This window comes from Podarcis muralis, chromosome 6 (genome assembly GCF_964188315.1).
Source record: "Podarcis muralis chromosome 6, rPodMur119.hap1.1, whole genome shotgun sequence".
NCBI classification, from domain to species: Eukaryota; Metazoa; Chordata; class Lepidosauria; order Squamata; family Lacertidae; genus Podarcis; species Podarcis muralis.
In genome coordinates this window covers 98648287-98782848 of record NC_135660.1, presented here as the reverse complement: position 1 = coordinate 98782848, position 134562 = coordinate 98648287, and the positions used below count along the sequence as shown (strand labels likewise).

Genomic DNA, 134562 nt, shown 5'->3' with positions numbered 1-134562 from the left:
AGTTTGGGGGCATCCCTGAGCATCAGACACTCTCCCATTTCTCCAACATGCCTCCAAATTGGGGCAGTAATTCTTTTTTAAAAAGGACAGAGAGCATAAGAGTGCTGTTGCTTGCCAAATAATTTTTATTCATTTTCCAAATTTTTAACAAATCAATACCAAATTGCATCAAATTTAATACAATTTTCCCACTCTCCATCATCAATCTGTTTCTTCATTCTTCTAATTACTGCTTTATATTACATTATTTATTTCCAATTCACATTCCATTCCTTAGATTTAATCTTAAATTCCACATTTTTTAAATTTATATTTTCCTCTCCTTTCCCCCTTCTCCCTCAGCTGTCAATTTATCAATTCCTGTTCGTATAATTTATTATTCCCTTAAAAAACAAAACAGAAAGAAAAGAAAAGAAATGAGGTTACTCTGCCCCTTGCCTCTCCATCTTAAATCATTACTTGTTGTTTTTATATTAATTCTTTCTTTTCATCTTGGTTTTGTATAAATCTGGATCCATCCTTTTCATCGCTGTTCTCCTTCCATCATATCCATTTCTTGTCCAGAACTGCGGTGTTGTCGAAATCCATATTTTCACCACAGCGTTTGCATTCCACCATCCTTTGTTTTCAAGGACAGCCATTTGGGAAAGCATTCTCCTCCTGCAAACATTCTCAGTTAAACCAACCTGCATAGTGGGGGGGGGGGGGTGTTTAGACCATACTTCCTCATGAACTTAAAAAGATGGAGTTAGTCCCCTCCCCATCACCATTTCTCTGCTGAATTTCATTTTATTCTTTCAAACAAAGTCCAAGCCTCTCTTGTTTTTAGCAATGCTGTCGCTTCCATCTTTATTTCACCTCCTGTGGTCTTTATTTCAAATTCTTTATTTCTTGTTCTGGGAGGAGGTGGGTAAATCCCTTGGTAAAATGGAAAAGCATAAACAGTCCCTCCCCCTGCCCCATCTTCACCCAAACAGTTTCTTTACAACACAGTTCCCAAATTATTGCTTCTCACAAACTGCCATCGGTTCCACCGTCCTGTGCTTAAATCTATTTCCTCACTCTAGTGGTGGGTGAGTTGTGATCCCTTAGAAACTATAAGAAAAAGAACACAGTCTCTCTTTCTCTGCCATCTTTTCACCAGCTATACACTCAAAATTTCTTTAACCACTGTTCATTGAGGCAAGGCTAATTTAAACTCCAAGGTCCTCATTTGTAATATTTTCTTCCTTTTAACAGGAGGGGCTCATAAACACATAAAAAGTGGTGTGTTTATTACTTTCATTCAGAAACCTCAAGCTCCCAGCAGCTTGTTTATTTCACATCTTCTCTGAAGAGTGCCTTAACTTTATGCCCAATTATCCTAATTCGAAGGAACTTTGCAGCACATGCACAAAAGAGACCAGAGCTTGCAATGGATGAAGTTGCGTCCTGCCCCCGCGACCTCCATCTCTGACCCCAGCAGGCATTTCCAGATGTCTGTGAGTTCACCCCCCTCCAACATCATTGGGAGAGCATGCCAGCCCCCACTGCCCCCATCTCCATCCAGGTTCCCCACGAAGCTAGGCCACCCGGGGAGGTGACTTGCCACACTTGCTTCTCAGCCAGAAGTCCCATAAGAGTATTGTTGCTCCTCACTTCCACCTTGCAGACGTGAGCCTGGCAGGGCCCTGGATGAGATGGTGGAGCCATCACTCAGTCCTCTAGGAATACAGTCACAGAGTTGTTGGCACCTCTTGATTGCTCTGACAGTCATCAGACATGAGACCTCGCAGCCTATCTAGCTGTCAAATACCAAATTTATCCCAACTATCCAAAACAGTCAAACATCAACTACTGAGATCCAGTAAAATGTAGTAAATACTGAAATGAGATATAATAGGATGTCAGCCACAGATGCTGAATATTTGACCAACTTTTTAGTATTCAGAGACTATTTAGAGAATATATGATTTAATAATCCAATGAGAGCAAATTCATTGCAGTTCTAGTATGAGCTAAATTCAACAGTAAAGAACATACTTTTCTTCTTTGTGTGTTTTCCATTGGTGGTTCGTATTGTAAGTTGGCAAGTGAGATAAAGGTGTTTTTTTGTTTGTTTTAAATGCCCTAGGCGAGCTTAATCCCAATTTTTAAATAACCATTTGTGGAAATGGCAGCTCCATTTGTGGAGCAGATTTGCTGATGAGTTTCCATATGAGCACCCAAAAAGCCACATACCTCAAATGTCTTTCCAAACATACATGTCTCCAATTCCAATTCCTCTTCACAATAAATGACTGCAGCTCCTCTGAAACATCACCACCGCACAGTTATGCAGATCTCTCAATAAAACTGCAACCCACCCCCCTTTGATTCATGAAATTTGATGTGTCCTCCATGGATATCATACTTCCATATTCGGTCTTATGGCACAAGATATTGTAAATATATTAATAGTATTTGTTGAGTACAACTGAGTGATTCAATTAAGTTATATTATTGTATATCATTGAAATGTCTATAGAGTTATTTAAAATTATTTTGAACAACACTGAAACAGTATATGTGTGTGTGTCTATATTATAACATAATGCCCCCTTGAAAATCCTTTTCTCCATACTCAGTTATGCAACTTTTCTAATTAACCATATTAATTCATCCATGCTCTGACTGTATGAGGAACTCTTCCATGTGCAAGCAGCAATGCACACATTTTCTATCCCCCCCCCCACAGATGAACATAGTGGTCCTTATAGGAAGATGATGCTCACTGTGTGCATCAGGATTCCTGCATCCACTTATAAAACAGTGCATTGATCACATCACCTTAGCACTTCCCATTACCCTAAGTTCTGATTCGCCAGATGTTTGGGAGTGACCTCCCCCCCCCCACAGCCATGTTTTATGTCAGGTGTTCATCATCTTGAAGTTTCTTCTGATAATTTGACATGAATTCCTAATGTCCAAAGACTTGCTCAAGTGGAGGTGTGTTTTGCAGTCAAGAGCCCATCAGGACTGAGCAATGCCTGCTGACCACAAAGGGGAAAAGACAGAGAAAACACAATATTGGATGAAAGACAAACTGAAACTATGCCAGCCTTGCCTCAAAGGGTGAAGAGATTATGAACTGCTCTTCTGGTGGGAAATAAACTGTAGTTTAGCATCAAAGAGTTTGGAGGAGGGGGGGGCAGAATCCACAACCAATTTTGAATGCTACAAACACAACACTGTGGTTTACAGTAATTAGTAATGGCAGAACTCAAAACACTGTACATTAAAGAATTTGAAAAACAAAATAAAGCCTGAAGATCTGCTTCTTTCTTTGTGATAGTGAAGATTTATGAGAAGATAACCTCTGGGTGTTAAAATTGATTTGGAAGCAATTCAACAAGAACATAAGAAACTGCCTTTTATCAGATTAAATTATTGGTCCAGCTAGCTCAGTGAAGGAGAAGGGCGGCAATACTGCCACCACTTCTATGCCACTTCTGCCCCCTGCTCAGGGGGGAATTGACCCAGGAGGGGAACAGTGGCTGGCTTGGAACTGCACCCTGCCCCTCCCTCTCAGCTGGTCCATGGGTGGCCCTCAGGAGAAGGAGCTGCTGCTACCATCCCAGCCCCAATGGCTGGGCCAGGCGAGGCTCCCCTCAATGAGACAGCCTGGTTGCGTCCCCTCAAAAAAAAATGTGCCTGGGGCTATGGCCCCCCAGCCCCCCATACTATCCCACTGATACAGAGACACTGTGGGCACCCCCCCCCTGCAGATGAGTGCTGTGGGCTCACAGCAGCCGTTATTTTTGTTCCCAGGGCATGCCTAGCAGTTATGCCACAGAGCAGTAATGCTCCCTGGCACATAGACTGGGAACTGAATAAATGCTATGAATGATGTTTTTCTGATCATCATAGCTAAGTGACAAATGTAGATGAGAAACACTTGACAAATCTACAAGCTGAGAACGAAGTGTATACTTCTCTCCGCCTCCTACAAAGATGGGTTTGGTTTTTCAGGTGTGAACCTCATAAGAATCTCAGAGGGACATTCTGGAGGGCTCGTCTAGTCCAGCATTCTCTTCTCACAGTGGCCCACACTGGTATTCAGAAGAAGACTGTTTCTGGCAGTGGAAGTGGAACCCAGCCACTGTGGCTAATAGCCATTGATAGTCTTGTCCTCCACAAATTTGTCTAATCTTCTTTTAACTCCACCCAGGTTGGTGGCCATAGCTGCCTCCCGTGAGAGCCAGATCCACAGTTTAACCATGCACTGTGTGAAGAAATACTCTTTTTCTGTCCTGAATCTTCCAACATCCAGCTTTGTTATGAGAGGGGGGGGGGGGAATGTTTCTCTGCTTTCTCCATGGCAGGCATAATCTTAAAAACTTCTCTCATGCCACCTCTTGCTTGCCTTCTCTGTAGACTAAAAAGTCCCAAATGCTGCAACCTTTCCTAATAGGGGAGTAACTTCATCTCCTCAATTATTTTGGTTGCTCTTTTCAGAACCTTTTCCAATCCTACAATGCACAATACAGGGGAGCCATCTCTGCAGAGCTGTGGAGTTGAAGCCCTCCCCAAATTTTCAATGAGGGGGCCGCACTGTTGGAGGAGGCCCAACGGGGCCTATTGCACCCTCCGAAAAGCCCAACAGGGCTTGCCACGGCTGCAGCAGGCTGGGCCCTCCCACTGCAGTGGTAGACTCTGTCAGGCAGAGGATCCAACGGAGCCTGTCGCTGCAGCGGGAGGGTCCGATGGCGTCCGTCGCAGCTGTGTCAGGCGTCACTGGGCCTCTTCCTGCCATGTGACATCACATGCACGCTCCAGGCACCTACAATGTTGGGCAGAACCCCTGCTACACCATCCCTTTTAAGGTGAGGTGACTAGACATGTACACAGTGTTCCAAATGCAGTTTGTATAGCGGCATTATGACGCCCGCAGCTTATTTTCAATGCCTTTCCTAATAAGCCCTCATGTGGAATTTGCTTTTCCCACAGCTGCTGCATACTGGGTCAGCATCTTCATCAAGCCATCTACTCAGCCCCAAGGGCTCATTTCTGGTCAGTCACCGCTAGTTTAGCCCCCATGAAATTAGGTGAAATACAGGTGAAATAGAGATATATATTTGCACTTGCTTATACTGAATTGCATTTGCCATTTTACCACTCATTCACTCAGTTTGGAGAGGTCCAGGGACACCATGTCAGCCAGACCCCTTCCTAGTTTCACTGGAACTATTGAGGCTTCCCTGAAATTATTTGAAAGTTTCATCTGCAAAGGAGACATTTGCTTTTAATGTCTCTTCAGGTGGATTTTTTGCTATTATTGACACTGTGTTTCTTATGTCCTTGTAAAATTGCAGACATTTTAGGGGAGGAAAAGGAGCCCTCCCTTTCACACTTTCTTTGAGTTTATGTTTAGGAGGCATTTATCTCTAGTTGCAGCTCTCTAATGCCTATACCTAAGCCTTTGTCAAGGCACCTGATCTTACTTATTTATGCTATCATCAACCATTCATTTTCGTTCAGATTTCTCACCCGTCCTTCTCACCATGAGATCCCAGGGTAAGTTTCAACAATTTAAAGATGCAACATTAGAATCACTTCAGACTAACTTCAGTCAAGAGAAAGTGTCAGATCCTAAAATATATTTCTCTCTGGTGTTAAAGACCAGGGTAGAGAGGTGCATCAGTGTTTTGTCATGGAATGTCATCTGGAATCTTCTGCTCAAAGGATCATATTTTCTCAGTTGAACTAGGCTTTACATGCAAAGAAAGAAAATATCGCACTCTCTGCACATGAGCCTCTCTCTGCCCACATGAACACTGCACAAGAGCTGAGGTGTCTGTTAAAAGGCACAGTTTAAACTTTTCCAAGAAGCAGCATAGTTGAAAGGTTTGTTTTGTTGCTGATGACTCTTGCTAATCCATACTGGATTTCATGAATTTGATTTGATAAGACACTTACTTGAACACAGAACAAACCACATGGAACTTCAAATGCAGATTTCAGATCCCCACTCCCCGTCTGTATCCGAACCTGTATTTAACTCTTGTCAAATCCAGGCCACCATGCTGAAACCACATGAGTAATTCACTAAACTCCGTGAAACTACTGCTCATAAGCAGTTTCAGACCTTTGTGATTTTTGTTTTGATTTGTTTCAATTCCAAAAGAGAAATACGCATGAAAACTAGCATGCCTTTCCCTTTCACTCAAGACAATTTCACTTTTCTTTTTTAAAGATATGCATGGCCTTGATTTCGAGTAGGTTCATATCAAAGTTTTCTCATTTTGCTAGAGAAGGAAACCTACTAGGGCATGCAGTAGAGTGTTGACATTGCATGCACATGCCCTGCAGTGTCCCGTGTGCTTGCTGCTGCAATTTGTGGGTGCCCAGCCCCTTCGTGGGAAATATGGGTGCTCAGGCACCCAGGGCCCCGGGGAGCTGGTGCCTATGGCTCCCATTGTAAGGCATTCTACATCCACCATCCTAGAGATCTAAAAGGCTGCACAAATGAAATGGGGGAAAATGTTGAAATATACATTTATTAAGAAACCAGAAGCCTTTCTACTTGGAACAATAGGTTTGGAATTGCCCAAGAAAGATGTTAGATTGTTTATGTATGCCACAACTGCAGCTAGAATTTTGTTGGCCAAAAATTGGAAATTACAAGAAGTACCAACAGTGGAGGAATGGCAAATGAAGATGATGGATTTTTGGGAGCTAGCCTACCTGACCGGAAGAGTCCGTGACCAGAGGGAGGAGGAGCACCAAGCGGATTGGAAGAAATTTAAAGACTATTTAGCTAAATATGTTAAGATAACATAAATAGAATTACTTGCGAGTACCAGATAGGCCTAGGATTTAAATTTGTGATGTTGTAAAATACTAGGTTAATGTTAAAATGAAAATAAAGAAAGATGTAAATTGACTAAGTAAATTTTATGTGAAAATAGTTTTGGAAAAGTGCTACAATGGAGTATATGGAAACTCAGTTAGGGGGATTTGAGGAAGTCATTCAACAATGTTAACAAAAGTGGAATTATTATAGCAATGATAAATGTTTGTTTGTTTGTTTGTTCTTGATGTTTTTTTGTTTGTTATAAATTGTAAAACTAATAAAAAAATTGAAAAAATAAATAAAAGGCTGCACAAAAAGATTATCCAGCATGTAATCATCAATATGAAACTTCCACAAGTAGGGACTCTTTCACTTCACACTGTCATATGTACTGGGTGATAATGATTACCCCAAATAAAGGCAAAACTACATGTGACATTACATAGAGTTCCCATAATTTGAAAAGTGAAAATCTGGACACAAATGCTGTTGAACTTTTTTGGGGGGGTTTGGGGGGGGGTCAAATTGTTGAGGGGTGTGTGTGTGTGTGTGTGTGTGTGTGTGTGTGTGTGCAAAATCTTTTTAAAAAGAGGTTTGGAGCTTTTTTAAAGGAAGAACCACACTTCCCGACATGGGTTGCCATTTGTCCGGGTTTTCCTGGACATTCCAGCGATTTCCGCCCGGACACTGTTTATGAGGAGCGAACCCCATCTTTGTTCGGGAAATTCCAGATGAATGGCAACCGGACATTACATGTGGGGGGGGGGTTGGGGGGGAGAGTGTGAATTATTTTTAAAATGTGAACATCAACCAGAGAGGTCCTCAATGAGGCTTGCAAAATTGCTCTCTTCAAAGCTGCTGTTTGCTGCCAACTTGATAAATTTTCATGTTGACACAAGGCAGAAATAGCCATCAGGGTTTGGTCCACTGCAGGAGCAAACTGTCTGCATAGTAAGGACTTGGAATTTAAGTACACTCCAGGTTTCACCATTATTCTTAGCTTACCCTGGGGCTGGTTCAGGATGTGGAAGAGGATACAGATACGGGAGCCAGCCAGCCTCCGGCACAGATATGATGAGTTGCAGGACTGATCTTAATCAAATGCTCTGTGGGCAAAACAGACTTTCTCTAAACTCTTCTCATTTGTGTGGAATGAGCATAAAATACACAACTGCAGCTGAAAACATGTATGATATACTAGTGGTCTGATTTATGCAATAACTCTTTGTAAAATATCTATAACAGCAAAGCAGCTGTCACTCAACGATGCTCAAACATACAGAACGATCAGTTGCTAGCTTCAGAAAATACTGTTGTGGAAACTAATGGGTGAAATATTTTTCTTGCTTTAAAAAAAAGGATGAAGAAGCAGCAGCAATGCAGAAAGACAGGTTTTCTCACTACATCTTGTTCCAACTGATCTGGCATAGAGCCATCTCTGCAACTCAGTCTGCTTTCAAAACATACAAAACCTAAAGGGTAGGCTAGCAAAACTGCCACACACGTGTGCGCATGTACATGTGTGTGTGTGTGTGTGTGTGTGTGTGTGTGTGTGTGTGCGCGCACACACACACACACACACACACACCCCTTCTAAAATAGGGTCTCCCTTGGCAGAGTGGAGGAATAACCCTGCTGTCTCAAGACTGGTGCTGATACATGTGAGAACTGTCCCTTTGCAGAGTGAAGAGAGAAAGGTTGCAGTTACTTTTCCATTTGTGACAGAGGCAATGGGCCTCTGAATACCAGCTCTTGAGAATAACAGGTGCTACTATATTTATTGTTGTCATGGTTGTTAATTGGATTTTTTACCTGCTCAGCACCCCAAGGCAGGATGTGGCAATTTAAAACACGGCATTAAAAAGTTTAAACAAATTACAAGAACAGGATGGGGCCTAAAAACCCACCACCACCTTTAGCAAGTCCAAAGGTTCCTTGTGTAGACAGAATAACCTTCAGGTAGGCTGCATGGCCACCTCATGAGAAGAGAAGACTCCCTGGAAAAGACCCTGATGTTGGGTAAGATTGAGGACACAAGGAGAAGGGGACAACAGAGGACGAGATGGTTGGATAGTGTTCTCGAAGCTACCAGCATGAGTTTGACCAAACTGCGGGAGGCAGTGGAAGACAGAAGTGCCTGGCGTGCTCTGGTCTAGGGGGTCACGAAGAGTCGGAAATGACTAAACGACTAAACAACAACAACCACAAGGCTGCATTCAAAGAAGTGCTTGTGTGAGAGAACCTGGAACATCAACACTACAAACATAGTTTTATTCCAGTTTTAGCGTTCTTGCAAAGGATCTTAGTTTCCTGCTGGTGTCAAGAACAGAATGACCTGGGAGCCCCCAGAGAACTTCAGCTCTTAGGGTTCACTAGGGAAAGGGAATGACAATTAAGCCCACCTAAATCTATAATGTGGGCATGCCCTCTGAATCAACATTGCTCTCTCTCTGTGTGTGTGTGTGTACCTTTTAACAAGTTCTACAGATTTCTGTAAAACACCCCAGGCCATTTAAAAACAAAGTGAAACATTAGAGATATCATCCTTACCCTAAACTTAAATCTCTGAAAGGGGTAAGAAAATATGCAATTGGGGCGTTTCAGGCAAGGACCTGAAAGGGAAGGAATGAGGAAATGCCATTGCGGTCACTGGTTTCCCGTGGCTTTGCTCCCCTGTACATAACTATTACATTTCAGCCATTGGGGCAAATAAACAAACACAAAACCCCCCCAAATGCTTCCAATTCTCCACGTGTTTCTGACTCAAGTGTGATCAGTGTCAAATAGTTTAGTTCTGGAGGAATTTATTCAATATTTGTGACTTCCCTCTTTGGAAATGGTATTATCTTTCCCAGCCACAGGTGAATCAAGGGCTAACAATAAAAACATCAAATGAGGCAGAATAGAGGATGTTTCATGATAGTTGCTTTGGTGGGATTCTGTCCCCACCTTCCCCTTACACTCAAGGTTCGCTCACTTCTTTCTTGTCCATGAAACCATCTCGGAGGCAGCTTTTTCAGCCTGTTTAGATCTCCAACACTCCTTGACATGAGACAATGAGTTTCTAGCTCATCCCAGTGCTTGAATCACATGCCCCTGTATTCAGAATTTCCTTAAGCTCCCTCCCCAAGTTTTTGGGCTCAGTCCTCCCCTCCCCTTCCACTTTGCTTCTAGCAGGCAGGCCTAGAACATGAACTTGCTCATGTCATCAAAGCCAGAATTGTGTCAATGATTTATCGTCACTGTGAACCTTTGACCTTCTGCATAGTGGTTTTGCTCTAGATGTTACTGCTCTGCAACTCCATGGAGAACATAGTTTCTCTTTATTAAGACCTGATTCAAGTCTCTGTGGCCTTCATAAGCATCTGAACATCATCATCGTTATTTACTGAATTTGTATACCAGCCTAGAACCAGGAGGGAGGGAGGGAGGAAAAGGAAGGTGGGGAAGCACTGCCAGAGCCACATGCGCTGCCGAGAGTGACTCGCTGCAAGGACAGGAGGATGAGGCAGCGCATTTGCTCCCGAGGGGGGCGGGGCGTGGAGGGTGCCCTCCCACGCGCCACAGTTCAGGGTAGGAGGGGGCGGGGAAGCTGATGCTCACTCTCCTCCGCAGCCGGGTCAGACATGCCCCGCAACAGAGCTGCTGCGGCCGGGTGTGCCTCGCCACGGCTGAGGAGGGCTGCTCTCTGCCGCTGGGTCAGAGGAGCTGCTGCCGTCAGGCACAAGGCCCACTCGCCTGCCATTTTGTCACACACACCCCTCAGTCGTGACACCTGGGGAGGGCCACATCCACCGCACCCCCTTCCTACACCTCTGAGCAGAGCTCCTGGATTTGCATTTCTCTGCCTTATCTCTGCTCCCAGGTTGGTACTGGTTTGCAAGGTTCGATGCTGGCCAGTGAAGGGACTGGCTGCTTCCCAGTCCACCAGGGGGCACAACACCTGCCCTGACCCAGGCGCTGGCAACCCATGCTGTGCCCCTGGTGGTGGGCTCTATGCTCAGTGCTTCCCATGTGCCAAAGACAGAGCCTGAAAAGTGCTTTCTGTAGCAGTTCCAAGGCACCCAACAATCAGCTGCTTGTCAGAAGCTTGGGAAGCACTGAGAAAGGGGCTTTGCAACTGCTCCCAATCCGCTGTGCCACACCCTTGCCTTTCCCACGCTTGATGTTGTACATGGTTATATGGGGGAGGGTGGCTTGCACAAAACAGCCTCAAAGCAGCCCAATCTGGCCCATGGGCCACAGGATCCTCCCTGCCCCTCCCCCGGTCGCACTGATTGACAGAGGCTCCCCTGCGTTTCACCCGGACTCCCCCCCCCCCCAGCCCCTCCAGGAGATGCTGGGCTTGAATCTGGGACACCTGCATGTCCTGCATGTGCTCTGCCCCAGAGCTACCCTCTCCCTCCCATCATGTAGCATCTAGGGCTGAAGGAGAAATTTGTTTGTTCCCCATAACTGACTTATTTTCCCCACCCTAGACTTACATGTGAATTGGAAAGCAGCTATCAACCAAATTTCATAGTTCTCTGGATTTTATTAGGAGTTTCAGTTCAAGGAAAAATGCACAAAATAAAATGTTATTTTACAAAAGCATTTGTATAAAATTGTGCATTTTAGGTGAAATGCATTGGAAAGCATATCAAATTTGTGCATTTAGAGGAATTAAAAATGTGCATAATTCAAACGTGATATTTGTGTGTTTTAAAAATTCACAAAATTGGGATATAACAAAAGTATGTTTCATATCAGACGGACAGAGTCATTTTCCATAGCAGGACCCAGGAGTGATAAGATCCAATAGCTTTATCCTCTACAAATTTGTCTAATCCTTTTCTAAAACTGTCCAAATTGGTTAAAGAACTTCAACATGTCAGTGGGAGAGGTCTGAGCACACGCTTAACTCCAAAATTATGTAAGTGAAAGAAAACCCTTCGTTTAATCAGCAGCCCCCCCCCCCCACAAAGTGTCTTGGCTGACCAGCATCTTTTCAGAAAAGCTTCAGGCAGCTTTATAAGGTCCTGGGAGAGGCAGCAGGTGAAGCTTCCCCTTACCTTGCTTGTCTCGGAATCTGATGGTTGTAAAAAGCAACTTGTGGTGAGAAGATACACTAAGGCACCGAGACGGGGTCAAAAAGATCGTCTCTCTAAATTACAAATAATTGCCAGAGGGCTAGAGAATGGGAAAGGAAGGAAATGTTTGAAGGAGACGCCTAAAGGAACTGTAATAGGGGATTGAGTGGGAGATGGAAACCGAAAAAGCTAACTTACCAAGAACCTGCACAAGAAGAAAAACGACAAGCATTTGCCTTCCTCTTTTATAGACTTCTGCAAGTCTTGCCCCTTCTGACTGGGATTGAAAGGCTGCGTATTGAAAGAATTCCTGTCAGAATGCTTGACGCTTCTACTAAGATGCGTTTGAGACTGTGCAATCTCCCTTTCTCTGCTCTCTTGCCTTCTGCTTCCTAATAACACCCTACTCTAGCAATTAGGTGAAAATGCAAGCTAAAATGTTTCTGAATTGGTTACAAATAAATATATGATAGTTGTTTCAAGTGAACATTTGGCAAACTATCTTATGAGAGAAACACAATACTTAACAATCAAGAAAATAAATTTATTGAGAGGTGGTCTCTGTTTTTATATTTCTGGAGTGACAAAGTAAATGACAACATTTTCCCTTTTCATTTACTTATGGTATTATAGAGTTTTTGTTATGCTGTCTCTCTCTGTTCTCATATGTCATTCTTGGGGGGGGGGTTCTTTTCTTTTTTTCTTTCCCTTGGGTTTTTTGTTTTTTTTTTTTGCACAAGAAGCAAAGGTGTTTGATGTGTAGTGGTTTTTGCTGCATATTGTTACAACACAATTTCAATTTTTTAAAAAATTAAAAAGTAACAAGCGAACATTTGAAAAAGTGGGATTTCTTCTGCTAATTAATAATGAAATGAATGGGCTCCATTTGTTGTATTTTTTTATTGTCATTACAAAATGAATGCACACACACGCACAGCCTGCCAACTGGCCATGCTATAATAAGCAGTGCAACTGCTTTTCCTGACGGAAGTGACCAAGGTTCATGATCGGGGGGAGGGGGGCGACTTTTGCTGAGGTCAACAGCTGAAATACGACAATGGCTGAAGCAAGGAGGGTTGCAGAAAGGCCATTTAGCAAAGACCTGTTTGGCTGGCTCCTTGAGAGGTAAGAGGTGCTAAACCTACCAGAGAGGTGTAGCAAAATTCCAGTGGTCCGGGATTGATGTAACCATGTAAAAATCAAGCAGAACAAAATGTCTAGCAATGGTTCTGAACATCTTTGTTATGTTAGCACTTTTCATTCAGTACAGTATTGCCCCTCTTTGTAAGGCTATTCAGACTTTATTGAAGAAGTCTCCTCAACCGTTTCATGGTGATGAATGAGTCGCGCTGGGGGAGAGCATCTACTGTACTGTGAAATTAACTCCATCTTCACCAAATTCCAGCACAGAAGTCAACAAGGCAAAACAGACTCTCAGAATTCCATCACTGCAAAACACTAGAACAGCCATATAACATTTTCCCTTCATTTTTAAGACTTGCTTTAGAAAATCTATATATTAATGTTTCTCCCAGCTTCAAAAGCATCAAGACTGTACTAACCTCAGCAAAAGACACCCCCCGCCCCCGATCATGAAGCTACTAATTGCTGGATGGTACTGTCCCGCTGTGGGTTAAACCACCGAGCCTAGGACTTGCTGATCAGAAGGGTGGTGATTCGAATCCCCGCGACGGGGTGAGCTCCCGTTGCTCGGTCCCTGCTCCTGCCAACCTAGCAGTTCGAAAGCACGTCAAAGTGCAAGTAGATAAATAGGTACCGCTCTGGTGGGAAGGTAAACGGCGTTTCCGTGCGCTGCTCTGGTTCGCCAGAAGCGGCTTAGTCCTGCTGGCCACATGACCCGGAAGCTGTCCCTTGGCCAATAAAGCGAGATGAGTGCCTAACCCCAGAGTCAGCCATGACTAATGTTCAGGAGTCCCTTTACCTTTACTGTCCCACTATTGCCTAAAAAGCATGTTTCTAGGGTGGCTGGAGTACACTTTCTAGGAAAAGATAGGTAAAAAAATAAACTGTACAGTAACTGGAAGATCTCAAGGCTCTATCACCTGTAAGCATCCTAAGACTTTTGAGTTCCATGTCCTGGATGGGCTGGATGCCAAGGAGTGGTGGGAGGCACCAGCTGGGAAACCCCCAGGGAACCCCAGGGGAAGAAGGCTCAGAGTCTGAGGACTGGTAGTAGCACAACGATGAGTGGTGAGAGGGAGAAGACTGGGAGGAGGAGGTGTTGGAAGCTCAAAGAGGTCACAGGGCTTAGTAAGCAGGAAGAGGCTGTGGCAGACTCTGAGGCAGAAGCTTAACCTGGAGAAGAGTCAGGCCAAGAGGCAGAGATGAGGCAGTCTGCCGAAGAAGCCAGGGGGTCTCCTGCTCCTGTTGTGATCAGCTCCCTCCCCTGTGGTCTCCCAGAACCCGAAGAGGTATGAAGAGGGTGAAGCAAAGACAGACAGGATGAAGGAGCCTCAGATTACTTGGGAAGCATAGATGCCCAAGCACCCACAAAATTCCCCATGAAGGGGCCTGGCACCCACAAATTCCAGGCCCATGTACACTGCATGGCACCCACGGTCATGGGGCCAAATTGGCACTCCTGTTGGGAAGGAACAGAGTTGTGGGAATGCGGGGGACCTTCAGTTCTCACAACTGCCTCATTGAGGCAAGACCCACTAGGAAGAGTTGCTGTGATCACTAGGCCTGAGCTGCTTTGTTTCTTCGAATAAAGAGTTAACTTCACTGACGCCTTGAGAGTTATTGCTGACCTGTTCCTGATACCCGCCCTGACATTTCATTAAGAACATAAGGTTCACAGTGAGCAAAGTCCTCTGATTTCAGTAGGACTTTCTTCTATGTAACTGTGCATAGGACTATAGCCTACTTTTTTCATTACACGGACCCAGGTTCTCCATGTAGCTTGAGCAATGGAACCTCATGATCTGGGTGATCCAACGATTCATCCTTATAACACAATGCTTAAGCTTGTGAAATGGCATCTCTGGGGACTCCTTTGTGTACCTGCTTTGAAATACCTAACCCTCAATTCATGCAGAGAGGAATACAGCATGCCAGCATTCTTACCTTTGTTACACTGTAGAATCTAACAATATTTAACTGGTGAAGTCATTTTGGTTTCCAAACCTGTGTCACAAATATGCTTGGGAACTTAGGGAAGAAAGGAAAGAAAGAAAGAAACAATGCTCTTATTCATGACATCAGATCCAGCTCCATGGAAACATGTTGTGATGACAAAAACACACAGAGAGAGATTGCAAGGTCATAAGTCACACTCAAAAGAAGAGGCAAGAGAGAAACTGTAAGTTTAATGAATAACGTGTATCAGCCTCAAAAGGGAAGGTGGAAAGCAAAGAGCAACAAAGCACCTGAAGTTAAATACCCTCCAAAGTACTTCAGATCCATTTCATCTTCAAGTGAAGTAGCTCTTCAAGAGTAGAAAGTTCCAGAGGGCTCACTTTGCAAGAAATTGAGGGAAATCACATATATTGCCAGTGAAAAGGAAAGATTCCACAATGGATCTGTCAGGAATAGCAAGGATCTTTCCTCTCATTGCTAGGAAGTTGCCAGCTTTTTTCTAGAAAGTAGGGATGGTGTGATTATTCATTATTTTCCCCTCCCAATGTGAAACATTAAATATTCTCTGTTGCACATGACTGTCATGAACAGGCAGGCAGGTTGAGAATTGTGAAGAATGATTTAGGTTTAGGTTTGTAGGGTGCTGAAAAATGCTATTCTGTTTGGTGGGATTTTATCATAAACACACAGGCTGCAATGTGAAATTTGGTTTTCCTGATGGTCTTAAGTATTCAACTGATTTAAGTGCTGATTTTTTGTATTTGTACATCTATTATTTTTATTGCGTTGTTTCGTATGACTGGCACCAGAAGGCCAGAGGTAAGGTGACAGCTGGCAGTGGCAGCAGGGGGCGAAGGCTGGGCACCCTCAGAAAAGAAATTGAGGGTGCCCAGGCCCCTCGGGGCCCCTAGAGTTTGTGCCCTGCCTCTGCTCCAGAACACCTCCCAAAGGAGAAGTGCCAGGGCTGCATTTTTTGACATTTTAGGAAAGTTGTTAGAAATCTTTCTCTTTCACCAGGCCTTATCATGGGCTCCTGGGATTCCAGCACTGTAGACTTGGCTTCCTGCATTTACCATTATTGTGTTTTATGGATTTAAATGTTGATGTTTTGTTGATTTCCATTCCTGTAATTTATTGTTGTAAATGGCTTTTTGAAACATAGGGCCCTGCAAAAAAACCAACAAAAAACCCCCCAGCCCCACCTCCTTAATTTCACTAGGGGCCATATACTGACACTCCAGACCCAAGATGCCCCAAATTATAGCCTTCCTTCAGACCTAAGTGGCCCCTTAGTTTGACTGATCTTCTGTTCCTACAGCCTCTGTTTCCATTGTGTTGTCATCCAGCCAAGGTGCTGAATGCCTCCTGTTAATGGTTCTGTGCTCCAACTGTTCTCTTTTACAAGGGAGAGTCTCTGTTTTTGGTTACTGGTAAATCATTGTTCATATTTTGTTCCTATTTTTGCTTCAAGTAAGAGCTGTTGTTGTTGTTTTTACCTAAGCACCCTCAAGGTGATTCACATTCAAAATTTTAAAATGAAATGAAACCAAAATTACAAAAAATAGCCAGCAGTTTTTCACCGGTGTATGTAATAACAAACAGATGCTGAATAGAAAGGCTAGTTTTGTTCAAATTACCCAACGCAGGAACTTGCCTCAAAATTTCATTTTTGTATACCTTTAGAAACGCGACTGAGTCACAGGGCATGTGCAATTTTGCGACCCACCAAGCCAAAGGCAGCCCACCACATCCTCAGCATTTCTCAGTATCTAGTGAAGTCTGTGACTGCACGCCTCAATAAATTTGCTATGATTTAAGGGACTGCGAGATTCTTTGAATCCCTTCTCTTTTGGCTGGCTGCCTAGAGCTTCAAAATAGGGTGGAGGTGGGGACAAAGGGCTGCTTACCACCTGACTGTCTGCAGTTCAGGGCTGGGGGGTCTGTATTTTGCCTGGCGAGTCCCAGGCTGTGCACACTTGGTGTGGAGAGTCGAAGGCTTCCATCAGCGTCACACGTGGTAGCAGGGGCTGCGGAGTCCTTACCCCAGGGCTTGTCATGTGCTTGTTCATAAGAAAAGAATCACAGGGTCATGGTGCTTTAATCGGTTGGGTTCTGCTTTTCCTCTTTCTTCCTGTGCGTGAAAGACATAACAGGGAGCTACCAGAGCAGAAGTAAGATGTGTTTTGTTAGTTGTCTGAAGCCCTGGGGCCCGGAACCGGATAAGTCCTGATATTATGCCTGGATTGAGCAAAAAATAAATCCATTTTGTTTCCTACAAACATTTAGCCATTAAAAAAAAAATATGACATAGAAAAACAGGCCTCACTGTCTGCATGCCTTCTTGTAAAGCTTGCATTGTGGAAGTGTCACAAGCATTAGCTCATTTGGCATACATTTTGCAAGCTAATGCTTCTCCTTTAATTCTCCCTGGGGACAACATGTCTGCTTTCCAAATAAAAAGAAAAAAACAGGCTGAAGAAAGTGAAGGGGTGTTGCCACAGAACCTGCTGCTTCTCTAATGATATATATGATACATACCTACTCTAATCCAGTGCACTAAGAAACCTTGGGGTGTGTTTATAAGGTCCTTCAACATTCTTTGGGTGCATCTGAAAAACAATCCTATGTTGTGAAAGCTGTTATACAAAATATGCGGAATTGTGTGTTAGAATGCTGGGCAATACAACTTCAGATTAAAGATGGGGTACAATTTTAGTGTAATGAGCTATAATAAAAGAAACAAATGTCATAAACCAGCATGCCTGGGAGTCACAGGGGACACCTTGCTGATGTGCTAGTTCACTACATGGGAGCCGGGAGACTTATGTTTCAAAAGGGAGAGCATTAAAGAAAATGACTCCCCATATTGAATCAGTAGTGGTGCAGTCGAAATTCCTACTTGGATGTCTTGAGAAGATGGTGAAGATTTTATTAGCCCTCACAAGTCACCTAATCTTTTTCCTAAGTGCCGTGGAGATACTGCAGTTAAGGCAGACCCTAATCCTAGACTTTCCATTTTCTTGGTGTGAGGGGAAAGGAAAGAGGGGAGTAAAGCACGGGAGCAGCTGCAAGTCTGTTGGCTGGCCTTCTCTTGGCCCTTGGTCCCTTGGACAGTGACAGGGGCCAGAATGGGCCTCTCTCCTCTCAGCTCAACAGAGATCAGATAATATGCCGACTCACACTTCCCACCGGTATCCTTGCAAATTCCGTCTGAAGCCCAGAGAAGTGTAGATTTCCATGAGGATGATGGCAAGCCTTTTCTTAAGTCTCTTCACAGAGTTCCTATCACCTTTCTGAGTCCAGCACAACCTTGCTCAACCTTATGATTCTGTCCTTATTGCCACGATCACTCTGCTCATTACTCCTCTAGTTCTACCACTCTTCTGTTGTCTTAAGCATCCCCTCATCCAGCCCCACTTTCTTCCTCCTTTCCCCCCACTCCTGGCCAGAGAATGGCTGCAAGTTGCCACTTCTCTTCCTTCACAGCACCCATCTTTCCCATGAAGTTTTTGACTGACATTTCCAGTCCTCGCTCAAAATGAAAACTAAGCCTATGCAAAATGAATTTAATTTGGATTGAGTCAATCTGTATTATTCTTGCTTCTCTCCCCTGCCCACCCCTCTGCCCCTCTTATCCCTCCCACTGTAAGCTCTTCAGGGCAGAGAGCTATCCTTTTGTACTTATTCTGTAAGGCACTATGTAAATTGATAACACTATAGAAAATTAATAACTATAATAATAATGCTTTATACCTCAAATCCTCTGAATTCAAATATAGTTAAAACCCCATGCTCATTTTTAAGAGAAAGATAAATGCAACAGGAATTAAAGGGCAATGCAGATGTATTGCAAATTGCACACATCTGAGCAGACATCTTGATCTCAGTCTACCAGGATCCCCCCCCCCCCTAATCCTTTTGCTAAGCAGCATCAAAGCTGAAATCATTCCTAAAACTGGAAAGGAATCCCTTCCCCTTTAAACCAATCTGGTGAAAAGACTGTCATTTACCTTTGCTGCTGTCCGTGTCTTCCTTCCAGGCAGGTCACGGAAGGGAAGCCTTTCAAAGGAGCCCCAGCACAGAAGCAGCCCAAACCTCAGATGGAAAGCGTTGGTGTTTACTTCATTGAATGCAGCAGCACAATGTGGAAACCACACATTTTAAAAACCCAACTTTCGCTACAACTCTATAAATCAGCCCAGATGCATTTTGAAATGTTTCCCAAGGTCAGCTGAAAAAGTTTTCTGCAAGCCTAAGAAAACTCTTTGGATGAACACAGTCTTTGTTCTTCTGATTTTATAAGCACATTCTGTGAGCCAGGCATGCTTCACGTGGTTTCTGGTTTCACACTGAACATGTTACACAGCTCTAATGAGCTTCAGACTTTGTGCACCAGGAATTGACATTGGTGTTCCTGTGCACTGTTCTAGGAATACGCCCAGATTGGCTTTCATAAGCATTTCACAAGCCATGATACACGAGTTCAGAAAGTTAACATACACCCAAGCCTTTGCAGGCCGTTTTTCACATTGCAGAGATCAAAAACAGGTTTTCCATCAACTAACTACACGCACAATGGGGAGCAGCAGCCAATCCAAGTTCCCACATCTTTGGTCTAAATCTTAAAAGAGCAGTGTATGAAGAACCTCTGAGAGTCCACCCATGGAAGCAACAGTTTGCTCTTGAGCACTATATACATATACATATATATATATATATATATATATATATATATATATGAGACTAGCATTATGCAAACCATCATTTTTTATTTGTACTGTATTCTCATACACTGCTCAGCCCTGTTCAGTTCTCATACATGGCTCCAGGCAGCTTTACTCTTAATATGCAGTAGCATGTTATGTCAGAGACACAACAAAAATAGGACCAATAGCCTGCAAAAGCCAGTGGGAGGTGCTGCGGATATGCATTGTGTCCCCTCTGCTGCTAAGTCTGATTTTTTACTTGAATACTCTGTTGTGTCACTTAGACATCCACAAATCCACTCGCAGCTTTCCATGGGAGAGCAGCTGTCGGGTGAGCAGAACATCTGGCAGCACACAGATCCAGTTTCCAAGCAAGTGAGCAGGAATCCCTTCGGAGCAGTGGGAGAAACCAAGCCTCTAGTGTTTCTTACTCTTACCTTCTCCGTAGCCTGGTCTGCACACGAATGGCTGACAATGGTGTGGTTGAGGACTGGTGGTAACCACAAAGAATGGCTGGCTAGAAAAATGAAGCCAACACTTGTGAGGCTCTGGGGTCACTCTTTATGATGCTCTTTTGCTTCTACTTTACAATGGTATCCAGAGCCATCATTAGGCATTATTCACATGAAGGGGGAAAATGTGGAGCAGCATAGCCCTCCCGGCCCTGCCATTGTCTTATTGGGGAATATCATTTGAAGCAGGGAGACTGTTCTGTGCACTGAGGATCCCTGTATGATTTAGAACCCTAGGGGATCCAGGTTTGTTTTATTTAAATCATTCATTCATGTAAACCATTGATAGTCTGCTGTGTATTTCATCTAAGTCAGGGCTGGGTACATAATTCTATGAAAAGCAATGGTTTCATTAAAAAACAGAACAGGTAATAATATTAATATTCCAATGGCAGATGAATTCAACATCATTATTACAATATTTAGGAAACAACTGCACAATCCACAAAGGCCTGAGAAAAGAGCCGAGTTTTACCATTTAGGCTGGCAGCAGAAGTCCTTCAGGGATTCTAGATCACAAGGAAAGCCTCCATATGTAGAGGAATCTCTGTGCTTTGGAGATTCCACAGGATGGGGGTGGAGTGGAATAAGACTTGTGGCAGCTAAATGTACTACTCTGCAACCCCTTTCATCTTGCTTGCCTCCTTCACACAAGTTACAACTTAGGATCTGCCTGGCTTTCATCAGGGTCTGATGAACAATCACAAAGTCCACACATGTCCACAGGGACCCAAGAACATGTCATGGGGGGCAAACGGCCCCCTGTGAATCTCTCCAGTGTGTGATACTCATCTCCTCTCAGACTTTACATCAGGGGTGGGGCAGCTGGAGAAATATCTGAGAAAATACATCTTTTGCACACCAGCAATGTTCTTTTTCAATCTCATGGTAATTTCCTGAAACTCTCCATATTCCTAGCACAGGAATAAAAGTCTAATCTCAGCACCAGAGTGTTAAAACATAAAATTATTTCCACACCCACCAAAAATGACACAGAAAAGGTTCCCTATTTTTAGAGCATTAATGCAACACATACTAGACTTTATGGATTATGAGGGGGGGTTCATTTTTTAAGAAGGATTTCAGCACATTCCCTCTTTTAAAGGAATTCAAGTACATTGGAATTATTTGGCTATTTCAACCAGTGGAATCAGCCAATGATTTTGGCTGCATCTATCATTTTGGCCTGAAGGAGGCTACTGTTCAAATCCCTCTAGCCCAGGATAGCACTGCCACTGGCATCCAGCCAGTCATTAACGCCCCCCCCTCAAAAAAATAAAAAAAATGTGGTTAGGAAAGCATAACATGACCAACCTTTCCCTGCTGGAAATTGCAGTGGGTGTAGCTTTATAGTGTTTTACTGGTTAATTGAATGTTAAACTTACTACACTAAGCTATTTTACTGGCACTCCAATTTCTCCTTTCTGCATGTCTATCCTGTACTAACAAACTATTATTAAGCCATGGTTTCTGATCTGACAGATTAAACACCAAGAATGAGGAAATCGGATGGTATGCGAAATCAACAGGGGAAGTTGGCTGAACAAATATAGCTGTGTAATTATGCTTTTATTGAGTAGAGTTCATTCTTTTAAAAGTTCAATAATCAAAGGTCTAGAAGCTTGAATAAGAAAGGCTCAAGAGCAGCTGTCCAGGTATGCATGCTGTTCTTCCCCAGAATGATAAGAATGCCTTTTCAAATTTTATTTTATAATCTTATTTACAGCATTTGTAGGCTGCTCCATAACATAAGGTATTTCCGGCCAGCTTACAATAAATAAGTAAAAACAATTGAAATGCAAAATAAGACATAAAATCAAGAGCTTTGTGTGCAAAAGGTACAAAGTTTGCTTTCCAAGTATCCCTAGGTAAAGCTGAAAGCAGGGATCTTCCAGCTTTGTTGGCCTACTACAACTTCCCTCAGCCTCCTGCCAATGGTCAGGGTGGTGGCGGCTGATGGAAGCTGTAGTACATCAACATCTGTAATGCCACTGGTTACCTATCCCTGGTACAAAGCATAGAGATGTTAAGATACAGCAGAGAAAGATGGCAAGAGGAAAAGCGTGTGCGTCATGAGCAGAGTGGCAAAGCAAATGCCAGAGGTGGTAGGTGCTGCAGGTGCTTTGGGATTTTCCTACTAGGGACTGGAGTGAGACTGGTAGCCCCAGAATTCCTGGTGGGAATTTATTTTCATTTTCATAATAATGATAATTATTATTTATTCATACTCCGACCATCTGGCTGGGTTTCCCCAGCCACTCTGGGTGGCTTGAATATAAAAAAACACGATAAAACATGAAACATTAAAAACTTCCCTAAACAGGGCTGTCTTCAGATGTCTTCTAAAAGTCAGATAGTTGTTTATTTCCTTGACATCTGATGAGAGGGCATTCCACAGGGCAGGTGCCACTACTGAGAAGGCCCTCTGTCTGGTTCCCTGTAACCTCACTTCTCTCAGTGAGGGAACCACTAGAAGACCCTCGGAGCTGGACCTCAGTGTCCGGGCTGAACAATGGGGGTGGAGACGCTCCTTCAGGTATACAGGACCGAGGCCGTTTAGGGCTGTAAAGGTCAGCACCAACACTTTGAATTGTGCTGGGAAACATACTGGGAGCCAGTGTGGTGTAGTGGTTAAGAGCGGTAGTCACGTAATCTGGGGAACCGGGTTCACGTCTCCGCTCCTCCACATGCAGCTGCTGGGTGACCTTGGGCCAGTCACACTTCTCTGAAGTCTCTCAGCCCCACTCACCTCACAGAGTGTTTGTTGTGGCGGAGGAAGGGAAATGAGAATGTTAGCCGCTTTGAGACTCCTGAAGGGGAGTGAAAGGCGGGATATCAAATCCAAGCTCTTCTTCTTTCAGGACTGGTATTATATGATCTCGGTGGCCACTCCCAGTCACCAGTCTAGCTGCCGCATTCTGGATTAATTGCTGTTTCCAGGTCACCTTCAAAGGTAGCCCCACACAGAGCGCATTGCAGTAGTCCAAGCGGGAGATAACTAGAGCATGCACCACTCTGGTGAGACAGTCCGCGGGCAGGTAGGGTCTCAGCCTGCGTGCCAGATGGAGCTGGTAGACAGCTGCCCTGGACACAGAATTGACCTGCACCTTCATGGACAGCTGTGAGTCCAAAATGATTCCCAGGCTGTGTACCTGGTCTTTCAGGGGCACAGTTACCCCGTTCAGAACCAGGGAGTCCTCCACACCTGCCTGCCCCTCAAAACAGTACTTCTGTCTTGTCAGGATTCAACCTCAATCTGTTAGCCGCCATCCATCCTCCAACCGCCTCCAGACACTCACACAGGACCTTCACTGCCTTCACTGGTTCTGACTTAAAAGAGAGGTAGAGCTGGGTATCATCCGCATACTGATGAACACCCAGCCCAAACCCCCGATTATCTCTCCCAGCGGCTTCATATAGATGTTGAAAAGCATGGGGGAGAGGACGGAACCCTGAGGCACCCCACAAATGAGGGCCCAGGGGTCTGAACACTCATCCCCCACCACCACTTTCTGAACACGGCCCAGGAGGAAGGAGCGGAACCACTGTATGACAGTGCCCCCAGCTCCCTGCCTCTCAAGACAGTCCAGAAGGATGTTATGGTCAGTGGTGTCAAAGGCCGCTGAGAGATCCAGCAGAACTAGGAAACAGCTCTCACCTTTGTGCCTATCCCGCCGGAGATCATCAACCAGTGCGACCAAGGCAGTTTCAGTCCCATGATGAGGCCTGAATCCCGACTGGAAGGGATTCAAATGGTCTGCATCCTCCAGGCGTGTTTGGAGGTGTTCAGCAACCACCCACTCAATCACCTTGGCCATGAATGGAAGATTTGAGACTGTGTGATAGTTGGCCATATTGGCCGGGTCCAAATAAGGTTTTTTTAAGAAGTGGTTTAATGACTGCCTCTTTCAGAAGGTCTGGGACGGCTTCCTCGCAAAGGGAAGCATTCACCACCCCACAGAGCCCAGAGCCCAGCCCTTCCCGGCTTGCTTTTATTAGCCAGGGTGGGCAAGGATCAAGGAGACAGGTGGTCGGTTTCACTCGTTCAAGCAGCTTTCCAAATCCTCAGGGATAACAGATTGGAATTGATCCCATGCAACTTGACTAGACAGGACTCTAGCACTCTCCTGCCCCGGCCCTGCTCCCACGGTGGAGTCTACCTCTTCCCGAATCTGAGTGATTTTATCTGCAAAAAAACTGTGCAAATTCATTGCAGGAGATCTTGATGTCCTTACCAGGCCCCGATGGCAAAGGTGGTTCTGTTAGATTGCGAATCACCTGAAAGAGTCTCCTGCTGCTGTTTTGTGCAGATGCAATAGAGGAGGTAAAGAAGGCCCTCTTCACAGTCGCTATCGCCACTTGGTAGGTTCAACAGTGAGTTCTAACCCCTGTCCGGTTCGATTGAGTTTCCCGCCACCAGCGCTCTAGCCATCTCAGCAATTGTTTCATCGCCCTCAGCTCTGGGGGAAACCATGGGGCTGGTGGGTCCCATGCAATCAGAGAGGGCGCTTTGAAGCCAAACAGTCAATAGCCCTGGTTAACTCCACCTTCCAGCGGGCCACCAGGGAATCAGCTGAAAGGCCATCAACATGGGATATAACATCCCCTATCACTCTCTGGAGGGACGCAGGTGGCGCTGTGGGTAAAAGCCTCAGCACCTAGGGCTTGCTGATCAAAAGGTCGGCGGTTCGAATCCCCGCGGCGGGGTGCGCTCCCGTTGCTCGGTCCCAGCACCTGCCAACCTAGCAGTTCGAAAGCACCCCCGGGTGCAAGTAGATAAATAGGGACCGCTTTCTAGCGGGAAGGTAAACGGCGTTTCCGTGTGCGGCTCTGGCTCACCAGATGCAGCTTGTCACGCTGGCCACGTGACCCGGAAGTGTCTCCGGACAGCGCTGGCCCCCGGCCTCTTGAGTGAGATGGGCGCACAACCCTAGAGTCTGTCAAGACTGGCCCGTACGGGCAGGGGTACCTTTACCTTTACTATCACTCTCTGGAAACCATTTGGATGGTGGGGGCGGACCGTCCAAATAGGTCCCACCTCCCAGTTGCATCAGGAAATGATCTTACCATGGCACTTCTTTTGTTTCACTTTTACTTAGTGTCAGGTGAAGAGGCTACATCCTAATGTTTTAATGTTGTATTTTAATCTTTTAAATTGTATTTTAATCAACTTGTTTTTATTATCGGTTGTTAGCCACCCTGAGCCTGGTCTTGGCTGGGGAGGGCGGGGTATAAATAATAAAAAATTATTATTATTATTATTATTATTATTATTATTATTATTATTATTATCACCCATCCATAGAGGTGAACACTAGGTCTAAGGTGTGTTTGTGACTATGAGTTGAGCCAAACTTATTCAGGGAAAGCCTCATGGAGGCCATGCTTTCCACAAGTCCTGAGCGGCCCCTTTTAAGGTCTTGTTGGCATGGATGTTAAAATCTCCAAGGACAACCAAGCTAGGTGTCTCCAGGAGAACATCTGCCATGACCTGAAGCAGCTCAGGCAGGGAATCCTTGGTGCAGCGGGGAGGTCGGTACACCAAAAGGAATCCTGTACTGCCCCTATTGCCCAACTTCCAGAACATGCACTCAGAAAACTGGGTCTTCCCAATAGGATGCCTGGTGTAAGCTAATAACTTCCTAAAAATCACTGCCACCCCCTCCCCGCCCACATGACCTGGGTTGCGTAAGAGAAACCTGGTGGACAAGCAGTGGCACGAACAGGTCCACCTGCTTCATCTAACCAAGTCTCTGTTACACATGCCAGGTCAAGTCCTCCATCCACGATCAAGTCATGGATGGCAGAGATATTGTGAATCATTGACCTGGCATTGCACAGCAGCACCTTAAGGTCATGTGGGGCTCCCTTGGTGATTCTACTATCCTTCTGGTCAAGACCAGACCTGTTGGCAGGGATAGTCTTCAAACAATGAAGGGTTAGCCATCCCAAAGAATCCCCCCCTGTGGAACCTGCCCCAGCCATTCTGTTGGCTGGGGCCCACTCCCAGGCAGCCCTGACCCTCTCCCCTTCAAAACAGAATACAAGCTATACAATAAACCAATAAAACAGTAGAAACTAATTAACACAACAACAACATACTAAAATTAAACTAATCCCCAGCCCCAACTAAATATTTATCCCACCCCAACAGAGCAAAACAAAAACAAAAAACCCAAACTTTAAAATGCCACAGATTAAAAACTATTTAAAAACATTTATAAATATTTAAAAGCATTTTTGACATTTGCCCCAACCCCAGAGTTTGTTCCAGTGAGTCTGGGCTCTTCAGCACTCGCACGAGGGCAACGTCCCTCTGGCCTCCCAGGAGTCTCTTATGTTGAGCAGGGGGAGTCTGGTCCCTGCCCCCTAGGCCAGGTGGAACGGGCCTTGCAGGGAGCCATCTTCAGCCCTCACAGCAGGGCAATAATGGATTTACACCCCACTCTCCAACAAGTTCACAGGGCAAATAGCAAAACTGTGCTGCATACACTCCTCCCATGAAGAGGAAAGGCCCCTTTTCTGCACTTCCATGCTTGAACCTAAATTTCCAGGCAGTTCAACAGAAATGCATCTCCTCCTTGGAGCTGCAAGCTTTGTTTCACATGCCTGAAAGTATCTCACTTGGAAGGAGCCATACATAGGGAAGTGGGAACATCGTAGGCGGAATTGATTCAGGCCATTAAGAGTCATGTTGAGCATTATTGCTTGTAGTCAATGGCTATTACAGTATGAATTCATATATGTAAGGAGGCCATTAAGAAATGGGCTTCAGTGAATTATAGAGAGCTAGAAATGACCTTGGGAGAGAGGTTTATGGTGTGACTATTTGATGCTGCCCTTCAGAGGAGCTTAAGGCCAGTGCTGAGGCAAAATCCAGACGCGACATTTTGCAAAGGAAGCAATGGACTATGCAAATCCAAAGCAGCAGGTGAAATCCAAATCTGAATGCAAAGAGAAGGCATTCTCTGTGGAAGCCCATAAGTTTTGGAACTCCTTCATTCTTATAGTTTACTGCAAATGCTGAAAATGCAGCTCTTTATACTGGTTTTTGACACAAGGTATATATTTTTAGGACCCATCTTATCTTTGGGATTGTAAGTTGTTTTAAACTATTTTTAATATTGTATTTTAATGTTGCAACTGACCCTGTGACCTTAGGGTAAAGGATGAGTAATAAATTATAATGGTAATAATACCCCCTGGTTTTATATTCAAAACATTCCCTAGTTAGTGAGATGTCTTTGAGAACTGCAATTTGTCTTAACCGAGAGTGAAAGTTTCTCATTTTCTTCTCATGACCATGAAAGATGGGGAGGGGGCAATGTGTGAACCCACAACAAATACAGGCTCATTCACATAGCAGAAAAATGGTTGTTTTCCATTTTGCTGAACTCAACCACTGTGAAGAAGCTGGCCAGAAATATATCTGTGCTTCTGGGGAACAACCCCACCTGGTCCAAAACTCTCTTTTGCCCAAATGATAACCAAGTCTCTAGCTTTGAGAGGCCAGGCTATCCATCCAGACAAATCCATAGAGCAGTCTTTGATATGGTTCCTTTGCTATGGTTGCTGCGTGTTCAGCTTGTGGGTCTGGAAGATGTAGTCAACAGAGATGCTTCACTGCCCCTTCTCCAAATCCTAATTCCTTAAAATGCTACTGACCTTTATAAGGCTCCTCTTCGGCTGCCGCTCTCTTCAGTCTTTTCTTTCTTTCAAGTCCGGATGTGTGATCCTGCTCTTTCCCCGACTCCCCCGGTCAGAATTTCACAGAAATCCCCAGCAACACATAAATCTTCTATGGATTTCTTTAACCCACAGAATAGGATTGTTCTTTCCCCTCTGAAATGTTGAAGTAGTTTGCGGATTGGAATATGCCTGGGTGGGGCATTATTTTGTTTCCAGCCTGAAATCCGGCAATGGCTTCTAAAGTACAGTCCTCCACAGATTAGATCCAGCTGTGGCACAGGTGCACCGTGGCTGTTTGCTGAGGAAGTTTAGCCACTTAAAATGTGCTGCCCATGTGCGTCATTAAATGGAAATGTTTTGGGGCTTTTAAATATATGCTTTCTCTCTCTTTTGATTAGACAAAGCAATTGCTCTTCATTAAAGCCATAGTCAGTTGCAGCAAAATATCATCTGGCATCTTGATCCCTGGAACAGCAGGAAGCAATATTATTATTTTTAACCAGTAGTTTTCAAACATGTCAGGTTTGGGATCCACCCTTACTGTAACTCCAAGACTGGATTGTGCCTCACTTATTATCCCCACGTAGTTTCCCACCCAGGACAACACCTGCTTAACTTCACCAGTTGAACACCTGCTTAACTTCACCAGTTGAACTTCACCAGTTGAACTGGTCATGGATCCATTGGCACCTGCTTAGGGCAGTGGCAGCTGGTGGAATTTTAACCCAGTAGGGCTTCCATTTTTAACTTTGCTGTTTCCACACAATAGGACTTGATTTAGGAAAGTGTGTCATTTACACATGTGCAAGCACCATTGCCTCCTCCCTGAAAAAAGGGTCCAAGAAAGATTTTCAGACAAGATTGGATTCTATATTTCATGTTTAGAAATTAAGCCACATCACGATACATGTTTGTGAAATCATGGATTGATTACAACTGGCGAAATAGGGGCCCTGTATTCTTCCTCGGGAAGGAAGTTCCATAAATCTGGACCCACCACTGAGCAGGCCCTTTCTCTAGTGTCTGTCAACCAAATACAACTCTAAGAGAGTCTGTCAAATAGCTTGGTCCCAAAATGTAGCACTTTAAATGGGGCCGAGAAATTAAGAGCTAAGTTTAATGCAAAGTGTAGCTAAGCCACCAAAGCACAGCTGTTCTTCAAAATTCTCATGCCTCCAAATTTCCAACCAAAACCATGAACAAAAATGTGTGTGTTAGAGGGAAGTATGCATTAGCATATACATACTCATAAAAAAATGAAAAGTGCATTATATTAGGCAAAAATGCATTCAAATGTATATATTAGGAACAATGCACAGTAAAATTCTGGTAAATTTTCAAGATTTTTTTTAAATTCACAAACTCAAGTGGAAATGCGGTGAACTGAACTTCAGAATGGAAAAATTGGAAATCAAGAGAAAGTGACCTTGATTCCCAAGCCCTGCAGAGAGCGCGTTGCAAGAGTTGAGTCTGGATGTAACCAGGGCATGCCATGTATACCTGTGCCAGGTCTACTTCCTCTAGAAAGAGTCACATCTGATGAATCAGCCCTTGGATTTACAATACTAAAATGGAAAAAAATGAAAAACATTCGCTTTGGCACATTGGGTGGAAGGCACGGTTGTGAGATCAATGGAGGAAATGTTTTAAAATCCCTCATGCTCAGCATTCCTTATTTGACAAACTATCTGATCCTCAATGTGAGACAAAAATATAGAATGTGCGGGGGGGGGGTATGTCAGCTGGCAGCCATGGTCCTGAATGGGTGTATGGTATGTAGGACTTGTCCCCTCCCCCCTCAGGTGGGCATGATTCTCTCCTTAATACAGTTAGAACAAGTTAGGGTCTCACCCTGCCCTCCTCCTCTTCCACCCATTTCCACCCTGACCTTTGGTCCTTTGCGCCCTGACCCTGCTCGTCCTGCAGCTTGTTGCCCCACAGCTGGTACAGCTGTGCCCCTGTCCTTCATCTGCTCTGCATGAAGAAGGTCCCAGGTTTTATTATCAGAGACTCCTAACTGAAATCCTGGAGCGCTCCTGCCAGCCAGTGGACCAATGGTTTGACTCAGTTAAAGCAGCTTCCTGTGCTTCCAGCCCATATTCAGCCCCCCAGTGCCAGTGCTGGAGAAGGTCGAGTTTTCATAGTATATGTACTGAAAGGGACTTGTCCGTTCACTTTTTTTAATTGCTTAGGAGTAACATTTAGGGAGAGAGAGAGAGAGAGAGAGAGAGAGAGAGAGAGAGAGAGAGAGAACACAAGTGGGTAATAGATCCACATTTTGCCCATCCCTGTTACATCTCATTAAATCCTATTTAAGCCTTATTTTCCATATTCTCCCCTCTCCTTAATATCTCTTCTTCCTTGTCCCCCCCTCTTTCCATCTCTCCCCCCCCCCCCTCACCTCCTCTCTGCTTTCATGAGGAGCCAACTTAACACAGTATCAGCAGAATCTCAGTTGCAACTGTGGCTTCCACCACAGAGTGACTTGATTTAAAAGCAAGGCTCAGTTTTAAAGATGGGGTTTGCAGTGTGTCCATATGACTAATCAGGGCTTGGAAGACATCTAGGCACACCATAGGGCTAACCTCATTGCTACCCATCCATAGCAAGTGGGCTCTTGTGTGATCTCATGCCATATCCATACTCCTGGCACCGTCTCTGAATGCAGAGAGGAAAAGAAGACTGACCCTGCTTTGAAATGTTTACATCTATTTACACAAGGGAATGCTGAATGCATTAACAAGTGGTGGACAAAACCCCTGAATAGGCAAATAGAGACAGACAATTATGAGTCATAAGAGCATTCGAATAGCTTGGCTGGATCAGAAAAACAGTCCATCTCTTCCAGCATTCAGTTTTGAGCAATGCCTACCCAGCTGCTTCCAGGATGCTTACAAGTGGGTCACAAAGTCAACAGATCTTCCCTTCTCTTTACTCCCCAGTAATTAATAGTCAGAGATCTAATGCCTCTGAACATGGAGGTTCTATTTAACTATCATGGATAATAGCAATTCACAGCCCTCCCCTCCTCCAGGAATATGACTAACGCTTCATCTTTCTAGAAAGCAATCCAGACTGATGACCACCAGCCTGTAGCAGGGGATTACGTATTTAAGGGTGTGCTGGGTTTTCTTTCATCTGTCCTGAATTCACTGCCCAGCAATTTCATCCTCCAAGTTCCAACCTTGTGAGAAGGGGGGGGGGGAGGTTGCTGTATATTTGTTGATGAAATCTGCTTTTCTATGGATATAAATAAAAGCAATAGTTCTGAAGATGAAAGCATCCTTCTTTTCCAGTTGGAAGGTAGCACATGTATATTGTTAGCATAGGCACTATCTTAAAAGAGGCACACCTGCCCACATCTGTGAGAAAGTGCAGAATGCTTCTCCTATCATCTGCTGTTTTGGGAAGTCCTGGTTTATTTTATTTTTAATCTGCCTCCTAATTAATCAGAGGCACCAATTCCACCAATCAAAAGATTTTTATGTGATTAATCAACTAAATTTAAATACTCAGCTCCCATGGTGTCTGACCCAAGGAAGAGAAGCTAGGACGGGAGACTGGGCTATCCTCTCCAGGCTCAAGCATGGCTCTCTTCCAAGACGTTCCAAGGATCCCCTCTGACCTTACTGAACCTAGTGATGAATGCTCCCCTGTGTCTATTTTAGAACCTCCTGCTTTGGTCCAACCATTTCCCTTCTGTCTACTGCACCCACCTACTTCTGATAGATACCGTATCTTCTCTTTCTTCCAGCAGGGGTGATGTTTGATGTTTTACAGCCCTTCTCTGCAAAACGCCTTGAGCCTTGGACCAATGGCAATTCTGACTAGATGTGCTGCATATTCTGAAGTTTAGCCCTGCCTAAGTAGGCTTATGGTGCAGCACTGACTAATTATTTATATATTTATTATATGCATTAATCGCTTGCTACATAAAGTGTCCCAAAGTATTTGCAAATTGTAAATAAAAATATAGTGATGAAAAAGTATGAAACAAAACTATTTACTGAAAGTTTTTAACCTGCAATAGTATAAAAAGAGAAAATCCTGCACTGCATCTCTAAAAGAAGAACAGGCCAACATTCTTCACGCAAAGTGCTCGTCCTGCAGTATTATAGAAAGGAGAGGTCCAACCCCAGCCTTCTTTTTTAAAAAAAATGATACTAGAACAGACTAGGCTATGATCCCAGTTAATACCACAATATCGGAGGAGAGCTGTCCTATAAAATGTTTATTTTGTTATATGTATTCTATATAATGAATAATATAATTTTTAATATAATTTTTATAGCTTGCAGGCTCAGTTCATAGGAGAGATGACGGAAAGAGACAACGGGTCTGAGTCAAAATACTGCCCACAAAAGCAGTTATTAGCTGCAGATGAAATTTCACCACAATAACCTGGTTCACCATAGCTCAGGCAGGCAGGCTAATTCCCTATACTGCTATACATAATATCAGAACTCCTGAATATTAGGCATTAAAAACCAAAAAGGAAGAAGAAGAAAGTCATGAAAGGGATATCCTCAGGCGCATGCTCATAACGCCGACATTTGTGGGCTGGAGGAACAGAAGGGTACATAAAGGGTGTAACTACAGCCACAGAAATTTTCTCCATTCGGGCACAGCCCACCATTAGTGTGGAAAGGAAAATCCTGCACTTGCTTTCTAATAACAGCCATATGTGACCAAAGGTGCAGACTATTAGCTACAAATTCACTCTGAAAAGTGGATCAAACAGCAACTATACCACTATAAATAGAAAGTGTGGAAAGGCCCTAAAACTGAGCCACGTATAAAAACTGAGGATTCAGAAATTAAGAGGGAGAGTCCCAGAGAGCTTGGTTAAAACAGGCTTTTAAGAGGCACGTAAAAGTCATTACTATCTCAGCCTCACAAACTATTAAAGGGAGGACTTTCCAGAGGGCGAGGGCTGTCAACAGCAAGAAGGCCCACTTCTGCACTGCAACCAAGTGACGATCGCTGGTCCTGGAATGGTCAGCCAGAGACTCTTCAGAAGATCATGCATAAGCATCAATGACTTCATTAACAAACAAGTGTGACTTTACTTCCCTGCCCCCGTGATTAAGATTTGCCATAATTGACAACCAGAATAAAGTTTTGGTTAAGGAGTGATGATGACACCCCCCCCCCCAAAAAAAAAGTTCTATGAGCCATTGTCAGTTAAAGTGTTTAGACTTGGAACCCTACTCATTTGAGATAAGTTAGTTTAGTGTAAACATGGGCTTGAAATGATCCTTGAAAAGTTTTGCCCATAGCAACAAGTTTGCCCCTAGCAACAGATCTCCCCCAGCAACAGGGTTGCCCTTAGCAACAGGCTTCTTTAGAAGGCAGACTCTGGAGGAGAGAAGTGTAATTGGTGTGGAAGCAGTCGCTCTGTCCAGATGGCTGAAGAGCATAAAGGAGGAATGATTTTCTGTATATAGTTTACCTTGTTTTTCTTAGACCAGTAGTTATATAAGCTGTACTGTTAATTGTACAATAAATACTTTAAGAACTGGAATGGATGAGATGCTTATACCCACATGGGAGTTCACCAGCAGATTTGAGGCAGAAGATTCTGAAAGACTTTCTGGGTGACTCTGCTGACTGAAAAAGGAATCACAAATGATTGGCAAACTGCACTAACAACCCCCTCCCCCCCAAAAAAAACCCTGTTCTGTGTCTCATTGCCTGTTACAGTGTTTAGTGTTGATGGGTCCTTTGGTAGTTGTGACGGGTGCCCACGACACAAAATTCCAAACGTGCCCACTGGGTCCAAAAGATTAGTCACAGGTCTTTCCCACCCTTGATTCCTAAGATCTCTTGGTTGGAGATGCCAAGGACTGTCCACATATAAACTACTTGTTCTACCTCTTAACTATGACCACTCCCCTTAAGGGTCAGAATCCTATGTGCATTTCAGCCAAACACTCTTGCTGCAGTCCTGCCAACCTATGTGAACCTGTCAGAGAGCAAGAGGCACGGTACTAGAACTGTCTGAAGTTTCACAGGGCTGAACTGGCAGCTCAACTCTTGCAAGTTCTTGGTCAGGGTTTTTTTTTATGTTCCATCAGAATATTGTCACTGTTTGATGCAACATAAAAACAACAACACCTGACCAAGAATTTGCAAGAGTTGAGCTGCAGAAACAAAACTCTTTCCTTAGCACCTGTCTCCGATGAATGCAATCTCTTTGCTGCTGCAATACGCAATGACTGTTGTGGTGCTTGATGAAGAGCTAAGATCTTTGGATGTAGCTCAGTGGGCTTTGTGGTTTGCAGTGTGGCGGCTTCTATTAAATAAGTGCTCTTTGATATATTTATGTCTCCCTGTCCCTCCAAATGCACTTAGAGAATGGAAGATTGCTGGTGTGCCATAACCCAACTGTTTGGCTAAGATTTTGGCTGGCTGAGGACTGGTGTTCTTGCCCTGTAGAGAGGATTCCTACGGTTTGAGAGGTACCTTCTGATGACTGAGCATCAGTATGAGGGAGACATAAAATCCCTCTTGTAAGGAACCTCTAGTAAAAAGGCCTTTGCTTGTTAACCGCAAGTGGTCCCAACGGAAACATGGTCTTTGGCTTTGATTTCCTAAAAGGAAGAGCTTGTACTGCAGTTACAGTTTCAGGCGCTGTATAATCAGGGTCATTGTGAGGAATTTGATGTATTGGCTTCTGTTCTGTATGCTTTGTAAAACTTCCAGTAATAAAACATATAAAAAAGAAATACGTCCTAAACAGGACAGCAAAAGACTGATTCAAAGGACATCTCTGCAGTGTGAGGACTGTTTCGGCATGGCTAATCCTACTTCATTCTAGGAGGGTGAGTAAATGAGCTCCGCATGGACAAGTAAGAAAAGATGGTTCCACACTGGTGATTTATGGTAGCACAGGAAGTAAGCCCAGCAACCTGTCTGCTCCCAGGGCGCTTGTTTCCAGTCATCACTGAAGCCTCTGGAGGCTGGGCAAAGGCAAAGCAGCTCTCCCAGGGCAAATGGGATGTTTGCATTGGCCCAATGAGTTAACCATGAGCTGTTCTATGCCCCATATTAGAAAGGAATAGTATGTATAGTTTAAGAATTGCGGCAATATTTTGTACATGTACATGTGTGCGCGTACGCGTTCACACACCCCCCCTCTCTTTGCCTTTAATGTACTCCTAACTGAAGATATACAGGATGCATGGACTCTGAGGTAACACAGGCCAGGGAAGAAAAGTCTAGCACATTTGTGGTACCATTTATAGGGCAGCGATGTCCCCCCACCATGTGCAGGAGGCTGTAAAAGTAAAGTAAAATAAAATACATCTAGAATCACAGTAAGTAATTTCAGTCCCCCACCCTCCTCCCAAACCCTGCTCAAAACTTGCCTCTGCCTTTCAAAAAGCAGAGTTGATACTGCATCTTTTACTGTACACAGTAGTGGGTGAGTTGTGGGAGCCTGCCAAGAAGGAAAGACGCAAAAGGACGATTTTTACAGATCACAGTCCACGGCTGCCAGCTTTTCCCCACCACAAAACCCAACATCCCTCTGCAGGAACTCATCTTGGAATATTATGCTTGGACAGCTGCCTCATTGTAGTAAGGGCGAGGCATCTCCCCCTCTCAGAATGCTAGACCCTTAGCAGGAAAGGGTGAAAAGGGTAGATCGTTTCATCATTTAGTTCACTGTCTTTGGCAGTAACTTGGGGATATTAACACCCAGGGGATAAAGATATCTAATCCGGCTTCCTTATTGGCATCTTTATGTGTAACATCTAGAGGCTTGGATATGTGTTATACTTGCCAAAGACACACTCTTCCTTTCTAGAATCTAAAAGACTCTTTCCCCACATTCAAGGAAAGCTGGAGGAGTGTGAAGTGGTTGCTCTGCTGTTGTCTTTGACTGCATTCCTGTAGAATAATGACTGGTGTATGCAATGTAGGTGTAGACAATTTATTCTCCCTTTCTCATAACACAAGAAATGGATCTGCAATTCAGAATGAAACTACTTCTTCACACAAGGCATGTTGAATTCACTTGCTCCTCCACTCCTGTCATTCATATATAGGTACTCTCTGAGATCTTAACATATTTCTCCCACCTAGAAATATATTTTGCCCCTTCTGTGCCCCCCTCCACCCCCACCCTGGGGCTGCCACTGTCTGGAAGCAAAGATGGATTCCAGGAGAACAGGTGAGGTCCCTGCAGACTGGAGGAGGGCATGTTCATTACTTTTAATGGGTCTTTTCTGAGTAAAATGAAAGCCTCATCTGCAGCAGCTGAGTGGCTCTGCTGGCAAGGACGATGAAGAGGCACCAGTCATGAGTAAACATTGATGTTGTGCGAGAGGCAACAAGGCTGAAGGAGGAATATTGCACAGCACAAAATATTTTGGGGGGGGATTCTTGCTGAAACTACTTATATTGTGCTAATTAATGGCAGTTCATTTTTCATATTTGCCTATAATGCATTTCAGAGAATTCAAATGGTGGTAAAAAGCTATTTATTTTTATTTATTTTTGAGGGGGGAGAAATGGGGGGGGGGGCTTAGATTCACTGAAATCTGTTTCAGCTGGACATAATGATGCCATCTCGTTTTTGCATGTTGTTATACTAAGACCACATCCAAACATGCAACTGCCCTGTAATATCATGATTGCAACGTTGTTCTCATTCCAGTTGAGAACCTATTGCTAATTGTGTATTAAGCTTTGGTCTCCAATTATGCACTCAAATATCCATGCAGACAGAGGCAGCCTGTTCAATTGCCATGTAAATTTTGTAGTACGGTGAGTGGGGGAACTTTCCCAAGATGGAAAAGACAAAGTGAATCATTCTGCATTCATCAGCAGATCACCCAACGCTATAATCCCATTAGATCTTGCAAGCACTCTGAACAAAAAACCACCAAGGCACTCCAAGGTGTTCCAGGATAGTTATTTTAAAGGCTATATACTATTCCAAGTGCTGCATCCTGGCTAGGAGGGGTCTCCACTGGGAGAACAGGTAGGGAGAGCAAAATAAGTAAGTAAGTAAATGTCAGGCCAAACTTTTATGTGAATGGATGAAGCAGGCTTGGGCTGAAATCATGGTTTATTATTATCCTGGTGACAGGTGTTCTATGCCGTCTTGGGAGGGGATGCTGCATATACAAATGCAGTTGATGTGAAGGTTGTCATTCAGACTGAACAGTTGAGGGGGAATAACCAAACCTGGTCTCACCAAACTTGACTAGCCAAACCATTACACCCATTCAGTGGCATTAGATTCTCTGCTCATGGAGCACTTTGGGTCCTGCCATCATTCTAGGAGTCCTGTGCTATGGAGGCCTGAAGAAGTCTTGGCAGTGCAGGAAACACTTATTCTGGTTAGAATCAAACATTCTGATTGAAGGTGTTGACACTGTAGATAAGACTGCTTTGGCTTCCTGAAATTTCTTTTTGTGCCCTTTTTGTAATCGTTGGAGCTTTCTTTCCATTTTGTCCAGTACAGTGGTACCTCGGGTTACATACGCTTCAGGTTACAGACTCCGCTAATCCAGAAATAGTGCTTCAGGTTAAGAACTTTGCTTCAGGATGAGAACAGAAATTGTGCTCCGGTGGTGCGGCAGCAGGAGGAGGCCCCATTAGCTAAAGTGATGCTTCAGGTTAAGAACAGTTTCAGGTTAAGTACGGACCTCCAGAACGAATTAAGTACTTAACCCGAGGCACCACTGTAATCACTATCAGTCTCTCTAAACTAAGCACTTGTTAACTACAGTCAGAGGCGGAAATAACACATTTCTTCTGCTTGTTTGTTTAATAGAATGGCTGGAGGAAAAGGTCAGGGGTGTGGCTGTAGACCGTGAAAAAACACTGAGGTGGGGGGAAAGAGAACTTTTGCCTGAAATAGCTTTATATTTTCAAGTTTACAAGTTCTGGCCAATGAAAACACAAATCAAATCCAAAGGCAACAGGGAGATGTTGCATTGAAGACAGACCAGGGAGAATCGTGTGCAGAAGAAGGGAAATAACATCATCATTAGCCAATCATAGGGGGAAAGGCTGCAGGACTGTGGGAAGTACCATCCTCAAGGATTTCCATCCTGCACCCTAGTTTAGTTTTCAAAAGCTTTGCAGCAGCAACAAAAGAATCCCTCAAAACCCCACCAATAACTTGGCTATAGAAGTAAAATGATTCTGATTAAATTGAATTGTCAGTGGGCCTCTTCCCTGATCCATGCTCTAAGTATAAATGATAAAACCCTTTTCTGTATCTCTGAATACAGGAGTTAGAGCTGAAATGAATATTTGAGACTGGGGACACATATCCAATTTTACCAAATTTTGAAAGCAAATGTTCCATTTTTGAAATTTATATTTTAAATTTGACATTTAGCTTGATTTTTGAAATGCAAAGACAAAACCCATTTGTTAAAAAATAAAATGGCAAGAGGGCTAATTTGTTTGGAGGAAATTCCTCCTGTTCCTGGAGGCTAAGTGCCCTTACCTTACTTTGTATAAACTTCAGTGACCCTTCAGTGTTCACAAAGGGCAGGTGACAGGCCTCATAGCTCCTGTCAGCTTGTCCCTATCCCCAGGCAACACAAGCTGAAATAAATCTTTAACAATAAGACCAGACAGTGCATTGGCAATGACTATCTCCAGCCGTGTCAAAACAGCATCCAAGTTGGCATGGATATGAGCAATTTTATGTACAAAGTGTCTGGCAATTTGATCATCACAGTGGGCCTTCCAGGTTTCAAGTTGCTGCACTCCAGGGTTAGTTCCAATAAAGCCCCACCGCCACAACCACCACGCAGAAAAATGCTCCCGTCTATGCTGACAGGATGCTGTCCTTTCTGGCTCCCTCCTTATCCCATGCAATAACAACATTTTAACAGTAGCAAAAATTGTGGAAGCTTCCAGCTAGAAATCAGCAGGTATTCTTTCAGTTTCAAAACAGTCTATTCAAAATAAACCTTGATAGTTAAATTAGAAAGGGTGACATTTTGGCCTAATCAACAGTGTTGGTATTAACATTTCAAGCCCTAAGCAGCTTGGGAGCAGGTACCTAAGAAGCAAGCATCTCCCACTTTGGTCTACCCTAAGGTTGCCAGGAGAGCCTGGCGTGCTCTGGTCCATGGGGTCACAAAGAGCTGGACACAACTAAACAACTAAACAACAACAAGGTTACCAGATTTCCCCGTTTCCCAGGTACAGTCCATGGATTTACAAATCAGACCCCTGACAAAATCCAGCTGTTTAATAGGAAGTTGAAAAGTGTCCCTGGATTCATTGAAAAATATCTGGTAACATTAGTCTAACCTTGGTTCACATTTTAATGCTACCCTATCAAATCAGCACTAAATAATGCTTGACCCAAAACATAGTTATCCTCCTAAATTTGCATTTCTCTGACTCTTGCTATGCAGTTCTTTAACCAAATGATGTGTCCAAATAGTCATATATTAGGGGAAAGTGTATATCAAATGTATAAATTACAAATGTATACATGTATAAATTACTTTGTGCAAACATTTGTATATGTTTCATGTTTTATTGTGTTTTTAATACCCTGTTGGAAGCCTTGTTGTTGTTGTTGTTGTTGTTAGGAGGCGTTGGCTGATTAATTTTCATGATTTTTTAAAAAGGCAAATTGATGGAGAAATATGGAGAACTTAAGACTGAAAGTTTGAGAAACAAAAATTGACTGATCCATCTCTCTTTACCTTCTCCGCTTCCCCTCACCAAATGAGCTGTGGTGTTGGGTGGCTTCTAAAGAAAGAATATTTTTGGCGCTGGAGCCCTGATTGTGGAATGGCCTCCACAGAGAGGCTTGCCTGGTGTTCACAATGTGGTCTTTTCCACACCAGATGAAGATCATTTTATTGTCCTGAGTTGGGAGTTGAGTTATGCCAGCAAGAAGCCGGAAGCTGGAAGCAGGCGGGGAAGAACCATGCCTGATTTCTGGGGGAAGCCAAGCCTGTCACTATGGGAGAAGCAAGATCCTTAAAGCCGTGTGAGCTCCTCCATCGCAGGCTCAGGTTATATATACAGTTGTACCTTGGAAGTCGAATGGAATCCGTTCCGGAAGTCCGTTCAACTTCCAAAATGTTCAGAAACCAAAGCACGGTTTTTGATTGGCTGCAGGAAGCTCCTGCAGCCAATCAGAAGCCATGGAAGCCCCGTCGGATGTTCAGCTTCCAAAAATAGTTCACAAACTGGAACAGTCACTGTTTGTGGCATTCAGGAGCCAAAACGTTTAAGAATGAAGCTGTTCGAAAACCAAGGTACGACTGTATGTGTAAATAAACCGCGTATCATAAAGACACCATGATCTCATTCCAAAGAAACTGAACCAGGTGAGTGGCTGGAGCCCCTGGAATCGCACATCACTCAGAGATGGGGGGCGTGCAACCGTGCAAATGCTACTTGGTGGTTCTGGGTTTGTGCTGCTTTTTGTGTCTAAAGGTTTTCATTGTAAACTTCCCAGGAAAAAATTGCTATTGGGCAGTACACAAATATCAGAATGAAGAACAATTAGGTTAAAATAACTGTTATTCAGTAAGAGGTTTTTCATGTAAGGTTGTGGGGCTGGCATATTGCAGTTTCAGTGATTAAGTAGAATATTTCATATAACTGATTTAACTGTATGTTTTTGTTTTCTTTGAGATGAGAATACATTCTCTGTCTGGTTTGTGTTTTATATTTCTTTAGTGTATGCTCTTTTAAAAACAAAAACAAAAACCAAAAAACCCACTATTCAAGTCTTTAAAAAGAAATCGTCCGGGGTGATGCAATTTTATCTTTTGAAGTGAGGCCGAAACCAACCTGAGATCTTGGAGTAAATTACAATTAAGTTACTTTGCTACAGGATTTGGAGAACTGGGGACACAGATCAGGCACTTAACTGGAGATTTACAAGGCTCTGTAGGGCTTTATGAACTGTCTCCCAAATAAATACACCCTGGGGAAACAAAAGCTTCCCTCCGACACCAAGCCCTTGAATTGGCAACTTTAGCACATTCTCTTTGTTCACCTCCAGGATGGCCAGCAGGTTCAGCCAAAGGAAAGAGATTGTAAATTACAACAAAAAGAGAATTAGAAGATGTTGTTTTAATCAGGCTACAGAATGACTTCATTGCGGAGCTGTGTGGGGCCATGGTGAATGCAGCAATAAGCCCTCTACACACTGGTGGAATAGCTTTTACTGGCAAAGTCGGCACGATTTAGCCTCCATCAGAATAAGATCTTTCAACACAGGCCTACGGATGAGTTCTCAGGCAAGTCCTGGCGTTCCTTTCCCTTTCTTCTATTGTGTCGACTTTGAATCACTCCTTCACCAGCAGAAAGGCCGTTTCAATTTGTGAGCAAGTTACTTAGCCCCCCCCCCCAGTCCTCTTGCATGAATCCTTTCCCACTCTAACTCTAGTCTTCATATGCTCCAATGGTTTCCATTTACCAGGAACACTCCCTCTCTGCTAAATCACTGTCCTCTTTTCGCAGATGCCTTTTAAAAATGTTTCTAGCGCTTGTTTGCTGGAGGTGCCATTCAGCCTCTTCCTCGACTCTAGTCTAAATCTCTACAAATTAAATCTCTGAGTGGGAGCAGGGAGATGCACCTTCTCACTTTTATTCTGGCATTGGACTGTGTAATCAACACAGAACAACAGCAGAAAGCAGCTTCCTCATTTGCCCTCCTGCCCGATAACTTGTGGGAAAACATGCCCTTGTTGTGACATCATCAGCTTGTGTGTTTTCTCATTTATGGGTTGCTGCAGGAGAGGACAGGCAACTGCACAACGTGGCCAGGTCATATCACAGGCAATATGGGGATCTAATGCTTGAAAAATACTTGAGCGTTCAAAGATTTTTGAAAATAATTTTTGGAGCAAATGGGATCAGCTCTGGGACACACCACTGATTTGACACTAATGGTGGAATTCAAATTAGCGCTGAGGAGATTGCTCTATCAGTGCAAACATATCTGAATGATCTCCCCTCTCATCCCCTGCCAACCCTGCCTCCCCGCAGACTTTTCACGACCAGCTCTTGTAATGTGGCTGACACCTTTCTGTCACATAACTTGGAATTCCAAACATCAACAAAGAACGTGAGATGGCTTCATAGGGGAAATAAGACTTCCAAGCCTGCAAGAGGTGTGGAAAGTAATTATTCAGGTCCATCCCCTTGACTTCAGTGATGCCAGGGTCCCCAGCTGCTTTTTTCAAAAGTCTAGAAGGGGTTGTCATTTGGCTAAGACTGGGAAACATCAAAGGAGGGGCTTGTGGGTTTAATTAAAGGCCTCTCCCCTTCCTCATCATTCAAAAACTGTATTTATTGGGGGAATGGTGACAACAGAAGTCTTAGTTACCAATAATCCCTGTTACTTAGTGATCCTAACTAACTGCAAATCCTGAAACCATAAATGACTGAAAGCTCTCTATTGTCTCCCCCCGGCTCCATTTCCTCCATGTCCTCCTTTTTTGTCTCACTCTTCTCTAACTCCAAATGACTTTTAACTGCTTGAAATGCTTCTATTTACTGGCTTTTCTTCACCGATATTCCAGAAGGGTTAGGGAGCTATTCATCTCCCCGGCCTTATAATGATGTGCACCCCCATGTATCAACATATAAACCCCAAATTTGCTTCCTGCAAATGTCTGGGTGCATTTTCCAAGTCCCTGTGTCCTGCCTTGTCCTGTCACAACCCAAGGCTCATAGGTGAATCTGAAACAAGAGGGTCACATGAGGCAAGGCAGGGTCAGGTCATTTCAGAACCCTGGACAGGGCACTGGTGGTGCCTTCTTACCCACCCAAGAACTGTTGCCCTTCTTGTTTAGTCGCTTAGTCGTGTCCAACTCATCATGACCCCCTGGACCAGAGCACGCCAGGCACTCCTGTCTTCCACTGCCTCCCGCAGTTTGGTCAAACTCATGCTGGTAGCTTCGAGAACACTGTCCCACCATCTTGTCCTCTGTCGTCTCCTTCTCCTTTCCCAACATCAAGGTCTTTCCCAGGAGTGCAAAGGCCTTTTGAAGGCTGGCTGGTGTGGTCCTGCAATTGGCTCCCCACCCCCAAGGAGATGCCTGTACTAATAAAGAGCCATTGCACCCATGGAGTGGTTCTTCTGAGTCAGAGGAATCTGGCAAAGCAATGTTTTCTGACCTGGAAGGTCTTGGAATGGTAAATGACAGCCTCCCAGGTAAATATTCCTCCACCTGTGTATTCCTCCAAGCTTGAGGGAGGATTGAGACCAGAGAACATCTGCAAAGCTGATCCATAAAATATCATCTGACTTATGGGACTTTGTACCATTCTTTTGACTTCACTCACACAAGGTCTGACACCTTCCTGAGAAATGAAATTGCTTTGATTTAGAGGAGCTTTTTGTTTCAAAATGTTTGTAGCTGTTTGAGTAGAGAAATGAGTATATCATCTTCTTGTTTTATTTTCATCACTGGAATGTCCTTCATTCTACAGGAAATGTAACTTTCACCTGTATAAATGTAATTCTTTTATCTGGGTTCCATTGTAAAATACTTTTCGCTGGTGCAACGTAAGTGATTTGGACATTTGCTTCTGCTGTTTTGTCACCCTGTTTGACATCTGCTCTTGACCTGCCACATATATCCTCTCTGTGTGACCTATTTCTCCCACGCTCCTGCTTCAGCTTCTGCCTCCGATTATGCGCTTCTCTCTGCCACAGACTCTCCCAGCTCACTAAGCCCTGTTGCCTCTTCAGCTTCTGTCACCTCTTCATCCCAGTCTTCTCCCAGTCTTCCACCACCACTTCCCATGGCTCTGAGCCTTCCTCTCTTGTTGCCAGTGCCCCAGCTGCTTCCTCCCACCAATCCTCTGCATCCAACCAGTTCATGACATCCTGCCGTACCCTCTCTGAGGGCAGAGGAGACAGCAAGTGGGTGGGCCTCCTTTGCTAAACCTAGCCCCCCCCCCCCGGAGGGTCTGCAAAGAATGATTTGGTCTTTCAGGTATTTGGGGCCTACGTCTACAACTCCCATCAGCCCCAGAAATTATGGCTAATGGCCAGGGAGGATGGAAGTGGTAGTTCTGCAACTTATGGAGGGCCAAAGTTTCCCCACACCTGACCTATAGAGTGAGGGGCTGAAAATTAAGATCCCCGCCTTCTGTTCTGTCTTATTATTTCCCTTATATCTCTCTGCGGAGACATCCCGGGTGTTCTTGAACTATTATTCCCATCACCCCTGATCACTGGCCATGCTGGCTAGGGATGATGGGAGTTGTAGTCCAACAACATCTGGTGACCCAAGGTTCAGAAAGGCTGGGCTGGACTCCAGACAAAGCCAGTGAGAGGCTGGCCATAAGTCTGCATCTGTTAAGAGTCTTAAGGAACAAGGTGGGATGGATGTAGCCGACTTTCAAACGAGGCATGCAATAAGTGCTTGGTCTATTATATATATGAATTTTGGATTTTTTTCTAATATGCCAATAGGATTACTTTTACTTCCTGTGTGAAACAACAAATAGTTTGCCAATCCTGATTTTTTTCTTTAAAAATAGAAGAGTTTGGATTTGATATCCCGCCTTTCACTCCCTTTAAGGAGTCTCAAAGCGGCTAACATTCTCCTTTCCCTTCCTCCCCCACAACAAACACTCTGTGAGGTGAGTGAGGCTGAGAGACTTCAGAGAAGTGTGACTGGCCCAAGGTCACCCAGCAGCTGCATGTGGAGGAGCGGAGACACGAACCCGGTTCCCCAGATTAGGAGTCTACCACTCTTAACCACTACACCACACTGGCTCTGAACATGTGCAGTTTTACTCTTTAAACTCACTTTGAATCGTAGCACCACCATTACAGGAATACACTTTACTTTGCAACACTTTACTTTGCAACAAGCACCGTTTTACTGTAGAAAAAGGATAGTATGTTTTAAAAGAAAAATAATAAACTGAGCGCCTGTAACCATGCACATGCCTGTCTGCCCGCTGACTGTAAACGGTGTAAGAAGTAAGAAAGAATGGCAGCCCTGGCTAGTCCAAGCCCCCGGCTTCTCTCTCCACTTCTCTGGCACCTTCCAGCTCTCCAAGCAAAGTCACTTTCCTGCACTATGCAAACAAGAACAAAAAGAAAACTGGCTTCCATGTGCAAGGGCTAGAACTGGGTGGAGGCCTTTGGAGACAGTGTCACTATCTACAATTCTGGGAAGGCTTTTTTTAATTGCCTCGGGATGCGTTGCTTAAATTAACCTGAACATAAGAAGAGCTCACCAGGATGAGGCCCAAGGCCCATCTGGCCCAGCATCCTGTACTCAGAATGGCCAATCAAATGCCCCACGGAGGAGGACAGGGGGCCACAGCTCCTCCCTCCCTCCCTCCCTGCTTGCACTTCCCAGCAACTGCCTCAAAAAGTGGAAGCGTTTTCCTGGCCAAAACTAGTGAGAGTGACCTTTTTAAAGGCCAAATTCTTTATCTCAGAGGCCATTGAATAACCACTGCTTGTCTTCACAGCCTAAGTACAAAGAAAACGGGGGGGGGGGCGGCATTTACAAGTTGCAGCTATGAGAATCTCCAGGCATCTTCATTCTTCTTTACACATGCGTTAAATAACATGCATGGGAAGGGGCTTTAGAGATTGGCAAAATATTTACTCAGAAGTTCAGTGGTATAAATTCCTAGTTTAGTGTGCATGGGATTGCAGCCTAAGGTTACTTGCTTTTTAGAGATTCAATGAGCTGAAAGTTAAGAACAACTTTTTTTAAAAAAAAATTTGAATTCCCCTCCACCAGGTTTGATGCATGGATCTCTCTAAATAAAGTAATATCTTGCTCTTCTATTGCCTTCCTTTAGAAGACTGGCAAAGGAATGCCTCTTCTGCTGGGGTTTTCCTGTAAAGGATGCAATTGCTGGAAGCATGGCCAGTTTGCTTATATCATTATTCCTTTAGCGCTTGCTGTTTCAATGTTTCATATCATGTATTTATGACTTCTTCAAATGTGTCAACCACCTTGTGACCATTTGGGAAAGAGCAGTCTAGATTGGTTTAGTGTTTTCTGAAATTCCCTGCCACGAAAATGTAGAAGGGGCGGACAAAGAGAGAAGTAAATTATATTTTGAGGGGGGAAACCTTTGTTGTTGGAAATTAAATTAGTATTTGTAAACACTGTCAATGGGCAGGCAATTTCTACATGTTGCCAAGCTATATGAAACTTTCCCTCAGAAATCTCATTTTCTGGCCTCTAGACTTGCCAGCATTTTTTGATTGCCAAAGCAATCATCATTATGATGCAAGCCGTAAGATGCTAAATATCATTGCATGACAAATGCTGTAAATCAAATATCATTCCATGCCAACTATCAAATACTGCCAAGTATCAAATATCAAAAGTCAGTATAAGATATTTCAGACAGATATAAAATATATTCTGACTATTATGCAAAGATACTTGTTCAGAGAGCATCAGAATAATGTTTAACACCAAATTTGCTGTGGAGAATTTGGGAGAGGAAACAGATGTCAGCTCTGTGTGACATGCAACATGCTTCTATCTAATTTTGTTTAGATCCAATCACTGGAAGCCAAAGGGAATTACAAGGTAGAATTTGAAGAATTTTGCCCAGTAGATACATTGTAATTTCACAATTTTCCAGCTTACAAACTGACCAGCAGGTTTACAATATATAGTATTGTAGCTGCTATGTTCTATCCTCAGCCATGGTTGAAAGCATGGAGAATGAGTGTGTGTGCATGTTCTCCTCCCCTGTTGCTTCCTGGTTTGTCAAACCAGCTTGCCATGACACCTGCCCCAGAAAACTGTGGGTCGAGCAATCCTGCAAATGAGAATTGCTAACCAGGATGGAATTGTGTTTGAAACTCTGGTTTGGTTTACTCAAACTACAGTTTGCTAGATCAAATATCATGGCAAAGTAGTGTGACAAATCAGGAAGTGTCCCATTAAGCTCAACCTCCAGATGGAGGAGGGAAAACACATGCCCACAACTCCAAACAAATTATTCAAACATTTTATTAGAACGAAGTCTCCAACTTGCTTTCACATTCGCCTGAGATCAGGATCCCCCCCCTCCGCGTGCCTTTTGCCTATTCTCACCTCCCTCACTTTATATGATTTCCCAAATTGCTTTGGTTTCCTAGAAACCCTCTTCCCAATTCAATTTATGCACTAGATGCATGGCAGAAATGTTGTTTTCCAGGAAACGCTGTTACAGAGATCAAATGCTAAGCAGTTTAAGATTGTAGAAATGCCAACTGCCACCCCCACGCCAAATAGTAGAGGATTGTCTCAGCCCAACTGGATGGATTTCAATTGGCCTTTATTAATAAATAAAGGCAACAAATGAGACACAACTCTGTATATCATGTGGAGGAAATGAGACCGACTGTGGTGGAACTACTGTGGTGGATAGGCATTGTTTCCATTCACCCAGGCAGAAAGCAATCCCAAAAGAGGTTGCACAGTGACAGCCAAGTTGGCTTATGTGAATCAATATCTAGTGAGGTCACACCTCCGGGTGTCTTTGGACAAAAGTGTCTAATCAAATTTAGCCGCATGCTCAAATCAGTTCATTAGGATGTTTTTCACAAGTCTTCTCCCACTGTCTTTTACCTTAACTCTTGCTTTGAGAGGTTTCATTCATTACCAGAGAGGAACTGAATATTCATAACTACTCAAGTTAACTGGCCCAAAGATCCAAAAGGGGATGCCAAGAGACATTTTCACAGGCATTTGCTAAACAATAAAGAGGAAGAAAAACTTTATAAATGAGAGACAACAGCTATAGGAAAGATGTGCAAGGTCCTCCTTTAACAATATGCTATAGTAGAAACAGAGGAAGAAAATGCCCCAGTCAGCTGTGCAGCCATCGTCCACGTTCTGCTGTAACATCTGAAGCCTCTAAAGATTCGTTGAACACACAGAGTCATCCCTGGCAGAGTGAAGCACGACCAGATCTTGCCATTTGAGAGAACGATGTACAGCAGAATGAAACACTTTCCTTGGAGGGGAAAAACATATAGAAATACAGGTCACTTTCTTTGCAGATATGTTGTGTCAATGTATTTTTATTATTCACTTATGCTACTTCTCCTTTTACAGTACTGAAAGCACATGGCCATTCTTCTCTGTCATCTTCAAGCCTTGGGCATCTCTCATTTAAAAAGGTAAAGGAACCCCTGCCCGTACGGGCCAGTCTTGACAGACTCTAGGGTTGTGCGCCCATCTCACTCAAGAAGCCGGGGGCCAGCGCTGTCCGGAGACACTTCTGGGTCACGTGGCCAGAGTGACAAAGCTGCATCTGGCAAGCCAGAGCTGCACACGGAAACGCCGTTTACCTTCCCGCCAGTAAGCGGTCCCTATTTATCTACTTGCACTTAAGGGTGCTTTCAAACTGCTAGGTTGGCAGGCGCTGGGACCGAGCAACGGGAGCGCACCCCGCCATGGGGATTCGAACCGCCGACCTTTCGATCGGCAAGCCCTAGGCACTGAGGCTTTTACCCATAGCGCCACCCACGTCCCTATCTCTCATTTAGACAACTGCAATTTTCTCTTGCAGTTTCCAGTATCTCACCTGGGATTCATCATGTCTATCCCTCACTGTACTGCAGAAATGATTCACCACCCTCACAAAACCCCCATACTTCCTGTCCACTATAGAGTCCTAGGGCCAACTCTATAACCCCTGTCCATGGCCTTCCCTCCTCATCTCTCCACACAGCTCTTCATTCCTCCCCTCCATCAGCTTCTATTATGGGAAAATCTCCTGTTCCCTTAAAAGACTCCACACTCTCTCCTCTATACTTGGAACTGCCTCCCAGACCATCTGCATGATGACACCTCTCTTACTTCATCCCTTCTCAAAAATCACCTTTGGCACAACTACCTCATCCCATGCCTTAGTGTATAACTCAGCCTAGCTGTATGCAACTGAAAGAACAGCAGATTGCTGTCCCTGCCTCAGTTTCCCCCTCCCTCTGTTTCTCCTTTGTCATGGTTTAGACCAGGCACCCTCAACCTCAGACCTCCAGATGTTTTGGCCTACAACTTCCATGATCCCTAGCTAGCATGATCAGTGGTCAGGGATGATGGGAACTGTAGTCTCAAAACATCTGGAGAGCCGTGGTTTAGACGGTAAATTCCTTGGAACAAAGACCTGTTGTCTTCGGTTCTATAAAGCAATATGCACACTGATTGTGCTATATAAATTCACAACAATGATTTCTTAGTCTTTTCAAAATCCTTCCTTCAATCAGTGAATGCAGCCTCCTTGAATTCCAATGAAGTTTCTCATGAAACCACCACCAGGTTCATTTCAACTAAGTACTATGTATTTAAAGCAGTGCTGGGCAACCAAAAAGGGTGGCCAACTCAGCCATAATTCTTAATAAATTTGCATCTCTTCTGTATTCAGTGTTAACAGGGCAATTTATCATACACCACCAGCACAGATTTCTTGCCAACTAATGCATAATGGTTCCAGGTAGAAAGTCAATTAATAAAATGAATGTCCAGCATGTCCACACGTAAAATTTAACAACTTACAGAACAGAACTGATGAGCATTAAACTTTTGCTTCTTTCCCACACAAGCTAACCAGCATAGCAAGACCTGTGACAACTACATTCTTGGGAGTAAGCAATCATGGTGGTGCCTTTTTCCTCTTGGAACTCTGGTATGCCATAATCCCCATTTTCTCACTGTTGTCCTTGATTTCTCTGCTATTAAAAGGGACACAGCAGTGGCTCTTTGGTTCACTCCACAGAGGAGGCCTGAAAAAGAACAGGGCTTAATCTCCTTTCAGAACTTTTTGGTGTTTTTTGATAACCCTTGAGGCCCAAAGAGAAAATAATGAAGTGTTTGTCCCTCACCTCCTGGGGTTTCAGACATGGGCATAGCCATACTCTTGGGATGAGATAATGGAGACTAAGAGAGAGTTCACACTCGCTCACTCCCACCCTTCTGTGTGCCATTAACTCATGGGAAAACAGAAAGCAGCTCAATAAATACAAATACCTCATTGCCACACCCCACCATTATTAACACATAGCAGCAGAGCTAATCAAACTGGAGGGAGCCATGGATACACCAGTGAAGCAGAAATTTTGGCTCCTACACACCTGTTTTCCATGAAGGTGCTTTGCAGATTGCACCATCTAGTTTGTTTTCCCCCTTTTTTCTTTTGGTAAGAGCTCTTCCCCCAACCCCAACAGATTTTATTGAAACTTTTCATCATGCAATACAACAAAAAGTCATCTAAATAAAAAGAAAACAAAAGAGAAAAAAGAAAGAGTGACAAAAACCCAAAGCCCTCTCTCAAAGGTGGATCTTAATCCTTGTCTTACACAGACAGGGGCAGGCCCCTCATCAGGAGCTTCCCTTTCTTCTCTCATATATCGAACAGATGGAGAGCTCTTCAATCTGAGCAGGCTGAAAGCAAAGAGTAAGGTTACCGTAACTTCCGTCATAGAGCTTCAGTATGCTGATGACAACGTAGTGTGCGCGCGCTCAGAGGATGACCTCCACACCATCCTAAATATCTTTGCAGAAGCTTACAAAAAGCTTGGCCTATCACTCAACATCCAAAAAACCAAAATGCTGCACCAACAAGTACAAAATAACCCCTCTGCAGCGCCACAAATCCAACTCAATGGTGTAACATTGGAAAATGCCGATCACTTCTCCTACCTAGGCAGTTATCTTTCCACAAGGGCCAACACTGATGCTGAAATCCAGCATCGTCTGAGCTCTGCAATGCGGCTTTCTCCCGACTGAAGAGTGTTTGAGGACCGGGACATTCACAGGGAAACCAAACTGCTTGTTTACAAAGCTATTGTACTACCAACTTTACTATATGCTTGTGAAACATGGACCACTTATAAACGCCATCTCCAACTCCTCGAAAGATTCCATCAACGGTGTCTCCAAAAAATCTTACACATCACTTGGGAAGACAGGCGAACTAATATCAGTGTACTGGAAGAAGCAAAGATCACCAGTGTTGAAGCAATGATTCTTCAACATCAGCTTCGTTGGACTGGTCATGTTGTGCAGATGCCTGATGATCGTCTTCCAAAGCAACTACTCTATTCCCAACTTAAAAATGGAAAGCGTAATGCTGGTGGTCAACAAAAGAGGTTTAAAGATTGTCTCAAGGCAAATCTAAAAAAATGTAGTATAAACACTGACAACTGGGAAACACTGGCCTGCAAGCGCTCCAGTTGGGGAACAGCCTTTACCAAATATGTCATGGGCTTTGAAGACACTCGAACTCAGTACGCATGGGAGAAACATGCTAAGAGGGAGGCACACCTTGCAAATCCACACCGTGATCAACTCCTGCCCGGAAACCAATGTCCCCACTGTGGAAGGACACGTGGATCCAGAATTGGCCTCCACAGTCAAGAAGAAGAAGAAGAAGAAGAAGAAGAAGAAGAAGAAGAAGAAGAAGAAGAAGAAGAAGAAGAAGAAGCGGGCTGGAGAAACAGCACCGGGGGGCTGGAAGAAGAGGAGAGAGGGGCAAGTAGTCCTCCTCCCCATCCCCCAGCCCCAGCCACTGTGCTTACCTTCCCAGGGGCTGCCACCACCACCACCACCTCCACCGCTGCTGCTTCTCGTGGGTAGACAGAGGGAGCTTGTCTGCTCTGCTCTCTGGCCCACAGGAGCACCAGGGTGGTGGCGGGGGGTAGATGAGCTGTGCAAAAGTGCTGGCTCCGGCGAGAGGGTGTGTAAAATGGCGCTCAGCCAGCTCAGCCCAGCCCCCTTCCCCCTCTAGGCAGGGCAGGGAGAAGCCAGGAGGAGGGAGGGAGGAGGTGCCGCTGCGGTGTGTGTGAGGGGAGAATGGAATGGCACAGGAGAAAAAATGGTGCAGCCTGAACGAACAGAATCCCCACACCAATCCACAGACAGTCCATGGGCCGGATCCTGAAGGCAATTGGGCCTGATCCAGCCCCCAGACCTTAGTTTGCTGACCCCTGTTTTAGAACATTGATTTCCCATACTTTCTTTCGACAGCAATTTCCACATTGGCTTGAAAATCTGTTCCACATGCTGTAGGATTCTGTATCTTGTTCCAAGATGCACACTTGCAGTTCATGTGAGGCCCTGCTGGGCATTGTCCAGACCTGATGGGTCTCACTACATGGCATCACATCAGCTGAGAGCATTTGCTAAAACTAGGAAGGGATACATCGGGGATGAAACACTAAGGAAGCAAACAAAATTAAGCAAATTCCTAATCTGAAAAATGTACAGTGGTACCTCTGGTTACAAACTTAATTCATTCCAGAGGTCCATTCTTAACCTGAAACTTTAGCTAATGGGGCCTTCCGCTGCCGCCGTGCCGCCACACGATTTCTGTTCTCATCCTGAGGTAAAGTTCTTAACCCAAGGTACTACTTCCGGGTTAGGGGAGTCTGTATCCCGAGGTGTTTGTAACCCAGGGTACCACTGTAGTTGCCATTATTTGTGGACAGAATCCTGAAACTGAATCATTAGCACAACATTATCAATATCCTTAGCTGTAACACAAAAAGTAGGAAAGTGTACTTTTAAGATTTGTTGCCAAATGATGAACTCCACAACCTGGGTAGGAAATCTAGTACTACAGATGACACACTGGGAAAAAATCAAACAAATTAGCATGCCATCGTTTGTGGCTGAACCGCTATACCATTACTGGTATTTTGCTTGTGTAGTGATTCCATTGGTGTTTTGCATTACATGGCAAAACCATAGGTTCTTTTTCTAAGAAAAGAATTGCTTAATGTGCCAGATGGCACATCTGGAGAAACGAACCAGCAGCCTCAAATGATAAAAATGATAACTCTGAGGCGCACTGGCTGGGCTCCTAAAAGATGACACTCCTCTCAGCATTTCTCCTGAGGGAGAAAAATGTCAATTGCTGCATAATGTGACCAAAGTTGCATGTTCCTATGGTCCATAATTTCTTAAATATTGGGTTTAACCATACATATTGTTGTGAGGGGTTTTTTTGGGGGGGGGGTAACCCATCCTATGCCACTGGCAAACCATCCTAGGCCACTGGGGCACAATCTGTGTTCTGGTCCGGATCCAAGTGGGCACTACAGTGCACGTAGGAGCCAACTCCCAATATTAAAAGGGGCTACCCCCCAAAAAAAGTTGGTGGACATTGCCCTTCTAATGTTGTGTGTGCACTGCGTCATGTGAACAATTATGTGGGGTGGGGCTTGCCAGGGTCCCCCCAATATTTAATTCAAGTTGGCACCCCTGACTGAGTATATAGGAAATGATTAGCACAGGGTGCTTAAAAAACCCTCTTAATACATGTTTATGTGAGTCTACATTTGGCTGAATTGTGCTGTATTTGGAAAAGAATTCACTTGCTGCTTGGCTTTTGTGTGCAGGTGTTTTGTCATGTTCTAAAGTCTTTCTTGTGCGCATGTTTGTGAGGGCAGAATGCTTTTACAAGTGAGATTTTTAAACACACAAACAAACATGATTCAGTCAAACTCTTTCCTTCCATCTCCCTCTTCAGCCATTGCTTTCCTGCTTCCTCTGTGGGCCAACCAAGGAAACAGAAAGGCAGCAGAAGGCTCCTTTGAGCCCTAGGGCGACCCCCATCCCACCCCATCCCCTCTATGCAGTAAATCATAGATATAAATCTATGATTTCTGCATTGCAGTGGGTGGACTAGATGATCTTTGGATCCCTCTGGATTCCTTCCAGCTATACAATTCTATAATTCTATGAACTTCATTAAAGCTACACATTTCTCCAGATGGTATGGCTTGCTTTAAAGGGAGAACAATAGATCCCAATACTTAAGGAACTTACATTTCCCCCATTCAGACAGGCTTTTTGCAGAGCTTAGATTTCAATCTATGCCCTCTGCATACCTGGATGGAAGATAACAGCAAATTCCTGTGTAATTGTGGTGTTTGCCATGCCAAAGATGTGATGTAGTTTATCCTGAGATACCCACTGTACAATGGGCTGAGATTTGTCACATTTTCTGCCCCCATGCATGGGTTGGAGTTATAACTTTCATTATTTGTAGTTTGCCAGATGAAAACGTATTGCCTCTTGGGTGGACGAGACAAAGGCTTGGGATGAAGTAATGTGCTGTGTATCTTTTACAAACTATCGCATGAGCATCTTTATAGTTAGAGGCTACCATAGTAAACTATGGGCATCATCCAGTGAAAGCTAAGCATTCTTAAGTCTTATTGGTTTGATTTCAGTGATTAAGAACACCATGAAAATATTTCATGATAATAATAAATGGAACTTAAAAATTGTTTGATGTGGGACAGAAAGGGTGGTGCCTTACTTCTAGTAGCCTAAGTTAGGTCCACAAATTTTGATGACTCTAGTCTAATTAAAACTTAGCTGAACACAGTGGCGTAGCGTGGGTTGTCAGCACCCGGGGCAAGGCAAGTAATTTGCGCCCCATAACCCGTGGATTTGCGCCCCCTAACCTGTGGATTTGCCCTAACCCCAGATGTTGCGCCCGGTGCGGCCGGCCCCCCCTGCACCCCCCACGCTACGCCACTGGCTGAACACCATCCACTGTGTCCAAATAGCATATTGTAACTGCCACAGGTGTTAGCTCTCACCTCCAGTTTCCAACAGCAGAAGGTCCCATGTGTGCAGAATGGATTGTTACCACTTCAGATTGCAAGTAGGGGAATTGTTTTTTAAAAAATGTTCCTCTATGTAAACAAACAAACAAACAAAACCAATCCTAGAATAGCAGGCAGCAAACGGGGGATAGAAACTCTAGCCACAATATGGCAATTTGCCAGGGAAATAACAATAAGTTGTGGCCAGAGCAAGCTAGTTACATTTTCATCAATGGGAAGTTAGCTATTAGTTTCAATAGAACTGTTATGCTAACTTAAAATAATTGCTAACTGGCTGTGGATCCAACACAATACTCTCAACCCAATCTTCTGTTTGAAATACCTCTTCACCATTCAGTTGTTGTTGTTGTTGTTGTTGTTGTTGTTGTTACATTTACAGACCACCTTTTTCTTCCAGGGAGCTCAAGGTAGTATACATGATTCTTCTCCTCCCCATTTCAGCCTCACAACAACCCTGTGAGGTAGGTTAGGCGAAGAGATGGTGGCTGCCCAAGCTGAGTTTCATGGCTCAGTGGGGATTTGAATCCTGGTCTCCCATGTCATAGTCAAACCATTACACCACCCTGGTGTCAGGTACAGAGACAGCAACGTGCCCAATGCCATCCCATGAGCTGAGCAGAGGCAGCCTGATGTTGGTTTTGGAGATGGGAAACTTGGGTTTGAACTTCTATTTCTCCTCTGCTTTCACTTGGTAGCAACAGGCAATTTGCTCTTTGGCCCTGTTTGGGTGGACAAGCTATCTTCTTCAAGGCTGCCACTGAAATTTGCAGCCCGGTGCTTTGGGCTTCATGTTGAAACGCTCCTCCAGTGTGGGAATGCTGGATCGTGCGGATTGTAACCACACCACCAGGCCTCTTGGAGGCCCTTGCAATATGGCAGATGAATGTGGAAAGTGCATTTAGGAATTCCTGTAGACATGGTATGTAAACTGCAACATCCATGATAGATTCAGAACTGCCATGTATCGCTGCTGCTGCTGCTGTTTTGCATGGACTTAAACAGAAAGGTAAATGTGCAAAATTAAGTAATAAATGCAGTGTCTGGGAGACCAAAGAAAGGCCATGGGAAGGTCAGAAAGTGAACCAACCAGCATCTCCAACCTGGCCTCCACAGCAGGTTCCACATCCTCCTCCTCTTTACCCAGACTTGCCTACGCCCTTGAGAAACTCCTGTCCCCAGCATGACCTACATTTCCAGCTGGTAAAGCCTTCTGGCATTCCCCACAATGTCATGAGGGAAATTGCAGAAGGCATTTTGAAAAGAAAAATATCTGGTCACCCTAACTTAGCTTCAGCATAAACAAAGACAAACTAAACAACACAAACATGTGGAACAAAAACAAAAGAATACCCAAACCACTTTATTGGAAACATGTCTTGAGTCTTAAAGACATTCATTGAAATTCAGGGACACAAAACACCCAAAAAATACCCCCAACATGTCCAAACTCTCTGAAGCATCCCTTTCGCTCCTCCAATCTGGGTTCCATCATCTTCTCCCATACCCAAAAAGTTGTGGTGTCCGTAGGAGTATGAAACAACTTTGGTGTAACCACCAGAAGGAACTTTCCGTCTGGCGGAGGAAAGCCATGTGTTCTCCAGGAACCAAGTTTTGCAGTCATAAAATGTTTTTCAATAGCAACCATGTGACAGGCAGTCCTCCAGACTGAAAATAATAATTTATTTTTGGAGACTGGATATGTAATGCCTCTGCGAAGTAATCATGGCTAGCCCCACCCTGAAGGCCAGATGTCAGGGACAGGCAGGAGTCTGAGGGGGGGCAGAGGAGGCAGGGGCAGGAGGAGGATCTAGGGCAAGTGATTTGTGGGGTTCTGCACCACCCCTGAGGCAGAGGAAAGAGGAAGAGGCCAGGCAGTCAGAGATGGGGGAACAGGCAGAGGAAGAGATGCAGGAAGGCACAGACGGGGAAGAGATAGTCCCAGAGAGAGTCCAGTCTTTAGAATCTCCTCCATCCTCTCTCCCACTGTCTCCAAGGACAAGGAGGAGCTTAAAGTGACAAGAGCAGCTGGAGATGCTGCACAGAAAAAGTCGCTGGTTGCTTGCATGCACCACACCAGAGGGAGTTTAAGCATGCTGAAGGGGGTGTGGTTGTGCTCTGGCTCCAACTGTCCGGGGTCAGAGCACAAGTCTGAAGAAGGAGGTGCCCAGCTAGCCAACTTGCAGGAGTGGTGCATGTGATTCTTGCACCTCAGGAGCTGATGTAATGGAGTGCTTTGGCAACAAAGAACTAAACTTCCAGTTGTGTGTCCTCCTTGGGGCTGGGGAGCTGGGTGTGCTCAGGACACCAGGGTACATTAAAAGCAGAGCAATACAGTACAGTTGTTGCTGGACTGTGCCATTCCATAAGGCAGGTAAGGAGGTCAGTGAGAAAACTGCACATCAGAAAGAAGCGTTCCATTCGGGCTTCCTTTCTGACACGGTCGTTTTATATCCTGGCCAATTTGACAGCTGTCAAATTAACTGTGAGACATCATAGCAGAAATCTTCACAGAATTCAGTTGTCTTTGCTCAGAACCAAACTAATGTTCCTCAGTGCAATTTTATCCTTAACTAATGCCGTGTTCATTCATTCTCTACTATGGTACCAATTGGATAGCTCAGTTGGTTAGAGCATGGTGCTGATAACGTCAAGGTCACAGGTTTGATCCCCATATGGGATGGCTGCCATTCCTGCCTTGTAGGGTGTTCGACTAAATGATCCTCAGGGTCGCTAACAATTCTATGATTCTATTATTTTCTGGACCCAGTATACTGTATGTGAATCAGGTCCCCCATGCAACACAAAAGAGAGGACAGAAAATAGCATATCCTGATTTAAGTGTGCAGATGAATTAAAAGAAAAGTGCAAGAATAATCCAAGCCAAACATCGCCATGATGTCCTCCTTAGCAGAGCTATGACAAGTGTAAACGACTGCTGGACAGGTCACCAATTAATATGTTAAAGGTAAAGGTACCCCTGCCCGTACGGGCCAGTCTTGCCAGACTCTAGGGTTGTGCGCCCATCTCACTCTATAGGCCGGGAGCCAGCGCTGTCCGCAGACACTTCCGGGTCACGTGGCCAGCGTGACAAAGCTGCATCTGGCGAGCCAGAGCCGCACACGGAAACGCCGTTTACCTTCCCGCTAGTAAGTGGTCCCTATTTATCTACTTGCACCCGGGGCTGCTTTCGAACTGCTAGGTTGGCAGGCGCTGGGACCGAGCAACGGGAGCGCACCCCACCGCGGGGATTCGAACCGCCAACCTTTCGATCGGCAAGTCCTAGGTGCTGAGGCTTTAACCCACAGCGCCACCCGCGTCCCAATAATTAATACGTTACATGATGGCTATCAATATTATAATATTATATCTCAACGCAGGTTTCAAGGAAGGAAACCAAGGTGCAGAATGAACACTCAAGCCCTTCAAGATCCCATAAAGCAGGATTGCTTCCGAGTGACTCTTAAGGACCACCTGCTTTTAGCATTCCCTGATAACATCAAGGAACACTGGACCAAGCTAGAAACATACATTATTGCAGCCTGCAAACAAACTACTGGATACCAAACCAAGAAGCATCAGGACTGGTTTGATGAGAATGACAGTGGGATTGAAGGCATTATCGACAAGAAAAGGAAGGCCTTTCAGATCTGGCAGAGATAGAAACTGCGCCACTAAGGGAAAAAACCTATTCCAACACTAAGGCGGAGGTTCAAAGAAGAACCAGAGAAATAAAGAACTCCTGGGGGATAAAAAAGAAAAAAGCTCAAGAGATCCAGCACTTAGCCAACACTCATGTCATCAATGGGCCAAAAATCATGGCATATGTTCAATAGTTAGTGCCACACTTCTACAGTGGTACCATGGTTTTCGAACAGGTTAGTTCCTGAACAACTTGGAAATCGAACACTGCAAACCCGGAAGTCAGTGTTCCGGTTTGTGAACTTTGCTTTGGAAACCAAATGTGCTCCTGAGCTTCCATTGCAGTGTTCTGATGTGATATTTGGTGCTTTTGGTTTTGCTATTTTTTGTGTTTATGTCTGTGTGACTTTTTCGTTTTTGTGACTGTGGCTTGCTCTTCGTTTTATGGGACTCTGGCTTGTGACTTCATTTTTGTACTTGTATTTGTGACTGGAACCCAGTTGAGCTACTGATTGATTGATTGATTGATTGATTGATTGATTGTGTGACTATGGAAATGGATAAAAGCCCCCCATCCAAACAATGACTATCATCATTGCAGGTAAGAAAAAAAATTAAGTTGAATTTTTATCATCTACAGTACTGTCTTATTTGTTTTATAGTACAGTACATTGATTATTCCTTTCATTTTATGGATCAATTGTCTTGTTAGATAGTAAAATTCATTTTAAATTGTTGTTTTAGGGGTTGTTTTTGAAAGTCTGGAACGGATTAATTTGTTTTGAATTATTTTCTATGGGAAAACGTGCCTTGGTTTTGGAATGGACTTCTGGAACGGATTAAGTTTGGGAACCAAGGTACCACTGTAAAAGATAGAGAAGCTATTGCATTGCTCTGGAAAGAACATTACCGGCATCTCGTTAACTGCAACTCCCCCATAGCTGCTGAGATCCTCTCACAAATCCCACAAAAAGAAATTAAAGGTGAGCTTGCAGTATCTCCAGATCTGGAAGAGTTGTGTACAGCTGTTAACCAAATGAAAAACAACAAAGCCAGCAAAGCTGATGGGATACCTGCCAAAGTCTTCAAAGTGGGTGGAATTGAACTTACACAACAACTTCACAAGGTCATCAAAATATTCTGGGAGAAAGAGGAGATCTCAGCAGACTTTTTGTACCTTTTTGTAACTTACAGTCTAGTTTTTAAGTTGCTAAGCTTTTAAATTGGGCTGAGGTCTACTCTTGCACTTTTTCATTTAATTCATCTGCCTCTTCTTCTCTTTCTTCTTTGGTGATCACTCATAGCCAAGTAAGATTGTCTTCCATGAACACGGTCTTAGCAGTGAGTCCGTAAGTGACAGTGGAGGCCAATTCTGGATCCACACGTCCTTCCACAGTGGGGACATAGGTTTCTGGCCAGGAGTGGATCACGGTGAGGTTTTGCCAAATGTGCCTTCCTCTGAGCTCATTTCTCCTTTTCGCCCTGAGTTTGTGCTTCTTCAAAGTCCATGACACCTTTGGTAAAGGCAGTTCTCCAAATGGAGCACTTTTAGACCAGTGTTTCCAAGTTATCAATATTTCTACTACATTTTTTAAAGATTTGCCTTGAGAGCATCTTTAAACCTCTTTTGTTGTCCACCAGTATTTCGCTTTCCATTCTTGAGAATAGAGTAGTTGCTTTGGAAGACGACAATCAGGCATCCAAACACCATGACCAGTCCAATGAAGTTGATGTTGAAAAATCATTGCTTTGACACTGGTGATCTTTGCTTTTTCCAGTACACCTTTAAGTTGGATTTGTGGTGCTACAGAGGGGTTGTTTTGTGCTTGTTGGTGCAGCACTTTGGTTTTTTGGATGTTGAGTGATAGGCCATGATTTTTGTAAGCTTCTGCAAAGATGTTTAGGATGGTTTGGAGATCATCCTCTGAGTGTGCACACGCTATGTTGTCATCAGCATACTGAAGCTCTATGACAGAAGTTACGGTAACATTACTCTTTACTTTCAGCCTGCTCAGACTGAAGAGCTTTCCATCTGTTCGATATATGATTTCTACTCCGGTGGGGAGTTCCCCTTCAACAATGTGTAGGCTCATGGCGATGAAGATAATACATAGAGTTGGAGTGATAACACAACCCTGTTTAATGCCTGATCCCACTGTGAATGGTTCACTTTGAGAGCCATTGTTATCCGCGATTGTTACTGCCATATTATCGTGGGGGAGCCGAAGGATGTTCACAAATTTATCTGGGCAGCCAATTTTCAGAAGGACAGTCCACAGAGCAGTGCAATTTACAGTTTTGAAAGCCTTGGTCAGGTCAATAAATGCCATATAAAGAGGTTGCTTTTGCTCTCTGCATTTTTCTTGAACCTGTCGAGCAGTGGAAATTATATCCACTTTCGCCCTAGAAGGTCAAAAACCATTTGGGGATTCAGGAAGGGTAGCCTCGGATATAGTTAGGAAACAGTTTGCTAAGACCCTTGCAAGAATTTTGCTGGCTGCAGCTAATAATAAAGAGATGCCTCGACAATTTCTGCAGTCTGTTCTATCACCTTTTAAAAAAAGATTTATGATTTTGGCAACAAAGTCTGCAGCATTAGGAAAATAGGGCAGAATATAGGCAGCAAAATGCCTTGTAATGTATTGAAAGCTCTTACAATCAATGTTAAATTACATTGTCTTTGTAGTACAAAATCTGACATACTATCAAGATGTTACTGAGAAGCTTAATGAGTGCAGTAAACAAAGTTGCACCATTACAGCTTGTTATTGGCTCTGTTCCTACAGCCTAACACAGTAAACATATTCAGCGAAGGAGAAGAAAGGTGAACCACAGCAGATTGCTGCTGGTTAGATAGCAGCAGGGATTTTTGTACAACTCCTGAGCCTAACTCACTGTTGAACTGTCTGAGCAGTGACAACCTGGAATTTCAGCAGCATGGCCATTAAAAAGGTCTAAAGCTATTTTTTAACATGCCCCAGATTTTACTAATCGGTGCCAATCACAGATCAGATGCTGTGGCACATCCAAATATTTTAAGGTGTTATTTGTATTCCCATTGTCTTCAGTGTATTAAAAACAGAACAAAAACATCTTGTATTCGAGATCTATTCACCATAAAATATTTTAAAAATATTCTTAATGAGCCACAATAATCTTTAGGTGAGAGTCTCTGGCAGATACCATCTTAATCAGGAGGTGCATTCTGCACAATATAGGAATCAGACCTTTAGAATTGTGGCAACTACCCTTTGGAACCCCCCCCCCTTTGGATATGTATGTATGTATGTATGTATGTATGTATGTATGTATGTATTTACTGCATGTATATATCACCTTTCCTCAAAGGAACTCAAGGTGACATACGTGTTTCTATTCCTCCCTAATTACTCCTCACACTGCTTCTGTGAGGTAGGTTAGGCTGAGAGGCAGTGACTGCCCAAGGTCACCCAGTGAGTTTCATGCCAGGGAATTTGAACCCTGGTTTCCCAGGCCCTCATCAAACACTTTAACCACTACACCATACATGCTAGTCAGGTATTGTCTCTATTGGGGTTTGGAGCTTATTTGCTTGCAAAAGACCTTTCTCTACCAACAAGCCTTTTAAGTTGAGATCTTTCCCAGTTTGCATCTGTACTGAGATTGTTTTTAGATGTTTTAATTTTTTCACCCATTGTGTGTTTGCTGCTGTTGTCTCCCTTTTGGAGAAAGGGTGGGATATAAATTTAACAGAATAAAATATAAAAATTATCAGAAACACCTTAACAAAGTTTTGGGCAACAAGATTTGTTAACCTTTCTTATAGTCAAACATGGGTATTCCAATATATCTAATGTAGTCTTTTTCAAAATAGGAAGTTGCTTTTAAAGTACACATACAAGCTCAATTCAGGCCAAGGCAATGAGGCCAAAACATGAGAGGAGGGGGCCACACAAGCTGTTTGTATTTATGCTATTACATAAGTTTCTCTGTACTCCTCAATTTTTTAACATATCTTAACTGAACAAACCCAGAACCATTCCTTGACCAATCCAAGTTTGACTCAGTGTACTCTGTGCCAATAGGTTGATCATTGGAAGTATCTTAGATAGCAGGTATAATTTGAACTAATTGCTAATAATCTTGGTGCTTTCAGAAAAGCCTCCACAGGGCTTACTTCCAAGTAATTGTCTTCCGAATCAGATTCTAAAGTGGATTAGAATTAATGTAATAAGAAGCGCCTTTGTTTACAAGTGTAAGCCAGGAATGGGGGCCCTGGAGTCTAGATTCAACACACAAAACAATTTATCTGGACCCTGAGTAGATACTGACTGGGCCTGGTCAACTGGAACACATTTCACCAGTCTCAAAAATGTTTCTGAGCACAGGTGAAATTGCTAGCTCACCTTTCATGCCCAAACATTTTGGGACTTTAAAGAATCACCTTCTCCCATGTGAACCTTTCCCTGTATTAATATAATCCTTAGAGGCCCATCTCTAGGTTTCATCTACCAGGTACTGCCTAGGCACAGGATCTTTTCAGTTGTGGCACCCAGGCTTTAAAATGCTCACCCCAGAGACGCTTGCCTTATGGAGACTATGGTGTTTTTCTGCACCAGGTGAAGACATTTCTATTTCCCGATACCTTCTAAATCTTAGTTTTCACGCTGGCTACTAACTGTTTTGCTAGTTTCAATCATTTGTAATTGGTATTGTTGTTTTAAATTATTGTAATTAACAAATAAATACATTCTTGAAACATTTCCCCTGGTGCCTTCATTACATATATTTAGGCACCAGGCAAAAACATTCCCCTTCTCCCAGGCCTTTGACTAATTAAATGATCTATGGCCCTTTCTGATGAAGGGTGGTATAGAAATTCAATATAACAAAATCATCATCATAATTTCCCTTCTTCATGCAATTTCCACCTTGGGCCCAAAGGCCTCCGTTCCATAATTCTGAAGTACTTACTGCTTCATGGCACCATATTTAATACAAAGTCTGACTTCTTTGTGAGGCAAAATGCCCCCACAGTGCTTCATGGTGGGTTGGGTCTTTTTCTGCTACACATAATTCAAGAAGGTTCTAAGATGCAACTTTTTTCTTTTTAAGGACAAGGCAAAAGAGACAAAGAGACACATGTCCACTACAGCAAAGAGAGAGAGAGAAAAGACAGGCTGGGACCAGTAACCAGGAGTGCTCAGGGCTTGTCAAAGCATTCCAGACTTCCTCTCAGAGGTGTCACTGCCCTTTGCTAACCAAAGAACAGACTTGTCAATGCATCCCTCTGCATTCTGGGGTTTCTGTTTTGTCACCTATTCCTGCAATCTCCCCAGGGGATCTGCTAAACAAGCCTCAAGTTTTTAAACAAACAAGACTTTAATTGAGAAGCACATGCAGAGACAGAAAGAACTAGCCAGCCGATTGGAATTAATAATAATAAAAAGGAACATATTTAGAAGTGTTCATCAAAGAAGGAGAGGGGGGGAGGCGATGGGCCCCAAGAATACGTCATACCTGTAAGCACACAGTATTACTCCTTTCATAAGATCCCCTTGATGAAATGTGTAGGATTTGACTGCACCCTGTGAAGAGCTGCTTTTCCCAACAAGCTTTTCCCAGGGTGTTGAAAAGCTATCATTCATAAAAAATTATTGAGGGGGAAGGAGGTAGCAAAGGGGAGTTCAGAAGGCCACTAGCTCCAGTCGAAACTACAGAATAAGGTTCTCTGTAGAGCGAGCACCTGTTTTGCAGCCTCCACAAAAGCTGAACTAGAAAGCCTAAGATCCCAAACAGGGGGCGGAGGGAGAGAGAAAATATCTAAATGAGAGCTTGTTCTTGTGTCAAAATACGAGTTTTAACCCACGGACTGCTGCATGAAGTCTACTCTAGAGTGAAAGGATACAACACACATTTGCAATAAATATGTATCAGGCAGAGACCCACACAAAAGTTGAGTGGAATCTAGCCTAAGGCAAGCTTTGTCAGATTCTTGTGATACCAATGGGAAGTTAAGTATTTGCTTAAGCCTTGGCCACTGAAATCAATGAGACCTAAGAATGCTTAGCTTTAGGAGGCTAATGTCTGTTACTACTAACAGTGTTTGTTAATTAATTCAGTGGAAGGATCAAGTTTATTGTGGTGGTGAGGGGGTAACCTCAGGTTAGGCTGATACGCTAATTACTACTCCTGAAAAGGAAGTTTTGCCACAGTTGTCCAACTCCAGTTTGGTATGACTCATTTAGTACACCAATTTAGTGTTCATAATAACAGAAGTAGCTTTGCTGTCCTTTATCTGCTGCAGAGCAGAAAACAAAATATCAGGAAATGTATTAGAATATTTGGCAGCACAGTTTCATGTTGGTCCAACATGGAATTAAGAGTCAATGGTGCTATTTAGCTAATTTTGCTCAGAATCAACCCACTGAAATTAAAAAACACAACTAAGTTGGATCCATTCATTTTACTAGGTCTACTCTGAGTAAAACTTAAACTTTCCCACCCACAGGCTTGTATCCAACATTTGCAGGACTTCCCCCCTCTCCCCTACCTGTGTGCCCCCCGGCTCTCTGAATATGCTCTGAAGTGTTGGGAGCCCCCAGAACAGATGGGGGGGGGGGTTTCATGGAGAGAACAAATGTGTTTACTTTTTTAACTGAAATGATCTAGATTTCATGGTTAAATAACTCTATGCATATTTGTAGCTAAAGAGCACTGAATATCTTTTGTTGTTTGTGGAAAAACATGGAGAGAACTGGTCTGTAAGATATTTGGCAATAAAATAAAAAGGTAAAAAGAACTTGCCCTATGCCATCAGGCAAATTTATATATGTTTCCATAGATTCTCAAGTATCAAGGTGACATATAATTGATGATTGCACCACCACCCAACTTTGTCCTAGGACTCTGATACAACATTTGATTCTGTTTGTTTTATAATGAATTAAAAATGTTAAAATACCCAATTATCAAAATAAACTATTTGGATTGTTGCATTATGCTTTGAAGTGAATTAGCATTAGACTGTTAGCATACTGGTGTATTGATATGCATTTTTGCTGTCGCATTGAAAAGTCCCTTTGGGCTCACAATTGAAACTGAGAGAATAAATACGCAGCGTCATCTATGTGCCTGGTGCTGTACAAGAGCACAGCTCCTTGCTCCTAAGAACTTGCAGCGTGAAATTCGCAGAGGAGAAACAGAGGAAGGAGAAGTAAGCATGGGGGAAATGTGTGTTTGTTTTCATTTCCTCTTTAATAATCGTTTGCCTGATATTGCATGTCAGTAAACTTGAAAATGTTGTTTTACCTTGTTTTGATAAGAGTTCCTAAAGATCCGTGGAAAAGTTCAATACAAATGTTGGACTCTCAGTATAAAGAAAAACCCTGAAGATCATGTCAGCATTCTAAAGTGAGTTTGACTTTTTAAAAGTTCATACCTTGGGGAGGTGGGAGGCCAAAAGTTCTTTTTAGTTTTAAATTTAATGTAGGGGAAAGAGGAAATTATCCTTCTGTATAAGCAATTTTAATTGAAGCCGCAGCCACCCAAAGAAAGCTTTCGTAAATTGAATGTCTGATAGAAATTTCTGCATATCTGTTTTGGTCGGCACTAATGCCAATAAAGTGCCGACCAAAACAGATATGCAATACCCTTGTGTCATCATGTAAAGAAACTGCAAAAAAGCAAACAAAAAAACTCCATTGTTTTCCCCAAATATTTTCTAATATTTTAAGCCTTTCAAGGACAAAAATACTCTTCAGAGAAGCATTTTATCAGAACCTTGGACAGCACTGCAGAGACTGTTCATCTTATTTTGCCCCAAGATGTTCTGCATTTATTGTGCTTCATGAAATTCTGAATTTACAATCTTACATTTTGATCCAAATATTGAATTTCATGTAAGTTGCATTTATATTGTGGAACCTACCATGCCAGAATGACCAAATTAGAAGCAATCTGAAGCATTTTAAGGAATATTTAACATATTTCAAAACAAAACAAAACCAGTTTTCAGTCAGCTTCAGACTGATTTTGCTTTTAAAGAATAATTGTTAGTGAAGGGAAATAATTTAGAAATATTTCTTTATAATGGCATTTTTTAAAAGCCCACAGCAAGTCAACAGTTACCAAAAGGCACAGTGTACAAGTCAATTAAATAATGGATTCATACCTTTCTATCTGATTTTTCTATCTGATAGCACACACTTTCTGCGAGGATTCAGTTACCCATTATCATGAAAACCCAAATCCTCACTTGCTTTTAAATAAAAGGGGCAGAAAACTGATCTCTTTTGTTTAGCAAGATTGCCACAAGCCTTGATCTGACTACTCTCTTTCCTTTCAATCTTGTTAAGGCATTTTCCTATCATTAGTTGATGCCCTATATTAAACCTCAAGCCTGCAAAGCACACCCCTCAGAAAACACAAGACCACGGAAGGAGGACAGGGAAGCTGTTGTGCTCAAAAGAATTAATCCATCCTGGAAAATCAAGAGCTGATCAACCTCAATACAGTAATCAGCATGGTTTCCACTGTAAAAGTCGTGCATTTTCTACTTAGAACTCAAATTTTACCCATTACATATTTTCAACAAACAAACAAACAAAGGAGAAAATGCTTCTCTATGCCTTTGTTCTTCCTAGCCTCTTATTCATGGACTAGTTAATCCTCCGGGTTCCTCCCAACTACAGTTCTGTGCTTCCTGATTCCATGGGCATGTGCAGAGCCCACAAGTCAGCACTCTTCAATTGCAGCCACTGACACAAAGGAGGAAAAGCAGAACGCATTTTTAAAAATATTGCGTGCCATCTGGGTATACTTGTTGCACACAATTTTTACTGTCATTCTGAACTGCATTTTCCTTCCAGCAACCATTTTCCAGAAACATGCTTTAAATATTAACTATCAGTTGCAAATATCTACAGTGCAACACTTTGCCTGTCTACTCAGAAGTAAGTCTCAACGCAATTATAGCCTCAGGTACACATAAGATTACAATGCTGAAGTTTCAAAATTCCAGTTGAATCTGTAATACCGTCTTTTTCAACATTCTCCACTAAAACTAAAATAAATATTGAAAAGGGTGAAAAGAAACATTAGAGAATAAAGTTATGAACAATTTTATTTTACTAGAGCACGAGTTCTTATGCATAATTTGAGATTTTATTCTCTTACAGCTGTACTTTTATTTCCCATGACAACCACAACAAAAGTATGGATTACTTACAGAGAAGCCCCAGTGAAATGGAAGTAGTTTATACAAAAGTAGCCCAATTTCTCACTGGAATTATGTTTTTTGTTTAAGCACAATTGAAATGCTAAATGCATGGCAGATTCCACCCCCCCCCCCAGCCTGCTCACATCACTTGAAAGAAGTGCCTGTCAACATATTTGTGCCTAGTTAGATGTTACTGCCGCCCTGAAGCTGTGCTGCTGATCATGGGGGGAAATCACCACTGGAATTGTGAGATTCAACTTACAGGGCATATGAAAGCATCCCTGGTCTTCTTATGGAAATATTTCATCTATGCCAAATACTTAGCTGAACTTCCTTCTGTTCTCTCCCATGTGTTCCATTAAAAAAGGGGGAATATATTGCTTGTGTATTCATTAAATCACATTCCTTTTCTGCTTTATTGGGGTGGGTCTGCATGAGAGAGAAGACGGTCAGTGTTAATAACATGTGTTTGATTATTCCAACTTAAGGCAAACCACGTTATTATGTGAGGGAAGCTGCAGTAGCTTATCTTAAAATAATACACATTTTTGGAACACATGCCCAAAGTTTGGAAACTGAAGGAAGCATATTAAAATATTAAGAATTAATTTGTTCTGGTTTTTGTTTTTACCTGAGAAAATGAATTTGGGGCACAGGGAGTTAATTGACCACTGTCTCTCTCCCACCCATCTCATTCATGCCACATTCCACAGTGGCAGAGTTCAACAACAATACAGAATGGTATCCAAAATAGAAAGGCAGAGCTTTCCATTCTTCAGCCTCTCTTGAATTAATTAACTGGAAATGAGTTTTGTCAATGTTTAGGGAAGGCACGGGGTGAAAAGAAATTGCTAGAATTAATCACAGTGAGAAACTACCTCTTAAGTCTTCCAGAGTTTAGAAAAAGCTCATGAGAAGCAAAATAATAATAAAAGGGTAAGTGGGCTGACTTACCAAGGGAACAAATAAAACTCAAACAAACATCCAGTTCTCTAGAAACAGAGACAAGCCCTGGGACAGTTAAACCTAACACCTGCTGCTGCTGCTGCAGCTTCTGCATTTTTTTATTCGCTTTGCAAATGGTAAATTACAGAAGAACTCTGATGTGTAAATAGTGTATCAGTTTTTTGCAATGATAAATTGATATTTGTAATAAATAAAAAAGAGCGACAAACAATTCTAATGGTTGAAATGTATGAGGGCATATTTCAGTAATTCCTCAGAAGATGGCTTCTCATGTTCACCTAAAGTGAGGACAGAAAATTCATGAGTGATTAAGAGTCTGATATGTTGTGTTTACACAAGGGAAAAAATGCATTATTGCAGGCAGACATATTCATCTCCCACCTTTTCATACACTTGGAGGTAAGCTTCCTTTTTTGCAGCTTTAGATGAAAATACTAATACAAATAATATGAATACTAGTAATATTGTTTATACCCCACCCATCTGGCTGGATTTCCCCAGACACTCTGGGTGGCTTTTGGCAAAATATAGGGGGGGGGGGATGTCAAACTTTAAAAACTTCCTGATACAAGCCCGCCTTCAGATGTCTTCTAAGAGTTATGTAGTTATCTCCATGGCATCTGATGGGAGGGCATTTCACAGGGAGGCCCTCTGCCTGGTTCCTTGTAACTTCACTTCTCACCAGAAGACCCTTGGAAGTGGACCTCAGTGTCTGGGCTGAATGTTGGAGGTGGAGACACTGGACTGAGACTGTTTAGGGCTGTAAAGGTCAGCACCAACACTTTGAATTGTGCTCGGAAACATACTGGGAGCCAGTGAAGATCCTTTAGGACTGGTGTTATATGGTTTTGGCAGCCGCTCCCAGTCACCAGTCTAGCTGTCGCACTCTGGATTAATTGCAGTTTCCAGGTCACCTTCAAAGGTAGCCCCACACAGAGCGCATTGCAGTAGTCCAAGCGGGAGATAACCAGAGCATGTACCACTCTGGCGAGACAGTCGGCGGGCAGGTAGGGTCTCAGGCTGCATACCAGATGGAGCTGGTAAACAGCTGCCCTGGACACAGAATTGATCTGCACCTCCATGGACAGCTATGAGCAGAGAGTCCCCCATACCCACCCACACCATACTTCTGTCGTGTCTGGATGCAATCTCAATCTGTTAGCCGCCATCCATCCTCCAACTGCCTCCAGGCATCTAGCAGCTATGAATTAGTTTGGTAGATACATTATATTTTTAATTAATGGAACAAAAGAGTGAAAAAATTATCAGCCAGGTATCCATAATTTGGGATTTGCAGTTTATTTGGTACTAACATTTTATTCAATCTAGGAAGGTTTAAAATTAGCCTTTGATTTTGGTAAGAAATAATGCCAACAATCTGGTTGAGAGTCTATTTTATACTACATTGGTATCGTATCCACAGCAAAACAGATGAAAACCATTCAGTTTGCTTATAGATGTGGTGTCTTTCCACTGGATCTCAAAATCAACTTCTGATCTCGTTTCTCAACTTTCAATCCCATCTTCTCCAGGACAGAATTGTCAGCCAGTCCCTGCTGCTCCATCCGTGCAATGAGTTCTTGGTTTCTTTCATTCTGTTCTGTGAGGTTGCGAATTGTATATACTGCCCACTGGCTTACAACTGTTGAAAAGAGTTAAGGAATTTATCCCATGTTCATTTCCAGTTAATGTATATAATATGTGGCACATGTTACAAATACTTGTATTTCAATAAATTAAACAGACTGATTAAATCCATATTGTCATTTACAAAAGTCACTTTAACCACCCAAAAGTCTGTGTTAAGGGAATGTCAGTTCACAGATATAAGAAAAACAGGCCATGGTCCTGTACTCAGCTACATGTATGCCACTGCTATGAAGGACAAAGTAGAAGCTCTCATGACTATGTACAGAATCATAAAGGTAAAGGTAAAGGTACTCCTGCCCGTACGGGCCAGTCTTGCAAGACTCTAGGGTTGTGCGCTCATCTCACTCTATAGGCCGGGAGCCAGCGCTGTCCGGAGACACTTCCGGGTCACGTGGCCAGCGTGACAAAGCTGCAGCTGGCAAGCCAGCACAGCACACGGAACACCGTTTACCTTCCCGCTGGTAAGCAGTCCCTATTTATCTACTTGCACCGGGGGTGCTTTTGAACTGCTAGGTTGGCAGGCGCTGGGACCGAGCAACGGGAGCGCACCCCACCGCGGGGATTCGAACCGCCAACCATGCGATTGGCAAGTCCTAGGCACAACCCTAGAGTCTGGCAAGACTGGCCCGTACGGGCAGGGGTACCTTTACCTTTACCAAATAATATTGTTTTAATTATAAGAGAGTGACCCAGACTTGCAGCAGCAGGGCTTAAGAGAGCGATGGAGCCACTGTCCCATCCACAGTCCCACCGCACATATTGGCTGGGGTGGAAGGGCAGGAGCCATGAAGAAGGCACGGATCAGACTTGTTGCCATCACAATGGCAGCAGATCCCTAACCAGCCCAGTTCCGCCCCGTCCTGAAACACCAGCAGAAATGCCACCAGCAGTATGGCAGACACATAGAGGCACTTCTTGATGGACATGCCCATGTCAGGCAACCCTGCTCCAGTCCAGTGCATAGGGGCCCTGAACAGGGGCTCTCAGTAACTAAACAAAGGGTTGGAAAAAGCAGGTTATCAATATAAACATCAACATGGATTCTCATTGTTTTAACAGAGCATTTTCAAATTTAGTGTATTCTGCATGTGTTTATGCCAATAAACTTTTAAATTTTTTAAGAAGACCACCATGTAGAGAACATCAGCTTCATGATCTGGCCTGCTAATTAAGAGTGTCTTCAAACATTTGCAAGGGCAGAGATCTTAAAATTACATTACAATTAAAATATACTACTGTAGAGTGTGATTGAACAATACAAGTGCTATAAACAAAAGAAATCCATGATATAAATTATAAAGTGTCACGTGGCTTCTGTGTTTCCTACTACCAGTATAATGCCTGCTTGGGGGAAGGTTTGTGTACTGTAGCTTGCTCACAGCTTTCTCCTTCCCTAGTGCACTCTCGCAATGGAGAGCCATGAATATGTATGATTGCTCTTAACATGCTGAGTGAGCCTGAGACTTCTGGATGGCTGGATGCAGACCTATACAGACTTAAGTGTCACGAGAGATTAAAGCGAGTCCCCAATTAATATTCACATTACCCTCTTGTTCTTACCCAAAAGACAGATAGAAAATTGAACATATTCTGAAGTCCATAATCCGACCAACACTTTAAGCACTTTATTGTATAATCAGCCTTAGAAAGAGAGTGCTTCTAAAGTTTCCATAGTTACTACAAATAGGAGCATGAGTCCATTTGTTGCCAAACCTCACAAAATAAAACAAAACACAGCAATCACAGTAAACCCAATTTTGCAGGTTTGCTTTACATTTCTAGAAAACCATACAAATGCATAGCACCGCAGTATGCAGAATTATGTTAATCATATGACAAGGTAATCACTTGGATCTCCTATGAAAAAATATAGGAAAGCCCCCCCCCCTAAATTAGTTCAGTTCTGTGTCTTCAATTACAATTTTATATATTTTACAGTAAAATCCTATGAACATTTACTTGATGCAAGTCTTACTGATTTCAATTAGATTTTCTCTCAGATTTTGCATTCCCAATCTCAGCCTATAAAGCATTAAAGATCACCACTTTCCTAAACACTCAGTTGAAAAAAGAGAGCTCCTCTGTGTGTGCGCACGTGCAAGTGTTTGTGTTTTCCAAAAGAACTGCAGCTTATCAGGCAAACATGCAGTTCCCCCATCCAGATTGAGATCTTGTGCTAGTTTCCCACTGAAAATTTTGTGCTCTTCAATGTTCATACTGCAGGATCTTAGAGCACAAATAGCACCCAGGGAGGGGGTTGGTGAAAACTTAACCAATGCCCCCACACAGCCACTCTTCCTTTAAAATAAGAGCTGGTATTAACTATACCTTTAATTTAAAAAGTGTGAGATACAGTTTGGCTCCAGTACAAAAGTGTAGACTGGCAGAGGGTGGTTAACTGCCTGCTGTTCCCCTTGAAATGCTCCCCAAATCATTTTTCTCACAGCTGGACTCCAAGGACTGCTCGTTTTTTTCCTGCTCCAGAGTGTGGGACCTGAACCAATGGAGTTAGAGTGGTACCTCGGGTTACATATGCTTCAGGTTACATACGCTTCAGGTTACAGACTCCGCTAACCCAGAAATATTGCCTCGGGTTAAGAACTTTGCTTCAAGATGAGAACAGAAGGCTCCATTAGCTAAAGTAGTGCTTCAGGTTAAGAACAGTTTCAGGTTAAGAACAGACCTCCAGAACGAATTAAGTTCTTAACCCAAGGTACCACTGTATAAGAAAGGAGATTCCCACAAAAAACCAGGAAGAACCTTCTGACAGTAATAGCTGCTTGATAGTAGCAGAGACTCCCATGAGAGGTAGAGGACTCTCCTTCCTTGGCGGTTTAGAAGCAGAGCTTGGATGGGCCCCTGCCAGGTATGATCTCATTGAGATTCCTGCCTTGCAGGGGGGTTGGGCCAGGTGGCCCCTGGGGTCCCTTCCAGCTCTATGATTCTATGACTTAAAGTAACCTAGGAGAACCAGTGGGTGTTGTTAGGATCAAGCTTCCACCCCTTCCACTGATTTTGTCCTACAAATGCTGCCCCGCCCTGTTTCCTTAGCAAGCACAAATTTTGAGACATTCATTTGCCCATTAGTTTCACACTCAGCAGGGCTGATGTAACGTCCAGTCAACATGACCCGATTGTATACATCTGTGAAGGGAAATGAAATCTTCATAATATTGCAAGGGTTAAGGAAGTCCTAAAAACAGCTCAACCCAGCACCTGATACCACCACCAGTGAGGGGGTGTATGGCATCCCCTACCCCCCAGCGCACTTTTATACGTGGGTGGGGCAGGGGCAGAGTCCAGCACCCCAATGGCTGTGGCCTACTGGGCAACAACAACAGTAATAAATGCTCCTATTGAAACAGGAACTGAAAGTTTATGCAAGTAAATGGCTTCAGGTGATGAAGGTGAATTGAGACTTAGCCACACACGACATGGCAAGTTGGAAAGAGTCACAACTCTTATATCCACAACTCCTTTAGAGGTAGGGGTGGAGAAGGAATTAGTTAGGCCTGCTTTAAACAGCCGACTGGCCCAATGCAACAAGCCGGAACTTGCCTAAAGATCAGAATACAACTTCACAGTCAGATTACACAGTTTGCCAGATTTTGTGATGTGGTTTCAGTGTTTACTAAGTGTGTACAGAAATCCACATTTTATGTAAAGAGAATGCACAAAATGCAGTTTAATGGGGAAATGCATTGAAAATAATTGGAAAATGCAAATTTTATATAAACATGTGTGTAAAATCCATACAATTTAAAGGCAGGGTTTTAATGTGTTCTTTAAACACACACACACACACACACACAGAGAGAGAGAGAGAGAGAGAGAGAGAGAGAGAGAGAGAGAGAGAGAGAGAACAGGACAGACCTCTGAGCACCAGTGAAACCGAAACTGTTGCAGAATTAGACTGCTCAATTCCTCCCTATTTAGAGGACATGGGCTCCATTTTGTGGCTGAAGAGTGCGAAGGCATATTGATAAATGAGAATGTACCCTCCCCAGACATGGAAAATTATGAAGAAAAGCTGACAGAGCGATGCCCGTCTCCCACACAGATTAAAGCCCCAGCACTTTAAAAATAAAGGAATTAGGCACTGAACTGACCTCCACTGCAAGCAAATGACAGCCACAGTGCACATGGAGTGGATCTCCACATGACCCATTTATTTTCCGTCTTCCAGGAATTCTTCACCCAATAAAAGGTTGTGCCTGTTATTGCTACAACTCCCCCCTCCAGTCTTTGTCTTTTCCTCCCTATGACTTAATTATGTGTTGTGACCTCACAAGAACTCAGCCTAGGGAGAGAAGTACTTCCAAGCTTGCACAGACTGCTTTTGCCTCACCACTAAATAACTACTCCAAACTTATACCTCCCCAAAACTCAGAACTCATCAGCAGGTTGGCCCCCCTGGTTTCCTTGTTCTTTCTCTCCTTTTTTCATTCCACAGCAAAAAAAATTCCCATTTTGCCTCGAATCACAGAGTCACCGAACTACAAGGTGGGTGCAACGACAGCATTTGGCAAAATCATAAGTTATGTAGAGCTGCCACAAGTGTATTGAATATAAACAGGTAAAGGAGGGGACACAAATGCAACCTGAAAGTTGGTACAACTGGAGATGCGGGACACATTACATTTAAAAGTGCTTTGGAGCACCTTAGTGTTTTTAAGGCTTTTAATCTTCACCTAAGGCAGTGCCTAAGAAGCACAATCTCCTAAGGCAGGCGCTCTTATATCATGTGCTTGAAAAGCAGAATGTCAGCTCAAAGCAGTGACTTGTGATGATTATTTTTAAAAAAAAATGGAAGGAGTTTCATTATTACACCTTAGGACAATTAAGTATTTTAAAGCTCATAAGTAAGGCACCTATTAGGCTTTCTTTGAAAGTCTGTCAAATGTATAAATGTCTACTTTTAGAAAATAAAACTTTTTGTAAAATAAAAGCAGGCACCAAATTCAAATGTGTAATGCTAGCTTGTATGTGGCACATACATTCTTGCTACAGAGGCTGCCCATATTTTTAAGTGACTTTTTAATAGAAACCTATAATTTATATGCAACTAAAAATCCTTTGGGTTTAAAAAAGGAGAAGAAGAAAAAATCACACTCTTGGACAATGTAAAGCCAAAAACATTCCATGCCTAAGATACTCAGTTTTAAGAGTTATTATATATCTATCTCCAGATGGGAACATATGCAATTAATTGTCAGTGTTTAAACACTGTCATGAAAATCCATGGAATCAGAATAACTGAATGTGATACAACATGCAACAATGCATTTTGCACTCAGTTGCTTTATCCAGAAATATGCAGAGTTGTGAAATGTCACTTTAATTTATTTATCTGTCATTAACACTCTCTACCACCTACATAAACATGCCAGTTGGGCAAAAATTGTTAACAAACAATATTTTGGTTCTAGTGGGACCACAGCTAAATGTGGCTGGCGATTCCTCGCTCCCTGTTCCAGCCAGCCATGACCTGTTAGGACCGTGGCTTCCAAACTTTTTCCTTTGGGCCACACTTTCAGAATAAAAATCTGCTCGTGCCACAATGAATTTTTAATTGATAAGATATACACTGGAAAACAAAACACAGAACACAGCTGCCTTAGAATATGATCATGGGACATCTAGGAAGCTACCTGAGAACAATTCCTGTTCACAACAATAGGTCATGGAGAACAGAAGAAGAATAGCACATGCTCTTGCTCTCATTGTGAAAATATATCTACCCACATTCTGCAAATAAATAAAAGACATTTTGATTATACTATACTATACTATACTATACTATACTATACTGCACTGAAATGCTTTAATGTTTCTTTGATTATCCTTGAATCTTCCTGCCACATCCTCTCCTGTTGCACCAGCGTGGTGGTGGTGCACCTTTTGAGAACCACAGTGTTAGGGATTCACACAAATCAATTCCCTCTCCACCCATCTGACCTTTGTGTTACAGAACTATTTCTCTGCAGCATGCCTACTAGTGACACAGAATTGGAACATCTGTGTATCTCTTGTTGAAATATATAGAATATATGGTCTACTGCTATATCAGAAAAAAATTAAGAAAGAAATTACATGCATTGTAGATGATCTTGTTGAAATATGGCATCCATTTATAAAATACTATACTGATAACCCTGAAGAATGGCAGCTACCCAAATCACAGATTGGACTTTGGCAAAATTAACTAGATTGGTCAGTCCTGGAGGTGGGAGAGTTGGAATTTTGTTTTTGTATTTTTTCTTGGTTTTTTGTAATTGTCATATACAGTCATAAAGGTAAAGGTACCCCTGCCCGTACGGGCCAGTCTTGACAGACTCTAGGGTTGTGCGCCCATCTCACTCAAGAGGCCGGGGGCCAGCGCTGTCCGGAGACACTTCCGGGTCACGTGGCCAGCGTGACATCGCTGCTCTGGCGAGCCAGAGCCTCACACGGAAACGCCGTTTACCTTCCCGCTGGTAAGCGGTCCCTATTTATCTACTTGCACCCAGGGGTGCTTTCGAACTGCTAGGTTGGCAGGCGCATATACAGTCATACCTTGAGTTAAATGCGCTTCGGGTTGAGCGCGTTCGAGTTGCGCTCCGCGGCAACCCAGAAGTAATGGAGTGCGTTACTTCCGGGTTTTGCTGCTCGCGCATGTGCAAACTCTCAAAATGACATCATGCACATGCGCAGAAGCGCCAAAACGTTACCTGCACACACGCAGACGCGCCATCACATCTTGCATTTCAATCGGGATGCGAACGGGGCTCTGGAACGGATCCTGTTCGCAGCCCGAGGTACCACTGTATTGGAAATTAATAAAACTATATTTTTAAAAAGAAAGAAATGTCAAACATAATCAGGGCCAGGGAAAGGTAGACAAAGTGCTAATACTTTTACCTAAAATGAGAGTTTGTTTATATCTGAATGGAATGAGAGAATGAAGTGAATCTATATATGTTTTGGAGGGAGAAATAAACATTAGCAAGTAGTAAATCAATTGGACCCTCTGGCATTTGTTGACCTTAATTATTAAAACAAATGAAATGATATTGTTTAATTACAGATAGATTGGGTGAAAGCACAGTTAATTTCAAATAACATTGTTAATGTGTAATTATTAGCATGCTATTTCATACATTTACATAAAATTAGTTATATTTGATGAATCAAGCAGTTAAAAAAAAGATTAACCAGCTAAAACATTCCTTAAAATATATGTGACCAACCATTTCTGGGCCAATGGCCTTAGCTCTCTCTCTGGGGGCTGCATACCATTAGCTTCTCTTTTTTTTACACATTGTTAAAAATTAAAACAACAACAACTTCTTAAAAAGAATGGAAACATTTGGGGGAGCACAAAAAGCTTTTGGCTTCACAGTATCTCAGTTAGACATCTATCGAAGCAGTCATTAAAAGCATTTTTAATTAATTTTTTTATTGGGGGACTGGGGGGCAGCAAAATACTTTCGGGGGGGACCACAATGGTACTCAAATATTCGAAAAATTAATACTAGAATGGTTCTCAACTAAGTTATGAACAAGCCTACTAGGTTTCCAACCCACAACCCAAATGCAGCCCATAGAAGTGAATTGTGGCTTGCCAGGGGCTTAGCTTTTGCAATCCCAGATAGGCAGCAAACGGAAAAGGTTTCATAAGCCCCTGGTGGGGCTGGTGTGTACTCTGTTTGGTTTCGAGAGTTGAAAACTGTGCATGCTTGGCTTAAAATCCCAATGTGAAAGCTAAAACTATCCCCATTTATTTTGCCTTCCTCAGCAAAGAGCCAGATTGTGTCTTACAGATGCACCATATTACATCAAATGTATTATTTATGTTATTTGCATTATAACTTGTAAGAAACAATATAAACAAATGAATATTTTCCCTCCCCCAATGGGTACAAATCTATGAAAACATAGCTGCTGCCAAATAAAAGTACTTGTAATTCATATTTGATCACCATTTTAAAGCTACTGTATTCTATTAGTTGTCTGTTTTGTGGTGGCTACTCTAGTTCACTCCTTCAGAACGTAATCACATCCCTGTTTTCTGCTCTCCTCAGCAGCATGGGTTGTTTTCACAGCATGAGGCCCGTCTCAAGCTACACTTTTAAATACGAAATGCTCATCGGTTTCCCCAAGAAAGTCTTTCCTGGCATGACACAAAACAAACTGCCATTGTTATAGACCATAGCAACTTGATTTCTCCTAGATTTAACCTGAGGTTTCATAAACCACAATTATACTAACCGTTGCCATGAGGTCAAAAGTATTTTGAATCTACCTCTGAGATGACTGTCAGACTGAATATAATGACAGAAAATGTTCTTCAAATGGGTATATGTAAAAATTAGCTCGCATTTATATTTTCAGTATTTTATCCAAACTAAAAGGTCTGTATGTGTGGATCAACCACCGCCATTGCAATAGGAGAGCATAAGAGAAACCACAGGTTTTCCTTTCACAAACGATGCCAATTTTGTCTCCTAAGTAGCCAGTTGAATGATCACCCAGAAAGGCAGCCCTGCTTTTTCCTCTCCAAATATTACTGACATTTTGGTCGCAAGAGGACTTGCCAAGCTGATGTTAACATAACACAGAAGCTTCACTATAAAGGTCTTTGGAGTCAAAGAGCCACTTATTTTCATCAAATGTTAAATGGCATATTATCATCAGAACCTTTTCTCACTACCTAACACAAGAACTGAATACAAGATCACTCAGACTACACTCCTGTAATTATCTGCTCTAAAGTAGTTCCAGGGACTCCTATGGGACTACTCTACAGTAAATGGCCCCTGTTTCTCCCTTCTAATGCTGGAGGAGTTTTCTTTTTAGAAGAGGTAATCCATTTGGTTGCAACATAAGCTGGTTGCAACATAAATGAAATATTTAAAAAATGCATTGCATTTAAAGTTTTACCAACATTTAACAGACAGACTGGGATGAACTGGTGGAATAAACACTGCACTGGAGGAAAGTAGGGCTCACTTTCTAACTCAAGTGAAAGCTTCCTTTGCACTCTGAGGCAAATTCATATAATTTGTGGCCCTCATAGTATCCAAACTGAATTCAGCTCAGTGCCTTTGGTCAGAAAGTTGGATAGTTTAGCCACTAGCCTCAATTGCTGCCATATGTAGAAAGCTGGGAGATCTGTTATTACTTATTTATAAATGCATTTATATACACTACCCTCTCAACAACAAAAAATCAAGGTGGTGTACAACAATATGTGTATAATAAAATATAAAAACCATGAAAAATAGAAATAAAATGACAGGCTAGTCAAAAGGTTTTAAACAACTGCATAGGCCTGTCAGAAGGAAAAAAAGGATTCAAGAGACATCTGGAAGTCAAGAAATGCCTGCCATATCTCTGCAGAAGAGGGCTCCATAGCATGGGACTGACGGTACAGGCAACCCCCCGTTTGCAAGGGGCTGCGTTCCAGGTTATTGCAAACATCAATAGTAAGGCATAAGCCCGTTCCACCCTGCCCCCTCCAACTGAATGCATGCAAAATGGTTGCTGCCTGCACTAAACACGGACTTCTGGCTGAGGCCTGTTGGGCATCTGAAAGAAGCTACCCATAGAAAAAATATTCGGTATCTACGGCGTATATTGCAATAACAGAATTCACAATGATGTAGGACTATGAATCAGTTTGAAATGTTAAATATTAACAAAAGTGTGTGGGTGCATACATATACGTATATGTATATGCATGTGTGAGAAAGGCAGAGATAAGAAATAATATTCTAATTCATACAAAGATGGTGCTTCTCCTTTTACTCCATCATTAGAATTTATTCACAAGCCATACTGGTAGTACCACACTATGTAACCAATACCACAAACCAATACCTCCATCCTTGTAGCATCTGAAGAGCAGTTAAACCTCTCTAAAGTGGCCACAAGAATTCTGTCCAGAGCTAAACCCAAAACAAATTTTGGGAACTCTCATATGTAAAAATGTGAAGATTTTTCAAGGAACTGCGTAAGAATTTTGAAAAAAACTCACTTCTGAGTAGTCCCCGGATTTCACTTTAAGCAACATTTGGGATAAATTTCAAGTGCAGCATTCAGATGAAGAACCAAAGAATTCTGAAGGAAGTCAATAAGACTCATGAGATTTCTCAGGATGATTTTGCTTATTTCCTCCATTTCTTTCATGCCCATGATTGTCTCTTACTGTTAATTTTCCCTTCCCTTTTATTCTGGGATTAATCCTAAATTTTTGTGATATCATTTTGAAGAATACAATGGATGCTAGGCTGAGGGCTTTACTGGCTAGTCATAATAATTAAATATTACACACAATATTTACAAGGCAGATTATTTACTGCATACTCACTTTCAAAAACAACCTCCTTTAACAAAGTTTAATAACCAACAGCCATCTTTCTTAGTGGTGGTTCCACTGGAATTTCTCCACCAGTCCTAACAACAGAAATATCTATTGTTCTTTCATCAGATAATACCAGATATACGAGTTGAAAATATTTTTTCCACTGGTCAGATTTAATAAGGTATGTAAAACTGATGAGCTGCTTACTAACTCATCTACCTGTTCATTTCAGCTGACTGGTCAGATGTCAGTTGAAGCAAAAGCTTCAAGACTAGCTACAATGACCAAATTTGGTTAGATTCCATTACAATCCGTAATCTAAAGTGACAACAATGATTCTGGGATATTCAGAAAGTTAGAGAACACGAGATAATGTTCAACCAGGCCCATTTGTTTTAAGACTAAAAATAATGTAGTTTCTCCACTTCAAAAGAGGCCATTTTTGTATTTAGTTAAAAGATTTAAACCTCTCTGTCAATTTGCTACCCCAGCCAAAAAAAAAACAGCCTCAGTGTTTTGTGTTTTACCCCCTCAAACTTGTTTGCATAGTATTCTGATCTCATAATACAGTACAACATAGACAGTCAAAAAACACACAGAAAAAGATTTAAAATATGCTATGCAAAATGAAAACCGATGGCCTTTTAATAAAAGTGTAATTATTCTTTTCGTGTTAAAAATTAAAATAAATATGACAATAACCCTTTTCTGATGCAAGCTATAATTTTTCCTAAAATAGGCAGTAGAAATTATAATGTAGGTTTAGTACTGGTGGTAAAAGGTTAACAAATGAGTATACCAGAACACTAGAGTCAGCGGTCAACTCTGACAACCTGGGATAGAATCCAGAGGAAGTTAAAATAGGCCAATGCTTATTCTATATACACTCCCACAAAGGTTCCACTGGATTCAATGGGACTTTCTTTTGAGTTGTTATGTATAGGATTGCCCTTTGGGCAGAATAATTCTACGCCAAGGTCTCACTGGATTGGAGTGGCAGGGACACCACTACATTCCAAACCCTGCCAGCTCACAACAGCCAGGATTGAAGGGAAGTTTCCTTGCTCTTTGTTTGTTTGTAGCTCTGGGAATGGCTGAATGACCCAAGGAGCGGACCTTCTATGGGATTTTGGATCCCAAGCTACCAGTGCTCTGCAACACCCTGTTTTGATGCTACATTGAACTATCAGTGGAAGAACTGGCTGTTGCTTCTTACTGACCACCGACCCACAAGTGGGCTAGGATTGTGCTATGTCTCTCTGAAGTCTTTACAACTGAAGTAATGTTTTCTCTAGACTGGAGTTTTAAGATACTTTGAGGCACAAGGACAACACACGTTATCCCCAAAGCATTCACATCTACAACCCCACCTCCAGCTCAAATTACGTCAGAAAAGGAGTAATTATTTATTAATTTAGAAATTTATTGAAAGGATACAAGGATTATTGTCATCAATGCTGCAGTTATCCAGGATCAATGGGATGCCATCTAGATCATAAACCTGTAAGAAAATAAAAAATATTTTATAAAATATTTCTCCTTGGTGGGTAAAAATACACAAACATAACCCATCCCTAAATGGATAGGTTTTGTATACATTTATGCAGCGAGAACCATGGTTAACTATGATGTATGTATTCAGACACAATGCCTAACAATTGGCCACAATCCAATATTTAAAACTAATGATGTGAAGCAGGTTTGGCAAGGTGTTGCATCTATACTCTTTAGGCCAGATTCAGTTAATGAGTTCTGTTAGAGGAATCCCATGCAAGGACTTCCATAGGAGAAGGGGGGGGGGGAAGGGTTGTTCTGTTTGCCCAGCCAAAATCCTTGCGTTGATAGCAAATTTACCACAACATGTGTTAAATTCTTCGCTTCTGAAGGGGTTCTGATGTGGAGGCCTCTCAAGCGTTCTAAGCCAACTCAAGCTGCTTTTGAAATGGCCAAATTTGAATTGGAATAAGTATCATATTTGTTGCAAACCCCTGCCATACACACTCTAGAAAATATGTTAATTCCAACAGTTCTTTTATTGTAGCCTATTTAATTTATTTATCTCGATACAGTGCTTAAGAGATTTTTTTTATATATTAAGCGGTTCAGAAATTAAATAATCACTCAATTTCAGATTAAACAATCTCAATGCATGCACAACTAAAACCAAACTTGCAACTTGTCAGGACTGGTCGTTGTCCTCTTCAGATCACCACACAAATGCTTCTTGTTCTTTTATAACTTTTTATTGCGTATTAACAAACTTTTAAACGATCCTTCTCTTTAACTATTCTTCCTCAGAGTCCCTTCTTTCAGATAACTTCTGAGCTCTGCTTCTCCGTGACCAGCCACTCTCAAAATGGTGAAGGCGCCATTGTTCCTTTCGCTTTCCCGCTCTTTTTCCTACCCTCCTGGCTAGAGCTGGCTTGTATCTCTCCTCCTCCGAATCTGAGCTAGAACTTAGCCCTGGCCTCTCCTGGGAACAGCCGGTCCCTCCCTCTTGTTCCTCTTGCTCTCTTCTGTTAGATTCACTGCTCTCCTCCCCCCCTTGGGGAATGCTTTCTCCCTCTGAGAAACTGGAAACTTCTAACTCTTCCCTGACACAACTCTCCAAAACATCACAATACACTATTTAAACTAGTCTCCTCCAACAAAAGTATAGCAATATACTTTTAAAACATTTGGATATGCCTAGGCATGCCAACTCTAGGTGCAAAGCTCTCTTTGACACAGTAATTACCAATTCTGACAGTTTTCATTCCAGAAAGTATACATCAGAAGTAAGTCAATTTCTAATGGAGAGCTGGGCAACAATGATAAGTGAACACTACAAGGGTTCGTTTCATTACATATAACAGGTCTAAGGATTCAGCATGTGATCTGCAGTGCTGTCAGTTTTAATATAAAAAACAAAGGCCATTCCCAACCCTCACTACTGTGGAATGGCTTTATTATTATTATTATTATTATTATTATTATTATTATTATTATTACTTAAGGTAAAGGTAAAGGGACCCCTGACAGTTAAGTCCAGACGCAAACGACTCTGGGATTGCGGTGCTCATCTTGCTTTACTGGCCAACGTTTGTCCGCTTCCGCAGACAGTTTTTCCGGGTGATGTGGCGAACTAGAGCAACGCACGGAAACGCTGTTTACCTTCCCGTGGAATGGTGCCTACTTATCTACTTGCACTGGCGTGCTTTCAAACTGCTAGGTTGGCAGGAGCTGGGACCGAGCAATGGGAGCTCACCCCGTCATGCAGATTCATACTGCTGACCTTCTGATCAGCAAGCCCAAGCGGCTTGCTGGTTGCTTGGGCTCGAAACAGTGGTGTAAACCACAGCGCCACCCGCGTCCCTTGTTATTACTTAATCATGAACCAAAACAATACCTCCCCACCACACGCTGGGGCAGGGCAGGGCTGTCATTAAATGCCTTCCACAATATACATATCACTCATAGCTACTATTCCCCGCCCCATTCCCATTTCCAATCAGACTACATATTACAGTGGTTTAGAGAATTAGTTCCCAGTCCAGAATCCTCCATTAAATTTCACTTCATCCGTGCCTTCACTGGGTGACCTTCTGCAGGCACCTCTCTCTCAGCCTTGGACTTCCCTGCTTGACTCAGGCCTTGGTCAGTCATGCATCGTGCCAAACTAGAGGGAGAGGAAAGGAGGCATGGGCAACTGTGTACAAACAAAAGTGTCTTTAAGAGACAAAAATTGTAGGATTTCTGCCCTGGGTTTACAAAGACAACTATAAACTGTGGCTTCCCTCTTGAAGCCTGTCACATGGACAAGCAGGGCCCCACAAAAAGGTGTTGTGCTGTATCTTGTAACTGAGGGCTTGGGGTGGAGGGACTTTGCAAAGACAGAAGTCCCTGCTCTAACTTCAGTTCCAGTTTTTCATGCCAAGTGAACCAGCCTGGACGTCCAATGAGCCACAGCAGCTTCCAGTTAGCCTGTTAGACTTTAGAGATGGGCAACCTGCTGTCATTAGCTTTATATGTGGGATATTGTCCCCACACAAAGGCAAGGTGCAAATCATGTCTAACCCAAAGAGAGATGGGGCATTTATTCCCTGCTGTTTAAAGATCTCAGAGCTTAGGGTACAGGCATGTTGGCTTATAATATATGGCACTGTGGCTTGTGGCAAACAAGTCTATTATTGGAAGCTACCACATCCTGCAAAACTGCTGAAATACTTGTGGCTCTTTTTCCCAGGACATACATATGCTGGAATGGCAAAGGCTCTGATGTGACATATACGTCCCATACGAGATGGATGGCGTAAGTAGCAGAGATTCTTTCCCAGCCACAGCAGGAAGCCCCATGCCCACCCATTGAAAGCAAAACTATGATCATTGCCTCTACCATACTTAAAAATTGCGTTGCTCTACTGACACTATGAAACATTTAAATATATACATATGAGGGGGAAACTTTTTCCCTCCTGCAAATGTAACGAGAATTTTGACCTTTTCCCTGCGAAGTCTATATATATTTAAAGTGTCATTCAATAAAAGTGGCTGTCTAGTGACACAATTGTATTAATGTCTTACAACAGATATCCCACTGAAATTTAAGCTGACTGTATTTATGTAAAATATTCGCATGTCATTAAGTTAAACAGAGCTCAATACACTCAAAACAAAGCTAGAAAATGAGTTCACACTCATTGAGTATATTGAGGACACCCTTCTTTTTCTTATTACTAACTTCCCCCATTCCTTAATCTCAATCTACTGCCCATCTTTCCCTCTACTCTCTTCTTCTTTTTACCTTGCTTGTCCTTTCATCAAGGAGTTCAAGGATGCTTATATGGTTACTTAGTCTTCCTTTTGGTTGCTACTATTGCATATGAAAATGTGTGTGTTAACTGCATTTACCTAATTAACATCATATCTAATCTTGCTCTCACATTGCGCTCATTCATTCTTTGAAAAAGCATTTTTTAAAACATAATTTACTCGTGTGGATTTAGAAAACTAGCTTCAGCTTACTGACTGCATAAACACTACCAACCCCATCTGAGATGAATGTGATGAGCATTATTACTGCAGCACAGTAACTGAACATGAACACTGGAAATCAGGGGTGCAGCACAGCTTACAAGGTAGCAAACCCTGACACAAAGCACGCGTTGGCCTTCCAGTTATCTAAGCCACTAAAGGACTGAGGTTCAGCAGGGATAAGATACTGTCCTGTTAGCTGGGGAAAGCAGCTGTTGGTTACAGCGAGACCTACCTGAATGATATTTCACTGTGTGGAATAACACTTATTTCTTATACTATGAAAAATAATACAATGAGATACATACATTCATGCATTAAAAATACATTTCATTTTTTTTTGGGGGGGGGAGTCAGCATTATCATCTGTAATGTTGTCAATAAGAGACTGGAGAAGTGACTTCTCAGGCTGCATTCACAAACAAAGAAAAAAAGATGTGCTCTTGAACTATATGCACCTTACAGTTTTGTATTATTTTGTTTACAACATTTCATATTTAATTTTCGTATTTGAAAAAAGAACTTGCTCTTTACACAGCTTCAAATGTTTTGTAATGAGAATGTAAGAACCTACCATTCCATGAATAATAATAATAATAATAATAATAATAATAATAATAATAATTTATTTACACCCCGCCCCAGCCACTCTGGGCGGCTTCCAACAGAATATTAAAATACAGTAGTCTATTAAACATTAAAAGCTTCCCTAAACAGGGCTGCCTTCAGAAGTCTTCTGAAAGTCTGGTAGTTGTTATTCTCTTTGACATCTGGTGGGAGGGCGTTCCACAGGGCAGGTGCCACTACTGAGAAGGCCCTCTGCCTGGTTCCCTGTAACTTGGCTTCTTGCAGCGAGTGAACCGCCAGAAGGCCCTCAGCACGGGACCTCAGTGTCCGGGCAGAATGATGGGGGTGGAGACACTCCTTCAGATATACTGGACCAAGGCTGTTTAGGGCTTTAAAGGTGAGCACCAACACTTTGAATTGTGCTTGGAAACGTACTGGGAGCCAATGTGGTCTTTCAAGACTGGTGTTATATGGTCTCGGCAGCCACTCCTAGACAACAGTCTAGCTGCCACATTCTGGATTAGTTGTAGCTTCCGGGTCACCTTCAAAGGTAGCCCCACATAGAGTGCATTGCAGTAGTCCAAGTGAGAGATAACCAGAGAATGCACCACTCTCGTGAGACAGTCCACGGGTAAGCTGATAAACAGCTGCCCTGGACACAGAACTGACCTGTGCCTCCATGGACAGCTGTGAGTCCAGAATGACTCCCAGGCTGCGCACCTGGTCCTTCAGGGGCACAGTTACCCCATTCAGGACCAGGGAGTCCTCCATACCCGCCCACCTCCTGTCCCCCCAAAACAGTACTTCTGTCTTGTCAGGATTCAACCTCAATCTGTTAGCCGCCATCCATCTTCCAACCGCCTCCAGACACTCACACAGGACCTTCACCGCCTTCACTGGTTCTGATTTGAAAGAGAGGTAGAGCTGGGTATCATCCGCATACTGATGAACCAAACCCCCTGATGATCTCTCCCAGCGGATGCATGTAGATGTTGAAAAGCATGGGGGAGAGGACAGAACCCTGAGGCACCCCACAAGTGAGAACCCAGGGGTCTGAACACTCATCCCCCACCACCACTTTCTGAACATGGCCCAGGAGGATGGAGCAGAACCATGGTATAACAGTGCCCCCAGCTCCCAGCCCCTCTAGACGGTCCAGAAGGATGTTTTGGCCGATGGTGTCAAAGGCCGCTGAGAGATCCAGCAGAACTAGGAAACAGCTCTCACCTTTGTCCCTAGCCCGCCGGAGATCATTGACCAGTGCAACCAAGGCAGTTTCAGTCCCATGATGAGGCCTGAATCCCGATTGGAAGGGATCCAAATGGTCCGCTTCTTCCAGGTGTGCCTGGAGTTGTTCGGCAACCACCCACTCAATCACCTTGCCCAAGAATGGAAGATTTGAGACTGGGCCACATCTAAATATGGTTTTTTAAGAAGCGGTTTGATAACCGCCTCTTTCAGTGGGTCTGGGAAGGCTCCCTCACAGAGAAAAGCATTCACCACCCTGCGAAGCCCATCACCCAGCTAGCTTTTATAAGCCAGGATGGGCAAGGATCAAGGAGACAGGTGGTTGGTTTCACTCGTCCAAGCAGCCTGTCCACATCCTCAGAGGTAACAGATTGGAACTGATCCCACGTAACTTGACTAGACAGGACTCTAGCACTATCCCGCCCCGGTCCTGCTCCCATGGTGGAATCTACCTCTTCCCGAATCTGAGCGACTTTATCTGCAAAAAAAAATTTCAAAATCACTGCAGGATGTAGTAGTAGGTGGTTCCACTAAATTGCGAACCACCTGAAAAAGTCTCCTGCTGCTGTTTTCTGCAGATGCAATAGAGGCGGTGAAGAAAGTCTTTTTTGCCGTCGCTACTGCCACTTGGTAGGCTTGACATTGAGCTCTAACCCGTGTCCGGTCAGCTTCAGAATGAGTTATCCACCACCGGCGCTCTAGCCGTCTCAGCGATTGTTTCATTGCCCTCAGATCCTTGGAAAACCATGGGGCTGGTGGGTCCCATGCAATCGGAGAGGGCGCTTTGAAGCCAAACAGTCAATAGCCCTGGTTAACTCCGCATTCCAGCGGGCCACCAGGGAATCAGCTGAAAGGCCATCAACATGGGATAAAGCATCCCCTACCACTCTCTGGAAACCATTTGGATCCATTAAGTGGCAGGGGCAGACCATCCGAATTGGTCCCACCTCCCTTCAGAGGGGAAGGGTCTTTAAAGTGTTCTTTAAATATAGCCATGAAAGCAGAATTATGCTGAACCTAAACTTGAGTAGCATAGTTTCTAAGAACTCTCTGTTATATATGATAATTCTTCTACGGAGTCAAAAAGATTTTCAGTGTAGAAAAATCATTACTTATAAAGCAGAACAATATAATTCTATATAAAATATTTGAGAAAAGAATGTCTAACTTTGAAGGGTCAACAGCCCTTTAGTTTTAATTTTACTGTTTAGCACATACAGTACTTAAGTGCCTTAGATAAGAATCAGGTCAACTTATGCAATCAACAGTACAGACACCTTACTTAATTTGTTTAAAATAGTGTTGAGATAAGAAAAGTTGAAGTGGTCTTTGTAAGGAGTGTATGTAATAGAAGATTTTTTTCTCTCTCTCTGCTGATCTCATGCTGAGGTTGCAATTCCCAAGATTCACTTGCAGACTGAAGCAGAGATCTCAGCACCACAACCACCCAAGTAGTGGCAACTTCCCAGAATGACACACCCTACATCCTATTGCAATTATGATTGGACTTTATTACAGTTTCCACAAGTGATCCACACACACACACACACATACACACACACTAACTGCAGTGTCATTGCTGAAAATATCTCTTATTTGACAGCTGGATGGTAACCTTTCATAAAAAAACTGATGGACTGCAACTTTAGTAATTTTTGCATTGCTTTTACATTTTCGTCGTTTTTATAAAGGAGGACCAAAAAAAGAGAGACCTGAACTATATGAAGGGAAATAGCTTCTTGGTCCTCCAAGATGAATGGATCTTACTTAAGTAGCATATACATATTAGTCAGGCTTTAATATGTTTAATATGTTTGTATAAACCTGTAACTTACTTTTGTGATTTATGCATCTATGAAATCTATATATTTACAACAAAGAATATACAATAACCAAGGTATGCAATGTTGTTGCATTACAGTATAGAGATGACTGGAGCCTCAAGCGTTTCTGAACAGGGCAACACATGAAGCAAACTATCACTAGATTATATGCCACTTTTTAATGTCAAAGTTAAAGCTACCCAGGTTTCATGGTGTGTTTGCTTTCTCTAGAAATCTGGCAGCCTAGCAAAAACCAAAACAATAAAACCCGGCAGTGTGTGAAACAGCACTGATTTTTCAAAATCAGAGAAAGAAATACAGTACATTTCTACCAATTACTTGCCCTAACTAATCTAGAAACTGATTTAATGCAAACCTTTAAAAATATTTCACTTCTTAAAAACCATTTCACTTTTTAATTGGGTTTCCTTTCTGCTACATCCACCAAACTGTTGGTCTAGAAAAAGAAAAATACTGCCCTACGACGTGGGCCCTATGGATTCATACACACACTTCTTTCTTAACATGTGATGATTAACAGTAGAATGTGTGGGCTCATTCCATTGGAAACCATTACGCTTGAGATCCTTGTGAGATCAGAGGCACAGCATTTCCCCCTTAAAAGATGCAGAAGGCTCTTTATGGATGGTGGTTGCAGGGATTGGGGGTGGGTAGGGGGAATGGAAATCTTGTCACCTGTTCAGAAACAGGAGAGGAAGACCCTGCCATGACTGCAGTGTGCTGCATTCTCCACAACATCTGAAACAAGAGATGTACATCCAGATCTACCTAGCCCTGGTGCCAAGAGGGATACAGTGTTTGCAGACTATGTTCAGCATCCTCCTCCTCTACTGATTAAACCCAGTTTGTGGATGCCAATCAAAAATGGACCAAAAGAAAAACCACCAAACAGTTTATCTGGGACTGCAATCCTCACCTTCCCTATGGCCCAAGTGACCTCTTGCACACATCTTTGCTGGAAATATGCCTGAAATCAGTGCTATTTTTCTAGAAAAAGAGGAACTCAACATGAATGCCTCCCTCATTCTCTGAGAATGGCAATGGCACCCACCTGATAGGTGCAGGAACTGAGTTCTAGTGAGTTCCAGTTGAAGAAAAAACCCTTGCCTGAAATACTTCTTACATGTACAATGCTGTCCCTATCATGGTCCTCCACCACCACCCAGCCATGAGACATCTAAATCAAGGTGAAGATCATTCGACACATTTCTGAACATTGAGGAAGACCCTGTTGCTCCACAACATATCATTCTGTGCATGCAAAGCATTAGCAAGCAGACCCCATGTGGGGAAGCAGTTCCTTCAGTGACAGGTTTCACTGATTCCTTAATTAGGCAATACAAACAAAAAAGAAAATCATTCCTGATCCTGCTACAGTTGTGTGCTACTAGCGGACATGGATGGGAATGGGTATTTCCAAAAAGGCACACCTGACCTGTTCAGAGGGACCCAGGTGAGCCTATGCAAAGGGACCAGTGATAAACATTTGTATCTGTATGCTTACACACATAAGTCACCCTTACAGAATGAGGGCTGAAGTGGATTTTACTGTGATGATGATGATGATGATGATGATGATAATGGTGGTGGTGATTACAGAGATTGTTTACAGGGTGTGTTTGACAGTTCAACCTTTCACTTAACAATTGTTAGTACTGTATGAGGTAATCCAAGAGGATTTCATAGTTTCACCTCTCCCCCCCCCCATAGGTTGGTTTTGAGAACAATTACTCCAGGCAAATACAAATCCCACTGGCAAATTAAAAGATCCTATAACAACATTATCAGTATAATTATGTCCATTTTCTCCACGTCTTTGAGACTCCACTCTCTAAAAGTTTCAATTTAAATCAACATTTGTTCAGCCTTTAGTTCCCTCAATACTTATACATCCAGAAATTAAATGAGGCAAGAGAACTGAAATCTAGCTAGACAGCTTGTTTTACAATTGACCATGTGTCCATCACAACCCCCTGCATCTTCCTGAATAAGAATGGAGACATTGTACAGGAATCCCCTCTTCACCTACAAAGTATCACTGTTAATTCAGCAAGATTCCCCTTCAAACATATTAAAAGTTGTCGAAAGATCTGTCCTTATTAAAACTCACCAATTCTCTAGTCTCACAATTACAAACGAATCTTTTAAGCAAGTATTAGTTGGTTAAAAATCCAAGTTTTTTTCTTACATCCAGTCTATATTCAGACTTTTTAAAACACACACAGCTTTGGGCCAATTTACACATTACCATTGCTATATATGCTGCCACAAAACTGCTTCCTTGTGATTTGCTCCCACATAGAATCATAGAATCATAGAATCATAGAGTTGGAAGAGACCACAAGGGCCATCGAGTCCAACCCCCTGCCAAGCAGGAAACACCATCAGAGCACTCCTGACATATGGTTGTCAAGCCTCTGCTTAAAGACCTCCAAAGAAGGAGACTCCACCACACATAGCAGCAGCAATGGGTAAAAACACAGAAAATGTGGCTTGTGCACATCACATGGGCAACTCCCATGTTAGATCAAGGCAGGGGGATATACTGGCACAGCCACTTAGCCACTGACTGCATGCCATTTCTTGCAAGCCCTTAGAATAAAGTAAGCATATATGTAAGGCAGAAACTGCCAGGTGCAGAGAATGTTCATCAGATGGATGGGGATGCTTTTATTCCTGATAGAGGAGGATTCCCCCTACTGGAGACAGGCAGGGTCTTCAGTTTGCAAGGTCCTCTCCAGAGGGGAGGAGTCAACCCCTTCTCTCCCAATGACCCTGCCTGCTCAAGGGATGGCTGGGTCTTTGTGTCTCTCTCTATGTGTGGAGAGAAACACTTGCCTGAGTGCTTGTTTTGTGTGGATTTCCCCTTTGTCTAGTCCTCTCCTTCGTCCTGTTTGCTATATCATCTTTCTGAGTGAGTTTTTTCACTCTGTTTTCCTGTTGGCTGCCTCCCCCAGCTTATTCATTTCTACTTCATTCTCTTCGTTTTCCTCCCCCACCCTGTTCTCTGGGGAGACTGTAGGGAGCAGCTGGATTCTGACTGGATTGCCAACAGGCACAGGAGGAGTCCACAGAGGCGACACAGGGCCAGGAGCTTGCGTTTCCTGCCTCTTTCTTAAAAAAAAGCAGGAACGCCATTTTGTTTCAGCAACTCAGCGTTTCTGGGATGGCCCCAGCAGCTCCTAGAGACATGATCGCTGCACCTGTTGGTCTAGCAGTTTTGACTGGCTGCATTATCACTGCCCCTTTGGGTCCCAGTGCCAACTGGGAGTTTGAGCAGCTGCTGCAGTGTGCTCAGTCGCATTGCTTTCCCCACCTTCTCTCTGCATCTGTGCACTGGATGACTGTGCCTCTGCAGGGCAGCCTTTCTCCTTGCGATGTTGGCACAGAGGAGATCTATGCATTTGGAGATGCCAGGCAAGCTGCCTTTGGTGATTCTCCAGGTTCTTTGCCAGAGCAGGTGAGCATGAGTAAGGGGGAAACCCCCTCTGATTCTGAGGCCTTCCTTAGTTCAAAAAAATTCCTGTAGAGGAGGCACACGAAGAAGAGCCTCAGAGGATGATCTTAGGGTCCAAGTAGATTTATACAGAGGTATGAACCTCATGCCCCTTAAGGTATTGTGGTCCTGAGCCGTTTAAGGCTTTATAGGTCAAAACCAGCACTTTGAATTGGGTCCGGAAACTAATTGGTACCCAGTGCCATTGGCTTGCCCCGGGGAGCAACCTGGCCATTGAATTAACTGTCTTCAGAGGCAGACCTACATATATCGTAATGGGGGGGGGTGACATTCCACCCTCCTCTATCTTCCTCTGATTCTATGCATTGCATAATTTTTTGACTTTACTGGCTGCTGTGGTTGATTTGTAGATTGATATGGGGAGGAGTTCTGGAACATTAACTTTTGCATTGCTGTCTAACATGTTTTGTGTCTGAGTGTCCTGTGCTCCAGCAGTGGGGCTGGCGTATGGGCAGCTGCTTGAGGGCTGAGGTGTTATTCTGCTCTGCTACTCCGCCTGGAGAGATGGGATGACACCTCCCCTCTAGAGAGGACAGCGCAAGCTGAAGATTCCCTGTCTCCAGTAGGGGGAGTCATCCCTATCAGGAATGGGGACTGAAATTCACAGTAAGAAAAAAAACCTGTTTTTTATTGCCAAACAAAATTCCAAGTATTTCAAACATAACTATTCTTCCCCAAGGGAAGCTATGAAGAAGCAAACCTCACCAAAAACAACCTCATACAAGTTGTCAACAAGAAGTGAAAAACCACTGTAAAAAGCACTTATTTCAGCTCAGTGAGTTATTTTCATTGGTTTACAAATGTATTAAATGCTGTAACACCTACACAATGGCAATAATTTTTCTATATAGTGAAATTGAAAATTACACTGCCACAGGTCAGATAATATTTCAGCCTATTAAGCCAGGATATGCACAATCATTTTTCTTGCACAAACAGCCCCTTCACTCCATTATTCATGTAAGAGGCAATTAAAGCAAGAAATAAATATACAGTTTATAGTTTCCCATTTTATCTAAAGCAGGAAACTTTGGCTACCAGTTTGGGACAATTAAACACTTTCTAAAAATGGTGGTGTAACACCTTGGCTTGTTCCAAATCTGCTAATCAGTATCCCAATTCAGATGAAACAAGGAAATATGTTAATAAGATCCTTCCTTGTTTAATTGCTGCAAGTCACAAAGGGAAGATGAAAGGGACTGTGTGTGTGGGCAAAAGGTCTGTGCACCTCTTCGCTTAATGAACTGAGATAGGACACTCTGAAGATTTCTCAGGCATCAACTAGCCAGTGGCTTATAAACCCACCTTTGAACTATGGGGAATTTGAGTCACTAAATGCTACCCCTGTTCCCAATGGAGGCTGAGTTTGCTGACAGATCCAATCTATTTTAAAAGATATGTGATGAATCATCTCCATCCCAATTTGCCTTGGAGAATAAAAAATAAATGGTGGCTTATATTTAGTGCAGAATTAGTTTCTTGAAATTAGTTTCAATGTTTGTTTTCAAAAGTATTACAGTGGTGCCCCGCAAGACGAACGCCTCGCAAGACGGAAAACCCGCTAGACGAAAGGGTTTTCCGTCACAGAGGCGCTTCGCAAAACGAATTTCCCTATGGGCTTCCTTCGCAAGACGAAAGCCCATAGGGAAATCTCCGGGACAGCGGGGAAGCGCAGCGCCTCTTCCCCACTGTCCTCGGACCTCCTCCCACCGCTAGGCTTCGGAAGGCTGCTCCGAAGCCTGGCGGGGGGGCGGAGAGGTTTTTTAAAAACCCCGGGACAGCGGGGGACTTCTCCGCTGTCCGGGGCGATTTTAAAATGCTGCCGGGCGGCAGCGCTGACGCCCGGCAGCATTTAAAAAAACCCGGGACAGCGGGTTTAAAATCGCCCCGGGCGGCGCGTTTCTCCACTGTCCCGGAGGGCTTTTGAAGGCAGGCGGGGGGAGCAAAGACTTTCGCCCCCCGCCCGCCTTCAGAAGAGGTCCAGGACCTCTTCTGAAGGCGGACGGGGGGCGAAAGTCTTTGTCCCCCCTGCCTGCCTTCCCGGGGGCTTTTAAATCGCCCCGGGACAGCGGAGAAGTCCTCCGCTGTCCCGGGGTTTTTTAAAATGCTGGGGGTGCGAAGAAAAGCCCTTCGTCCCCCTCCCCCAGCCTTCAGAAGAGGTCGGGGGACGGACTGTCCCCGGACCTGGTCTGAAGTCAGTTTCCCTAGGAACGCATTAATTGATTTTCAATGCATTCCTATGGGAAACCGTGCTTCGCAAGACGAAAAACTCTCAAGAAGAAAAAACTTGCGGAACGAATTAATTTCGTCTTGCGAGGCACCACTGTAGCTCCTACAGCTCTGAAGCTATGCTTGAAAGTTTGCAGACACTACCTCATGAAATCTCAAAAGTCAGCAGGGGGGCACAATCAGAGCTATTACCCTCCCTATAATAAGTAGAAATTTGGTATTTTTAGCATATACATGCAGTCCTACATGAAACACCAGGAATTAATGGAAGTGATTTTAAATATTACAACTGACTTAAAGCACCCTTGCAGCATACCATATTTATTACTTACTTGAGACCTTTTTTTGCAAAATTTCTAAGATATAAATGTCTTTTTGTACTATGAACTGCACAATGAATTGCTTACAGTCTTTAGCTTTTCTTACCTTGTCTTGGTTAGCCTTATTCTTGTAACATAAATTTCCAATCAAACGAATTAGATGTGACTTAAACCCCACAGCTGGATGACAGCTTTGTTCTTGCCCAGAATGAGTCACTGTGAAGATGTTTGTGCTCTGCTTCCCAGCAAGATGTGTAAGCTGCAAAGTTTCTAAACAGAGAAAATAATTCTGTCTTATTTTTTAAAACATTATCTTTATAATGCCCATGATACTTAAGTTTTGTTTTACTGCATAGTTATTAACATATCATTACAAAAGGAAATCAATCTACATCTTACTGCTATTGAAAGAAACACTACTAAAATCTGGAATAGGTTGTCCCAGAAGTCTCCCCAGGAGGGGAACCAGATGGTCCTCTTTGCAAGGACAGAGAGCGGAAGGAGAATCTGGACACGACCCAGGAAGGGGAAAGGTGGCATGGGGAGGTCAGAGGGGTGGTGTGTGTGTATTTGAGGTCTCTGAGAGTATCCTGGGAATCATTCCAAAAAGTAAAAACAGAAAATACATTAGACAAAATATTCCTGTTCAAGATCAGGTTCCTGTATGTGACATTCTAACTCATGTTCTAAATGCACTGGTTCAATTAAGGCTAGCATAATGAGTCATATTACTGCAGTTTCCTGAAGTTAGCCAACATTTCAAGCATCAAGTTGAATGTATTTTGCAGCATATTTAAATATGCTGCATAAATACTTTAAAACTTGCTGGCTAAGAATGTTTGGGAACCCTCAACATTAACATATGGTTTCAATGTTCTATGCTATCCTGTGTTTAATTAGTCAGCTGGGCTATTTGGGTGAAAATTCATAAAAGTACTTATTGATCTCTAAGCTAACTGGTAAACTCTTTTGCACCAAAAGTAGCAAATATTGCTCAGTGTGCAGCTTTAGAAATTATTGTTTAGTCCTCTGGTACAATAGATAAGAAATCAAACAGAGTCCTTTAATTCATAAGTCTAGTTCACATGTCACATAGAATCAGAGTTAAAAACAAACTACAATTTAATGTGAACCAACTCTAGTGAACACTGCTGAAAAGTTCTGGCTGTGCTCCTCTCCAGCTCCAGTTGCTGCCACAACACCAAGGTATTATAACATTTACTACCAAATTACTTCACAGGAGCATTCAAGTTTCAATTCTGTTTCACACATTCTGTACAATGTGAAGAACAGAGGCATGCAGAAAGTAGTGTGTGAACATTGGTTCATATATGTGATTTTTTAATACAAGATACACAATATCTTGGAATAAACATATATCGCACCAAAGCTTATACGTTTTACCTGATGGTTAGGTAATCCTTTAGCAAACCTTTGAATACCTTTTCCATCCAAATATAGATATTGGAAGACATGCTATCAATTTTCTGCTTCCTATTTTTAAGTTATTGGTCACAACTGTCAAGTGTTCCTTATAAAACCTACTTTCAAGTAGAATACAAAGCATTACTCCTTAGATTATTACATTTTTAAAAATGTGTGTTCTTCTTACTTACTGACAGTCACCTCAAGCAAATCAGGGCAAGCCTGCAGACATTCCAGATGTCCAGAGTTTGATGTCATTTCACAAAGAACATCAACAAGCCGAATCGTGACTAGTGCTTCCTATGAAAAACAGGCAACAGTTTGAAATCTCAGTTTTCACCTACTTAAGAAGTAAATTTCTAGCACCTATGGCAGCAAATGCCTACTGAAATTGCCAGATGGTATTAGAGGATATTGCAAATGGTCATGGGGTAAGCTTTACTTGCAAACACAGTTCCTTGTCCCAATGTAGCATAAATGCACGATTATTCAAAACAAACAAAACTGCATGTTTTGTACAGACTGCAGAATTCAGTTTTTTTTTGGCACTGAAATTTTATTACCCTTGTGTAGAATTTTTTACAACCTTCTTTGGTACAGTGGTACCTCGGGTTATATACGCTTCAGGTTACATATGCTTCAGGTTACAGACTCTGCTAACCCAGAAATAGTACCTCAGGTTAAGAACTTTACTTCAGGATGAGAACAGAAATCATGCGGTGGCGACACGGCAGAGGCGGGAGGCCCCATTAGCTAAAGTGGTGCTTCAGGTTAAGAACAGTTTCAGGTTAAGAACAGACCTCAAGAACGAATTAAGTTCTTAACCCGAGGTACCACTGTACTGATTTTTTTTCTAATTCAAAAGCCTTGTAACATAGTCAAATGCAAACCTCCATAAAAATGAGCATATTGTACTACAAATATCCAATCAACCTCAGAATCACAAATACATAATCAAGAACAGAAATACTGCTGCAAGGGTGATACTCTAAAAACTAAACACAAACTTGAAATATAGAAATATAGAAAGTCTCTAGCTACATTATTTTCAATATAAGATTGTTCTGCAACAGAATTAAATCGTTTGTGGCAAAGTAATTATATTTACATTAAAGTTCAATAAATATTCATTTGAAATAATGTGTAGTATTTGTGATTAGATAGAAAGGGAAATTATTGTCATTTGCATATTATTTATTCAACCTGAGAGCTGTTGCTTGGAATTGTCTAACTGCAGCTGGATTGATCTGTACCAACTGTGGTAATTGCAAATCATCATATGCAGAAAACAGATTATATAAAATTTAAGACTAGAAAGCGATAATTATGGGCTACAGTGGCCGAGCCGTGTGCTATATTATGGCTTTCCTGAATAAGACAGGAATTGCCCTTGCAACTGAAAATCCAGTCTATAAGATAGAGAAGTGTTAATGTTTGGATAAAGGTCATCATAAATCCAGGATTTTCTAAACTGCATGAACAAACCAGTTAACAGAAACAGCAGATCAATCTGTTCCTGGATTATATCCATTTGAGAAGATGGTATGATTGTATATTTTCCTCCTTTCCAAATATCTATAAAGAACTAGATTTCAGAAAGAGATATGGTTTCCAGCCTTCTCCTTGACATTTCGTTCAAATCAGAAGACTATTTTCCTTCCCACAGGGAAGAATTCAAACAAAGGAATCCCCCATTTGTAGCCTAAGAGAGTACAAGTAATTTTCAATGTGATCTAGCCACAAGTATTAGGACGAACTGTATCAGCTAATATATCAACTGTGTGGCAATATTACAAGTTATTACTGGGACACGCATATCCAGACATCTCTGATATTTCATGCACTTGATACTACAGACTCAATCACCATGATCTCATAAATTGGCTCTTGCGCTGTTTGCCCACCCAAAGAACATCCCTATTTGTTTCAAGACAGCAGAAAAATCCATGGATGCAGATGATTATTAACGTTTGTTTTTTAAATGTCTGCTTTCCTATCAATGTCTTACAGGACATGTATGGAGTAACTGTAGTGAGCTGAACTGGTAAATGCAAATGAGAGCCACAAAGCTCTAGATCAGATCACGTTTCATCAGGTTTACAACATCAGATAAAAATATACTTACCTCATCATCATCATTTGCTGCAAATGCCAATATGAGCACGGCTTGACATTTCTCCTTGAAACAATTTACAAGAAATTTGGCTGTTTCTGCACTGATAACTGTATTGTTTTCACCAATTTCTGACTGTATCAATTCTAAAAACGAAGCCCTACAATAAAAATGCAAGCCTTGCTTATTTACATTGAAGTATACCGAATGGAGGGCACAATCAATATATTTAAATTAGACCACAGTTGCTAGGCCACCACAGATCTCCTGATGCCTCATGGAGTCTTTGACCAAAGAAATTCCAATCCACACCTTAAGTATGATTTTTACTTACCTAGTTATAAAAATGTTTATATACCACTACTCATTTTTTTAAAAAAATAGAGTGGTTTACAACAATTAAACTGAAGTAAGAGGTAATATTCGCTCAGTTTATCCTTCAGTGTATACCAGATGTGTGATATATTTCTTTTATTAAGTTCAGGAAATGACCCATTTTTTGTTTTTCTTTCTTGTTTAAGACTACAACTCCCATAATCCTTGACCCCTGGAGATGCTGGCTGGGGCAGATGAAAGTTGTATTCCAAAACAGGGTACCAGGCTGGAGTCTGCTGCTCCAGTAGAATGAGCTGACAATTTTTGTCAGTATTGAACAAGTATTATGCTGGCCACTGGCAAAAGATTAACTATCAGGTTTCTTTGGTACATTCATTATACAATTTAGAACCATTGTTAGTATGTCAATTTGCAAACTGATCCTTATAACTTGAGCCCAATCATTTTGAACTGTGGGACATCTTCATAACATATAAGTCTGCATCCATACCATTCCACATTTCAAGCATCCAAACATATCCATTCCATATATTCATTCTTTGATGTGTCACATATTATCTTAAATTAGGTCTCTTTCAATGATGTACTGGCAGAAAAGTGCTTTTTGGCTCCTATATTTTCGGCCCTACCTCTCTGAAGAAGAAGTTCTTAAATCTTTTCTCCAAACGATAACCCTCATTTTTTCCAAATTTAAAAGGCAGTAGAGTTTTATAAGATACATGAATATACTCCTTTAACTTCACAAGGAGTCAACTGCCTAGGTTACAGTATTCCCAATTCTTGTGTTACAAAATGTTAACAACCCCCACCCCAATTTAAGTTGTCCAATTATTGTTCAATTAATAAGATGTTCCCTTGAGACGAATCCTGATTCCCAAACTATATCCCAAGTCTTAAAACTTACTAGCCTGTAAAATGAAATTCTCTGCTATTTCTTATATGAGGGGCTTTTAGAGATTGGACAGAGCACTTGGTCCCTTCTTTGCCAGCCCCTCTGGGGAGTAAAAAGCAGACTAGTAAAAAGAAAAGAAGATGTCAAGCTAGAACCATTTATTCATGTATTTTCTTAAAGTACAACTTGTTCCCCTGTAATAAGGGGAAAGGCAATGGGTGGCAGGAGCTTAATCTAAACCCTGTACAAATTATAGCTCAGGAGTGGCATCCTAGGGGTGAGAAGTCTGTTGAAACTTTTTTTCCTGCTCTAACTCTAGCAGGGCAGCCTTGGGGGACTGCAGCAAACCGCAGCTACAACCGTAGTTCAGTTTCAAATTTAGGGTATGAAACGGACATCTTAAAACTAAAGAGTAACTTATACGTCTAAAAACCTCAGTGGAAGCTTGCCACAGGTTCGACTTCAGGTTAAGTGCAGCATATAAACTAAATGGTAAGGGCAGGCCTCAAGCCAAGTTACAAGCTCAGCTTTTGCTTCAGATTCAAAATCAGTAAAAACTAGTTGAGTAAAAAACATACTCACTTAAGACTGTAATACTAACTATGTCTAATCAATAGGGCTAACTCCCATGTAAGTGGGGTGAGGAATGCAGAATAGATCATCATACGTTGTCCGCTCCCCAGAAAAAAATCCCATCCACAGGGTGCTAATCTAACCTAAATCGCCTTTCAGGTTTCTGTTCACTAAATAGTGGTGCAGCCAATTGCTGGCCACATCTCCTTATATTTTTTTTAATGAGGCCTGCCTGATTGTGTTAAGAATATGTATATTGTAGATTCTGACCTCACTTTATATAATGTGCAACTTCTACCCCACCCATTTCCTTTTTGAAGAGCAGCACACTTGCTCTTTTCCATACACAGAATTTATGTGCATGTTTGTGCAGATTGAGATATAAAAGAACACGGCACAAATGCATTGTCGCATTCATTGTGCACTTCCTTTGCAAGGTAGTGAAGCATATCTAAAATTATTTGGTGCAAATCTGTTTTTTTCAAATAGCTATTAAATGGCTGCATAAGTTGAGCCATAAAATACAACAGGGTGCGGTGCACTTATGAAATCAAGGCATAAGCATGAAATCTTGCCTTCATTTTCTCTTTCTGTGTGTGCATTTCTTACAGAGTAAGGGCGCCAACCTGGATTCTGCAACCCCTATCTAAATCCCTGCCAGTTGTGGCTAAATTGTAATGTTAACCAACCAATTTAAAACCATTACTGACATAGAAACATGTATTTAGAGATTCTGTGCCAACTATGAAACCACACTTCTTTTTTTTCAAATCATGTGAACAGGATACTCTATATGGAATGCTAAATGCTGAAACCCACATTGGTTTTTGGGGTTACCTTTCTTGATTGCTCAGTTTGGCATACATGGCTTTGACCAACTCAGGGCACTTCAGCAAATGGTTGGTAACAATCAAGAACCTGAAAGAGGAGGAAAAACAATAGGACAAACTGCTGTTGGTTGTAGGAAAACTGCAAAAGTTAGCTACTTTGCACCGTGCAAAGTTATTTCACACTGGCATTTTATAGTAGTTGGTCACTAATCAAGTTACATTTCTATCAGTACCTGCTAAACTATATAAGAAGTCAAAAAAACAACAAATTTAACTATTTTTTTCTTTGCAACCATGGACATGTGCAGTGCCGGATTTACGTATAAGCTAAACAAGCTGTAGCTTAGGACCCCACTCTCTTGGGCCCCCCAAAAATTTTTAAAGGGGGGGAAACTAGATGTACATTTCCAAAATATAAGATAGGTTCAACAATTACTTTGATAAAAGGCATATTTTGTTATGTGCAAATGGCTTTAGATACCTATTAAGTCCATAAATTACCATATAGCATATATTCAACACAAAAAAACAGTGAAAATTTGTTGTTGACAAAGGACAGCTGGACATATAAAGGGCCCCATTACCTTCAGTTGCTTAGGGCCTCATCAAACCTAAATCCGGCCCTGGACATGTGTCACAGGCAATCTTGTTAGAAATTCTAGCCTATAAATATATTTGCTAATTGCTACTGCAATCCCTAACCTCCTAAATTCATGAAGGACCACGTGTGCAGCCTGGGAGTCATTTTAGGCTCCTAGCTGTCCATGAAGGCATAGGTCAATTCTGTCTCCAGGGTAGCTGTCTACTAGCTCCATCTGGCTAAGACCTTACCTGCCTGCAGACTGTCTCACCAGAGTGGTACATGTTTTGGTTATCTCCTGCTTGGACTATTGCAATGCGCTCTATATAGGGCTACCTTTGAAGGTGACTCAGAAACTACATCTAATCCAGAACTGGTGACTGCGAGTGGCTGCCAGGACCATATAACACTGGTCCTAAAGGAAATTCACTGGCTCCCAGGACATTTCTGAGCACAATTCAATGTCTTGGTGCTGACCTTTAAACCCCTTAACAGCCTCAGCCCAGTATACCTGAAGGAGGGTCTTCACCCCCATCATCCACCCCCAAGGGTCTCCTGGCGGTTCCCTCCCTGCGAGAAGTGAAGTTACAAGGAACCAGGCAGAGGGCCTTCTCGGTAGTGGTGCCCTCCCTGTGGAACGCCCTCCCATCAAAAGTCAAGGAGATAAAGAACTACACAACTTTTAGAAGATATCTGAAGGCAGCACTTTATCGGGAAGTTTTTAATGTGTGATGTTTTATTTTGTTTTCATGGGTGTTGGAAGCCGCCCAGAGTGGCTGGGGAAACCCAGCCAGATGGGCAGGGTATAAAATCATCATCCTCATCTTCACCAGCTTAGGGTGGGTGGCTGCCACAGGAGAGGCACAACTTCATCCAGTCAGGTGGAAGCTATCACCAGCAGTGGAGAGCAAAAGGTCCTGAAACAGGGCATATCCAGGTGGAATGGGTTGCCAAAGCTTTAGTTCTGTCCGATTCAAAACACCATGCATTCCACCAAGTGGCCCAATCCTCAGACCCCTCAAGTATGCTAGCTTAGTGGTAGCATTGCAAAATATAACAAATGCTCCCCCCCTCCTGCTTTCCTGTCCTGGCTGGCAACACTTCAGAAGTTGGTCCATTGCGCCTTGACCCCAGTTTAAGAAGATTAAATAGTAAATGGTATTTTTTAAATAAAATAAAATAAAATAAATGAATTGGATATTGTTCAGGCAGACTTAAACGCAATATAAAGTAAATGGGAGAAACAAGAATACAATAATTTGTCCAGAAGACAATAGGTTAAACATGCTAAATAGATAACTCAATTATGATACTGAATTTCATATGCACACAAATAGTTGGATTAAATTCCCTGTCCCACGCAAGCCAGGACATCTTTGATAACAGAAGTAGGCAAATTCCTCTGTAGATTTTCCTAAACTACAAAAATGGAGATTCCCAATCTAATGTTCTTTCCACATGCACCCCTTTGCCCAATGGATCATGCACTGCTGCGTAACAAGGAGTGTTGTAAAAACATTTGAAACCTTCAGGATTCAGTCTTGGACAAAGATGGAAAAAACAATCATAATTTTTTTTAGCTGTTGACTGTGAATTTCAGGTGACCAGGTAACCAACTAGGCACTTGGTTTTTGAGACAGTTAGAAGACTAAGGATGCAATCCTATATATATTTACATGAGCATGAGCTCCATTCAAGTCATGTGCTATGATTTTGCTATAAACAGGAGAAGGGAAGGTTTACCAGATTATAGGATTATTTCATCTCAAACCAAAATAGTTGCATTTCCTTAAGAAGCAAAATTACACCTTTTACAAGTAATAAATCTGACTGATTAAGGAAGGGGGTTGGAAAACAAACAGAATCACAACCAAGTTACACATTAAATGCAAAATGGGGGTACCACCAAAAATGTCATCACCCATAACGCTTGCCCTATGCAATGACACCTTTGCATTCTGAGTTTTTCTTCTCTCCACCAGCCTATGATAAGGAATGAGACATGAAAACTCACAGAATGACTTTAGGAGTAAGTGCTCCTAAATATTACAGATAAGAGAAGGCAAATTCACCCGGGGAATATGCCTTTTCAGCAGCATCCTCATAGTGTGCAAAGTATGTCCCTTGACACTCCAAACGGCCAAACCCACTTGTAGCCCCACCCACAAAGGCATTGTGTTTATATTATGCAATGTGGCCCAGCTTCAATGCTGAGAATAGGACCATTAGATGTGCTTTGCCCAGCTTCAGCACAAAAATCATTTCCACATGGTGTTTGTGATTATATTAGTCACAATTCCCATTCAAAAGTCAAATATAGTCATGGCTTTGAGAGAAAACTATTAAAAGAGTTCTTGTAGAATACCAGCATTGCTTCTACAGATGTCAAGTATCTGTTGCAACACTACAATTAAAGAACATTTTTTCCAGTGAGAAATAGCTATCAAACCCTCACTTGCACTTGGAACTTGGAACATGAGGAAACTCCAACTTTCCAGGAATTAAAAACAAATTTGGTCTTTTGGAGAGCACACAATTTTGTAGGGGGGAAAATAAAACTATCCCTAAGTTAGAAAGGAAGGATTTTCAACCCGTAACAGGGCTGAAAAATATTTTTACACACAGCTAGAGAATACTTTACACATTATAGCATAATGATTATACAATTCCATGACTCCCTTTTCAAACTCTTCCTCACAACCTCTGCTCTCAACTACTGGCTTTCCATTCATGATTAGCTCCACAAGCTTGAAGTACCTACAAAGTGGGGAAGGATAACCCTATTTCCTGGTCTTTAAACTTGTAGAAGTGATGTACAGAATCAGCTATACAGTCATACCTCAGGCTGAATGTGCTTCAGGTTGAGCGCTCTGCGGCAACCTGGAAGTAACAGAGCGCATTACTTCCAGGTTTTGCCGCTCAAGCATGCACAGACGCTCAAAATGACGTCAGGCGCATGCATGGAAGCGGCAAAACGCGACCCGTGTACGCGCAGACGTGCTGTCACATCTTACGTTCTGTGTGGGATGCGAATGGGGCTCCGGAACGGATCCCGTTCGCATCCCAAGGTACCACTGTATTCATATATGCTTATTCCAGTTAAGAACAAATACGAAGCAGGGCACAGTTTAGTTTCTTCTCCCCCATTATCCTCTCCTCCACCACAACTATATCAACAGATAAAAATGGTTCCTCCCCAAAGAATTCTGCTTTTTTCTGGACTTTGCATGTATAAACACACTTGGAATAAAGTTGTTGTTTCCTCACCTCAAAAGGGGTATTTCAAAACTGGAAAAGATGTAGAAAAAGTAAACCAAAATGATCAAGGAAAGGTTACAGTGTTGGGGGCTTACCGGTTGAGAGAGAAGGTAAGAAGAGATATGATAGAAATTATGCATGGTGTGGAGAAACTAGACCGAGAAAACTTTTCTCCCACTCTTATAATACTAGAATTTGGGGACATTCAATGAAACAGAATGTTGGAAGATTCAAAATGGGGAAAGGGAAGCACTTCTTCACACACTGTACTATGGAATTTGCCTTCACAAAATGTAGTGATGGCCACCAACCAGGATGGCTTGGAAAGGGGTTAGACAGATTCATGGAGGTTTAGGCTATCAGTGGTTACCACTATGGTGGTTGTGTATTACTTCCCATATCAGAGGTGAGATGCCTCTGAAGACCATTGCTGGGAATCACGAGTGGGGAAAGCGCCCTTCTTGCAGGCTTGGCGTCTACTACTGCACTAGGACCTTCCTTGTCAGAGCCAGTCTGCCTCTGAAGACCACAAGGGAGGACACACTCAGGTCCTGCGTAGAGGCAGAGCGCAGGCATCTGCTTGGCCCTGTGAGACCAGGATGCTGGACTAGGCGGGCCACTGGCTTGATCCTCAGGCTCTCCTTGGGTGCTCAGGAGGGAATGCTTGTTCTAAAATTATCTAAAGACAAACAATGCTTTTTCTTCAAATCAGTAATTTTAATATGACAAATGTAGCTGATTGAAGCTCATTGACTGGAGCACCAGTCCTAAATCTAGTCTGTAATTGAATATCCATAGTTTTTCTAAATTAGCTTTTATAACATATACTGGATAAATTATAATGCATCTTTGAAGCACTTTTCCCTGTCCCAGATATACAGTATGTGTTTGCAGGTTCAATGTTTAAAATAGATAACACATGGTGTCCAATGTTGTTTCTTTTCCCTTTTACAGGCGGTAGCTTTCCAAAGACACAGGGCTCTTCTCTGCTGTTGATTAGAGCAAACCAAAATAGAAAAAAATTATCTGACTTCTTGAAGACTTTTAAATTTTCCAGTGCCTAAGGCATGACTTTTCATCTGCTTGCGTGTAAAGAAGTTTTTTTTATACATAAAAGGGGGAGGGGGAGGGAAGGAAGAAATGCAACTCAGAGAAGCAGTTGGATCAGTTTACACTGCAGTTCATGACATTCCCATCTTATTTCTGCTATCTCCTCTCCCTCTACCCAAGAAAACATATGAGTAGATAACCACAGTAATGATTACAGGACTGGGATAATAAACAGGGTAGAAGACGACGGGGATATATATATATACACACACACACACACACACACACACACACACACACACACACTATATATCTATGATTTGGCACAGTATGTATTGCACAGAGCTCACATTCTCAGTCAGCAATGCAATACATCCACACAAGATCCTTGCTCTATTTTTTATTATTATTATGGCCTATGCTAATCATTACAATATAAGGATTAGAGAAGCTGCCTCATAATCAATCACCCATCGGTGTATTTAGCACAAAACTATCCCCTTTACTATCTAGCGGCTATCCAAGATTTCAGCTAGATGTTTTCTCCACCCCTGATACCTGAGGTCCTTTTAACTGGATATATTGTGAATTGCTTCAGGAACATTTCTGTATAGGAAGCCTTTTGTCTCTGACCAATCTACTTGCAAGTAAGCTACCCTAGGTTGCACATAATACAGGGTACAGCCAAGTGGACAGCATCCTATTTGCTCACATCCCTAAGTCCATGTTTCTGCCACAGTGAGTTGCCAAGTATGACTCTTCAAGATCTACTGAGTCCCAAGACCCCTTGGCCAGGCAAACTTCTGAGGAGACCAAGTTAAATTGCTTTGTGTTTTAAAAAGGAACCTGTATAACCTACCTCAGACAGTACAATTCTGCACCTGAAGAAATCCAGGTTACCATATCTAGTGAGGCCAAGATGCTCAGTTTAAGCAGTGTATATTTCTGGTAGATTGGGAAGAGGGCTCAAGTTGTTTTAGATGAAAAACAACAACTGAAGAAAGCTAGATACACACACACACACACACACACACACACACACACACACCTTCAACATTAATAAAATGTCCCATCCCCCCCCCCTTTTAAAGGCCACTACTGCGCTAGAAAAAAATAATTCCCTCACTTGAAGCAACAGCATATACTATTTCTGTATATAGAGTATATCAGTCATCATTTAGGGAGGGAAAGGCCTCTATGTAAGAAAACAAAAATGAGTATACTGGGGTTTTGGGGGGGGGGGGCAACAACTAAATATGCTAATAAATTTGAAACTAAGGCAACCACCACAGTATATCAAAGTAAAGATGGTATCTTGCCTTTCACATTTAAATATATAAAACCATGGCTAACTCTTTGAGAAGATTCTCAGAGACAGAAGACTTTTTAATAATCAAAATATCTGTTTCTGAGCACAATTCAAAGTGTTGGTGCTGACCTTTAAAGCCCTAAACAGCCTCGGTCCTGTATACCTGAAGGAGCGTCTCCACCCCCATCATCCACCCCAGACACTGAGGTCCAGCGCCGAGGGCCTTCTGGCGGTTCCCTCCCTGCAAGAAGTGAAGTGATAGGGAACCAGGCAGAGGGCCTTCTTAGTAGTGGCACCCGCCCTCCCATCAGATGTCCAGGAAATAAACAACAACCTGACTTTTAAAAGACATCTGAAGGCAACCAGTGTTAGAAACTGGGGTAGAAAAGCTAGGAGCCAAATGGCTTCTGGGACCTGGGTTGTGGGCGCCAAAAGAGAATGGCTAGTTGCCACAGGAGGGTTCAGCAACACTTTTTATTTATCATTTTGATAAACATGAACTAAAATGCAATTCACATAAGTGACACATTGTGAATATCACATTTTAGCAGAAATTATTAATACATGTTTAATTTGGTGTTTACAATAAAAATATTGGTACCATACTTCAGTTTTCAAAACACTCTACTCTTTATTATTAAACTCCTTACCATATTGTCTATCCTTAACATACACTACTATACAAGGCTTCAATGCACCTACATTTCAGTAGTCATTGAGTGTCACAAAAAATGGCACCCAGACTTTTTGAGGTGCTCGCAAATGGAGAATCTTTAGGCACAAAATGTGCCTGGTGCCCTGAAGGCAGCCCTGTACAGGGAGGTTTTTAATGTTTGATGTTTTATTGTGTTTTTAATATTCTGTTGGAAGCCACCCAGAGTAGCTAGGGAAACCCAGTCAGAGGGGCGGCATATAAATTAAAAGAAGAAGAAGAAGAAGAAGAGTTTGGATTTGATATCCCGCCTTTCACTCCCTTTAAGGAGTCTCAAAGCGGCTAACATTCTCCCTTTCCTTCCTCCCCCACAACAAACACTCTGTGAGGTGAGTGGGGCTGAGAGACTTCAGAGAAGTGAGACTGGCCCAAGGTCACCCAGCAGCTGCAGGTGGAGGAGTGGGGAAGCAAACCCGGTTCCCCAGATTACGAGACTACCACTCTTAACCACTATTTACAAAATTATTCCAAAGCTGCTTTCTCACAGCAAAATCTAGCTATCACAACCAGTACCAAACTCCACTGTTGCTGAAAATCTACCTCTGTTATTCTTCCCAACAATACAAGCTCTGGAATAGGATAATTCCAATGCCCTAAGGAATCTTACTGATTCTGTAATGGCTTCTTCAGATACAGAGTAAAATAAACTTTCCATTTTAGATATTGCTTTTTCCCTCATCTCCTCCCAGAACCATCTCCATCACTCAGCTGGGATCAATGTCTCCCTGAACTGGATTTATTATAGCAGTTTACTAACTGGACATACAACAAAATTCATCAAAATGATGAATGATGGTGATGAATCTCGTGTTCGGGGTCCTAACACCGTAAGCAGCAAAGAGCTCAAGGCGGGCACAGCACTCGCCTCACTTTCCGCTTTATTGTTTCTGACAGACAGAAAGCAGTCTGGATACTCATTCCTCATTGTGTCGTTGAAGGAGGCACAAATATGTGTGAATTCAAATGATATTTGTTTTTAACTTCATGTATTAGTTCAAAAAGTGTGAATAAGAGAGTTTCAAATTTCTCACCATCCCTATCTGCAAATGGCATTTTATTTTAGAGTCCAAAGAGCCCTGCAGACATGCAAAAAAAAAAAGCCCAACAACTTGCACATCCAAAAGGGTTTATCACATTCTCCTTCCTCCCACAACAACTTCTAGCAAGAGACGAAGAGTGTGAAATTATTGTAATTATGGCCCAGCTTGTTAGAAACACGTGACTTCTACCAGAGACTATGGAGCACCATTGGGCATTCAGTTCTTTCAATCCCAGCCTCATTTTGGGCCAAGTTTACATATTGTTAAGTTCTCTTAGAATTAAAATCACTATTAAGTTATTACAATGTATTTACTAAAAGAAGTTAAAAGCAAGCTGCACATCTCATCTGAGAAACGACAACTATCAAAGACTTAAGATAATGTATTGGGGAAAAGGAGGGGTATACAGACGTCCATTCCGATTCCGGGTACTTCCTGGATGCCTGCAGAACAGCAAGGGCAACGTTCAAGTTGCTTTCTTCCTGTAGTTCTCTTGTCCTCTCAGGGTTAAGACAAGTGAAAAGAACCATACAGCAATAGGCAACCGTTTTCTCATCTTGATGATTCAAGCAATTCCTCAAAAACAAAACGAAAAAGCAGGAAGATTTATTAGGCTATGTACCAACAGCCAATGTGTAATGCACCCAACTCTTCAAACGGTGCTGGGTATTTACTGAATCTAAGAATGTTGGAAGGGACTTTGGGGGTTATTTTATTCTAATGGATATCCCCAATTAATCCCTCAATGTGTAATGCAATCAATCAATCAATCAATCAATAAAATACCATATCACAGGGTGGTTCACAACATAAAAATACAAAATAAGAACACAAAATACTTAATAAAACAAAAACAAAGAAAACAAACCAATAACCCCACTCCCACAAACACATTTAAAAAGCCATAGAATGTAAATCAGCCAAAGGCCTGTTTATAGAGAAGTATTTTCGCCCACACAGCCATCCATCCAAAAATTTACCTGAAACTAGAAAGGTCAGGACTGGTTCCTGTCTGGTTATGCTAATCTAAGAATTGCTACTGAAGCAAGCAAGCATTGAAGCTGTAGTATTATGTCATCCTTTTAATGCCAATTGCTTTGACACTCTTTGGAAACAGAGAGGGAATTCATACCAAGTTAAGCGCTTATGTTTATATGAATGGAACGGTAACTAGAAATGTTTAAATTGTGATGCTGTGTGCAGTGTTTTTTACTTCCTTGTTTGCTACCTTGCCCTCACAGTTTTGGGAAGCAGGTTAGAGTTAAGACCTCTTTATGGCCAAGTAGAGATTTTTAAATGGAGATTTTTCTACTTAAATCCCCCAAACTCTGTCAAACTTTGTTCAAAAACTTTGTTGCCTCATGACAATGTTGCAACGGGCAATTTAAAAAGTAGTTTGCAAATTGTAAACAGTGTAATACAAAATCATTAGTTTTTCATTGAGAAAGGAGTTTAAGGTTTCAAATACTACTATACATTTCTGGAGCAATTTATTTGAATTTAGCGTTTCCTCTTAGAGGTGGCATTAGACTAAAAAGTTGGGTTGCAACATTTATTTAATCAAAGTTACTCCAACCAATTAATTAACTAAAAGTAGGCCCCAAATTAATATCAGGCAGCAATTTTTTAAAAAATGTAACTATTTTAATACCATAACTGACAAAAAATGAGTTGGCCAGTACAATATTAATATAACCATTTATTCTTCTCTCACATGCAAAAGGAAATGTGTTCTCTAAAATGGTGCCATCAGGAATTTGTAAATTATCTAAAAGCAAGTAAAGTTATTCATATACTGAGTTATTCATATGTGATTAATACCCAAATTTATGCAGCTTTAATCAATAATTAATCAACTGACCAGGTTTTCTTCAAATTCATAGCAGTCCTATTAAAACCTAGCTGTAAAGAATTTCAAGATCCTGTTCTAAATTCATAACTCAATTTTTTTATGTAAACTGTGATATTTTGGTCAAGATAAACTTGTACGTAGCCAAGCATTAATGAATTAAAACTCATTGTACCTACCTGCATATGATTTAGCACAAAGCGTTAAGCGTATTAAGCCTCCTGGTGATCTTGCAGTCTATGTCGAAAACCAACCCAATCTATGGTCAAATTTAGAACAAGATTTTCCCCCCACTTAACCTGATTCCTGTGATTAGCATACACAAATAAAGTACTACTCTCTCATTCTCCAAAAATACATTTAGGGATGGTAAATAAGGTAACTTAAAATTAAAATATAACCATATAATATTTCATTGTTGATGGGCGGGACAAGATGCTTACAAGAAAAGCGAAGGGAAAGCAAGAGTCCAAATCCTGTGCTGAGAAGCTTTGTTTCCAGCTGCAATGTTTCCAAGAAACTGGAGGCTACAGCGAAAAGCTGAAGGGGAAAAGAGAGAAACCTTTAATTACCCAGTCAAAGCACCTTACAACATATCAAAGCTATCCAAAGAAAGCCACAATAATCTAGTCCAGCAACACATTAGTATTGCAAAGCTATGCACATGTGGTTGGAACTAATTGCAATTTAAATCTAGGAGACTTACTCAGAGGAAACATGTATAGGATTAACATGTTCACAATCTACAAGCTTGCTACGTATTCACAAATTACTAGAACTACACCATGGGTAGGCAACCTAAGGCCCGGGGGCTGGATCCGGCCCAATCGCTTTCTAAATCCAGCTCGTGGATGGTCCAGGAATCAGCGTGTTTTTACTTGAGTAGAATGTGTCCTTTTATTTAAAATGCATCTCTGGGTTATTTGTGGGGCATAGGAATTCGTTTAACCCCCCCCCCCCCAAAAAAAATACAGTCCGGCCCCACAAGGTCTGAGGGACAGTGGACCGGCCCCCTGCTGAAAAAGTTTGCTGACCCCTGATCACCTATTTAGAAAAAAATCTAGAGTGGTGACTATGTTAGTCTGTTACAGCAAAGTCTTCTGGCACCTGAAAGACTAACAAATTGATCATTTCATAAGCTTTAATGGACTCAAGTCCACCTAATCAGATGCATGGAATGTTATCTGAAGGAGGCAGGCACATGGCTATAAAGTTAGAGAGAGAAATACTAGCAGTGATATCACAGGGACACGAAAGAATACAGAATTAATTCTTACAGCATAAATGGGAAAGGTGTGGATTCCCTGCCAGGTGAGCACACCTCTGGGGGGTGAAGGACAAGCAGCATTTGGCAGCCTTGCAGGTGCAAAAGGGCCTTCTCAGTGCTGCCTGGTCCCCCTGCTTCTCACCTCCCCCCCCCCCCCCGACAGCCACCCTGATGGCAGGGACGAAAGCCTTCCACATCTACAGCAGGATGTCACCACTGCCTCATTCAAAGGGCCATGAACCCTCCATGATGGTGCTGGGAGGCGGCAGTGCAGCTACGGGCAAGAGCAACATCCATCCCGGGTTTGCTGCCCGTCATCTTTACTTTTTCAAACCCAGGGCCTATGTGCATCAAAGAGCCTGAAACACGGGGGCGACTTTTAAATGTATCTCTTACAAGATGGCCTTTTTGAATCTGGTTTCCCACGCTCTCTCTTTTGCCTACTCTTCACCCTCCTCCCTAAAAGAGAAAAAAGCCACCCAAAAGAAAAATAGTGGTGGCACACAATCCACCTTCAATGGGTATGTGACCCAGGCTGTGGGTCTCAACACTCTAATTAGATGAATGCTATAGGACAGTGACGTGGGTGGCGCTGTGGGTAAAAGCCTCAGCGCCTTGGGCTTGCCGATCGAAAGGTCGGCGGTTCGAATCCCCGCGGCGGGGTGCGCTCCCGTTGCTCGGTCCCAGCGCCTGCCCACCTAGCAGTTCGAAAGCACCCCGGGTGCAAGTAGATAAATAGGGACCGCTTACCAGCGGGAAGGTAAACGGCATTCCGTGTGCTGCGCTGGCTCGCCAGATGCAGCTTTGTCATGCTGGCCACGTGACCTGGAAGTGTCTCCGGACAGCGCTGGCCCCCGGCCTCTTGAGTGAGATGGGCGCACAACCCCAGAGTCTGTCAAGACTGGCCCGTACGGGCAGGGGTACCTTTACCTTTACCTTTATAGGACAGTGATGGCAAACCTTTTAGAGACCGAGTGCCCAAACTTCAACCCAAAACCCACTTGCCATATTTTTCGCTCTGTAAGACGCACTTTTCCCCTCCTAAGTAAGGGAAAATGTGTGTGAGTCTTATGGAGCGAATGCAGGCTGCGCGGCTATCCCACAACACTTCCCCCACCTCCTGCAAAAGCCAGGGATAGCCGTGCTCCCTTTAAAGAGCCACATGGAGTGTGTGTGTGGCTCTTGGGGGCTTTTCCCTGAGGAGGGAGAAGCCTGCAAGTTTATGGTATAACTCAGTGCTTTTCTTCTCCATTCAGATCCAAATCCTTCTATTTATTCATTTATTGAATTTGCATACTGCCCTTCATGTGCAAGTCTCAGGGCAGTTCACAGCATAAAAATAGAAGATAAAAAACACAAAATACATAATGAAAACAAGAACAAACCAATAACCCTCCTCCCTTCCAATACTTTTTCCATATGTAAACATCTACATTCACAAGATAAAAGGCTAAACACAAACCGCATGACCCGAAAGGGGTCACCCTTCTGCCTGCCAACAATTCAGCACCTGTTTATTGCAAAATGCAACCTGCACCAGCGTGTCTACATGCCCCCCTCTCAGTCCCACGGGAAGTCGGCTGGCTAAAGTCCTGTTGATCCCCCCTCAGATACTCTTTATAATGGGAAACAACCCTCCAGAGAGGACGCCCACCCCTCACACCCCAGTGTTGCTCACCATCTTGCTCTTAATCCCCTCGCCTACACCTGGCCCCCTTTGAGTCCCCACCAGGCTTCCCTCCTCCTCATTCTGCACACTCTTACTCGGGAGTAAACCCCGCCGACCTCAGCAACGCTTCCTTCCAGAGAAAGCGCAGGAGGATTCTAAGGCCCCCACGTGCAAATTCCCCATACCAGATCACCTCCCGCCTTGGGCTTGTTAGTTTTTTTGCACTCAAGTCGCCTCCCTTTGTCAGGGGAGGCCGCTGCTTCCACGGCGGCGACGCCCCTTCTTCTTACCCTTACCCTAACCCAGCCCTTCTCTCCTCCTCCCCTACCCCCGGCACGGAAGCTACGGCACTAGGGCTGCAGGCTGTGGCCCTGTGTGTGAGCCCTCCTCCTCCTCCCACCTCCAGCACAGTGGGGCGACTGTGCCTCTGCCCACAGAGAGGGCTATGAGTGCCGTCTCTGGCACTCTGCCACTGCTATAGGATACTGAAGGCAATCACAAGACTGTCCCCACTGCAACTGGGAGGGAAGGAGAACTTTGCAGAGAGGGTGAAAAGGGGTTCAAAAAATAAATAAAAACTAGAGCTTTGTTACATATATGGTCTTCTATACGGAATAAAGCTGATGCATGAACAACTCCATTTTAAATTTTAGCATGACAAAGGGGGAGGATTAATTGGCACTGTAGAATGAATCCAACTGTTATACTTCAAAACAATCTAACATGCCAGCCTGCCCCTGTGGCACTACAGCACTGCTAGCTCCAGGCATGCTGCGGAGACAAAGCCTTTAAGAGCATGTAAATGAAACTCCTTTTTCCCATCTATAAAATAAAATAATACTAGACAGCTTCATTTTCTGCATGCCTAATGATTGTAGATTTCCCTTAATAAATATCTTGTTCGAAATTCAAAACTAGGTTGTGGGACTTTGATCACTGTAGAGGTACAACATCTGTTTGCTACTGCACTCTGGCTGGAAAGGAACCTGGTAGAAACGCAAAGATTATTTCCCTGGAGTTCTGCAGGGGCAACAACAGGATCAATGTACCGTATTTTCCCCTCTATAACATGCAGATTTTTTCTCCTAAAAAGGAAGGGGAAATGTCTGTGCGTGTTATGGAGCGAATGTGTGGTCCCTGGAGCCAAAAGATCAAGCAAAAGTCAAATCGCTCTTCACGGAGAAGGGAAACCTGAAAAGAGGAAGTGGCAGCTTTCCTGCATTCTGCCTCAGGGTCTTACTGCCCACCCTCCTCTGTTTCGTTGCTATGATTGCTGAAACGGAACAAAGAGCAGGGAAAGCCCCTCCCCTCCAGGCAAGCAGAGGGGAAAGTGTCGTCTCTGTGCTCCGGTACTGCTGGGGGAGAGGGAGAGAGGGGGGGGAGGGAGAGGGAGAGGGAGAGGGAGAGGGGGAGAGAGAGAGAGAGAGAGAGAGAGAGAGAGAGAGAGAGAGAGAGAGATGGCTGGCTTGGGGGGGAACTTTTGCCTCCCACCCGTTAAATCCCTCTCCAGCATTCTTAGCCAGCTGCTTCTCTGCACACCCCTCTCATGTCCCTTCTTTGTTTTTCCTTCGCTCCCCACTTAAAATGTGGTTACAAAGCATAGATCAACATGGATCCTCAGGATCTTTGCATTGGGTCACCCCAAATTCACCATCAGATCACATAGCATGTCCATGGCTACAGCCTGCACCAAAAAAATCACGCACCCACTGTTGCCTGGGGCTGCAATGGTGCAAAAACGTGGTTAAAAAGCATGGATCCACATGGATCCTCAGGATCTTTGCATTGGGTCACCCCAAATTCACCATCAGATCACATAGCATGTCCATGGCTACAGCCTGCACCAAAAAAAGCACGCACCCACTGTTGCCTGGGGCTGCAATGGTGCAAAAACGTGGTTAAAAAGCATGGATCCACATGGATCCTCAGGATCTTTGCATTGGGTCACCCCAAATTCACCATCAGATCACATAGCATGTCCATGGCTACAGCCTGCACCAAAAAAAGCACGCACCCACTGTTGCCTGGGGCTGCAATGGTGCAAAAACGTGGTTAAAAAGCATGGATCCACATGGATCCTCAGGATCTTTGCATTGGGTCACCCCAAATTCACCATCAGATCACATAGCATGTCCATGGCTACAGCCTGCACCAAAAAAAGCACGCACCCACTGTTGCCTGGGGCTGCAATGGTGCAAAAATGTGGTTAAAAAGCATGGATCCACATGGATCCTCAGGATCTTTGCATTGGGTCACCCCAAATTCACCATCAGATCACATAGCATGTCCATGGCTACAGCCTGCACCAAAAAAAGCACTCACCCACTGTTGCCTGGGGCTGCAATGGTGCAAAAACGTGGTTACAAAGCATGGATCCACAGGGATTCTCAGGATCTTTGCATTGGGTCACCCCAAATTCACCATCAGATCACATGTCTGTGGCCACAGCATGAAGCACAAAAATGATACATCCACTGTTTCATTCAGAATGTTTTTTCCCTTGTTTTCCTCCTCTAAAAACGATGTGCGTGTTATGGTCAGGTGCGTGTTATAGAGCGAAAAATACGGTACTTTAACTTTTACCACTATTTTCGTCTGCTTTGCCTCAAGTACTTAAAGTATTTTTCAACCTGTCACATAACAGAAAAGTTACATTTTATAGTGACTCAAAGAAGTAAACAGGAGCGACTATAGAGCAAAAATACAATCTAATGGAGGAAAAAATATTATTGCAGGCTGTATTATTATTATATTATTGCAGGCTGTATTCTTGTTGTTGTTATTATTATTATTATTATTATTATTAGGGTGTAAAATAGCAATATTTCAAAGGGGAAATGTTGAAGTCACTCACTACTAACTTTATTTTTAGGCAGCTTGGCAAACCATGCAATTTGCAGTCAGGGAATACAACACCCTAAAATCTCCCTTCCAGAAGACTGAAGCCAGAGTATTTTGCTTTCTTACCATATTGGCCCAAATATAAGCCGCACCCGAATATTAGCCACACCTTTAAAATTCGGGGGGGGGGGGGGAGAAAAAAAAGACAATACCCAAATATAAGCCGCTCCCTTCAAATTCCACAGGCACTCACATCCATTCCCTTTTATCGTATGTCTGCTTCAGCAGCAATATCGTAAAAGCCAATTTTTGTACGGTAATGTAAATGCACCAAGTATGCTAGTAATGCAAGCTATGTAAATCTTCACCCCAGGATTATTTTCAGTTAAAGAAAACTATTGATTTTCAATGAAATATTAGTCAAGTTTGTAGCTAGGACTCCAAAAGAAGGAGGTCAGTAAATTTAAATAAGAATAATAAAATAATTCCAGTCTATAAAAGTCTAAACATTAGCATACAGGACACTCTGGGCAAGACTTACAAGTTCTCAATTTCTTCAGTTGTTTACAGGCTGGCTTATAAACATACTATTACATATTAAAATATAGTTAAACAGATATTACTAAAAGGCAGCCCATTGCAAATGGAAGCGTCCTTTGCCAGGTCCTGGAAATAGCAAAGGAGTATCCGCTTGAAAGGGACAGAGCCAGCTGGCAACCAAAGTTGCGAGAAGGGCCTGGGAACATTGCTCCTTTGGAACACACAGAAAGAAAACTTGAAATAAGGTCACTTGGGGTTAGGCACAAAGCAACCTCTGACTTTTACTTTCTTAACTTTTTAAAACTGATTTTTCTTCAAATCTCAAAGATTTAAGAAAAACTGTTTAAATTAGCATAATGTTGCCTATCTTTATACAAAAGGGGACGTGGAACCAACACTGTACATAGCACTCATGTAAGAGAATCAAACAACTCTGTCTCAAGAAGCTTACAATTTAAATGTCAGCGTTAGGAGAAGTGATAAGAAGAAAGAGAAAGTCAAAGGTAACAGGAGACCTATGTGAGCAAATGCTTCTACATACAGAAACCACAACATACATACATACATACATACATACATACATACATACACCTGCAGGAATTTGCAACAATTATCGTAACTACCGTATTTTTCGCACCATAGGGCGCACCGGACCATAGGGCGCACCCAGTTTTTTTGGGGGGAAATAAAGGGGAAAAAATTATTTTCCCCCCAGGCGCAGGGCTGGGGCGGGGGAAGCTCGAGCTTCCCCCGACCCCAGCCCCCAAACAGGCAGCTCTCTGCAAGCCGTGGGAGCCCAGCGCTGGCTCCCACTGCTTGCTGAGAGGTGTGCGAAGCCTGGACGTGCTGAGCTGAGCGCGCGCAGGCTTCAGCATGCAGGCAACTCTCCGCAAGCAGCGGGAGCGCTCCCGCTGCTTGCGGAGAGGTATGCGAATCCTGGAGAGCGTGAGGGGTCGGTGCGCACCGACCCCTCTCGCTCTCCAGGCTTCAGCGAAAGCCTGCATTCGCACCATAGGACGCACACACATTTCCCCTTCATTTTTGGAGGGGGAAAAGTGCGTCCTATGGTGCGAAAAATACGGTGTAAGAAATCAAAATTACATGAGATAGATCTTAAACGCTGACAGCCTATTACTGCATTATGATAACCTATTAGTACATTTTATTGAGTTCTTTGAAACAAAAGGGAGTGGGAAGAGATAAGAGATATAAGTATGAACAAAAACCTGAATGGCATGTCTGCATCAAGTTCCATTGCAGAAATTAGTAAGTTTTGCCTTTAGACTTTTCCCACTTATGCCCTCTCTAAAGTTATGCTTACTTTTAGCAAAATTAAGTAATCCAGAGTCTCTTGAGCCAAAAGTCCACAGCACATCATTTAACTGCTATGTCGGCTCTATCCTTAACCAACAACTATCAGTTCTCAATCAAGTCTTAAAGTTCTGTTTATTCTTCTTTGCTCAACTGTATTTTGTTCCCAATCATATTTTAGCCTGCATTTTTTTTTCTTTTAACATCCCCTTACCCCCCACCCTAAAAAACTAGGCAATTCCACATACTTAAAAATAGCTTAAAGGTAAAGGGACCCCTGACCATTAGGTCCAGTCGTGGCCGACTCTGAGGTTGCGGCGCTCATCTCGCTTAACTGGCCAAGGGAGCCGGGTACAGCTTCCAGGTCATGTGGCCAGCAGGATTAAGCTGCTTCTGGCAAACCAGAGCAGCGCACGGAAATGCCGTTTACCTTCCCGCTGGAGCAGTACCTATTTATCAACTTGCACTTTGACGTGCTTTCGAACTGCTAGGTTGGCAGGAGCAGGGACCAAGCAACGGGAGCTCACCCCGTCCTAGCGGGGGTTCGAACCGCCGACCTTCTGATCGGCAAGTCCTAGGCTCTGTGGTTCAACCCACAGCGCCACCCGTGTCCCTTACAAAATAGCTTACAACTTCACAAAAATCAAATCATTATGTGGATGGATCAACTCCAAAATTCTAACTGAAGTTAAATATCACCAAAACATAACCATCATGCTTTTAAAATTTGAAAGGTATGATGATTCTGTTATTCTGGGATATAGATTAAGATTCATCTCAAATGGAAGACTGATGTTAAGAATCTATATTTACTACTAGGAGTTCAGATACTTGGCTAATGATTCAAACGCATCTTGAAACAGTGCAACAGTAAGATCATTTTTACTCTTGACTTATAAAACAAGCATAGAAAGACAAATGTTCCAAACGCCAAAAAAACTCACAGCTTTGCACTCCAGCCTTTTTTTTGGGGGGGGGGGAGAAGCAGGATGGGAATAAATCCTCCAGTTCACATTATATAGATAGAGAGACACCGATTTTAACTTAAGACTGAATGGATTTAAAGACACGTGTGCTTGGCCAGTTTAGACATCAAGAAACTGTGGCAGAGTTGTGGCTCTGGGGACATCTCTGGGCAAAGGTCACAATCTTGTCTAACCAGTTGTCAAAGAATGTATTACAGCGCCCTCTAGCGGCATATCCCTCCAGTTAAACCAAGCTTGTTTTTAAAATCAATTATAAAGCAGGTGATATACATCCAATTTTTGAAGCAAATGGGTGCTGAAGCTTAATCCCTCCGGTATCTTACCTCCCTGCATACTTGCCCTGGGACTGATTCATACATGATCCTGACACTTAACTGACTCCTTTTTCTCCCCAGCTGAGCTCCAATACAAGAGAGAAAGGAAACGTCCGGCTCTCTGGCCCCCTTTCAACCTTTAAGTCAGACCCCTTTCTGTCACCACAACATCACCCCCTGGCCCCACCCTACCCCCTGCTTGCCCCGCCCCACCCCCTGCTTGTGTCCCGCGTTAACTCTCACTCCCAGCTCTCCTCCTCATGGGCCCACCCTCTACCTACACAAACTCCAGCTCAGGCTCTCACCTGAGAGGAACTGAAATTGACAATCCCTAGTTGCATTGCCCCGCCAACTCCCATAAGAGGCTGACATTCTGTTTCAGTCCTTTTGAACAAAAATATATATAAATGGAATCAGTGTGTGATAATAGAAGCCTATTTCAATTCCCCCAGACCTGAAGAAAATAAATAAAAAGCAAGGCATTGTTTCTAAATTTAAACTCTTGCACTAGATACCATGGCAGGCAATTCCTTACTTCGTTGCAGGACATCCATAGAAATAAGCAATTGTTCCTGGCACCTAGCCGTTTGAAAGCACGTCAAAGTGCAAGTAGATAAATAGGTGCCGCTCCGGCAGGAAGGTAAACGGCGTTTCCATGCACTACTCTGGTTTTACCAGAAGCGGCTTAGTCATGCTGGCCACATGACCTGGAAAACTGTCTGTGGACAAATGCCAGCTTCCTCGGCCTGTAAAGCGAGATGAGCGCCACAACCCCAGAGTCAGCCACGACTGGACCTAATGGTCAGGGGTCCTTTTACCTTCACGTTTAAGAAACCAGAGTTCATCTCTGTCCTTACAGAATGTGTAGCCTGGCACTCAGGGAGCATTCCTGCTAATACTTCCCTTTCTAATACCCAAGGACACAAAGTGATGCAGCAACACACCATAGGGAATAAGATGTCATGGCAGACTCTTCCATACGAGCTGCTCCTAATAAAACCTACCTAAAATTGAGCCATTTCTAGAGGAAGTTTTCAATTCCCCAAAGCAAAACACAGGGCAAGCATGTTCAGGTTTGTCTTACCAAGGTAATACATATTTAATTTGCCCGCAATCCAACTGTTAGCAGCAGACAATAGCTGTGTGTGACTTGGTCTTTGAGTAGCAAAGGCATTCTGGCCCATGCAGATACAGCATTAACAGGAATTATATATACCTCAAGACAGTTTAATACAGTATATTCCCAGCCCTTATGTGTCACAACCTAACTTCAGGTTTTCTAAGAGTATTTCCAGAGGGGCAGATTTTGTTAATCTTTAAGGTGCCAGAAGGCTATTTCTTATTTCTGGATGATCCATTGGGACAGATCTTCTTGGCCATCCAGTTTGCTTCCACCTCACCACAAAGAATACAAAAACAAAACTTGCTTGGGATAGCTAGTCTAGGGTAATCTAGGTAGAGCAAAATGTGTACTTGATGTGTATGGTCACTGTAACTTAGTTTTAGAACACCAGAATAGAGGTTACCAACGAGGCACCTGCAGAAGCCTTCCCTGGCACCCACAGGGTCTTCTCCCCTCACTCTGATGAAACTGGGCTTGAAAGGAGGATTCTACTGTAGCCAATACAAAGAACAGGTTGTGGTATATGCTTGGTGACCACAAGAGTTTCTCCAGATTGCTAATGTGCCCAGAAAGGTTGGCGACCATGGCAATAGATCATTTTACACACAATTTAAAGGCCTTACTGTTCTGTATTTGCTGAAACGTAGAACATGCCCCCGTTTTATTGCCAGTGAAGTATGAAGAATAGTAACTTCAGCTTTCCACTTTGCTTCCAAGAGGAGAATAATTTTCGCTATATTCCTTTCTTAGAAAATTACCAAAGAAGGATATGTACCCTGATCAAGGAGTCTGCAGCTTAAGATTCACAAATGCTAGGTCATAGTGGATCTCAGGCTTAAAGGATTTTTAGCACAATATGCTACAATTTAGGACACCAATTTATATCAGGCTATGTGGCCATCTGAACAGTAAAAGGAATATTGATTGGCCACAAGTTCAGCTTACATCAAAATTTGATTGAATTCAGCCACAAACCACTTAAAAGTTAAGGCTAGATTTCATCTGAATTGCACAAAAAGAAGGCCTATGCCTATTATAGATCCTAAATCAAAGAGCAATCATATAGAGCTGACCGCTGGCAGGCTTGCAACCTGGCAGGGATGGGCATACAAAACCAGGTAATAACTGGTTCTTCCACATAGGATGTAAACACATGGCCTCTAAATTCTGCATGATCACAGTGGACCTTTTTAAAAGGCAGCAATTCTACAAGTCATGGCAGCTGCATGACCTACATATTCCCATGGGAGAACATGGCACACAGAGAAATCACACTTGTTTATATAAGCAGGGACGAGCAACCTTTGACCCTCCATATTTTGTTGGGGTCCAACTTCCATCAGCCCAGCCATGGTGGGAGCTTTAGGCCATTAGCATCTAGAGGGCCACAGGTTAAGCTACCCCTGGGTCTACAACAAATGATGGGAAGGCTGCTGTGGAAGACCACCAGACGATGTCACTTCCTGTGAGTGCTGTTGCCCAGAGGAAAACCCTCCAGGACCTTCAGAGCGCTGAACACTAAGAATGACCACCAGCTTTGGGCTGGAAACCAGACACTGTAAAGTAAAAAAAAAGGGCTGCAGCTGTAGCAGGAAAGGTGGTAGCCCTGAACACACACACACACACACACACACACACACACACACACACACAGAAATTAGCCGGCTGTCTACACATGAAATAAACAGCTCCTTTAGTCAAGTTGTGAGCTACACTTCCATTCTATTATGCCTTAGGAACTGCTGGAGAGGGAGCCCCATCAGAGCCTTTCACCCTTGGCAAAGGCAAGAAGTTATTTAGGGACCTGGGAAGACTATGTGTCCTCTGGAATTTGAATCAGGGGTCTGTCTTGGAAGCAGTCTTTCACAGGCTAGATGGTTTCCTCTATTTGAAGGAGAAAAGCTTCTTTTCAGTCCATCCCTGATTTCTAATTTACAGTTGATTTTACTCTTCAGGTTTAAATGATTCCCCCCCCCCCAACTCTACAATGATTTAAGCAAGGTAATACAAAAGGTTTTTTCTGTGAATGAAACTGTAGGCAAAGAATAAAATAGTATTTTCAAGTTGTTAGAGAGATTCCATAATTTAATGGTAAACTTTAATTTTGGATTTTTAATGGACTTGCAGACTTGTATGCCATGCTTTTCTGAGCTGTGCAACAGCGCTAAAGGGCACCAGCCTTCTTACGAAGCTGGATAACTTGTGAGAGGGCCAATTTAAGGCAGAATATATTGCCAGCCCAAGCCCACAGTTTGGAGATGACAGCAACCCCTGAGAATACAAAAACTGGAGAGGGTGTAGGACACCTGGTGTAACACGCAAGTTTTAAAACATGCAAATGGTGGTAAGGGGTGTCCTGATAATTATCAGGGTTACAGCAGGGATGTGGGAGGTTAACTCTTTTCTCCCCAGCTGAGCTACTAAGACAAATTTGTCCTCTGAAGGTTGTTTCTGCATTCTCTTATTGGCGCTAACAGCTGATACTTTTTGGATTTTAAACCTACAAGTTAAATGTAAATCTGCATTTAAGGTCACATATGATATGGCCCTTTGTTTTTAAAGGCCTCTGTTTACAGGAACCAAAGGCAGTTTTATTCATTCTATGGTCTAAAAACCAATGCAGAAATTTCCTTACCTCTGTTCGTTTTTAGTGCCCCAGGGCCTGCAAGTATAATTACTTTGAGGAACTGAGGGACTAAATTGTAGTTAATAAATTAAACATTATTGATTGCTTGAAGTTCCTTTAGGCTTCACCAGTCCCTGATGCATTAGAACAACAGTTAATCTTTCTGTTAAAGAACAAGTGTTCTCATTTCAGATACCTCATAGCAAACACAATCCTGGGATTAGCCCTTCATTTAAGCATATAATCAGGCAACAGTATCCCTTCAAAGAGCAATTGCATAAAATCAGCAGAAAATGAATGGTCTGAGTCTTAACCTGAACTTCAACCACACTTGGTAACCGAGAAAAAGAGTGAACAGGGCTGACCGGCCACCCACTAGGAGTTATTCATAGTGTCCAGCTGCTGTATTACATGACCATATGACCTGCCAGTTCACAGGATGTAGCAGATGTTGCACACTTAGATTTACAGAGATGTCTGGATGGACCGGCTGCTTCATTTAATTTCAAAGAATGTCAGTCTTCTGTGAAAATGAGGGATCCTAGCTTTGCTTATCAAACCCCAAGATTGCATCCCTGGAGTTGGAAACTATGCATTTTAAAAGACAGGCTGTTTTGTTGACACAAATAGGCCCAGAACTCCACTTCCATGACAGGATAGCAAGCAATAGGAAGGAAGGCGGAGGAGGAGTTCGTAGTCAGACTAACCGTCATCGAGCCCTTTATTGTTTACTCTGGTGTAAGGAGCCAACTCCTAGGGGCCGTGGGGTATTTGCCCCCCCCAAAATTTTTTTTGAGGGTGCTGCCCCCCAGCTGATGGGCATGGCCATTCAAAGAGTGTATGCGGGACAGGGCTTACCTGCCTCCCACCCCAAAAAATTATTCAAGTTGGCACACTCTCAGGCAGGGATGTCTCACATCATCTGCTACCTGAACGCTCTTTTCTCCTTGCACTGTTTATTTTGCTTCTCAGCTGGAGGTGCCAGGGATTGAACCTGGACTTTCTGCGTGGACAGCATGTGTTCTCCCACTGAGCTAGCGTATCTTTATTGCTTCTTTTATTTCTTATGCTGCATTTCATTGTATTGCACTCTGAACAGAAGAAAGCACAATTGAGAATTTTAGAACAGGGTTCCCAATCTTTTTGAGCCCAGGACCACATTGGGAAATCGAAGAAACTGTTGTGAGACCATATCATACTAATTTTTCAGAAGGAAAACTGGTGATTTATCACCTTCTCTGTCCAAATAAAATCATGCACTCCTGACCAAATAAGCAACCTGCAAAGCTTGTTTAAGTCAAATTTAAAAATTGGGAGGGGCAGGGGACCACCTGAGGTGCCAGGATGTCTATGGGTGCCACACTGCAGACCCCAGCAAGCCGGACCAGCCTGTTTGATATGCATCTTATTACTATGGAGTCCTTTTGCTAAGTTTATGAATTTCATTTTTATTATTAGCCAGCATGAGCAATATTCCGGAAAAAGTGGGATATAAATATTCTGAATAATTAAAAAAAAATAGCAGTGTTTACTTAACAGGAAAAAAGTTTGTGGTCCTCCCTACTAGCTGTTTTAAAACTACTAATGTATTTTTAAAAAGCTATTTTGAATTAGTTTTATATTGAACAAGTACTCTTTTTATATTGCATCCTATTATAGAAGATAAGGCAATTAGAAATTAAATCAGCTAAAATATTCATTTTGCAATGAAAAATTGAATCGTATAGTGAATTTCACACTCAAGGCCAACAGGTAAAATCTACAACACCCAGGTTTGTGTGGAATGATGCCCCCACCTGTGAATACACTCCCCAAGCCCAGTAAGACAGACGGGGCTGCTTACCAATCTCTGGAAAGGATGTGAAAGGGCTCTGGGAGCATCGATGGGCCTCACATGGTCTTCCCAAAGGCCAGTAAGCAAGAGTTCAGAAAGCTCTTTCCACTTATTTATTTTAGCATAAGTGAAATCAGCTTAAAGCTGCAAATTACCTATATCAACATCAAAAGACACATCAAGCCATTTCCGTGGGAGCCACGTGCACCTGTCATGAATCGTTTCTGCAAAAGCCTGCTTTTGCTTTCAGGTCTTCTTGCTGTTGTTGGTTCATTTGCTTACAAGACAACCAAGTTTTTAGGACCCTGTGAGCCCTAAAGATCACTTTCAACTCTCATATTTAAAAAATTGTCAATTTAATAATTGTTTCAAGAGCAAATTCATCCAATAACATCCCAGGAACAAAAAGATTAAATGTCTCACTTCAAAGCATGATATGAGAGTTGCATAGCATAAAGTATGACAGAAGAAATATTGCCCACAGTAGAAGTGACAGTTTATTTTACAGCAGATATTTATAGTGTTAACAGTTAAAAGGCCACGAAGATTGCTTTTTGCTTGTTTGGTTGGCTGGTCAACAGATTGCAAGGTATGAAACTCACACACACCATCAATAAGTCAAATAAAAACTTGTGCATGTGTTTACATAAAATTTTGATGAGTGTAATGTATTTGTCATATGCCTGCAATTATTTTGAGAAAGTAACACAGTGCTATAAATATTATTCTGACAATGTAATTACAGCTTCTGCTTGAACCACAGTAGCAAAATGCTGGCCTCAATTCCCTGTTCTGGAAGTGCAGAAAGACAAAGCAAAGATGTAAATAAGTAGCTTTTAAGCTATTTTTCTTATGTAATTAAAGAAAAGTCCACCAGCTTCCACCAGCTTGGCCAGCAATGCTGTCTTAGCGGGATATGTAATAGACTTGTAGATTTGGAACGGTCATCTAGTCCAACCCCCTGCAATATAGCAATCACAGCTAAATAATCCCTGACAGGTGGTCATCCAACCTCAGTTTAAAAACCTGCAAAGAAGGAGAGTCCACCACCTTCCGAGGGAGGCCCTTCTATTGAAGGGTGGTCAGTACACCTTAGGATCTCAAATGCAGAGGCTTCTGGGTGAGTGGAATAGAATATTCACTCTGTTGTGAATATTACAGTCTAACTATATTGTGAAACTTGCAAAAGGAAATCCCAATTTCAAAATAAAAATTAAGAGAATTAAAAGAGTAATAGTTAATTGCAAAAAAATGAAATTTATCTTGGGGTATTTAACTGGTGCAAATGGGGGATTTTCTCACAATATAATTATTAGTACAGTGGTACCTCAGGTTGCATACGCTTCAGATTCCATACGCTTCAGGTTACAGACTCCGCTAACCCAGAAATAGTACCTCAGGTTAAGAACTTTGCTTCAGGGTGAGAACAGAAATCGTGCAGCGGCGGTACAGCGGCAGCAGGAAGCCCCATTAGCTAAAGTGGTGCTTCAGGTTAAGAACATTTTCAGGTTAAGAACGAATTAAGTACTTAACCCGAGGTACCACTGTATTAGAAAAGGGATTTTCCTCAGGAATGCAGCAGGGGACAAAAGGATTATATTCCCATTTCATACTTGCTACAAACTGATTAATTACCAGCTTCCTCCTCAGCTGATGCAATTTTCTTTTTAAAAAAAAACCTGCCTAATGGATGTAATGATACAGTTTACATCACATACAGTTTGGTTTTAAATTGTACAAAATGATAATACAATTCACAAAGTCAACAATACTCCTAACTCAATCCATTAACTGAATAAATATTCTAGAATATAAAAAATGTGATTTAAACTTCTTTATATATAATTGCATATTGGTCGTATGCAAATTGGTCATAATATAGAAGCTGTTAATTGAACAGCTTCTAAATTATGATTGCTAGATCTAAGTAAACATGAAAGCAGGAACAGTAAACAAAAGGGGTTAAAACTTTTAGAGCAGGGACTTGGCTGTTCCCTTATATAAAAATGCCATGCTCTCATGGCAAATTGCAGTTTGACCTAACCAGATATTAGACAGCAGTTATTTAAGTCACAGCGCTTTGCACGGTATTTCCTTTTCTGCTGCTTTATTCATTAATACATCGTTAAAAATAAACTCCTCCCCACAAGTCAGCCGCAGTGGTAAAAGCATCTGCCAGGCACATAAGGCATACCACTTCAATGTGTGTATTACCGATTCCAAACTGTTGGGACACTCTGGACTTTCCTACCCACATTATGAACACCACAATAAAAACTTAAAATAGATGTTACTGGATGAGAGAGAAACACATAGCCATCAAGATAATTAACTTAAAAGATTTTACTGTATTCTTTCCCAACAGAGACTCCATTTCCTCAGGGTCTTGCGAAATATGTCAGCGAGATATGTCAAGCCTTTATTTCTTATAATTGTGATGATTATGGCGTACAGCTGATGAAAACCCCAAATTAACTATCTCAGGTTTCATATTTCATTAATGAATGCTGATGTGCACCTCCCTGAACAGGGTAAAATGATAATTTAATATAATAAATATGGCAACAACAACAAAATCAGCTTCTCCAACTTTGAGGGACCTTGACAGTTAATGTCTTCCCTTAACCCCATCCTTTTGACTGGGATTGAACTTGGGGTTGTCTACGTGCAGAACACATTATCTAACACTGAGCTATACCACTCAGTTTCAAGCTTGCAAAATTAAAGATCACCTGCTCTCAAAGAAAAGTCTTTTAATTTTAGTCTGTTGGTATAAAGACCTGTAACAGTATCCATCATCAGCACATCTGGCACTAATAAGTGCCACAACATGCTAATTTGGAGGTCAGCCGGCACTCCCATAGCATGATCTCATTGTACAGAGTTGCTGAGGGCAGCAACTAACAGTCCCACAGCATTTGGAGGGAGTGCAACAGCACCCCAAGGCCTTACACGGCCACGGCGGCAATTAGCTAGCAAGATGTTCTGGCTTTGTAACAGAATAAAGAAATAACTCTCTCTCTCTCATAAAGAGCATACTGCTCCAGAGTGATGGAAGTAAAAGTATCATCTAGTCTGCCTTGGCCAGACTACACCTGCAATAATGGGTCCAGTTCTGGGTACCACAATTTAAAGACATTGGCAAGCTGGAATGTGTGCGGAGGAGGGCAACCAAGATAATCAAAGGTCTGGAAACCAAGCCTTGAGGGAGTTGGTATGGTTAGCCTGGAAAAGAGGCTACTGAGAGGAGATACGATAGCCATCTTCAGGTATCTGAAGGGCTGTCACATGAAAGATGGAGCAAGCTTGTTTTCTCCTGCTCCAAAGGATAGGACGCAAACCAATGGCTTCAAGTGGTACCTCAGGTTACAGACACTTCAGGTTACAGACACTTCAGGTTACAGACTCTGCTAACCCAGAAATACCACCTCGGGTTAAGAATTTTGCTTCAGGATGAGAACAGAAATTGTGCTCTGGCGGTGCGGCAGCAGCAGGAGGCCCCATTAGCTAAAGAGGTGCTTCAGGTTAAGAACGGACCTCCAGAATGAATTAAGTTCTTAACCCGAGGTACCACTGTACAAGAAAGCCACAGAGCTTCGGGGGGGAAATCAGGACAGTTCCACAGTTCTAAGAGTTCTACAACATGGAGATGGAGGCTGGACATGTAAAGTCTTTTTGTTCAACTGGAATAGTGTTGTCCTTTCTTAGGTATGTGTGAGCACGCAGGCAAGTAAACATGTTTGTAGGTTAGTAGCTATGTGGGCTTATGTACGTAGCCCCCGCAATATCTTACCTGTTAATAATGACTCCAGAGTAGTTTCTAATTTGTGAAGTAATTGGATCAAGTGTACAGATGCCTCAATTAGCCCCAGGTTTCTGTTATAAAAGAACAGTTTTAAATTTAAAATTCTCTCAAATTTAAAAAAAAGCAGAGAAGCCAGTGTTTTATACAAAGCTGTATCGTAATATAAAGTCCTAAATTTGTAATACATATTGTAATGTAATAAATGAATTCTGTGGTGGTGAACTCCCCTAGGAGTAATTGACTGAGTAAGATAAGAGTGACAGAAAGAGACTGAGTAGGAAGAAAAGCCAAGGGAAGGAAGGTGGTTTTAAAAATACTAGGAAAGCACAGACTGTAGCTTAAAAAACAACAGGCCCAGAGAAGTCTATGAAAGGGAGGTCATACTGGGCAATTATGAAAAGGAATGAAAATAAAAAGTCCTAAGGTGGCAAGGCACACCAGGAGAGAAAAGAGGAGCTGGCAAGAGATAAAGATTCACATAAAGATTCAAAATAACTAACACCTCATTCTGACCCCTCACATGATTAAAGTGCACTTCTGCACTGAGGATCCTTGTCCAGCCATGAATGCTCCCTGCACAGCTGACAATTCTAGAAAATCCGGGTTTTCAACTGTGCAGGGAACCTTCATGGATACACAACACTCCCTGCTGCAGTGCTGCACTTTAGGACACACGGAGAACACCCCAGAATTCACCTGACCTCAGGGGCAAATAAAATGCACATCCCTGCAGCCAACAAATATTAAGTAATCCAGATGCAAGACTAACAAAAAAAGTCAGATCTTAAATAATCACAAGACTTGGTGAAGATAAGGTCTATGAAATCTCACTTCACAAGTATTTTAAAAAGAGCAAATCAAAGAAAAAATGTTGTCAGAATAAATCTTGTGTTCATGCGCCCTTGATTCCCTTGCAGATTAATTTACTTTCAGAGAATATGTAGATATATAATGATTACACACTGGTCAGTTAGCCTGAGCCACACAATTTAACAAATGTGGACAATTCACTCACAAGGTTTCCACTCAAACGCCAAGAGTATACAGCAAAGTGAAGTGAACTAGTGAGGAGTGAAATGTATTTCAAAGAGAGACTGCTTCAAAAGTTAAATCAGCTATAAACTCAGTTGGGTGAAACAAGTTACTGTAATTTAACATTTAAAAACTATGCCAGTATAGGGGCAATAATCATACCTCATAACGTTCTGATTCTTGGTACACTGAACACAAGCATTCCGAAGGCATCTGAAACATTCTGATACCAACAGGAACAATGAATCTGTGTGTTCCAGTGTATTCTGTTGCTTGTAGGTTGCATCAATTTCATAAGATGCCTTCCTCAAAATTTGCAGGAGATCTTGGAATAGGCTTTCTGTTGCTTTTTCCCTGAAAAGAAAAAGAAATGTAAAGTAGACAGCATCAACAGTACATTAAAAAATATACATAAAAGAAGGATATCATTTGTACCATGCAATTTTTTAAAAAAAAGCTAATCCAAGCTGTTTTGCATATTTTGTACTTGATAGGGATAGAAAAAATATAGCAAATAAAGGGTTGCCCTGGCTTTGAAATATTTACTATAGGTAACCACAAACTCACGTATTTTCTCCAGGCTCTACAAGCTTCATAAAATTGTGAAGAAAATTCATAAAAAATTGAGTTTTTCTAAATTCTGAACTTAAGTTCCCAGGGCAAGTCAAAAGGTGAATTATTCTGTTTGTTTATTACACCCACTTTTCAAGTTAAGTAGAGCTTCTAGGCAGTATCCCATCAGGCTTTGACTATACCCAGAGCTGCTTAGCTTCACCAAGGTGGCTGCATCGCTTGCCTTCAGAATATGATGAAACCATCTTGCTGAAAGACAGCAGCTCTGGGGACGATGGATGCCTGAACTGGAATATAAGGAGCTGACTTCAGACCACTGATCCAGCTAGCTCAGGATTACCCACAGGGAAGACAGGAAATCTCCAACGTTTCAGAGAGGAATTTTTCTTAGCACTACCTGGAGATAACAGGACTGAAGTTCCATGCAGAACTGGCTCTATCACTGAGCTACATTCCTTCCTGTGGAGCCTCGGAACGAAGACAAGATGTGAAATTTTAAAAGATTAAGCCAGGACTGATGTGTATTTCAGTATTTCCCACAGACTTTTTTCCTAAAGTGGAGCTGCAGACACACTTCCTTGCATGGCATAGCCCAGGGGCAGAGCTTCTGTTCTGCATGCAGAAGGTCCCCGGTTCCGTCTCCAGGCAGGGCTGGCAGAGCCACTGCCGCTCCGTGTAGCCAGTCCGCCTCAGTGTAAGGACACTTCCATTGCTCCCAGTATCCAAAGACCTGGGCAGGCATGTGCAAATGGGCTAGCAGTTTTATTAGTAAGGGTAAGGGGACCCCTGACCATTAGGTCCAGTCGTGGCCGACTCTGGGGTTGCAGTGCTCATCTCGTTTTATTGGCTGAGGGAGCCGGTGTACAGCTTCCGGGTCATGCGGCCAGCATGACTAAGCCATTTCTGGCAAACCAGAGCAGCACACGGAAACGCCATTTACCTTCCCACCGGAGCCGTACCTATTTATCTACTTGCACTTTGACGTGCTTTCGAACTGCTAGGTTGGCAGGAGCAGGGACTGAGCAACGGGAGCTCACCCCGTCATGGGGATTCGAACCACCGACCTTCTGATTGGCAAGTCCTAGGCTCTGTGGTTTAACCCACAGCGCCACCTGCGTCCCAGCAGTTTTATTACTACATATTTTATTTTTCCCCCTGCTCCTCTCCCTCGCCCCTTCCTATAAATTCTAATTGTTATTAATACAAAATACTTGTTAGTTATGGTCATTACATGTTACTATGCATCATTTCATATCCGTAATTGTAATAATTTTGATAGATACACTTTGACACAATTTTGCTAATACACTCAGAAACATTTAACTCTGTGTTTCTTGCTCCTTTATTTTTAATTTTATGTAAATGTTGCATGTCATACACTTCAATGTTAAACGCTTTAAATAGGAGAATGAATAGAAAGTATGTTACCAAAAAAGAAAAAGCTCCTCTTGGAGTCAAAGAACTGGTTCTTAGCATGCTTCTTCTTAAACTGTCTGAACTAGGGTGAGGAATGTACACGAAAACTGCAAGATGCTGAAAAGCAGCATCTTCTACATAAGATTTGTAGCTTTATTATTATTATTATTATTATTATTATTATTATTAATAAAGCTATATTATATTATTATTTTTCACTGGAAAGAAATTCAGATATATTTTTAAATACATGGTTTTGTATGTTTTCTGATATTTTATGCATTGTGATTTTTATTAATTACAGTTTAGTAATTGTTTATTGTAATTCCCAAGTGGAAACTGTTTATTATTTGCTGATATTTAATTTTAATATTTGCCATTATATTCTAATCGATCATTGAATACTGCTTTATTTGATATAAGTTACTTATTTTAAAGTTATTGTGACTTTTCTGTATTGGATCTGATTGTTATTATTAATGTTTGACGTTTTATTGTGTTTTCATACGTGTTGGAACCGGCCCAGAGTGGCTGAATGCAGCCGGATGGGTGGGGTATAACTAATCATATTAGTGCTACTGTTGTTGTTATTAGGAGCAGGAGCAGTAGTATTAGTAGTATTTATACCCCACCAAGCATCTTCTGCCTACAAAAAGCCACAGCATCCAGCCAGGAGAAGAGAAGCCTTGTATTTCTAGGCAGAGAAAGATATAAACACAACTGCAGGGAGAAATGGGGGACCTTGACATTTCTGGAGGCTTCCTTACAAAATCGTCAAGAGGAATTAGAGGAGGAGGAGGAAGCGAGCCCCCCCCCCTCCGAGACGCAGGCCAAACCACACCTGCCGCGGCGGCAGGAAGACACGCGGCAGCGCGTCCACACGTGACGGAGCCCGGCCCCGGCCCCCCGCGGCCCTCACCTGCCCGCCGGGTCGCGAAGGAGGGCCGCGATCTGCCCGAGGGTTGCCAGGCGACCGGGCGCCGCCGCGGCCTGCTCCTCCTGCTCCTCCTGCTGGGCGCTCCCCGTCAGCCGCGCGGCCAGGGCGGCCAGCAGCGCCGCTGCTTCTTCTTCTTCCCCGGGCGGCGCCTCCGAAGACGCCATGGCCGCCCGGCCCGAGGCCTCGCTCCGCCGCTCCAGGCAGGCCTGGGCCTGAGCCGCTCGCCCTCCGCGGCCTCGCCAGGCAGCAATCCCCGCCCTTTCCTGCCGGCTTCTCGCGGGAGGCGGGGGCCTCGTGGCCTTGGCGCTTCCCAACCAGCGCAGCCTTTTATTCCCGCGCGGCTCCCACTCGCCCCCAAGGTTCATTTTGGGTGGGGCTCTCCCCACCCCCCCCACCCCCGTTACTGATCCTGTCAAGCTGCATCCAGCAGGGACACCCCCCCCTCCCCCCGGAGAAGGGGGCGCAGCTCCTCCGCCGCTGCTCCCGACCCTCCGCAGGAGACTCTCCCGAAGGAGCAGGAGGGAGCCCAGCTCCCCACTTCCCTGGCAATGGAAGAAGACGAGGTCCCTTCAGAGTCAGCACTTCTTCCATAGATGCTCCTGAGGAAAAACAGGAATCCAAGAGTTTGAACGCCAAGAAGGTTTTAAAAATGTATTCTGTGTTTTTACATGTAACCAGTTTAGATTTCCTTCTGTGGCTGTTCTCCTACGACAGGGTGTGTTTATTTTAATTTGCACGTGTATTTCCAGCAACTATGAAAACTATTTACTGTAAGATATCATAAATACTAATATTGATCTGATTCTTCCTATGCTCAGGGAGCTTCACCACCACTATGGGCTATGGGCTGTCTGGCTGAAATCTAAGGTTTGTAGGTGCACCAAAAATACATATTTTGAAGCCAGCTGCCATGGGGTTGAAAACCCTTGTGAGTTCCCTCTAACAACTCAGGGTAATGGCTGCAGGTGGCAGGATGACACCACCAATAGGTAGAGGATGGGCTTGAATGCAGAGGCCAAAGAGAAGGACACACATACCTTGAAAGAACCATCTCCTTCTGCATAGGTGACTGTGGTTCACACTGAGAAACTGAGGGATGGAAGGCAGGGCTGCCCATCAACATCAATGGATAAATTAAACAATTCAAGCACAAGTGTTCATTGTGCACTCTTAAAACACCCTTGAGCACAAATGTGCCCACCCATAAAAGAGTCCATTAAAGACTGAGCATCCTCATCATGAAATACTGGCCTGAAAGGGCAAAAATCCAGGGGAAAGCTGAATTGGAAGAGTGGCTGCGAGCCTCCACACTAC

The 134562-nt window shown here is 42.8% G+C and overlaps 1 protein-coding gene across 2 annotated transcripts; it reads right to left on the bottom strand.

The window, feature by feature from the left end:
* Window positions 1-69554: 69554 nt before the first annotated feature.
* ATXN10 (ataxin 10) lies at window positions 69555-133628 on the bottom strand. 2 transcript variants are annotated; one of them, XM_028728636.2, is made up of 11 exons: window positions 133231-133628; window positions 130485-130676; window positions 129279-129361; window positions 111418-111514; window positions 109537-109701; window positions 101184-101264; window positions 98558-98705; window positions 96624-96732; window positions 95114-95277; window positions 81707-81770; window positions 69555-69916 (listed from the first exon to the last, which is right to left on the bottom strand). In XM_028728636.2, the coding sequence occupies exons 1-11, from the start codon at window positions 133611-133613 to the stop codon at window positions 69726-69728; spliced, it is 1677 nt and encodes a 558-aa protein (XP_028584469.2). In that variant the 5' UTR covers window positions 133614-133628; the 3' UTR covers window positions 69555-69725. The 2 variants fall into 2 exon arrangements, with proteins under 2 accessions (XP_028584469.2, XP_077786923.1); XM_077930797.1 differs by lacking the exon at window positions 109537-109701.
* Window positions 133629-134562: the final 934 nt, after the last annotated feature.

What these genes read in the sequence shown, in the direction of transcription:
- ATXN10 (XM_028728636.2), bottom strand. Translation starts at nt 133,613, where the DNA reads ATGAACCTTGGGGGCGAGTGGGAGCCGCGCGGGAATAAAAGGCTGCGC. An exon ending in AAGAATCAGAACGTTATGAG is followed by an intron (nt 129,362 to 130,484) that starts GTATGATTATTG and finishes CTTTTATAACAG; the next exon opens with AAACCTGGGGCTAATTGAGG. An exon ending in TACCCGGAATCGGAATGGAC is followed by an intron (nt 101,265 to 109,536) that starts GTCTGTATACCC and finishes CTCCTCTTTCAG; the next exon opens with GTTCTTGATTGTTACCAACC.